This window comes from Schistocerca americana, chromosome 3, assembly GCF_021461395.2.
Source record: "Schistocerca americana isolate TAMUIC-IGC-003095 chromosome 3, iqSchAmer2.1, whole genome shotgun sequence".
NCBI lineage: Eukaryota > Metazoa > Arthropoda > Insecta > Orthoptera > Acrididae > Schistocerca > Schistocerca americana.
The window spans coordinates 871,142,148-871,275,199 of record NC_060121.1 but is presented as its reverse complement, the minus strand read 5'-3'; the positions used below and the strand labels follow the sequence as shown (position 1 = coordinate 871,275,199).

The 133,052-nt window shown below is 40.3% G+C and overlaps 2 protein-coding genes across 2 annotated transcripts; both read left to right on the top strand.

Moving 5' to 3' along the window:
- The first annotated feature begins 31,005 nt into the window (after positions 1-31,005).
- Positions 31,006-31,878, top strand: LOC124606448 (piggyBac transposable element-derived protein 3-like). Its single transcript, XM_047138430.1, has one exon. The coding sequence runs from the start codon at positions 31,006-31,008 to the stop codon at positions 31,876-31,878; it is 873 nt and encodes a 290-aa protein (XP_046994386.1).
- Positions 31,879-43,874: 11,996 nt separating this feature from the next.
- LOC124606770 (aspartate aminotransferase, cytoplasmic-like) lies at positions 43,875-132,002 on the top strand. The gene is made up of 8 exons (XM_047138824.1): positions 43,875-44,069; positions 97,052-97,233; positions 113,028-113,136; positions 113,356-113,573; positions 113,707-113,857; positions 113,944-114,109; positions 114,200-114,342; positions 131,748-132,002. Exons 1-8 carry the CDS (start codon positions 43,928-43,930, stop codon positions 131,888-131,890), a joined length of 1,254 nt encoding a protein of 417 aa, XP_046994780.1. The 5' UTR covers positions 43,875-43,927; the 3' UTR covers positions 131,891-132,002.
- The last annotated feature ends 1,050 nt before the right edge of the window (positions 132,003-133,052 follow it).

Below are 133,052 nucleotides of genomic sequence, written 5' to 3'. Positions count from 1 at the left end.
CTAACATACAAGGATTGATACCTGCACAAACTTTTCAGTCATCACCTTAGCCAGAAAAGAAGTAATTACAGTAACTTGCTTGTAACACGTGCTAGCTGCAGCACCTTGGATGTCAAATGCAATACATGGAAAGTGTTCTGAGGAGCAATGGCTGTAGCATAAGAAGTGTCACAAAACCTAACATTCGGTTGGCTCTAAGCACTATAGGACTTAACATCTGAGGTCATCAGTCCCCTAGACTTAGAACTACATAAACCGAAGGACATCACACACATCCAAGCCCGAGGCAGGATTCGAACCTGCGACCGCAGCAGCAGCGCGGTTCCGGACTGAAGCGCCTAGAACCGCTCGGCCACAGCGGCCTAACATTCGGAGAAATGTCACATCAGAAGAAGAAATATTGGTTTTCTGCCATACATCCCCAGGAAGATAGATGAAATGAGCAGTATAATGCTCAAACACGGTTTGAAGACAGTCTACAAGCTGACCAAAAAGATCAGAGTTGTCTCAGATCGGCAAAGGGTGAAAGGGACCTACTCGAAATGGACCCTGTATTGCCTTGCTGTGGAGAACTACATTTGCAGGTAACAAGGGACCACAGCAGTGGCGATCAGGGAAAGACTCTCAGACATTGGCTTGGGTATAAATAATCTGCGGCTGCATAATCGACTCCCATCCACCATCAGCGGTGGAGGGAGAAGTTTTGGAAAATGACAGAGTTGGATGAAGATCCCAAGATGAAAGCCAATGGACAATACGTCAAAAAGTGGTCAAGAAAACCTCAACAGTTTTGTACTACTAAGAATGTATAATTGCTTGACTTTCAGAACGGATTTTTTTTACACATTCCTGCTTTTAACATGGGCTAATTTGGCACGATCAGTCTTCAGACTCGTATATACAAGGTGACAGGACCAAGCTATTCACCTCAAATGTTACGGAAAGGATGTAAAACATCGTATTCCTCTCTCTGAGTCCGCAGCTCGAGGTCGTGCGGTAGCGTTCTCGCTTCCCACGCCCGGGTTCCCGGGTTCGATTCCCGGCGGGTCAGGGATTTTCTCTGCCTCGTGATGACTGGGTGTTGTGTGCTGTCCTTAGGTTAGTTAGGTTTAAATAGTTCTAAGTTCTAGGGGCTGATGACCATAGATGTTAAGTCCCATAGTGCTCAGAGCCATTTGAACCATTTTCCTCTCTGCCTGGAAGAATTGTGAGAAGGTTCTCACTAAACGATGTATAAATTTCCTCTGTGGCCCTTGTACCAGTATTGCGACGGAGCAACACACTGTTTGCACATTATCTGAGGTGGCGTTTCCTTATTTGGGAATGACGTCATGAAATTCCATATGAGACAGCAACCGGTTTCATGTTCAATACAGATAAATCTCAAGTTCAGAATATTGTAATTTGTCCGAAAATACTAATCGGATTTTGAAACGTGGAACGCCATGCAATTCACCACACCCACGAGTCATCAGTCAAACAAACCTGTTATCACTCGTATACGTTCAATATCCCCCGTTAAATTCGTTTGGTGTTGGTATTGCACACTTGAGCAATATTCTAGGATGGCACGCACAACTGTTTTGTAAACAATGTCCTCTGCAGACTGACTGTATTTTCCCTGTACCCTACCGATGAACTGAAGAATGCCGTCCGCTTTACCAACAAATGAGCCTATGTGAATATTAGATTTGGTATTCTCCCATCCGGATTACTTTCATAAGAGATGATAGACTCGCCAAAAGAAACGCTGGCCCTTTAAAACAAACTTCTTAGGAGTGGAATTATGCGTTTGGGATTCGTGGCAGTAGGCCGCGACCGAAACAAACGAGAACTTAGTGTGCACAAGGGGAGAGGAGCGGTGTGGGGAAATCAACCCCGCCTCCCCCTCGAAGGGCTGCCATCCTACACCCGCGTTCTTTGCTTCCGAGAAAGCACAACTGATGTAACGATCATAGGGATCGCTCATTCCTTTTGCTGTGGTGAGAGTCACAGTCGAATCCCTTTATGCACCAGGATTAGTCTCTTCTATCATTTCAAAATAGGAAAAAAAGCAGTCTGCAACAAAAGCCAAATTAGAGTAACAAAGCATTTGGTAGTGGCTGTAGCGCAGTTGGTTGCTGCGGTTGGCAGTACTAGTTCAGGCCCAATCTCTACCGATATCCTAAGTAGCCACAGTTAAGAACACACCCCACCTAAAATTGTCACGATATAGTGTCCGTATAATACCAAGATATAAATATGACGGAGTCACTCTGCAGACAACACTAACACCGTTCAACACCTATGGGAAAGAAAGGGCAACAGGAGCAACAAAAGCAATTTACAATATCCAACAGCCCCAAAAATTCTCAATGAAAACGGCGATGACACCTTTTGAAACGGCCATAGTACCAATAACAACTTACGGAATCCACACAATCTGGGACAAACTTAAAGTCAAAGACCTAGTAACACCAGATAAAGTCAAGCCCTGCTACGTGAAACGAATACGGGGCGTCGGGAAGACAGCGCCTTCTAGACTGGCGTATGTCTTAATGAAAGATACGTTCGTCACAGAAGACATTTGTATGTGGGATACTGAAGAATGCTCCTGCCCAACACCAACGCCTATGAAAGTGCATGCCAGGTATTGAAAACACAACTCTATCTGGAACGACTTCTGCTCAACTGACAACGTGATGGCAGAAGAGTGGAAACAAGCAAACTACGAACCCCTCAAGCGATAACGATATGCAACACACGGAATCCACCACAAGTTCTGCCAAAACAAGACATTCCACCAGTCGAATGAGAAATGCGTGTATGAATTGTGTAATAACACAGTGAAAGACATCATACAAAAAAAATTGCAGGAAAAGGATAGTGTCAACAATTATACCTAAACTAGTAAAACTTATTTGTGAAACGCTCAAAGACATCAAATCAAAAGTAAAGTTTTTTGTCTAAGGTATTCAAAATAAACAATGTAATAAAAGATATATTGCTACTTGACGTGTCTTCTTTATGGTAAGTAGCAAACTATATTCTCCCCTCTTTGTGGTAAGTAGTAATCAATATTCTCCTACACTATTTAAATTCCTAATGGGGCATTCAAAATAAAAACAAGTGTAAAGCAAGGTGAAGGCCTGTCTCCACTTCTCTTCAACTGCATCCTAGAGAAAATAGTAAAGTAATGGAAAGAAAAACTAAAAGAACATATGCTATCACCAATAAGACTGGGATCTATGAACAAAGGCACTGGGGCATTTGCGGATGATTTTACCATTCTTTCTGAAAACCTAACAAATGCAGAAATACAAATCAATCTCTTAGAAGACACAGCCAACAAAGCAGCTTCAAGAATTTCTGTGGACGAAAATGTTTAAGAATTTCTTCAGAACAAAACAAAATTTATGACAAACATAAAACATTCTCCAGAAATGCTACTAACAGATATTGGGCAGATAAAGAGGCTTAATAACTTTAAATATCTGGGAGAAATTATTCAAGAAAACAGCTTAGAAAAATTTGCTGCAGAAGAAAGAGGACATAGAATGGAGAAATCACATGGTGTAACCAGGAACATTTACAACAAAACGCCTCTGTCCAAAAATTTGAAAATACAATACAGTAGTAAAACCAGAATGTCCTTATGGAAGTGAATGTTTAGTATTGAATTACAAATTACACAAACTTGAAGTGATAGAAAGAAGAATTATTCGAAAAATACTCGGTCCGCTAAGAAATACAGAGGAATGAAAATTAAGTATATCGCAACATGAAAACATAGTTGAAATGCTACGGAAGAGGCGACTGCTATTTTTTGGACATTTATACAGAGTGAACGGCTACACGTTAACCAAACAAATTTTCAAATATTTTTCAGACGAGAAGTCAACAATAGACTGGATTCGAGAAGTTACGAAAGATTTGGAAAGGAACAACGTAAGTGAAAGAGGTGCAATAGAAAGAGAGATTTTTAAGAAGAAAGTGTTAAAAGTGAAAAGATTCCAAGGCAGGAGGGAGAAGAAGACAGGGTCGAAATGGTGTGATCAGAGAAAAAGGATACATAGAAGATGAAAGAACACTGGAGGAAGAAGAAAGAAGAACAACGGAAGAAGCAATGAAACTGACGCACGGTCCTTAGGTGACCATAACGAAAAAGAAATAAAATAAGAAAACGACGTCTAGAGTAACGTAACTCAGCTTTGTTTTTGATTCATATTTGTTAATATTTGCACACTATGTGCATTTTCATTCGTAACTATCCTCCCATCCAGGTGTTTGTATGATTTGGGTGACTCTTATTGTATTCCTTGATACTGTAGTCGCAGTATACTACGTTTTTGCTTTTTGTGCAGTGCACAATTATACATTTCTTCTCACTACTTTGAAATCTTATCAACACCGACAGGATATCCGTGCAGATGTTTTTCAGATAGTACTTAATTATGATATGTCTCGAATCTTTCTGAGCTAAAGTCAGTTTTAGTGAGAAGTGATGAAGGTAATTTTTTCTTCTTAGGTTTCAGTTATGGACACTGATATTCCGTCGGAACTGTAAAGCATTTACAATAAACAGCACAAGGTAACACGCGGTGTAATTAAAACTCCTTCCTTTACAGATATGTAGTTGTTTAATTGATAATTTGGCGCTCATAAGTTAATGTTATTCATTTTAATGACCACATGTGAGCTCTTATTATCTTGTCAGACACGTGGGCCCATGATGAGAATAGAGAAATGAAACAAGCAGTCAACACAATGGGAAGATACACACATGAGCTTGAGAGCCACTTGATACTCTCACCCACCTCATTATTTGGTAAGATTTTTAAGCGGAAGCGATGACATAATGCACTGTTAGACACTTCATCGATTTCCTTACTTACCTGCACAGAAAAGTAAATTCACTCTCTGTTAAATACGCTCAATTGTATCCAAAATAATGTAGTTTTATTTAAGTTATCTTAAGATGAGGTGAAGTAGGAGAATGGCGACTTGCATGAAGAACAGAAGTCAGAAAGAGCATACTACGATTAGATTATTGTAAATAAAACAAGCTCTCCATACCTATTAAACATTTGTAACACGTTTACAGCTGTATTAATGTGACCTCTGTTCGGTGTCAATGTAAACCAAATTGTGTCAACAGATGCTAAGGCTCTCACCCTTATTTTCTTAACCAGTTACGAGGAAGCGTTTGTAGCATAATCTAATCCTCTCCAGCTTATTGTCACGCATCGATAATACACTGTCAGTCATAGAAAAACGTAATTAATTAAAATCAGAACGTACTTTTAAAAATTACGTGTATTTAAATATTTCAATATGTCTTGAAAGTGGTCGCATCCACATCTACGAAGGGTACGATAATCAGAGAATTATTTACTACCTCAAAAAATGAAGTTATCGGTACGTAATTTCGTTTTGTTTATTTGCAGGTACAGTACTTGTCTGAAGACCTAAGACCCTATGAAATTCCAGCATCACAGTACCGAAGCAAGCACCTAGAGGAATCAAAGCAAATGGCGCAGCCCATTGATAAAGTGTTGTACCAGTCTTGCCCCTTGAAAGGGGACAAAGCCGCTTAGTTGGCGGAGTGCAGGGCAATACTGCACCACCAGATTACACAATCAGTAAGAATGTGACAGTGTACGCTACTTAATATGTTACAAAACGCTAACAATTAACGGGATTCTTCCAGGGCTCAGACATCGGGCTCTATCAGTGATGGCAGGTAAGTTGTTTTGGATAGACTTTGGGCTGGGGATCATTTGTATACCCAACAGAAGGACTGTCTTAGTCAACTGTCCTGCAGTGCAGGGTCAAAGTATGAATGTCACATACACACTTCCTCCTCTTAGGAAAATGGAGCAAATCAATTGTATTCAATGAACTGTGGATGAATAAAAAGTTCTCGGTTTACTTGCCGCATAAAATTTTGATAAAATCCCGAGCTTTCGATGACTACCTCCGTCATCTTCGTAAGGGGCCAGTTTTATCCCTGACGAAGATGACGGAGGTAGTCATCGAAAGCTCGGGATTTTATGCAAATTTGACGCAGCAAGTAAATCGAGAACTTTTTGTGCAAGGGCTCCATCGCGAAAGACTTCGTAGTCATAACTGTGGATGAAGACCGATCAACAGGCATTACATACATCGATCAAAAATGATAGTACATTGAGGATGGCTAGTTTCTAGCTGAAATCTAAATCTGCTAATAAAATTTAAAAAGCTGAAATCTATTATTTACAAATCAATTGGTTCTCTTTGCATTTGATGTAGTCTATGGTGTACCTTAAGGGGCTTATAGAGGCGCCACAAGTTCGTGGGCAGACCCTTCCAAAATCCTAAAAAAGTTGTTTTTACCATTTTTTCATACCAAAACAGAGTCGCGGATTCCAAGGCGGCTGTGCACAGCACATGACTGAAATTGTTACAATATATTAATGAGATCTTGATACCGAAGAATCTTGAAAATTTTACTGATATCGTATCCGTATCTGAGATACAGAGGTTCAAGGTTAACCTATCTGTACATGTAAAATACGCACGTGAAATCCAGTATGAAGCAAAAACGTAGATTACAGGGTGACACAGCACGGACAAATTCCCACTGTGTACAAACTCTAGGGATTCATCGCTGAGAGGATATGGAACAAAAATGGTCTAATGAACTTATGTCCAGAAACGCATGGTTTCCATGCTAGTGACCATTTGTTCAATCATACTTTGTTACAGAGACTGCGGACTAATACGCCATGTACCATGCAGCAACAGTTACAGTATGCATGGTTTCCTCCTAGAGGGTGGTACTCTTCCTTATACATCATGCCCTAGCACCCTCTTCTGCCACAATCATTGGAAATGTTGTGTCTGATTCACTTCTCTTGTTGACTCACCTTTCAGTGTATGTGATACAGCATTGTACACAGTGGTTCTATATGCAAATCGAGTAGCTGCTGACATGGTATTTACTTATGGCAAGACAAATGGGAATGGCAGCGGGCAGCAATGTTGTATCGGGAGACCTATCCTCGATGACAACAATCACAACATTCAATGTTTGCAACAGTGTTTCGCCATTTGTCTGAGGCAGGGTCGTTTCAGAAGCAGGAAATCATGAAGGACGTACCCAAAATGTTCGGACATCAGCCTTGAAGGAAAATAAGATTAACAGTGAGGAAGGCGACCGCCATGTCAGTATCTGGCAGTTGGCCTGCCAGTACAGGGTAAGCCAGATGACCGTGTGGAACATCCTCCATGACAATTGTTGGTACACTTATCACTTACAGCGTGTGCAGGGTTTACTGGCGACAGACTTTCCAAATTGGGAGCAATTTTGTCATTGGTTTCTTCACCACGCAATCACGATTCCTGGATCTGTGTCATACATCCTATTCGCAGACGAGGCCACCTTTACATAGAGTGGTATCTTGAACTTTCATAACAGCCATCTGCGGGAATGTATGCAGAATCCCCATGACAGCCAATCATCAGCATTAGTGCAGCCGGAATGTGTGGGTCGGGATAACTGACGACAATATTTTGGGACCAGTCTTCCATCCATGTCGCCTAACAGGCCGGAACTATCGGCGTTTCTTGCAGGTGACTTTGCCTCACCTCCTCGAAGAAGTGCCACTGATGATTCGAAGGGTTATGTGGTCGCTACATGATGGTGTGCCAGCCCACATCGTCTTTAACATCCGGATGCATCTCAATTGTGTCTCCCTGGTTGATGGATCAGACGAGGGGGTCCAGTTGTATGGCCTGCTCGTTCACTGGATCTCAAGCCGTGCGACTTCTGGTTATGGGGCCATCTCGAAAGTATTGTGTATGCAGAGCCCATTCCAGCTGTGGAGGCACTGGTGCAGCATATTCATGCTGCCTTTGACACTGTTCAGATGCAGTGTGGCCGATGTGAATGTGTGAGACAGAACATCCTACGGTGTGTACATACATGCATTGAGCCACATGGAAACAATTTTCAACACATACTGCAACTGTGGCTGCACGGTACAGCGCGTATTAGACTGCAGCTTCAGTAACAATGTGTAAATGAATAAATGGTCTGTAGCATGGAAACCATCCAATTCCGACATAAGTTCATTAGACTTTTTTTGTTCTGTATCCTCTCATCAGTTAATCCCTAGAGTTTGTACACGGTGGAAAAAATCACCCTGTATATTGAAAACTGTCTCCAGTTTTATCAGAAGAGTTATGGGGACTCCATGTTGTAGTACTGAAACACATGCAGTTTTTTTTTACACATAAAATCCAGTCTGATGCACAAAATTAGTTTTGCGTTATTTCAATTTCACATAAGTAAACTATCAAAATTTTACTGACCCATGAGTAACATGCCACGCTGAGGCAGCGAACAGAAGGGAACCAGTGGAGAAATGCACCTATCACAGCAAATGGTTCAAATGGCCCTGAGCACTATGGGACTTAACGTCTGAGGTCATCAGCCCCCAAGAACTTAGAACTACTTAAACCTAACTAACCTAAGAACATCACACACATCCATGCCTGAGGCAGGATTTGAACCTGCGATCGTAGCGGTTGCGCTGTTCCAGAGTGTAGCGCGTAGAACTGCTCGGCCACTCTGCCGGCCTATCAGAGAACAAAAAAGGACAATATGCTCCTGTTTAAAAGACTGAACGAAAGGTAGGATTCTATCTGCTTCATTCTACCTGCCTCAGCACATTTAAAAATTTTGGTATACAAACATATTCGCATTTTTTTATACTCAGAGAGAATAGACAGTGGCGTTGGGGAAGTGAAGGAAAGGTAATAAATACTAGAAAATAGTAGACAGCGTTTGTTGTGTAGAAAGAGTGAAGGAGACAATGGCAGTGTGCGAGAAAGAAAGGGACACAGTGGCAGTCGAATGTAGTTCATAATGAGAGATCAGTGGTAGGAAATAAATGAAGGAGCCAGTGCCAGTGGGAGAGGAGTAAAGAGATGGAGAAAGTTGAAGTCTGTGAGAGCCAGTGATAACGGGAGGCAGAGTGTGTTGACAATGACAACGAGGGGGAGAGAGATAGTGACAGTCAGAAAGGAGAGCACCAGTCAGAAGGAACGAATGAGATAGTTGCAGTGAGAGAGAGCAAGAGGGAAACAGTGACAGCGTGAGGAGACAGTAATAGTCGGACAGAATGGAGGAGACTATGTCTGTGAGACAGGAAACTGTGACAGAGTGACACAAGGAGATAATGAGTATGAATTGGGCTGAATGAGGGAGTGAGAATAGGCAAGTTGGAGTGGATAGGTACAAGCGATTTACAGCAATGGCATTGTGGGTGTGAGCGATTTACAATTACGGGAGCTTGTGGGAGAGAGAGATAAGCTGCATGTTAAAAAGTTATTGGAATTTTTTTTAAATGGGCTGAGGAAGGTAGAATGGGGCAGCTGGTACCCGACTTACCAGAAAGTTTTTTAAACAGGAGCATATTCGCCATTTTTGTGCTCCATTAGCAACATTTTTCCGCTGATGATTCTACTCCATGTTGCTACCTTGACAGTGGTTGTATGGATGCATCCAGTGTGGTCTAAGAAGTCTGACTGACGAAGAGCAAAGGCGCAGACCATTCTCTGTTAAACACCAGGTACCGCAAGAGAAATGGAGGCCCGATGTTAAAAAACTGGCTAGCTATTTTGTTTTTATTTTCTTCGTAGAGCGCGACGGATATTGTCGTAGCGGCGAGCCAGATGAGGCGTACCGAATGATGTTTGGGCATTGTTGGCCAGTGTTTGTCATTTTAGATACGACAGCATGTGGCTTGTGCCTGCGTGATCGCGAGGCTAAACTGATCAAAAACGCTTTTCCACCACCTGCAGATCGGCGAACGTGTGTGGACTTAGATTCAAGGGAAACCGAACAGTAAGTTCAAAAATGGTTCAAATGGCTCTGAGCACTATGTGATTTAACTTCTGAGGTCATCAGTCGCCTAGAACTTAGAACTAATTAAACCTAATTAACCTAAGGACATCACACACATCCATGCCCGAGGCAGGATTCGAACCTGCGACTGTAGCGCCTACAACCGCACGGCCACTCCGGCTGGACGAACAGTAAGTAATGAGGGTGGTGATAATACTTGTATTGAACAGTATACTATTACGCAGGTGCAGAGGATCACTGTTAACAACGTAAAGAGACAGCACACCAGTTTTTTACAGTCAAGGTGTTTGAATTAAGCTGGAGCTACTCCGCCAAATTCGGCGCGCTGGCCACTCTGTAATTCGCCTACACGACATAGCCGGCCCTGAGGACGCGGTCAATCTGAACTACTGTCAGGAAGTGCTATGCAGAATTTTTTACATATGCATACAGAGGCTGTCCCCCATTGGCAGTCATAGACAAAAAATGGGACGAAGGGAGAGGACAGAATGTAGTAGGTGTTATAAGATGCTTCAATCTAAAGCAAAAATCGCTGCCAAACAAAAAAAGAAATATACTGCTCCCACATTTCATTCACTGGATCTGCCTGTAGATCAAATAAAACTCCAATTGAATTCGTGGGGGGGGGGGGGGGGGGGACGGAAACCGTACCTCCCCCCTCCCCCCAGAGGTTGAAGTGGGGGGCAACTGTCCCTCCTGGCCCCTCTCCTCGGCTGGTAGGCGGTGAGACTGGCGTATCGCGATGGAGGCGATAGTGGATCATTCAACAGCTCACGTTTCAGTGGACGTTAATTCCATAATTTCCTGACGAAATGTTGAAACTTTATTTTTCAAATATACATTTCTCACTCAGAAATCGAATGTGACTGTTGTTTATTTATGGGAAGAGCGAGTTGTGCGCCATGTAAGAAGGAGAAACTTGTATCACTAAGTGCAGGAATTCGGCGGCGATTGGCGCATAGGCTACTGAAAGCGTGGTTTATGTTCCATGATATTGTGTTGGCAATGATCAGGATCTGAATGAATATTGGACGCATGTGAAACCGATGAGCGACTTGTATAAAGACTAGAAGTCAGAAACAGCAGATAATTAGTACATTACGGTGAACAAAACAAGCTCTCCATAACTATTGCACGCCTGTGACAAGTTTAGAGCTGTATTAATGCGAGTGCTATTCGGTGTCAATTTAAATTACGTCAACAGGTGCTAAAGTCTCTCACTCTTCATGCAGGAGCCCAACTGCCTCATGTGCCTGACAGAGCGGACATTTTGATCGTACTGCTGCGTCTCATACCTTGAGTCAGAAATGGACATTGTGGAGCAAGACAAGCATCAACACGGACACTGGATTTACTTGCAGAGCAACACAGTCCGTGTAAGGGCAACAACGAAGTGGCCTGCCGCCTGCAGAATATTCCGCTGTAGTTGTTGCTCTCTCAGTCATTGCGATCGGAGTACAATGGACGGATGATATTGCTTTTTTTTTTGTTCGAGTTTTTGGAACTAATAAACCAAAATGAAAAATGTCTGCGTAAGTGCTGCGGCCATTTGGCTCTTGGTACATCGTTCGAAGAAGGAAAGACACAGCAGAAGCAGAAAATACCTATACTGGATGGATCCTTTGTTGCAGGAAATAAATGCCAACTGTGCTTTTATCGCTTTTTACAAGGAGTTAAGAAACTATGAACCTAATTTTTTTTAATCACACCACAATGCAATATCTTCCTTTGGCGACCTACTTTCCAAAATTAGAGGAACAATAACTGGAATGACAACAAACTTGTGCCCATGCGTAGACCGTAAAGAAAAGCTGTGCTAACAATCAGGTATGCATGTTACTGTTCTATTTAAATATTTTAATAACATAAGATTTCACAGTAACTACATATATCAATAACATAAACATTTTCATTGAAACTCAATACTAATTGTTGACATTATTACATATGTTAAATTGTTCATAATAGTCGCTTGCTTGGGCATGATCCAATATATGAGATGAAGTTGCTGGATATCTTACGTCTGTTATATTTTCATATATACAATGATCAGCCAGAACATTACGACCACCTACCCAATAGCCGGTATGCACACCTTCGGCGCGGATAACAGTGGCGATGGATCATGGCACGGAAGCAATGAGGCCTGGTAGGTCGCTGGAGGGAGTTGGCACCACAATTGCACACACAATTCACCTGATACCTGTAAATTCTGGGGAGGGGGGACGATGAGCTCTGACGTCTGCGATGCCACTACCTAAACTTACTGTATTATTATTAGACTATGTGGCATCGGACTTCCGGAAAGCGGCTCTCGCGTGTAATAGGTTTGAATAGACGCCCTATGATGATCCAACTACTAAACAGAATTTTTGGAATAAATAATGATAATGGCGCGTAAAAAACTTATTTTTACGTCTATTTTTGATTATTAGTAGCACTGATAATCTCTTTGAAGTGACTGAACAGGGAGCACTTAATTCGGTAGGTTTGATATCGCCTAGCAGGAGGACATTATTCATTTTAAACAATACTACAGCGTGAAATCGTTTCACAATACATAAACACACATGCTAGGCACTGGAACTTGTTTTAGGTTAATGTAAACTGCACAAATTGTAATTACTGAATTTAATGTTATTGAGCTTGCATTGTGCTGAAGGCACAATGTGTACTGTGGTGGCAACTATTTCCTTTAACGCTTAATTAAAGAACAATATAGATCTGCTTGTCAATATAGTTACTGAAAACGCTAATTGAGAATCACATTGCTCGGACGGAACCGAGTAATTTTGACTATGGCAATGTACTGAAAAGGCACCACATCGAGCTCGATAGTAATTAAGGTGGCAAAGTACCTGGCATCTTCCATTCGTTGCATGAAGCGTCGTCTGCTGGCAATTTCGGCGTTAATTCCGACTATTTTCTCTTGTAATATAGCTACGCCGATACTCACGCACCATAACTTTTCACTGATGTGGCAGCACATAGAAATCACTGGATATGGGGTACTAATGTGCTATTTCCTTTAAATAATTGATTACACTCGGGGAATGCAATTTAAACCACAAAATTATTATTGCCTCCAAACTTTACACACTGTAGAGAACTTGGTTTTACTATTACACAAACTGATTCACAAAATATAAATGTACTGGTAATGGCGTCGGTATAACAAGCACTGTTCATAATAATACTCTTGTAAGGTAGCTTCTAGTTCGTTGCTACCGAAGTGAGCTTACCAATGGACCTCATCAGTTATTGAGATCACAATACGCTGTTGGATGCAGCTACTGGTCCCTTCACACCTCGCCGTTGGCACAAGCAACTCGTCGGAATTAACACAGCGTTGCACCATGCAGTGCCATGTACCTCAGAGCGGGAAACCGTACTATTTTGCCGCTCACAGCCCATCTCCGTCGAAATACTGCGTCTTACAAGCCTTAGTGTCCATTTAGCTTGTAGCCATACGATAAGCGAAGTCCATATCTGTTTTCAGCTCACTTCAAAATGGTCTGTTAGCAACGTTACTGTAGCACACACCGGCAGTCACTTTTACGCCACTTAACACTTGTTCCACCTCAGAGCTACGCCAACTTACTTCTACCGCCAATATTACGCGCCAACCTGTACACTGTTCTCATTCTTGGGGATTCCCCCCACACCTAAACATTATTTTACATTACGCCAAGTTCTCTATTTACAATTAAGCATACCATAGCATTACAATATTCAATTACAGTCATTTTCATATATTAAAGTAATATTACATTTATATTTTTACTGCACAGAACAATATTATTTAGTTTAATTCTTTTGTTAGTTCGCTGTCAGTGCAGCACAAGCCAGACACTGTCTCCTGCATAGCGTTCTTTAATTTAACTGCCACCAGGCGGAAGCACTTCCGCTTTGCCTTCAATTCTGGCCCACAGATGGCATAAGCGTCCACTTTCTCTACCGTTGCGCCTTGACTATGCTTGGTATTCACTAGGTGGCATATTGTCACATTACACGTCGCATTCAATCACATCTCACATGTGTTCAGTCGAGTTCAGATCTCGCCCGTTGGAGGGCCAGCACATCGACTGGAACTCGCCACTGTGTTCCTTGAAGCACTCCATCATACTCCTATCCTTGTTACATGGCGCATTATCTTGTTGAAAATTGCCACTGCCATCGGGAAACATGACTGTCATCAAGAAGGGTATGTGGTCAACAACCTGTGTACGATGCTCCTTGGCTGCCATGGTGTCTTGCACAAACTCCACTGGACCTATGGATGCTCATATGAATCTTCCCTACCCACTACCAGCTTGTCTGCACCCCGCAATACAGGGGTCAGGGAGCTGTTCCCTCGAAAGATGATGGATTCGCACCCTCCCATCAGCATGATAAAGAAGGTACTGGGATTTTCCAGATCATACAACACTCTGCCACTCCAGCACCAGGGGTCATGTGCTCATTTCAGTTGTAGTTGCCAATGTCGTGGTGTTAACAGTGGCACACACATGGATCGTTAGCTGTTGAGGCCCATCGTCACGAGTGTTCGGTGTACTGTGTGTTCAGACACATTTGTATTCTGCCCAGCATTAAAGTTTGATGTTAATTCCGCCTCACTTTGCCCTCTGTCCTGTTTTACCAGTCTGCAGAGCCTACGACGTCTGACATCTGTAATGAGGCATTGCCACACAACCTACGATGCCTGGACGTGATTTCAACTAGGTTTCGCCACTTGTGGAAGACACTCGCCACAGCACTCCTTGAACATCCAAAAAGTCGCACAGTTTGCGAAATGCTCGTGCTGAGCCTCCAGGTCATCACAGTCTACCCTCAGTCAAACTCAGATAGATTATGTGCTCTCCTCATTCTACACACAGACAGCACACTCACTGACACTACATGCTCTGTGCGTTTCTCTGACTAGCAGTCATTCCTCACCAGGTGGCGCTGCTATCACCTGAACAGGTTTATATGGACAGCAGGTCGGTGGTCACTATGTTCTGGCTAATCAGAGTATTTGTGCACCTAGTTGATGGCCGACCAGTATTTATGACAGGTATTCCGTGGATAGTTCTAGGCTGGTAAATCCTGTTGACAAGAGGCGTCTATTGTAACATTTGTAATATTGATTTTGGTTATTGTCTTCAAATGCTCATATACTCATTTAAAATCATTCAACAATGACAACAGAAAGTAGCGATCAGGGTCACCGTCGTTTCTTGCTAGACTTTCCTTCAGTATTCTCCCAAGCTGTATCTCCATCTTCTCAGTTTCTGTGTCATCATCCTTTCTCTTTTTCGATCTTGATGACCTATAAGGTGGCTATAATTTCGCTCCTTACAAGCACTCATCTACATACTTTGCCGTGATTTACAACCGGAATTAGGTATCATTTGATAGGTTGTACATAGTATATATGCATATTTAAGGAAGACTGACATTGTCACGTACACCTTGTAAATAGTTGTTAATGCTTATTGCATGAAAGGTGATGGAGTGTCTTTATTATCAAAATGGCGTAATGAAAGATTTGCCTATACAAGTATAGGTTGGAACGCCAGTGGAAATGAAATGGCAGGTGTAACTCACGGCCTGGGTGGAAAGGCCCGCACAGGAGTGTTGGTCCTGCTTGACACAGGAAGTAGCCAAGACGGACAGTCGGGGCACCTGAGCGCTGAAGCACAATACAGCGGCGGGCAGCCGGTGTTGTAGCGGGGCCAAAAGGATAGCCGGATAATACTTCGGAAACTCTGAAAATTTTGGACGCAGCAGAGAGGAACAAGGAAGCGTTACCTCGGAAATCACGCAGGCTGGGTTATTTCCGAGGATTTTTACTCTGAGAAGCACACCATATGAATTCCTGATTCACGGGGGTAGTTATTTCCTGGCAAACATTCCACGCTGAACGACAAAAGACTAAAAAAAATGGTTCAAATGGCTCTGAGCACTATGGGACTTAACATCTGTGATCATCAGTCCCCTAGAACTTAGAACTACTTAAACCTAAATAACCTAAGAACATCACACACATCCATGCCCGAGGCAGGATTCGAACCTGCGACCGTAGCGGTCACGCGGTTCCAGACTGAAGCGCCTAGAACCGCACGGCCACAACGGCCGGCAAAAGACTAAAATATGGTTGGTCAGCGTTCGGAAGAATCTGTACAGAGCGAGAATATTCCGTGGTTTCGAGAATATGATTCTCCTTCTGCAGTTATGAGGGAGAGGAGCCGAGCTTTGCTGGGAAGACAGCAGTGGAGAGAATGAAATCTTCCGTTTTGAGTGCCCGTGTTTGACGGTCGCTCAGTATCGGGTTTTGTTGCTACAGACGGACTTGCTCTCTTGCTCTCAGGAGATTTTGTAGTTAGAACAGTTAGGCACCGTACTGTTATGAACTTATACGAATCTGGACTTCGCCTCCAGGTAGGGAGTTGTCGTTGAGTATGCAGCGTTCAGTGATTGAGAGCACTTCTTCTGTCTATACTGACGTAGAGACGTTATCGGAATTCCGTCCTTGTGGCTGGGAGCTCGCGTTTCTTGCCTGTAGAACACAGAGAGGAGAAGGCAGTATTAGATCATACTAGTCAGAGGACCGCTTTCAGCCGTCCTAGCGTTTGAAAGAGTTTTCTTATTTTGTGGCGGAGTTCTTTCATCGTCGCAGACATGTACGAGAACCATCACTCCGACGCACCAGACGCAGTACATGCGATGATATTGCTAATTGCTTTGGCTTATTGGGGCTATAAAGCGAAACATCTGTGATCACGTAACTTTTATTTCCACAGAGGTTGCACACGGCTGTAGATAATCTTTGAAAGTAAAAGAGTTTGGTACGTAGATGATGTCAGTCATCTTGCATTATTTATATTAGATCGCGTAGCCATAAAAAGGGGAAGATTGATCACTAATATTAGTTACGAAATTCATTTGTGTCTCTTTATGTTCATTGGACATTAATAGATAAACATTTGTAATATATTAAGGGGTTTTAATCTACAATAAATGTATAAGCCGAAACAGCATTAATCATTTTGTAATCACTAGCTCTCTCAATCATTCATTTATGTTTATGTTGTGATTTCCATGGTAAAGAGCAAGAAGGAGTAAATAATATCACCATTAAGAGATCCTAAGATCTGCTTCAGGGGGTAATCAGACAGGGCCAAATCTTCATTTTCGCGTTCAGTATTTTCCGTTGCGCACATTCATTTTACACCCGCCTGGAGTAGCATCTTGGAGACCTGCACTCTTAAGTCTCATGTGATTCTTCAGAAGGTCTAGCTTCTGTGTCCTTCTGTCCTACTTCAGTTGAACTCAAACTGTCATCCGTGTTATCTCTTGCAACAAACTCTGCAAGAAACGTAGGCTGATTAAAGTAGATGTACGTGAACTTCTGTGTAGCACCTGACTCACTTTTCAAACTGCTGATTTTCTGATCGTCTTTCACAAAACTATTAGATTTTTTCATTTCTTTTGCCGCGACAGACCTGAAAAGATATGTGATTTATGTTTTTGGTACTTGGCTTCTGGATGCTTTTTTGTTGACATTCACTACGCCTATAGCCTGGGAAGAACTATAGTCAGCGAAATTGTGCAGCAAGTTTGTCGAGCGATATGGATCAAGATGAAAACAGAATGCCTTCCCCAGCCGACAACGGAATTTGGGTTAGATTTAGCTGAAAAATTGAATCCGCAGCAGATTTTCCTCATGTTATAGGAGCTATAGACGGGAAACACATCCGTGTAATAAAACTAAGCAACTCAGGATCGCTTTGTTACAATTATGAACTTTTTTTCTCAATATTTCTAATGATACTTCGTGACACCAATTATAAATTCATATATGTTGATGTTGAGGCATACAGAAAATGTACTGATTCGTCGGTTTTAAAAGATTCGTTCTTGTACAAACATCTAACGGATGGAAATTTAGGAACACCTAACGATGAGGAAGTAGAAGGTATGCAAGGCAAATTCCACATTTTATTGTTGACGAGGAGGAATTCAGCCTATTACAACATGTTTTACGACCATATGCAGGAAATAATTTAAGTAAAAGCAAAACACTATTTAATTGTCGGCTTAACAGAACACGTAGATATATTGAATGCACTTTTGGCACTTTGACTAATAAATGGGGGATATTACACTGACCTCTAAATGTTAATGCTGTATTGAGTATAACGTTGTATCACACAGTTCGCGAATTTCGAGATGGTAGAGTAATAGGAGCAACGCGTCTGCATTAAATTTTGAGTTAAATTCAAGAAAACCTTTACTTACACACCAAATGATGTAGGAAACTTATGGTGACGAGTGCTTAAGCCGCAATTGGTGTTTTACGAATGGTTCACACTCTTTAAAAATTGCCGGACGGAAGTTACCGATGACCTTCGTTCAGGACGCCCTTCTACGTCAATCGACGACGCTCAGGTCAAGAATGCCAATGAAATCGTGCGTGCCAATCGAAGACTGTCTGTCCGAGACATTGCAGAAGAATCCATCGTTTCAGTTGGACCATGTCATCAAATCTTGGCACAACATCTGGGAATGCATTGTGTTGCCACGAAGTTCCTCACACGGCTCATGAGTCAAGACCAGAGAACTTCGCCTCACAATCTGTGAAGAGCTTTTGGATCGCGCTAATGTGAACGAGAAGTTCTGTAAGAGAATCTCTCGACCTGGACCCTGCGAACTTTTTTTATTTCCAAAGCTGAAAACTCCGCTTAAAGGACGAAGATTTGCAAAGATAGATGAGATAAAAGAAAATTTGCAAACGAAGTTCCGCGCGATCCAGCAAGAGGTTTAGAAAGACTGCTTCCAAAAGTGGAAACAGGGTTGGGAGCGGTGTGTCAATTGTGGAGGAGAGTATTACGATAGAGATTAAGCACAATAAGTAAAAGGTAAGTGTAGAAAAATTTTGTTGACAAAGTTCCGGAATTTTTTGAATAGAACTTGTATGCATACTATCTCTTCCCACAATACTCTAAAATTTTGTCACTGTGTTCGTTGACACACACACACACACACACACACTTTCACTTAAAATTATTAATTTCAGGCGTAGCCATAACAGTTTAGAAATCGTAATTTTGCGTAAATATTTTGCCTATATGAAGTTATAAATGGTTGCTGATGACAAACTGTAAAGAAAAACACACACTGTAGAAACGTAATACAGCCAGAAAACCACACTATGTGGTAAGAAGGTATAAATACATAATTTATTTGCTCTTCAAAAATCTGTTATTACAATTTAGAAACTAACATGGACATTTATTTAAACGGTAAAGAACGTTCCTTATGTTTAACAGCCATAAAATAAAATAAAAAACCACTGATGATGCTGCAACTGCAGTGAAACATGTCTGGGACAAAAAACAAAATTGTGTTTTGCTAAAGGCGAACCCCACCCAAAAACATATGTCATAGAACAAATTTTGTGTTGTCAACATACTGTGGGGACGTAGAACCACTGGCTCTACCCCCCAATAATATCGCTGCCGTACTGCAGCAAGAACAGATGTGTTTGTCAGATCAGTTCTCTGTAGTATGCGCTCTATGCTGCACGCATTGTGTATACGTTGTGAGAATAAAGTATTCATAATGAGAGACGGGAGTGCGAGTGATTATTTGTCGTCGTAATTACCGCACCCGCTCCCCATTACCTACAATACATTTCCTGCCTGGTCACGTGGTCTCATGATGCCGTACAGTTTCATATAATTTACATTCAAAAAAGATGATTGATATCCCCAAACTAGAACATACCACACACAACTAGCACATTTGTTTACCATTGGGGAGCTTCTCGTTCAGTACTTTCCGTTATACGTGTTTAAATAACGAGGATGAAGAAGGCAGCTTCACGCTTTCAATGAAGGAAGAGACAGCAATAGTTTTAAAAATTGTTCTGGCTGAGCCAGCTGAAGAAATAATGACAGCTCCTACTTTAAATCGTCTGCTACAATTGTTACCGCAGTTATGACTCGACGACATCTATCGGTGCCTTGGAGAGTACCGAAGTATATCTTCGAAATCAGCCACTTGTACCTCCCGTATTGTATATACAAATAACGGCACGTCAGATCACATAAGAAAAGAGAGCTACAGTAGCGCTCCGAGTGGCCTGGCAATGAACTTCGCAATCTGGAAACTATGGCGCAAAATATGTTTGCGAACACGAGTACTAAGATGATGATAATTTTCATTTATACTTTTAGATGAGTCTGATAGTCGGCTGGTAAAAAATATTTATTTGTGAAACCTAATACTGCATTTTCGACCATGTGGTTGTTATGAAGTGGAAATTATGTTCCTAATTATGACCTTCTTGTGCGTATTGCGTTCTTGGTAAATATGTTGCTTGTATTCTGCATAAATTTTGCTCTGATCCGTAATATTGGGTTGGGAAAATGATACCATATTTGTTTTTGTTTCACATGAAACAGAAGCTGGTTTCGTCGCATGGCATTATGTGGACTAATGCCTATTTGTTGCTGCTTACGAATCTGTGTGTAAACTTCTCGATTTATATGCATTGTAAGTATACCGCTCGTACTCGACGATAATTTTATATCCATCCGCGTTTCGTACTTTCGCATTTAATGGAAGCCACCGAAATTTTCAATGAGTTCTGCTAAAATATACTTTTTGTTGTACCTGTTAACAATCCGTGAAAACATTTGCATAAATACTGTCATATATTTAACATTTGCGAGTAAAGATGCATGTCTCACAAAGACTACAAAGCATACACTGGAAAGAAGCTATGTCATTCAAGGCAGAATTACACATTCATTCTTTGACGAAATGTAATAAACTCGAATATCAGTTCTGTCAAAAACAAAGTTGCTAAGACGAATCTCTCCATTAAATTTGAGAAAGAACGGAAAACGGACGTAAACACAAATAAAGCAGAATAAACGTAATAACTAAAAGTGAACTTAAATTGAGCAGTTCACACACAGATTCGTAAGCAATAACGAATAGGTCTACATGTAAGTACACAGTACACCCAGCAATCAACGCAGCTTATGTTTTATATGAAATAAAAATGAATTCAAAATCATTTATCCCATCAAACATTACAGATGCGAGCGTATATAATCAGCCCGCATCTCGTGGTCGTGCGGTAGCGTTCTCGCTTCCCACGCCCGGGTTCCCGGGTTCGATTCCCGGCGGGGTCAGGGATTTTCTCTGCCACGTGATGGCTGAGTGTTGTGTGCTGTCCTTAGGTTAGTTAGGTTTAAGTAGTTCTAAGTTCTAGGGGACTGATGACCATAGATGTTAAGTCCCATAGTGCTCAGAGCCATTTGAACCATATATAATCAGAATACGAGCAACATGTTTATAACGTAATTCAGAGAGGAAATATGCATGAGAAATCATAATTAGAAGCACAATATGATGAAACCAACTTAACTACAAAATGAAAAGAAATATGGAAGACTAAAAATCAGCCAATAGGAAAGGGAGATGATGGACTGATTAAATCCTTTAATAATTTATTCAGTGTCTTAGGATTGATAAACATGTAGTGCTCCAAGCGGCGTGGCAGCAAACCAAGGTCGTGTTACTGGAAGTCCCTAAATGAGTTTCACTCCTGTGGTCGTAGCATTGTCTGTAAAGCGTCCTGTGCATATACAGGGTGATCTTTTCCACCATGTACAAACTCTAGGAATTGGCTGATGACAGGATACGGAATAAAAAAGGTCTAACGAACTTACGTCCAGAAATGAATGACTTTCATGCTACAGACAATTTATTCAATCACACATTGTTATTGACAATGTGGTGTACCATGCAGCCACAGCTACAGTATGTGTTGAAAATGGTTTCCATGTGCCTCAACATACGCGTATATGCGTCGAAACACGTTCTGTCTCAAACATTCACATCGGCCAGGCTGCTTCCGAACAGTGTCAAAGACGGCATGAATACTCTGCTCCAGACTCTAAACCTCTGGAATGAGCTCTGTATACACGATACTTTCGAGATACCCCACAACCAAAAATCGCACAGGTTGAGATTCAGTGAATGAGCAGGCCATGCAACTGAAGCCTCTCGTCTGATCCATCAACCAGGGAGACACAACTGAGATGCATCCAGAAATTAACGGTGAAGTGGGCTGGAGCACCATCACGTAGCGGTCACATAATCCTTCGAATCATCAATTGGCACTTCTCCCAACAGGGGAGGCAAAGCCACCCACAAGAAACGCTGATAGTTCCTGCTTGTTAGGCGACATGGATGGAAGACTTGGTCCCAAAATACGGTGCTACACACATGGGACATTCCATGAGAATTCAATATTCTTGGATCCACGTTGTCAAGGGTGTGCTGACAGGCATTCTTTCTCGTCAGGGACGACTAAGTGACCGACGGCGTTCACTTAACGACCGAGAACAGCTGCATTTGTGTAGAGCTGTCAGTGCTAAGAGTCAAGCAGCACTGCATTAAAAAACCGCAGAAATCAATGTAGGACGTACAACGAACGTGTCCCTTAGAACAGTGTGGCGAAATTTGGCGTTAATCGGTTATAGCAGCAGACGACCAACACTAGTGCATTTGCTAACATCATGACATCCAGAGTGAAATATTCACTCTGGTGTTCGCACTGATATGAAACTTCCTAACAGATTAAAACTGTGTGTCGGACCGGTAGAGCACTTGCACCCGAAAGGCAAAAGTCCCCTCCCTTGGACCCGTGACCATATCAGTTGGACCCTAGACGACCGGAAAATCGTAGCTTGGTTCGATGAGTCCCAATTCCAGTTGGTACGGCTGACAGTAGGTTTCTAGTGTGGTACAGGTTCCACGAAGCCATGCACCCAAGTGGTCAACAAGGCACTGTGCAAGCTAGTGATGGCTCCATGTCGGTGTAGGCTGTGTTTACATCGAATGGACTGGCTCCTCTGGTCCAACTGAATGGGTCATTGACTGGAAATGACGTTCGGCTACATGGAGACTGCTTGCAGCCATTCAATGACTTCATGTGTGGTGTCTAGGAAGCCTGCATACTCAGTTCACTAGACAAACAAGCAAATAGTCATATTAATGAGTTCTATTACAAAAAGAAAATTACAGTACTTTTGCAATTACACAGATGTGTCGCAAGCAAAGGGCGACATACAAAATAATCTATCTTCTTCAGTATAAACAATCCCAAGTCTGTGCTACATAGCGTGTACAAGTAAAAAGACTAGATTTGACACTGCTCTCGAAGTCGCTAATCTTGAAGCTGCTACTGAACTGGGCTGTCACCTGTCGGTCGCCAAGCTTATGTGCTCTTCACATAGGGGCCGTTGCTGTCGCGTTGTCGTCGTGGAGGGAGGTCCGGTTAGCATGTGATTGGCTGACTCCTTCTCACAGCCTTCTCTTCCCTGTCGTTCCTAACTGGCGTGCCAGCGCTTGACTTTACGTCGTAAGATCGTGTTGCCAAACAACCACGGAATTTTTATGGATGACAGGTGCGCCATGTCACTGGACCACAATTGTTCTCGATTGGTTTGAAGAACATTCTGGATAGTTCGAGCAAATGATTTGGCCACCCAGATCGGCCGACATGAAATCCATCGAACATTTATGGGACATAATTGAGAGGTCAGTTCGTGCAGAAAGACCTGCACCGGCAACACCGTCCCAATTAAAGACGGTTGTAAACGCAGCATGTTCGGTATTTCTGCAGAGGACTTCCAATGACTTGTTGAGTCCATGCCACGCCGGGTTGCTACACTACACTGGGCAGAAGCGAGGCCTACGAGAAAGACAGGCCGCGGCGCGTACGTCACGAAGGTAGTCCTCCGCTCGCTCGCTCGCTCGCTCAAATCAGCAGACAAACTACGTTTCTACACCTGTTGACTCGTAACTAGACGTGACCGTACAAACGAAAACTGAATCTTCTAGTGGAATCCGCCATTATGGAATCTTACTGTTATTAGTCTTATAATGATGGGAAGTCCATGGGTCTATTTATTATTTGTTACGGCTGTACTGGCGCACAATAAAATTAAATCATGTTAAAATGATTATCAGTTGCGTAAGGGACCACTTCCAGCTTGTAATGAGTACTGTTAAGCAGAAGAGACTAAATGCTAGCCGGCCGCGGTGGCCAAGTGGTTCTAGGCGCTTCAGTCCAGAACCGCACGACCACTACGGTCGCAGGTTCGAATCCTGCCTCGGGCATGGATGTGTGTGATGTCCTTAGGTTAGTTAGGTAAAAGTAGTTCCAAGTTCTAGGGGACTGATGACCTCAGGTGTTAAGTCCCATAGTGCTCAGAGCCATTTGAACTAAATGCTATAAACACGCCGTTACGCCATTTATATCGAGTGTTTATCTTAAATTTAATTTTGAAATTACAATGAAATGAACACCCTTAGCTGCTTACAGGCGTTGACATACGTCAACGGGGACAAATGAAAATGTGTGCCCCGACCGGAACTCGAACCCGGGATCGCCTGCTTACATGGCAGACGCTCTATCCATCGGAGCCACCGAGGACACAGAGGATAGCGTGACTGCAGGGATTTATCTCTGGCACGCCTCCCGCGAAACCCACATTCTCAACGTATTGTCCCGCACTACATTTTTTTTTAATGGGCCTCCTTCCTCCCCTATAGCCCTACCTTTTCCTCTCCAAAAATGCTGCCATCCTCTAGTGTCGACGTAGCACGTAAAGCAAGGTGCTGTTGGTAGCAAGACTTATTGCCAGAAACCGAAAATAAAAGCGGAGGCATAGTCTGCTATGCCTCAGGGGGCGACGACACACTACTCATGAATACACCTCTCTCTGCAGGTGTGAAGCAAGTGATGAGTTTAGAAACTAAAAAGGAAGAAATAACTAAAGACAGAAATGAAGGCAAATTAAAAACAGGGACGGCAGCACACACAAATGAAAACGAAACTGGCGAGATAATCCCATCGCCCATAGAATTAACGAAGTAATAATCCTCTAAGATATATTACGTGTTTTCTAATTTCCTAATAATTTTCCATACAAAGTTCACACAATTCCCATGTTACCAATTGTCATATCATTAGTATCATAGAATAGTCTACTCTAGTGATGCCCAGAAGGCCAATGTCAAATCTAGGGTATAGGCAAGTCAAGGGTAGTTTGAAAGTCCGAGTGACATAGCTCCAGGGGTAAACGCAGGCAATTCCTGGACGAGGTGCCTTAGTCAACCCGGAACACCTTTTGGTAACCATGAACCATTGCAACTTTCAGAAATCTTGCAAAGGTAGTGGTATATTTCCGGTCAGATTCCGCCAGTCGATGCTGGCTCCACAGGTAGTCCATGAAAGAGACAGCATCGGTGAGGGAAAGGTCGTAGATCGTGAAAATGGTGTGGCCCAAGAGCCACACCATTAGGAATACACCTCTCTCTGCAGGTGTGAAGCAAGTGATGAGTTTAGAAACTAAAAAGGAAGAAATAACTAAAGACAGAAATGAAGGCAAATTAAAAACAGGGACGGCAGCACACACAAATGAAAACGAAACTGGCGAGATAATCCCATCGCCCATAGAATTAACGAAGTAATAATCCTCTAAGATATATTACGTGTTTTCTAATTTCCTAATAATTTTCCATACAAAGTTCACACAATTCCCATGTTACCAATTGTCATATCATTAGTATCATAGAATAGTCTACTCTAGTGATGCCCAGAAGGCCAATGTCAAATCTAGGGTATAGGCAAGTCAAGGGTAGTTTGAAAGTCCGAGTGACATAGCTCCAGGGGTAAACGCAGGCAATTCCTGGACGAGGTGCCTTAGTCAACCCGGAACACCTTTTGGTAACCATGAACCATTGCAACTTTCAGAAATCTTGCAAAGGTAGTGGTATATTTCCGGTCAGATTCCGCCAGTCGATGCTGGCTCCACAGGTAGTCCATGAAAGAGACAGCATCGGTGAGGGAAAGGTCGTAGATCGTGAAAAGTGTGTGGCCCAAGAGCCACACCATTGCGTTACGTCGTGTTCGGGGGTTGGTCTGAATATCAGGGGTAAGGAACCAGTCGATTGACACATTGTCTGGTGTCGTCCCACCGATCAGCGCTAATAGCGCAAGTGCAAGGTCCCACACTTCTGTGACGTGAGGGCATAAGAGACGGTGCTCTCTGGTGTCTACGTCACCACATCGGCCGAAAGCAGCCGAGGGCCGTAGGCGGATGGTCGCCAGGCGATGATTAGTGGGTATTAAATTGTTTACGACACGATACCATAGCGCTGAAACTTCCGTGGGAAGGGCTGGGTTGTTGATATTAGCCCAAGCTTGGTGCCAGATGACCGACGGTCGTCTGTCCTCTAATTTATGTGGTGTGGGCTGGCCTCGAAGTGCCTGGTAAAGGCGCTTCGACGTGCGTGCCTTGTCAGTGGTCACTGTTAGGACGTAACTTTGATTGAGGTAATAGTCCTTGACTGTCGTCATCCGGAACGGAATATGTGTCAAACATACTGGTGCACGCGCCGATTGTGGGCGATAACGGTCGAAAAGAACCGCTGTTGTCCCACCTGGGTCTGTTTCACGCAAAGTGGCGATACGATGAATCAGGAGGGCCGCACATTTGCGGGGAAAGTCAATGAGTCCAAGGCCACCATCGACCTTTGGCAGTGTACAAGTCTGTGCATCAACTTTGAACAGTGCATGCTGCCACAAAAGCCAATATACTGTTTGTGAGATGGCTCTGCCAGTTTGTTTCGGTAGCGTAAGGAGTTGTGCTACATACCATGCCCGTGATAGGATGTACGTATTAATCAGTTGGATTCGTTGATGGAGGTCGAGTCGGCGATCAGCGTGGCTCATGCAAAGTCCTCTGATGCGCGTGAGAAGCCGCCTCCACGTGAGTGTTAACATGCGCTGCGGACAGGCAGTCACCTCGAGGCCCAAGATACGTTGTTCCCCCACAACTCGGTACCATGGGCGTTCGATGGTCAATGATCGTGGTCCTAGCGGGATCAGCACCGTTTCGTAGTGCCCCCGCCCATTATACTCATTACTCGCGGCGCGTTGCCGATTCCAGTAAGAGTTCGGGCACTGTTTGTGCATTCGCACAGAAGAAGAAGATGGTCAAGTGGCCGAAAGAACAGATACCATCTTAGTAAATATTAAATTAAATTTTGCTGTAGTAATGTTAATCAGTAAGACTTCATAATAGCAGATTCCAGTGGGAGATGCAATTCTCCTTAGTACTTACACGCCCCGCTGCGAGTTAACATGTTTAGAAACACATTTTGTCTGCTGAGCTGAGCGAGCGAGCGAGTTCAGGACTACCTTCGTGACGTACGCGCCGCGGTCTGTCTTTCTCGTGGACCTCGGCAGAAGGAGATCCGACACGATATTAGGAGGTAACTCCTGAGTATAAGATCACCGTTGGCCAAACGGAAACGCGAATGTTCAGCAACGTGCAGCCAGTAAAAAGATAGATAGATGAACAGCTAATAAAAAGTTAGATAGTTTAATGGAGTGTCAGTCGGCGGGATTATTATTTATCGCACTGTGGCAACCATAATACAGAAAGCAACGCTAATGTACGTCTAAGTACTGTATTTTCATGTCATTCCGAGTAAAATAAAGGAAATAACAGGCGAATGGAGATAAGTGTCATAAGCTCAAATGATGTAACGTACGAATAATATACGAGTAAATGACTCATTGTTGCTTAAAATAAAAGAGGTAAGAGATTGTGACGAAGACGAGAGTAATAAACGAATTTACGTAACTTTTGTAGTGAAATAAAGTCATAAAATAGAACAAGATGCTTGATAATCCAGCGTAAACTATTAATTGCTATTTAATTTAAACCTGGATTCGCTCAGATAACAGTGGGATTACGAAGTGTTTACGATATATCGTGACAAACACTGATAAGTTCCGCTTAGCGACGACAGGCATGCATGAATATATGTTATAATTTTGTATTATATAATTTATCTGAGTAAATGTACTGAAAATATTTATTTGTATTTGTTTAATGACCCACGATCGAACTCGGCAAGGTGTTAGAGTGCCGTTCTGAAGACGCGACAGCAGGTGTACCGGGCGCTATTTGGGTCCAACCGGTGGTGAGAGGGCGGCAGACGTCCTAGAAATCATTGTCGAGACTGACTAGCTAATAAATGAACATAAAATTGTATTCACTTCCGTATTTGATGTCCAACTGTAAACATTAAAAAGTTGTGATGTACCAGTTTAAACTGTTCTAAAGCGCAGAATAAGATCGAAAGTGTAGAATATCTCTGACAGTTAATATTGTGAAGATTCAGAATGATTATTTTTCATTTTAGCATTCAAAGCGTAATGAACTCTCATGAAGCTTTATGAATTGTTAATGCATCTTTCACCAGTTTGATAGTGATTTAATGGTTGGAGGAAACGCAATGAACGATATTACTACGATTGTGAATCCAGAGTATATAAGTTGTGCCGAGTGAACCGAACAGAATTGTTGAACGACGTTTACGATCCAACTGTGGTTTTTGCAACATTGCTGGAGCCTTTCAAGTCAGTTAGAATTAAATTTTAGTGGTATGTCAACAAGCATTATTCCGAATAGCAATTGCGATTATAGCTGACTTGAATATGAACATTTAAACTTTACTGACGAGGTGCAGTTTGTTATGTAATTTGAAGTGAGTTACTTAAACCCTTGCGTACTCGAGAAAAGGAGTACTGGTGAATACTGCTATTACAAAAGTGCATGAAAGGGGACCCTGACACCAGAGATTATCGTGTAGCTGGGACGATGTTCGCCGTCTTCGTTTGTTCACAATATCACGAACTTTCCTCAGTAATGCAATTCAACATTCTATGTCCAAATTATCCAGCCATCTACACTTTGTTAGCCAAAAGGTCGGCTGCAGAAGAAACGTATTTAAATAGAAGATTTGACTTACATGAATATTATTGTGGATTTGTCTGAGTCCGGATTACACTACGATTTGCACCTGCGGCGTGACGACATACGGTCACAACAGAAGCTATACGAGAAGTAAAAGTCCTCATCCGTTAATTAATTCGCCACAGGCCGCCTGGGACAGCGGAACAACCACTACTGGTTGTCGGGTGCGTTGTTTTTAATATTATGTTGTATTCCGTTGTGTACATCAAGTGGTGTGCTTTAATTGTGTGTACATGTGCAATTCATTAAACTGTATGATTTGTAGGCACACATACGAATAGTTACACATCAAATGACGCAACATACACTAAAGTGACAACACAACTGATCACGGGCAAATTACACAGTTTTTTATGGAAATATTATTTGAAGGTTTAATATTTGCAATAAGAAACACGTTAAGAGCAGTGTGAAGCACCATACCTACTAGATAGTCTGTTAACAACTCATCTCAGGTTCTTTTTGCAATGCAAATTAATTCAAATTAATACTACTTTAATGTCATGGGTTCGCGTAGAGAACTATTATTATGTGGCGTATTTATCACGGATAATTTCGGAGTAATTTCTGTGAATTCACTTAGCTGAGACGAAAGACAACCGTTATGCGTCAACCACAAGAATTTAATGAAAACTAATATTAATTTGCAGACACATTAAAATGACACTGAAATTATATACTATAAATAAAGTGCAAACTTGTAAGTTACTGCAGCGGCTCTGTCCGTTTGATACTGACAATATTCAAATAAAACGTGGCGGCCGTGCAAATGGCGGACAACAATCATTCATAAGCTAGCGCTGTATTGCGCGTTCTGATATTCTGAAAAAATACGTTATTAGTTTCCTTACACTTAGGGATGGTAATGATAGATAAATAAAGGTTTTAAGAGCAAATAAACACATATATTTAATCAAAATACAACGCAAGTACACTCATAATGTCTGTCACGACAATACTCATCCAAAGTCAAGACCAGAGAGAGTAATTACATAGAATCATTAGACTATTTCACAGTTATTAACCCTTTCCAGCCCAGTGATGCCATATGGCATCATCATATTTAACTTTTTCTCAAGGCCAAACTATTTGTCCAAAGATTATAAACAAGTGTGCAGGGCTTTCTAAAGTTCATTGTTCTTAGGTTGGCTACCTTGAATTCGCTAAAACAGAGAGCACCAGGCTACAATGCCTTGACAAAAGTATTGTTGCATGGTGTCTATGGTACAGTGCACCCACCTGGACTTTTAAAATGTTGTATCAAGGAAAAGCAAGCAAATTAATATAAAAGTTGCACTAATAAATTATTGTTGAAAGTGTAAATTAACTAGTAAACGCTTTGAAAATAATGCTAGTTAAGGTAATTTTCGGCTTGGGAGTCACAAACATGTGTGATTCCATTTGGCATCATTGGGCATTTGTTATGTTACCAAATGTAGTACATGCAATAACTTCAACTAAAGTTTACCATAATGTGTAGCTCTAATATTTTCAAGTTTCTTTTGAAGCTTTATTATACTAACTAATATTAATATGTTAAAATTTTTATTGATATAATTTACCAGTTTTTTTGCTGCTTTAGTAAAAAATTCCTGGTTTGCTTACCAGATGATTCGCAATCATAAATCATTATCAGAAGAAAAAATATTGCTCCTTCTCGTAGGTGATTTATCTGATTTGGACCTTGATACGTCTGATGTGGAGGAAGAGATTGAAAATGCTCGGCAGCAGGACCCTACTACACTGGATATACAGTTCCTTCAAGGAATGGACCTTGATATGATTGAAATTCTGGACCCTCAAGCCAATGATGAAGATGATGTTCCCTTAGCTTCAAGATTACTTGCTGAGCCAAACCTTGCACCAAGTCATTCAGCTCAGAAAATTCAGTGTGATACACACTGGGATCTTCGGTGGAGAATGAAGGACATTGAAGAAGTGGACACATCATGTAATGCAGTTTTTCTGGCCCTCCAGGAGATGAACTGACACCTTTGCAGTATTTCAGATCAATATGTAGTGATGACATTATCCAGAACTTAGTCGAGCAATCTAATCTATACTGCACACAGAAAACAGGTGCATCTTTAGATACAAATGTTCGTGAAATAGAAAAGTGTATAAGGAAAAACATCCTAGCAGGTGTTGTGAAAATGCCTAGTTACAGAATGTACTGGACAGAGGCTACAAGATTTTCTGCAATAGCTGACAATGCCTAGAAATAGGTTTGATAAGCTAAGAAATTATTTACATGTGAATGACAACACTGAAATGAAACAAAGAGAGGACCCTGATTATGACAAGCTGTTCAAAGTGAGACCTTTTGTTGACAAAATCAAACAAGGTTTTTCAATTATTGAACCTGAAGAATATCATTCAGTGGGTGAATTAATCATTCCTTTCAAAGGTCGTTCATCCCTGAAACAGTATGTAAAAAGCAAACCACACAAGTGGGGTATAAAAGTTTTTGCCCGTGCTGGTTCTAGTGGAATTGTGTACAATTTTGAAATATACCGAGGGAAAGGAACTGTACATAATGGTACTGGTCTTGGTATAAGTGGTGATATTGTGATAAGTCTTGTGGAAGGACTGCTAAAATATAAAAATTTTAAAGTGTTTACAGACAATTGGTTCACCTCTTACAATCTTACTTCTGCCCTGAAAAACTATGGAATTTTGGCTGTTGGAACTGTTAGACCTACAAGACTTCAAGGCTGCAATCTAAAAGCAGACAGTGAGCTGAAAAAGCAGGGACGAGGATCATACGATTATCGAACTGAAACAGAAAGGAACATCATAGCGCTGAAGTGGTATGATAACAAATCTGTCGTTCTTGCATCATTATACAAAGGAGTAAGTCCAGTAGAACCAGTGAAACGTTGGTCAGTGGGAGAACGAAAATATATTGATGTTCCAAGGCCAGACATTGTTAGAGAATATAACCATTCGATGGGAGGAGTTGATGTGCATGACATGCTGGTTGCTTTGTATAGGAGTAATATTGGTGTGAAAAGATTTTATCTAAGGATCGTATTCCACCTCCTTGACATGTGTGTTGTGAATGCGTGGCTCCTATACCGCTGACATTGCAGGCAAAGAAGAATTATCAAATACATGTCTCTGTTGATTTTTCGGTCTGATGTAGCTCATGGACAACTAAAAGCAGGAGACATTTTGGTAAGAAGACGAGGACGGCCATCAGATGACAGTCTATCGCCTACAGTTGTGAAGAAACGATCCCCATTGGGTCCCATCCCAGTTGATGATGTAAGGTATGACAACAGTCTAACATAACAGTCGCGACACTTCGCCTCGATTTTGTTGCCTACAGCGCCAGCAGCGCCCCAAGCGGTCGGTAGGTTGAACTGTGAGTTCGGCGCGATAGTGAAAGCGAATAGTGATTATTTATTTTCAATTATACAATGGTTTTTATCATCGGGAGCATTTGTAGCGCAATAAATTGCAGCAACAACAGGAAGAAGACACCACAGCTGTCTTTTTTTAGGTTTCCTAAGGATCCTGGAGGAAGATGGCGGCGCACGTTGATGTAGTAATAAATCGCTCGGTAAACTATGAGTATTTAGCGTCTACAAAGTGCATATCGTGTGATAAAATAGTAAAAAGCGGTATTAGAACTTGCCCAGTGATGCATGTGTGGTATCATCCACACTGCTTTGCGAAAGTAAATCTCGAAAACATATCGTGTGCTTGTGGAACAAAGTGCAACGGTTATCTAGATGCGACTGGAATGTATCGTGAAAATCGCGAAACCAATGTATTAGAAACACTGCAGAAAGAACTTCAAACCGCAAGACAACATGCTCAGCTACTGGAAAGCTTGATCAAAAACCTTTCTGAACCGCCACATAAGGAAAAAGTTCGAAATTTGTACAGTGATGTTGTTTTAAATACTTGTACTAACGAAAGAAATGACGCTCCATTGAAGAAGAGTGAACAACCTACAAAGTGCTTCTGAACACTTCTCGTGTAATTTAAAAATGGTTAAGAAAAATGACTGCAGTAAGTTGAAAACAAACACGAACATGAGTCAGCTTACAAATAACAAAAAACAGGTACTGTTACTTTCAGATAGTCACGGTAGGAACTGTGCAGAAGTACTGAACGAAATTTCAACAACCAGCTATAAATTTACATCTTTGATAAAGCCAAATGCTATATTCAAAGAAACAACATGCAATATACAAAACAAAACGTCTAGTCTAGGACAAAATGATTATGTTGTCGTCTTAGCTGGTGCAAACGATATCAATGGATCAAAACGTGGTTTTATGACATCACTAGATGAAACGATCGCAAAAACTAGGCACACACAACTAATTCTATGCACAATACCGTACAGATATGACATGCCAAATGAAAACTGCAAAATCTACCAAATGAACAGTTACTTGATGCAGAAGGCATCTTACAGTGAACACATCAGAGTTTTAGATGTAAATAGCTTCCTCCAACGGAAAGACTTCACCAGGCATGGGCTTCACTTACATAAAATGGGAAAAAGAAACTGTGTGTTAATCTGCTGAATGCCATCAAAAGTCCACTGGTAACAAGAAGTGCCATAAAACGTGTTACACCAGGACATCAAACATATTCGTGGTCCAATGAAGCTAATTTGGTGGACAATCTCAGAAGAATGAGCAATACTACAGCTGAACCAACAGCAACACCAGGAGCTGAAGAGCCATCAGTAACAACAACAAAAATGAATATGCAGTCAGGGTCATCAAGAAAAACACCAGAAACAGTTTTAGAAAAGAAGAAGGTATCCACAGTCAGCACTAAGTCACCAACAACATCCTATGCAAATATCTCGTCAAGTGCCACAAATCAGTCAGCCCACGACATCCAAGTGGAAACAGCAAAAAATGTGCAGCCACACTCCAAATCAGCACCACTGGAAACTGTGACAAGATCTTCAACACGAAAACGCAGACCTCCAGTCCACAGCCAGGATTTTTTATGGGCAAGAACACCAGTAGCTCCCTGCTAGCAGCAAACCAAAGGAAAACAGGTGCAGAGCAAAATTTTCATGAACCAAAACCACAAGAAAACCCGGTGAGTGGTGTCAAAAATCATTCCATTGGAAAACAGTCACTATTATCCTTTAAAATATTACACCATAATGTGCAGTCAATGTTTAATAAGTTACTAGAAATAGATCTGTTCCTAAAAACAAAGCCACACTTAGATGTTCTCTGTATTACTGAACACTGGTTAACAGAAGACAAAATTAAAAAAACCCCACTTGGCGAATTTACTCTAGCTGGTTATTCTTGTCGGAACAAAAGTAAGGGAGGCGGTACAGCAATCTATGTCAAAAAATGTTTAAGATACAAAAGCCTCACAAAGTACAATAATATGCAAATAGAAACAGACTTTGAATTCTCCTTAATTATCTTAACAGACTATAACCTATTGATACTGAATATATATAGAGCCCCTGATGGAAACATCCAAACCTTCAAACACTCCCTCGAAGCACTACTCACAAAAATTCACTCACTAAACAAAAATCTATTAATAAGTGGAGACTTACTTATTGACTTCCTCACACCTGGAAAAAACAAAGACGAATTGTTGAATATTACAAATTCATTCAACCTATCCCCAACTGTAAACACACCAACCAGGATCACAAAAAATTCAAGAACAGCTCTAGATCAGATTTTCATAAACACAGACAAACTGCACCACTCAATCGAAGTCATCAGCACAGGTTACAGTGACCATGAAGCCCAAATACTAACAGCGAATTTAAATTACATAGGACAATATCCCACAATAACTAAAATGCAAAGGCAATTTAATGATGATAATATAAGGCTTTTTAACTATCTGTTAAGGGCTGAAAACTGGGCAGAGGTCTATAAAGAAAATGATGTAAACTACATATTTAATTCCTTCCATGAAACATTTCTCCAACACTTCAATACTGCATTTCCACTGAAATCCAGGAAAATCGGAAACAAACACACAAACTCATGGGTAACAAAAGGGATAAGGATTTCCAGCCAAAAAAATCGTGACTTAAAAAATCACATGAAACACCATGACGTCGATGATCAGTTTAGGTCATATTGTAAGACCTATTTTGCAATCTATAGGAAAGTTATCCAACAAGCAAAAAAATTATACAATGATAAATTTATAAAGGAATCTAACAATAAAATGAAAGGCTTGTGGACGGTTGTAAAAAATGAAACAAACAGTAAGCAGCATGTTATAAACAAAACATTAAAACTAAACCTAAATGATGAAGTCACATCAGATCCCCAAAAAATAGTAAATGGTTTTAATGACTATTTTAGCAAAATAGCAGAAAACCTGATAAAGAACAACTGCCACAGACCAAATGCTCAACACCAAACACTAATAGAAACCGCACCGGTACAGGCATCAATGTTTCTTCACAAAGTCTCCAATCCTGAAGTACTTACAGTTATAAAAGGACTAAAGAATAAGTACTCCAGTGGTAGTGACAATATTCCTGATTTAATTGTTAAGAAATGTGGAGAATCCATTGTAGAACCCCTAACCCACATAATAAATGCATCCTTTACAAACGGAGTTTTCCCTGACCTACTAAAGACTTCTAAAATTACCCCACTTCACAAAAAGGGCTCTAAAAATGATGTAGCCAATTACCGGCCCATAGCACAACTCAGCTCATTCTCAAAAATATTTGAAAAATTATTTTACACCAGATTGGAAGACTTTACTAATAAACTATCCTTATTGACAAAACACCAGCATGGTTTTAGAAAGCAAAAGACAACTACCACAGCTATTTATGAATATCTCAACGAAACCTTAAAAGCACTGGATAATAAGGAAATCACTACTGGTATCTTTTTAGATTTATCCAAAGCGTTTGATGTAATTGACCATACCATACTCCTTAAGAAGTTAGCAAATAAAGGTATAAGAGGAATTGCAAACAAATGGTTAGAATCTTACCTGTCAAACAGATTTCAAAAAGTTGAAATTAATTTTGAAAAAAAGAATACAACCACCCATCAATCTACTGTCCACTCCTCTGACACAATGCCTATTAGATATGGTGTGCCACAAGGCTCAATCCTGGGACCCATACTGTTTCTGCTATACATTGATGATATAAGCACAAAGCTTGCTACAGGACATACCACACTATTTGCCGATGACACAAGTATTCTAATAATGGGTACTGATACAGAGGACCACAACCAAAAAATTAAACCGCTTATGTCGTCACTCAGCAAATGGTTCAACGAGAACAAACTGATTATAAACATACAGAAAACAACCTACATCAACTTCAGACTCTCATCCCAAAAACAAGAAATGCCTGATGTGATTATAAATAACCAAGAGCTTATGTGTGTGGACTCTGTCAAGTTTCTTGGCATATGGCTTGCAGAAAATCTTAAGTGGGAGACACACACAAATTATATCTCAAAAAAGCTCTCAACTGTGTGTTACATTTTAAGGATACTCAAAAAATCAGTCACAAAATCTGTTCTCATACATGTATATTATGCTTACTTCCATTCTACATTATAGTATGGAATCATATTTTGGGGGAACTCACCTGGAGGTAGATATATTTTCAAAATGCAAAAAATGGCAATACGCATAATATGTAATCTAAGACATAACGAATCATCCAGACAACATTTCAAAACAAATGGCATTATGACACTGCCCTCTGCTTACATTTATAATATCGTCTCATTTGTCAAGTCATACCTGTTAAACAATGACTGCACACTAAAATTCAATGGAGATATTCATAACTATGCAACAAGGCAGCAATCTGACCTACATATGATTCAGTCCAGAACTACCTGCTACCAAAAAAGTGTTTTAAATGTTGGGATAAAAATGTATAATAATTTACCCAATGAAATCAAAGCAACAAAGAACCCAAGAGCCTTCACACATAAGTTAAAAAAATATCTCTTGGACCATTGCTTTTTTGCAGTTGATCATTTTTTTGAAAGGGGTTAAAAATGTAAAAAATATGATAAATGTTCAATTAGGTCTGAAAATTATATACTGTGCATGTCTATGAAATACACTGGACTACTTTACTATTACATTTGTATTGGCTGTTTGGATTTTACCATACAACATTTGCATTTACTGTTTTGTTAAAGATAGCTAACTTCCTCATTGCAAAATAATGTAAAAACAATTTATTAAATATTACCTGCAAATATGTTCCCTTGCCCTATCCAATATCGTATGTAAAACCTTACATCTCTTTGATTTGTATTAACTGTTTTGTTGAAGAAAGATAATTTCCTTGCTACAAAATAATGTAAACATCAATTTGTAAAAATTACTGTAAATAGCTCTCTTGACCTATCCAATATCATATGTACAGCTGTACAATACTATGATTGCCTGGATCAATAAAAATACAATACAATACAATACAATATACCATCATGTTACTAAACTGTATCGTCAGGATTCACTTGCAAACTATATGTGAATAAATGATGAATGTTTCGTTTTAGGAGCAGAAAATGGCTAGTTAATAGCAGACGAGAAGACCTTATGAAGAAAGAGCCAGTTTACCTGTACAATAATATTAGGTTTTGTCCGCTACATTTCGAACAAAACCAGTTCATGAACGCAGGCGATAACAAACTCGTGTGGAGTGCAGTATCCACACTGTTTGACATTCCAAATAAACCACCGCAACTGACGATGAAGAGGAAACTGCCACAAAGATTCGGCAGTCAATCTAAAGCTGTAAAACAGTCCTATGACACAGAAGCAGCCAGTTCAACTCTCCATGTATCAGTGCCAGGTTCGTGTGAACATCAATACAGACATGCTTTGGCGATGAAGTGGTTAGATTAAGTGCAGCTGTTCGTGTCTTACAAAAGCGTGTGAAGTGTCAGAATGTGCAGATCGAGCGAAACTATTACGGGACAAGCAAAGTGCCTACAGACAGATTGTTTGAAAATTATTCAAATATGTGGTTTTTCGTGAAATGTAATGTAATCAGCTAATTATAATATTTTCAGCGTATTTCTCCCACTATTTGGCAGTTGCTTGTCCCACTTAGAATAATATAGAGGTGAAGGTTGTACTTGTGGCAACAGGCGGAAATGACACACACAGTAGGCCTACAGAACGATAAATGAGCTGTCGATCGCTTTTGCATGTAGAGGTACATTTCTGTCCTTCTCACATGTGAATCTGTGTGTTTATATTCTTTTGATATTAACGTGGTAAGCTGCAATTCTGTCCAATGTCACAAGTGTTTCTTCACGAATGTGTTGTAAAAAAAATGGTTCAAATGGCTCTGAGCACTATGGGATGTAACATCTATGGTCATCAGTCCCCTAGAACTTAGAACTACATAAACCTAACCAACCTAAGGACAGCACACAACACCCAGCCATCACGAGGCAGAGAAAATCCCTGGCCCCGCCAGGAATCGAACCCGGGACCCCGGGCGTGGGAAGCGAGAACGCTACCGCACGACCACGAGATGCGGGCTAATGTGTTGTAGCTTGCCACTCTATTCATGGTTTTTGTCCATACTTGCGCTTATTTTAGAATCACTTTTAGAAACATATATGCCTCCTGATACTACACAAACTGTTGGAGGTAAGAAAATAACTCGAATAATTCGGAAATTACGTAGGAAATGGATGTAAACAAACATTATGCTTACGACGCGTCTGACGTTCATCTTACCTGCCACTTGGAGCGCTAGTGTCGTTCCATCTGCCAAACGGCAACAACTTTTACAGCAGTTGAGTGTCGCGACTGTTATGTTAGACTTTGGTATGACAACATTGGACACTGGCCACAGCATGTAGGAAACAAACAGAGATGTAAATTGTGCATTACAGCATATTCTCGAACGAAATGCATCAAATGTAATAAACCTCTTTGCTTTACCAAAGACAGGAACTGTTTCTTAAATTTTCATGTGAAGTAACACTCATGCTGTAAAAAAAAAACATAAAATTGTCCTGAAATGCAAGTTGCATTATTATATGTACTAATTTTTCTTTAATAAACTGCATCAAATTGTGTAATTAAAATATTCATTCAAGTTCCATTACCAAACACTGTGATATCCCAATCATCTGACTGAAGGAAACAAATCCTGCCCAATGATGCCATATGGAGTCATCCCAAATTTCCCTCCAAAAATAAAAAAATAACAAAATTTCTTATAAATACACTCCTGGAAATTGAAATAACCGTGAATTCATTGTCCCAGGAAGGGGAAACTTTATTGACACATTCCTGGGGTCAGATACATCACATGATCACACTGGCAGAACCACAGGCACATAGACACAGGCAACAGAGCATGCACAATGTCGGCACTAGTACAGTGTATATCCACCTTTCGCAGCAATGCAGGCTGCTATTCTCCCATGGAGACGATCGTAGAGATGCTGGATGTAGTCCTGTGGAACGGCTTGCCATGCCATTACCACCTGGCGCCTCAGTTGGACCAGCGTTCGTGCTGGACGTGCAGACCGCGTGAGACGACGCTTCATCCAGTCCCAAACATGCTCAATGGAGGACAGATCCGGAGATCTTGCTGGCCAGGGTAGTTGACTTATACCTTCTAGAGCACGTTGGGTGCCACGGGATACATGCGGACGTGCATTGTCCTGTTGGAACAGCAAGTTCCCTTGCCGGTCTAGGAATGGTAGAACGATGGGTTCGATGACGGTTTGGATGTACCGTGCACTATTCAGTGTCCCCTCGACGATCACCAGTGGTGTACGGCCAGTGTAGGAGATCGCTCCCCACACCATGATGCCGGGTGTTGGCCCTGTGTGCCTCGGTCGTATGCAGTCCTGATTGTGGCGCTCACCTGCACGGCGCCAAACACGCATACGACCATCATTGGCACCAAGGCAGAAGCGACTCTCATCGCTGAAGACGACACGTCTCCATTCGTCCCTCCATTCACGCCTGTCACGACACCACTGGAGGTGGGCTGCACGATGTTGGGGCGTGAGCAGAAGATGGCCTAACGGTGTGCGGGACCGTAGCCCAGCTTCATGGAGACGGTTGCGAATGGTCCTCGCTGATACCCCAGGAGCAACAGTGTCCCTAATTTGCTGGGAAGTGGCGGTGCGGTCCCCTACGGCACTGCGTAGGATCCTACGGTCTTGGCGTGCATCCGTGCGTCGCTGCGGTCCGGTCCCAGGTCGACGGGCACGTGCACCTTCCGCCGACCACTGGCGACAACATCGATGTACTGTGGAGACCTCACGCCCCACGTGTTGAGCAATTCGGCGGTACGTCCACCCGGCCTCCCGCATGCCCACTCTACGCCCTCGCTCAAAGTCCGTCAACTGCACATACGGTTCACGTCCATGCTGTCGCGGCATGCTACCAGTGTTAAAGACTGCGATGGAGCTCCGTATGCCACGGCAAACTGGCTGACACTGGCGGCGGCGGTGCACAAATGCTGCGCAGCTAGCGCCATTCGACGGCCAACACCGCGGTTCCTGGTGTGTCCGCTGTGCCGTGCGTGTGATCATTGCTTGTACAGCCCTCTCGCAGTGTCCGGAGCAAGTATGGTGGGTCTGACACACCGGTGTCAATGTGTTCTTTTTTCCATTTCCAGGAGTGTATATATTATTCCAATCATTACGTAGGGAAATACGTGAACAAATATTTTTTCCCACAAGTAAATAAAAGTTGGGCTGGAAAGGATTAATATTTTTAACATAGAACAAAGAATAACACACGGAATAAACCGATGTTGTTTTTAAATATAACTACGTTGACTGATAAATGTTTTTTCTGTCATTTTTACATATGTCTTTCAAGAATCATAAAAGACTTAATTCATAGCACAGTTAGAAATTCCATATCAACAAATATTGTCGGCAACTAGTACACGGGTCGTATGGTGGGCGACAGTCAAATTGGTATCCCACTGCTGTCTGGGGCATCTCCAGACACGGCTTCGGGGTGAAATCTCATTGACTGGAGTAGACCTGTCTTCAGTGATGAATCCCACTTCGAAATCAGCCCCGATGACAAGCGAAGACATGTCTGGAGATGCCGCAGACAGCAGTAGGATACCAACTTGTCTCCCGCCAAACGGCCTTACAACCCAAAGGGATTATCTGGGGTGCCATTTCATTTCATAATTTCATAGGAGGTCACCCTTGGTTGTCATCCGTGGCAACCTTACAGCACAGCAATACATCGACGATATCTACACCCCGTTTTGTTGCTCTTCACTCGACGGTCTAACGCGCCAATTGGACACAATTTGGCAAGACACCGCTCAAGAGGATAACAAACAACTCTATCAGTCAATGCTAAGCCGAATAATTGCTTGCTTAAGGGCCAATGGTGGACCAGCGCATTATTGACTAGCTCAATTTGTGAACCTCTTTCTCTTGAATAAATCACTCAATTTTTTCTGAAACTTTAATCATTTGTATGTCTGTATGTGAACATAATATCTACCAATTTCCGTCGCATTCGGATAATTCCTTCGCGGTGTGTCTTTCCTTTTGTCATAGAGTATATATGAATGACCTATTGGATAATGTAGGAAGTTCCATCAGGCTTTTCGCTGATACTGCTGTTGTACACAGAGAAGTCGCAATGCTAGCAAATTGTAGCGAAATGCAAGAAGACCAACAGAAGATCGATACTTTGTGTGGGGGTTGGCAGTTGACCCCCAACATTACCAAATGTAGCTTATTACGCATTAATAACCAGAAAGAGGCATTATTGTATGATCACACATTTGCGGAACAGTCGCTGGAAGCAGTACACCCACAAAATATCTATTGAGTGTGTGTACAGAGTGATTTAAGGTGGAACGGCCACATGAAACTAATCTGACGTAAGGGAGATGTCAGACATCCACTGGAAGAATCCTGAGGAAATGTAATCCATCAAGAAAGGAGATAGCTTACGAAACCCTCGTTCGACCGGTGCTTGACTATTGCTCATCAGCGTGGGACTCATACCAAGTAGAGGAAAAAGAAGAAAGAGGATCCAAAGAAGAGTAGCCAGTACGTTTCGTTTCAGGTGCATTTAGCAAGTATGAAAGCTTCACAGAGATGCTTAAAAACTTGCAGACGCTGCAAGAGAGGTGTCGTGCAACATAGGCTGGCTTACTGTTAAAGTTCCGAGAGCGTACGTTGCTAGAAGAATCAACCAATATATTGTTTCTTATAACATATACCTATCTCTTAGAGAAACCATGAAGGTAAGATTTAGAACGGTTTGAGCTCACGTGGGGGCTTACCAGGCTTTCTGGAACAGCAAAAAGAAGGAAATGGCAATGCTACACAAAGAACCATCCGCCACACACCTTAAGGTGACTTGCAGAGTGTAGATATAGATGTAGATGTAATTGCATATAGAATAAAGATTGGAAATGGTGAGAAAAGCTTTTCCAAAAACCAGAAATTTGTTAACACACAGTGGCAATAACCATTCCCGTCAGGTCACTGAACCCTCCCCCCCCCCAAAAAAAAATCACACACACAAACACACACACATCCCCAACCAGTGGTACCTATCGGATGAGGATGACACGGCGATCGGCCAGTGCCGTTGAGCCTTACGAGGCGTGTTTGGACAGAGAGTACGGAGTATATAAAAATGAGTGTTAGGAAATCTTTTTCGAAGATATTTGTATAGAGTATCACCTTGTACAGAAGTAAATAGTTCAGCCAAGAAGAGAAAGGAAGCTTTTGATATGTTCTGCTACAAAAGAATGCTGAAGATTAGATGGGGAGGGAGGATAACTAATGAGCAGTTACTGAATCGAATTGGAGAGAAAAAAAAAGAAAAAAATTATGGTACAATTTTACTATAAGGAAGAATCACTTGATCAGGCCACATTCTGAGGCATCAAGGAATCGATAGTTCAGTGAGGGACGTGTGAGGGGTAAACATGTAGAGGGAGACCAAGGCTCGATTTAATATATTGAATACCAGTCATTCCTGCCTGAAACCACGATTTTATTAATTTTGTTTCACATGAAACCACCGATGCTGTTGAGAGCGAAAGCCGTCTAGTGCTACACTGAGACACTCCCACTAATGTAGTACACTGTAGCAGTCGCATAGTAGTGTTCGAAGAACCAGTCAGCGCGGGTATTGTGCTACGTAATTGTAGGAGATTGTCACATGTACCTGTTTTTATATTTTTTTAAGCGATCAGATCATATTCAGGAGATCATTAACAGTGAAAGAAGTGTATCGAAAGGAATTGTGCGTAAATTTGAGTTATTCGGGAGATCGTTAACAGTGAAAGTAAGTTTATCTAAAGGTACTGCTGCTTTTATAAGTGCTTTCGAAATGAAACCACTGTGGTAGCGTGTGCTTTTGATATAAATTTGTTAAATTTTAGACCGATTTTTGCTTTTTATATAGGACTATAATTTGTTTTAGCCATTATGAGTTCATGGAAGTGCGAGATGTGGGACTGTGTCTAGGAAAAATACGTAATTGGTTTCAACTGTATCTCATGAAATGAAAACTGCATGTCTCAGAGGTTCCTAAGTGAAACCATATCCTTAAAATAATTGTTTGTTTCTGTTTTGCCGCTTTGTTCTTGTATTCGTCGCTTGCTACTTTGATAAAGGCCAGTTTAGTGAACAGCTGTAATAATCAAGTTTTTATTTTGTTGGGACTCGAAGGGTTAAGCAAGCAGGTGCAGGTGGAAGTAGTTTCCAAAACGTTGCACAGGTTAGAGTGATGTGGAGAGCTGGACTGAACCAGTCTCCTGACTGAAGACCACAAAAACATCGGCAGTAATCACTGCATAACGAAACCCAGCTTACGATAATGAACAGGAGTACAGTGCACACTCATTAGAAAATCCTAAAATCCAAGATGTAACGATAACGAGACAAGTGTCTCCCTTATTGCGTAACACGCAGAGTGCAAATTGTATTTCGCAGACGTGATTATCTCTGAGTCGTCAAGGAGGCGTTCTTTATAGTACTGGAGGAACGAAGATTCACGATTGCGACCGACTAGTGCCGAACCTGCTAGCCGCCGTGGACGTAATTGAGAGACGTCAGTTGTGATAAAGAGCGCAGGTAGGTGTCGTCGCCCGTTTATATTGGCATTCAGACAGCGCAACACAGCCATGGCTACGAATGGCGCGGCCTCGGGACACGAGAAGTCTGTGTTAGACCCGGGTCAAGCTGCGCCCCCGGTGGAACTCGTGAAAATGAGGATAGACTACATGCAGGACACCAACGAGAACAAAGTCGATCTCGGTTCTGGAGGTAAGACAGATGAGTTATGCAAATTAAAGGTGCTAAGGCCCGTTACGTGATTCAAGGGAGCGTGCATGCGACAGACTGACAAACACGCACACACACAAAACACACACGCTAAGGCAAAAAACGACGCACCACGAAGGAATTATCCGAATCGGTAGATGTGATGTACAAGTACAGACAAACAAATAATTACAATTTTAAAAACTTCGATGATTTCTTCAAGAGAAAGAGCGTCAGAAATTATTTTATTACAAGATTTGCATCGTTCACCAGTCATGAGTGGACAGACTGCGTCAAATTACATATCCACACATGAGTTATTCACAATTTTTCATATCTATGAAGAAAAATATTCACAGTACACGAGGGTTGGAACTTTAATAGTGGCAACTATTTATTTACAGCTCGTACAAAATAGATACGTGTTTCAAAGTTCTACTGACCTTCAAAGTAGTCACCAGCATTGTGTATAACCCGTTGCCAGCGATGTGGAAGAAGTCGTAGGATACTCTTAACAGTGCTAGTTGCGTTGACAGTTCGAGTGGGGCGGTCTATTGTCCGACGAATTTATAACAGTTCTGAAGCGAATGCCGTGAAGGGTTTTCTTCAGTTTAGAAATCGAATTGAACTCACGAGGGCTTAAATCAGGGGAGTGCAGAAGGTGGTATAGCATTTAGCAGCCCCATCAGTCAAAAAAATCAGTAACAGCTTGCACTGTACATGCTTGAGCATTGTCCTGCAAAATGATGGTCAGGTCCTGCAGAAAGTGTCATCACTTCTGTCTCTAAACTGGTCGTAGGTTGTGTTCGAAAAATGAACAGCACAGAGACAGATGTGCTGACACTTTCTGCAGGACCTGACCATCATTTTTCTGGACAATGCTCAAGCACGTTCAGTGCAAGCTGTTACTGATTTGTTTGACTGATGGGGCTGCTAAGTGCTGTACCACCAACTGCACTCCCTTGGCTTAAGCCCTCGTGAGTTCAAGTTGATTTCTAACCTGAAGGAAACACTTCACAGCATCCGCTGCAGAACTGCTACAAATTCGTCAGGCAGTAGACCGCGCCGCTCGAACTGTCAACACAACTGGCACTGCTAAGCGTATCCTACGACTTCCACATCGCTGGCAACAGGTGGTACACAATGCTGGTGACTACTATGAGGGTCAGTAAAACTTTCAAACACTTATCTATTTTGTACGAGCTGTAAATAAATAGTTGCCACTATTAAGTTCCAACCCTCGTATAATTACTGTTTATAAAAGATAAAACACTATTATTTTGTTCATTGACTTTGCTCACGATTGAAGAATTCTCCAATGGAGTATAGTGGATACCTTCCAGGTCCCGTGCAGTTTTCCTTTTGAATGGCCCTGGTGGCAGCGATTGCACTTCTTGAGGCAGGGAACTGAACATTTTTAAAGCAACCATTGGAAAACTATTTTGTGTTCCAGACAGTCGACAGCTTGGTATATCAATGTTCCTCTTGTCGCAAGTGTCATGATTATGTACGTCTAGCCTCATGTTAGAAACCCTTGGTCTTCCTTTACACTGATGAGGCATAAAAACATGTGCTGACTGAAGATTGTCATTATCTCTAATGGGGTGAATATAGGCTTAGAGTGCTCCAGTCTTTTGCTTGAGGCAATGATTCTGACCGCTTTCTTTTGTAGAGACCTGCAGAGTGTCCCCATAATGGTAGGGTATGAAATAGTGCATAAAACGCTGTTACAAGGTGTCTGTCAGTCAATACGCCTTTTAATTCTCCTTAGAAGGTGTATTACAGGAGAGAGCTTGGAACACACATACAGTGTGTGCTCATTCATTGATAGTTTGCTATCAATAATGAATCCCAGCAGTTTGACAGCATCCATATGATTGTGGTAGCCAACGTTGGTAAAATATTGTGTTTTTTCTTCTTTATCTTATTGTCCATGAACAATTCTTTGATGTTTTCACAAAGCACACTTGTTGAGTGCAGACTTGTGCAGCAGTTTTTCCTTTCGCAAAAAGGAAACTGTAACATGCGATTGTTGCAACACAGATCTTTGACATAAACAAGAAGAGGGCCAATGACGAACCCCTGGGGTACGCCATGCTCCAGTGTTTGTTCTTGGGTGATTGCACCATGAACTGAAACTACTTACTTTAAGTTTTCAAATTAGGTCTGAAGAGTAGCTAGCACAACACCTCCATTAAGTAACACTTTAATTTACTAAGCAACATTTTGTGCGAGATGCAGTCAAACGCCTAACTGATGTCACAGAATGTCAGTGTTACACTATCCCTCTCTTCAAACCCTTGCCTTATCTAAGTACGTCCATTGTTGCTGTACTGTAACTGTCGACTTCGCCTTGCGAAAACCGTGCTATATGCCCTGAGAGTTTATTGTCTTCGAAGTAATTTTATAGCTGGTATTTCATTACAGACTTCATAAAATTAGCTAGGATAAGGATTATGGAAATTGGTCTGAAACTGGACACTTCACAGGAGAAAGTCAATAATACGTTCTTCCACCTACACCCCTTACACAAGCAGTTATTCGGCTTGGAAGTCCTCTTGAGAGGTATGATGCCACATTCTGTCCAACTGGAGTGTTAGATCATCGAGATGGTTCGAAGGCCCTGTCCATAATGCTCCAAACATTCTCGATAGGAAAGAGATCCAGCGACCTTACTGGCCAAGGTAGGGTTTGGCAAGCACAAAAGTAAGCAATAGAAACTCTCGCCCTGTGCGGGTCGACATTACATTGTTGAAATGAAAGCCTAGGATGACTTGCCATGAAGGGCACTGAAATGGGGGCTTGACGATCGTCGACCCCAGACTACCACTTCTGGCTACCGGGCTGTATGGCGGGCGACAGTCAAGTTGGCAGTCTTGCACTGTCAGGGGGCGTCACCAGTCATGTCTTTGCTGTTCATTGGGCTCAGTTAGAAGTGAACCTCATCACTGAAAACAGTTTTACTCCAGCCAATGAAATGCCTCGCCGAATGCGTGTCTGGAGACTCCCCGAACAGTGGTGGGATACCAACCCATTGTCGCGCTCCATATGGTCCAAAAACTAGGAGTGGTCATCATAGGTACTATTTCATTCCATAGCAGGAGCCGTTTGGTTATCATCTGTAGTAACCTTACAGCACAATGCCACATTGACCATATTCTATGCCCCCGTTTTGTAGCTCTTCATGGCAAGCTTTCCTAGGCTTACATTTCAGCAAGATAATGCCCACCTACATACGGCGAGAGTTTCTCCTATCTTTTTTTTTTTTTTTCGTGCTTGCCAAAGGCTACGTTGGCCAGCAAGGTCGCTGGGTCTTCCCCAATTGAGATCGTTTGAAGCATTATGGGCAGAGCCCTCCAACAGTCTCAGAATTGCGGCGACCTAACGCGCCAATTGGACAGAATTATGCATGATATCCCTCAGGAGGACATGCAACAACTCTATCAATCAATGCCAAACCGAATAAATGATTACATAAGGGCCAGACGTGGACCAATGCATTACTGACTTGATCGATTTATGAAGCTGTTTCTCTTTAATAAACCATCCAATTTTTCTGAAATTAGAATCATTTGTTTGTCTTTATACACTCCTGGAAATTGAAATAAGAACACCGTGAATTCATTGTCCCAGGAAGGGGAAACTTTATTGACACATTCCTGGGGTCAGATACATCACATGATCACACTGACAGAACCACAGGCACATAGACACAGGCAACAGAGCATGCACAATGTCGGCACTAGTACAGTGTATATCCACCTTTCACAGCAATGCAGGCTGCTATTCTCCCATGGAGACGATCGTAGAGATGCTGGATGTAGTCCTGTGGAACGGCTTGCCACGCCATTTCCACCTGGCGCCTCAGTTGGACCAGCGTTCGTGCTGGACGTGCAGACCGCGTGAGACGACGCTTCATCCAGTCCCAAACATGCTCAATGGGGGACAGATCCGGAGATCTTGCTGGCCAGGGTAGTTGACTTACACCTTCTAGAGCACGTTGGGTGGCACGGGATACATGCGGACGTGCATTGTCCTGTTGGAACAGCAAGTTCCCTTGCCGGTCTAGGAATGGTAGAACGATGGGTTCGATGACGGTTTGGATGTACCGTGCACTATTCAGTGTCCCCTCGACGATCACCAGTGGTGTACGGCCAGTGTAGGAGATCGCTCCCCACACCATGATGCCGGGTGTTGGCCCTGTGTGCCTCGGTCGTATGCAGTCCTGATTGTGGCGCTCACCTGCACGGCGCCAAACACGCATACGACCATCATTGGCACCAAGGCAGAAGCGACTCTCATCGCTGAAGATGACACGTCTCCATTCGTCCCTCCATTCACGCCTGTCGCGACACCACTGGAGGCGGGCTGCACGATGTTGGGGCGTGAGCGGAAGACGGCCTAACGGTGTGCGGGACCGTAGCCCAGTTTCATGGAGACGGTTGCGAATGGTCCTCGCCGATACCCCAGGAGCAACAGTGTCCCTAATTTGCTGGGAAGTGGCGGTGCGGTCCCCTACGGCACTGCGTAGGATCCTACGGTCTTGGCGTGCATCCGTGCGTCGCTGCGGTCCGGTCCCAAGTCGACGGGCACGTGCACCTTCCGCCGACCACTGGCGACAACATCGATGTATTGTGGAGACCTCACGCCCCACGTGTTGAGCAATTCGGCGGTACGTCCACCCGGCCTCCCGCATGCCCACTATACGCCCTCGCCCAAAGTCCGTCAACTGCACATAAGGTTCACGTCCACGCTGTCGCGGCATGCTACCAGTGTTAAAGACTGCGATGGAGCTCCGTATGCCACGGCAAACTGGCTGACACTGACGGCGGCGGTGCACAAATGCTGCGCAGCTAGCGCCATTCGGCGGCCAACACCGCGGTTCCTGGTGTGTCCGCTGTGCCGTGCGTGTGATCATTGCTTGTACAGCCCTCTCGCAGTGTCCGGAGCAAGTATGGTGGGTCTGACACACCGGTGTCAATGTGTTCTTTTTTCCATTTCCAGGAGTGTAGGTACCTCACATCTAACGATTTTCGGCTCATTCGAATACTTCCTGCGTGGTGCTTCGTTTTTTTATCTTATAGTGTATATATAGGATGTGAGCAGCATAGGAGCAGAACTTTTGACCATTGGTATCGTAACATGTACCCACTTCAGTGTGTAAGTTGTTTTTTTCTGCACCTTGCAGTCATCCCACAAACACAGCACATAATTTACTACCCGATGTTTTCTCTATGGTCGTAGCTGCTCTGGGAAGTTGACTACGCCTGTGAATATAGATTGTGTGTTTCGCATACATGCAGCCACGCCTCAATAGCTAACCTGCTGCCTGAGGGAAAATAAGTATCAATGGATAGCTAGTTCTTAGAGGTAGGCCTACTTTCCAATCTAAAAAGCGTACTATTCATAATAGCTATAATTATTAGTCTGCGAATAAAGTAAATACTGGTTAATGCTGTTCAGTACACCGTCTACCCTGCTCCATAGAAATATCTGCATTTATGCCCCTAACACCCTAAGTTGTGTGAACCTCAGCTCAGTGATGATGTCACATCAACAAAGTGGCAAGTCGTGTGTCACCTCCTTTGGCGGTGTGTGGTGGATGGAACATCTGTTACTTACTCTCCCATTCCATTTGGAAGTGATTTGTGGGAACAATGGCTGTCGGCTGTAGTGCAAAACGTTAGTGGGAGGAAGTAATACATTGCCTAACTCTTCTTGGCATGTCTTACCTCTGAATTTCGACAGCAAGCCTCATTGAAATGATGGACAATGCACCTCCATAATGCTATCAGGCTTACCAAACGATCTCAAGACATTATGTGGCAATCTCTGTAGAATCATCTCAGTCTCTTTTACTAATGGAGTCGGGTAACAGTTCCAAACTGAAGAGGAATGCTCAAGAATCGTCTTTCTTAGGGTCAAAAAATGTTCAAATGTATGTGAAATCTTATGGGACTTAACTGCTAAGGTCATCAGTCCCTAAGCTTACACATTACTTAACCTAAAGTATCCTAATGACAAACAAACACACCCATGCCAGAGGGAGGACTCGAACCTTCGCTGGGACCAGCCGCACAGACCATGACTGCAACGCCTTAGATCGTTCGGCTAATCCTGCGCGGCTCTTAGGTTTCTTTCAGTGAATATAAGCCTTACACCTGCTTTTTTGTTACAGTTTTTATGTGCTCGCTCCTCTTCAGTTCACTCTGAATGGCCATGCCCAGATACTCATACTTTTGGTTGTTGCTGTCTCTATTCATTTACTGTCAATAGTGTAACTGAACAGTAAGTGGTCAGTTTATATGCAGTATGTTTCATTTACTTATGTCGTGGACCAACTGGCAGTTTCTGTATCAACTGAACAGTAACCGGTCAATTTATGTGCAGTATCTTGCTCCCCCATGAACCATGGACCTTCCATTGGTGGGGAGGCATGTGTGCCTCAGTGATACATATAGCTGTACTGTAGGTGCCAACCACAACTGAGGGTGTCTGTTGAGAGGCCAGACTAATGTGTGGGTCCTGAAGAGGGGCAGCAGCCTTTTCAGTAGTTGCAGGGGCAACAGTCTGGATGATTGACTGAACTGGCCTTGTAATATTAACCAAAACAGCCTTGCTGTGCTGGTACTGTGAGTGGCTGAAAGTAAGGGGAAACTACAGCCATAATTTTTCCCGAGGGCATGCAGCTGCAGCTTTCTGTATGGTTAAATGATGATGGTGTCCTCTTGTGTAAAATATTCTGGAGGTAAAATAGTCCCCCATTCGGATCTACTGGTGGAGACTACTCAGGAGGACATAGTTATCAGGAGAAACAAAACTGGCATTCTACAAATCGGAGAGTGGAATGTGAGGTCCCTTAATCAGGCAGGTAGGTTAGAAAACTAAAAAAAGGAAATGGATAGGTTAAAGATATAGTGGGAATTATGAAGTGTGATGGCAGGAGGAACAAAACTTCTGGTCAGGTGAATATAGGGTTATAAATACAAAATCAAATAGGGGTCAAGCAGAAGTAAGTATAATAATAATGAAGAGAGCTACTATGAACAGCATAGTGAATGCATTATTGTAGCCAAGATAGACATAAAGCCCACACCTATCACAGTAGTACAAGATTATATGCTAACTAGCTCCACAGATGATGAAGGCATTGAAGAAATGTATGATGGGATGAAAGAAATTATTCCGATAGTGAAGGGAGATGAAAATTTCATAATCATGGGGGACTGGAATTCGATAGTAGGTAAAGGAAGAGAAGGAAAAGTAGTAGGTTAATATGGGAATGGGGGTAAGAAATGAAAGAGGAAGCCGCCTGGTAGAATTTTGCACAGAGCATAACTTAATCATAGCTAACACTTGATTTAAGAATCATGAAAGAATATTGTATGTGTGGAAGAGGCCTGGAGACACTGGAAGGTTTCAGATAGATTATATATATTGGTAAGACAGAGATTTAGGAACCAGGTTTTTAATTGTAAGACATTTCCAGGGGCAGATGTGGATTCTGACCACAATCTGTTGGATATGAACTGTAGATTAAAACTGAAGAAACTGCAAAAAGGTGTGAATTTAAGGAGATGGGACCTGGATAAACTGAAAGAACCAGAGGTTGTAGAGAGTTTCAGAGAGAGCATTATGGAATGATTAATGAGGACAGGTGAAAGAAATACAGTAGAAGCACAATGGGTAGCCTTGAGAGATGAAACAGTGAAGGCAGCACAGGATCAAGTAGGTAAAAAGATGAGGGCTAGTATAAATCCTTGGGGAGCAGAAGAAATATTGATTTTAATTGATGAAAGGAGAAAGTATAAAAATGCAGTAACTGATGCAGGCAAAAAGGAATAAAAACATCTTAAAAATGAGATCAACAGGAAGTGCAAAATGGCGAAGCAGGGATGGCTAGAGGACAAATGTAAGGATGTAGAAGCATGTATCGCTAGGGCCAAGATAGAAACAGCCAACAGGAAAATTAAAGAGACCTTTGAAGGAAAGAGAACCACTTGTACGAATATCAAGAGCTCAGATGGAGAACCAGTTCTAAGAAAAGAAGGGAAAACAGGAAGATGGAAGGAGTATATAGATGGTCTATATAAGGGCAATGTAGTTGAGGGCAATATTATGGAAATTGAAGAGGACACAGGTGAAGATGAAATGGGAGATACAATACTGCATGAAGAATTTAACAGAGCACTGGGAGACCTAAGTAGAAACATGCTCCCTGGAGTAGACAACATTCCATTAGAACTACTGATAACCTTGCATGAGCCATCACTAACAGACATCTACCATCTAGTGAGCAAGATGTATCCGACATGTGAAGTATCCTCAGACTTTAAGAAGAGCACAATAATTCCAATTGCAAAAAAAGCAGGTGTTGACAGGTGTAAAAATTACTGAACTATCAGTTTAATAAGTCAAGGCTGCAAAATGCTGACCTGAATTCTTTACAGATGAATGGAAAAACTGGTAGAAGCCGACCTTGCGGAAGATCAGTTTGGATTCTGTAGAAATGTTGGAACACATGAGGCAATACTGACCCTACAACTTACCTTAGAAGATAGATTAAGGAAAGGCAAATCTACATTTCTAACATTTGTAGACTTAGAGAAAGCTTTTAACAATGTTGACTGGAAAACTCTCTTTCTAATTTTTAAGATGACAGGGTTCAAATACATGGAGCAAAAGGCTATTTACAATTTGTACAGAAACCAGATGCCGAGGGGCATGAAAGGGAAGCAGTGGTTGGGAAGGGAGTGAGACAGGGTTGTAACCAACCCCTGGCGTTATTCAATCTATACATTGAGCAAGCAGTAAAGGAAACAAAAGAAAAATTTGGGGTAGGAATAAAATCCATGGAGAAGACATACAAACTTTCAAGTTTGCCGATGATGCTGTAATTCTGTCAGAGACACCAAAGGAGCTGTAAGAGCAGTTGAACAGAATGGACAGTGTCTTGAAAGGAGGCTATATGATGAACATCAACAAAATCACAACGAGGATAATGGAATGTAGCCTAATTAAATCAAGTGATGATGAGGGAATTAGATTAGGAAATGAGACTCTTAAAGTAGTAGATGAGTTTTGCTATTTGGGGAGCAAGATTACTGATGATGGTTGAAGTAGGGAGGATATAAAATGTAGACTGGCAATGGCAAGAAAAGCATTTCTCAAGAAGAGAAATTTATTAACATCATGTATAGGCTTAGATTAGATTAGATTCAGTTTTCATTGCATAGACCCAAAAAATGAGATGATTTTGTGGATGAGGAACATATCAGAAAGTATAACATAAAAACATAAAACATTTGCATATAGTACTTACTACCCTGATCATTTGTCAGGAGATTGTCAAAATAGGTGAATACAGTGCAGTAAACTGGAACAGCTAATATTTACAGAATTAACACGCTTTCAGAATGAAACATTGTTATGCACTATTAATACATTTATCATACACAAAATACCTAATCTTGACAGTTGTAACCAAGTGCTGTCAGAACTGAAATCTAACAGATATTTTTACTTGAGCTGGGTTAATAGTCTCTGTTAAGATATTCATCTATGGAGGAGAAGGAATTGCCTATCAAAAAGTCTTTCAAACTCTGTTTAAACTGTGCTTCATCTGAAACCAAGTTTTTAATGGTTGCTGGCAATTCATTGAAAATGTGTGTTCCTGAATATTGGACCCCTTTTAGGACAAAGGTGAGTGATTTTAGGCCATTATGTAGATTGTTCTTATTCCTAATATTGATACTATGCATTGAGCTATTGGTTGGAAATAGAGATGTATTTCTTGCAACAAATTTCATTAAGGAATAAATATACTGAGAAGCAGTGGTTAAAATACAAAGTTCTTTGAACATTTTTCTACATGATGTTCTTGAATTTACACCACAAATGATTCTTATCACATGCTTTTGCACCCTAAAAGCCTTTGCTTGGTTTGATGAGTTGCCCCAGAGTATCGTCCCATATGACATAATAGAATGAAAGTAAGCAAAGTATTCAAGTTTTTTTTCTATTTATATCTCCTACATCTGACATCATTCTCACTGGAAATACAGACTTGTTTAGGCACTTAAGCAATTCTGTGGTATGTCCTTCCCAATTGATTTTATTATCAAGTTGTAGTCTGAGAAATTTGACACTGTCAACCTCTTTGATCTGTGTGTCTTCATATGTTATACACATGCTGGAAGGAAGTCTCTTACAGGCTCTGAACTGCATTTAGTGGGCCTTCTCATAGTTTAATGACAGTGAATTAGCTTTAAGCCACTAATTAATGTCAGTGAAAATTTGATTAGCTGCTATTTCTAAATCTTTACTTGACTTGCTACTTATTGCAATGTTTGTATCATCTGCAAACAACACAAACTTAGTATCTGGCAATGTAACAGATAAGAGGTCATTAATGTACACAAGAAAAAGCAGTGGACACAAGATGGAACCTTAACGAACACTACATGTAATTAATTCCCAGTCAGATGAAGACTGACTGCTTGCTGCACAGGTATTTCGCAGCAATGCCCTTTGTTTCCTGTTAGATAGATAAGACTCAAACAATTTTGCATCATTGCCAGTTACACCATAATATTCTAATTTACTTGAGAGACTTTTGACAGGTCACAGAAAATGCCAGTAGCCTCTAATTTATTATCTAATGAATTAAGTACATTCTTGCTGTAAGTGTAAATGGCTTTCTCTATATCAGAACCCTTAATAAATTCAAACTGTGACTTGGAAAATATATTATTTACAGTCAGATGCTTAAGGAGATGCTTGAACACAACCTTTTAAAATGTTTTTGAGAAAGCTGGCAAAAGTGAAACTGGTCGATAGTTTGATGATAGCTCTTTATCCCCATTCTTGTAAAGAAGCTTAACTTCAGCATATTTTATCCATTCTGGAAATTTTCCACTGATAAGAGATTGATTACACAAATAACTTAAGATAGAACACAACTCGCATGAGCACTCTCTGATTATCTTTGTTGATATGTTATCATATCCACTGGAATAGTTAGATTTTAAGGATTTTATGATGGATGCTACTTCTTTGGGAGACATGAGTGTCATTTCCATTTTACTGAAGTAATTTTTAAAGACTAGTCTCAGACATTCCATTGCACTGTTCACCGAACAGCAACAACATGTTGCATTTGCTTATGTCGAGGACCAACTGCCAGCTTCTGTATCAACCTGGATTTTCTGCCCACGTTTCTGCATTTTGCTATGGTTTTCAGGCGTTGCATATGTCCTGTAAGCAGTAGTACATCATCTGGGTATGGTCTCTAGAAGCTTCCTGTGATATCGACCAGACATTTTGTTTTTTTGGCTCATCGGTCTCCTGACTGGATTGATGGAACTCACCATGGGTTCCTCTCCTGTTCCAATCTCTACCTCTCAGCAGAGCACTGTCGCCCATCTTCTTGAGTTATTTGTTGTGAATATTCCAGTCTTTGTCTTTGCCTACACTGTTTGAACTCCATGGCTCCATGTAGCACCTCAGTATTCATTCTTCCAGTCTGTGGTTAACACCTTTTCCTGTGCTCACCGATTCTGTGAAGCACCTCCTTATTAAATTAACAGTCCATTTAATTTCAATATCCTTCAGCTACAACACCACATCTCATTTTATCTGGGTTTTGCACAGTCCATAACTCACTTCCACGCAGTTCATTTATTTGAACTGATGAGCCAAAACAATGATGGCCTATGCCCACCACGAGAATAAATGCTGTGTGTTGGCATTGTGAGCATGTCATGGCAGTGAGGAAAGTACCAGATGATTATAATTAGACTGACTGTGTTCTGAGAGCTGTAGTGTGGGTGTATACATTGCAGGATGCTGAAACATCGTATGTATGTTCATGCTGCGTTTGTGGAATATGCTGAAAAAGAACTAATTGTTCCGCTTTCTACCACCAGTTGAAAATATGACTCTGTAAGCAGTCAGAATGCAGTGTGTATGTGGAAAAAGAGGGGAAATGATGAAACACATGACAGTGGTTGTTCTTGCACATTTACTCAATATGTTTTTTTGATATGGTCTCTTAACTCAGCAATAAGCTGCATCCATAACACTGCACAGTCGACAGTTGCTTGCAGCAGTCAGAGTAATATGTCATTGTACGCTATCCTTCAGATCAAGAAGGGCCTGGAAACATCACTGATAGGCACAATCCTTTTGATATACCGAGTGAGATGGTGCAGTGGTTCAGGAGGATGATGGTTCAAACCTGCATCCGTGATTTCCCTAAATCGCTTCAGGCAAATGTCAGGATGTTTCCTTTGAAAGGGCACAGTCATCTTCCTTCCCCATCCTCACCTAATCTGATGGAACCAACGACCTCACTGTTTGGTCCCTCCCACAAATCAACCAACCAACCAATCAACCTTCTGATATCTGCACAACCAGAAGTCACATGGATTTAGGTCAGCCAGCCGGAGTGGCCGAGCGGTTCTAGATGCTACAGTCTGGAACCGCACGACCACTACGGTCGCAGGTTCGAATCCTGCCTCAAGCATGGATGTATGTGATGTCCTTAGGTTAGTTAGGTTTAAGTAGTTCTAAGTTCTAGGGGACTGATGACCTCAGCAGTTTAGTCCCATAGTGCTCAGAGCCATTTGAACCATTTGATTTAGGTCAGGAGATTTGGAAGGCCACACAACTTGAAATTTCCTGGAAATGCTTCATTCATTACCAAAGGTTTCCCAAAGCAAATCTTTCACCTGGCAAGTGATGTGATGTGGACACACTAGTGTTTTTTCAAAGCTGAAATCATATGTAACACACCCTGGAGGAAAGGGGATAGATATGCAGCACTAATAAGAGCTAGCCTTTAGCACTCGAGACAGTACAACACTCCCTAGACACACTAGACACAGGAATGGGGCAGGATATTTAATGACCATGTGCCTAAACCCACATACATGGTCCTTCCCATGGCACTTGATCTGCTTCTCTCTGTACTGCCTGCTATGATGTGTCCTGTAATAACTATTGTCTAGCAGGGGAGGACCACTCACTCCAATGATACCAAGTTGGTCTGGTAGAATTCACTGTATTCTGTTAAACAATCACACAGGGTGGGGCTGCACTCTTCACAACTATCATTATTCCACAATGGATGTGATCACTATTTGCATTCCAAGTATGTGTACGTTGTGATGTCTAAGGTCGCTGTCTAAATGATGGCATCAAATGCAAAAACTAGGTGCGTAGAACACAAAGTAATCACTGTTCAATGAATGTTTTATCAGTTGACGATTGGCACAGTTTTCCCGCAGCACAAAACAATTCAATAGCTTATAACACAAGTGTGCGCATGACCAAATCGTGACGTGGATACTCCATAACATTTCAGGTACAATATACGAACAAGAATGTACCTGCACTCATGATATTCAGCCAGTTATACGACATGTGTTCCTTTCACTTAGAACATATTACTTGCAACTAGAATCAGACCAATCCACATTATTTTTCCATAACCATCATGATGTAGTTGACTGTTCTCCCAACACAGCACGTGAAACTGAAAAACATCACCTTTTGGATAAAAATTGACACCACATTGTGAACACTGAAACTAAACACAAAACTTATGTGGCAAACATTTTCAATTACTTCACCTAAACTTTTAGGGTACCTGCTGTAGCCACAGCATCAACACAACACTTAACCCACACTCCACGAAAACTATGCCATGACTCTCCACTGTTGCTCTGCGCTCGGCAAAGAGGCGACTCTCGATAGTCAATGATACAATTCTATGCTCACAATAAGAAGGTCTTTACAATGTCCAGATGTCACTGTACATCCAAACAGGCTCCTGAGGTGTCATCTCCTTGAGGAAAAACGCACAGAGAATGAACATGCTTGTGAAACTGCACCACACAATCACATAAGCTGAGTGTAGTGGATGATCCTGCACAACATGTGGTTGTGTAGAACTGGATAGGCAACAGTTCTGTCCATTCACAGTACTGTGCAGACTAAAATGTGCCTCATCCATTCGAAGAGTATTCCCCAGCCTCATGTCATCCACTTCCATGCATGCCAAAAACTAAGGGTATAGCCATAGTATTGCTGCCTATCCTTTGGCTTCATTTGGTGCCCATCCTGAATCTTATGGGATATCGATGTAAAATGCACTACAAAAACTTTGGAACTGTTGATCAGGTGAGAGACAATTCCCTTGACACAGCTTGAGCACTGGCTGCTGAATCTGAGGTGTGTGCTGCATAGTCAGCTGTAGCTACAGCAACTTCATTAACAACCTCTATGGGAATGGGCCTCCTCCTTCTCCCTGCAGCACCTCCTAATTCAAATGCTTGATCCTATTCTTCAGCCCATTTATTGACATGGGGCCTCTTTGCAGCTGTTTCTATCAGCAATTCCCCCAATGCAGTGCTGCTATTGGTGTCTTTCTCATAAAACTACTTTACCAGTAGTGCACAGTTTTTCTTCTCAATTGCCAATGCATTTAATAACTTCTTAAAGCTTTACACCAACAATCACTTCATGAAAGAAAATAACACATGTTACCTAATGACAAACAGTATACTGACTTCAAAACATCAAACATTTCACATTCTGACTGCTTACAGCGTCAGATTTTCACCTGGTGGCAGAAAGTGGTACTACTATTTTTCCACATACTCCATGAATGAACCAATTAATGAAAATACCTACAACGTTTCAGCGTCCTGTGATATACACAACTACCCACACTGCAGCACTCAGAAAACCGTTTATTTAATCATAACCACATGTGACGTAAGTGGAACAAAGATGAAAGGGGAATCATTAAAATGAGGATACAGGATCCAAAGGGGGAAATCCACTAACATAAACGATTCTAACAAAATGCAGATTGTTCTGGCCAGTGATTAGCAACATACATCTTGGAAATGGCGAAAGTGCTCAGCTGTTGGCATGTTATTGTCTTCAGTGTCTATGGGAAGTGGTTGAAGGACACTGAACCCAAGGGTAGGAAACAAGATGTTGGGTGTTGGATGTTCATGCCTTATCACAGAATGTGGACAACAGAGGCTTGCCTGCTCTTTAGAGCAGGGTAGGTGGCGATCAGTGACAAGTCTGAAGAACAGAGTACAATGCTGGTGCAGGCACAAGTGTTTCAGAGGATACAATTCGGCACATACTGTTGAACATGGGGCTCTGCAGTAAATGACTTCTACCTGTTCCCTTGTTGACCCAAGAACATTGGCAATTATGAGTGCATCGTCAAGATTGGGTCATGGATCAATGAAAACCTGTGACCTGGTTGAGTGAATCAATCACATTTCATTTTCTTGTTACTCCAGATCGTTTATCATGTCTGGACATGGTCATCCAGGCAAATGGCTACTTGGAACACACACTGCACAATGAACACAGGCCATTGGTGGCAGTACATTATGGGTGTCATTCACAATGGCTTCCATGAAACCTGTGGTAGTAATCGAAGTTACCATGACAGCTGTGGTCTATGTGAATACTACTGCAGACTGCCTGCATCTTTTCATGGTCGACATGTTCCCTGATGGCAATGGCATCTTCCACTAGGACAACTGTCTGGGCACAAGATCAGAATCATGTGACTCTTCAGGCTTTCCCAGTGGATATGTTGTAAATAGTCTTCACGGGTGTTTCGCCGGATGATGTTTTGCAAATCCCACAATATTTCCTCGGAGCAACTGTCCGACATCATCAGGTGGTTGAACCTCGCTGGTGGCTAGGTGCAACTGACAAGATCTGCATGTCGATGCCGCTGTATATAGAGCATGTGTGTGAAGATTGTGCAGGCGTGGGAACCACACATGCACAAAAATTTGCAGATACATGGCGCCAGAACTGCACTACAAGATCTGAGAAGAGAACAAGACATTGTCATCTTACCTGCTGACAAATTAAATGCTACTGTTCTCCTCTCACACACAGAATATAACAGCAAGATGCACAAACTGCTCAACGATCCGGCATACAGTAAATTATAAAGTGATCCGACGGGTAGGCTCCAGAGGAAGACTTTGGAACTCATCAGGAAGAGCTCAATCCCAGCACAAGTCACTAAGGGTTTACGTCAACAAGCTGAAGTTCCTCCTAGACTCTATGGCCTACCCAAGATCCATAAGAATGGGGTGCCTCTGTGCCCTATCGTGAGCAACATTGGAGCACCTACTTATTTTGTTGCCAAATATCTGACATCACTATTGGGACCTCTCGTAGGCTAGTGCGACCATCATATTCGCAACTCTGAGGATTTCATACGTCACTTGAAAACTCTTAGACTGCAATCATTGGATCTCTTAGTAAGTATCGATGTTGTGTCTTTATTTGCAAAGGTGCCCTTGCAGGACTCTTTAGAGCTCATTAGTAACAAGTTTGAGGAGGACATAGTGGCACTATTTAAACATGTGCTTACTTCAACATACTTCTTATTTCAAGACCAATATTTTGAACAAGTGGACGGTGTCGCCATGGGGAGCCCTCTTTCTCCTGTGGTGGCCAATTATTTTACGGAGGACTTTGAAGATAAAGCACTACAGTCAGCCACTCTCAAACCCTCTTGTTTTCTGCGGTATGTTGACGATACGTTTGTGGTGTGGCCACATGGACTGGATACTCTACCTACGTTTCTTCAACATTTAAATTTGCTCCATCCGAATATTAGCTTCACTATGGAAGTGGAAAAAGATGGCACTTTACCTTTTCTTGACGTTTTGGTATGAAGGAAAGCAGATGGAACCTTGAGACACAGCGTATACCGCAAGCCAATGCATACAGATCTATATGTGCAGGCCACAAGCTGCCATCACCCAGCACAATGCGGTAGTGCATTACATAAGCTAGTTCATAGAGCGCATGTGGTATCTGACTCTGAAAGCCTGCCGAGTGAGATGCAACATTTGAAGACAGACTTCCGGCAAAACAGTTATTCTGAGAGACAGATACGTAATGCATTCAGGCCCAAGTGAGTTCAATCAATGGAGCAGAATGAAGATATGAAGACACCCACCACCTTGGCCTTCTTGCCATACTCTGGTGCCATGTCGTCAAGAATCGGAAGAGTCCTTGAAAGATACGACATCAAGTGTGTTTTCCGACCATCTGCAAAACTGAGGAACCTGTTAGGTTCAGTTAAGGATGACCTCGGTCTGAGGAAACATGGTGTGTACAAGATTCCTCATCAGTGTGGGGCAGCATATATAGGTCAGACATGTCGCACAGTACAAGAACGTTGTGATGAACATCAGTGTCATACATGCCTATGCCAACCGGAGAAGTCGGCAATTGCAGAACACTGTCTAAACACAGGATTTATGAAAAGATGGAAGTTTTATCCTCAGCATCCTCTTTCTGGGATTGTGTCATTAAGGAAGCAATACATATCCGCACAGCTGATTACCTTATCAACAGGGATTTCAATTGAGTACAGCCTGCAACCCTGCATTGGCTGCTGTTAAATCACCATGAGAAAGCAAAGAGCTTCCGATAATACACCCATCATAACTTTGGCAGCATGTTAGTAAACACAGCATCAGCACACGTACAGAATGGCTGCTCTGCATTTCCCGGCAGAGGACGTTTGAGTCTGGCGCCATCTATCTGCAAATTTTTGCCCATGCGTCGTTCCCATGACTGCGCAATCTTCACATGCATGCTCTATATACAGCGGCGTTGACATGCAGATCTTGTCAGTTGCACCTAGCCACCAGTGAGGTTCAACCACCTGATGATGTCGGACAGTTGCTCCGAGGAAATATTGTGGGATTTGCACGACGTCATCCAGCGGCACACCCGTGAAGACTATTTACAAGATCAGAATCGTCCTACAGTCTACAGTGGTTTGAGGAGCATGACAATGAAGTCACACTGATATCTTGGCCACAAAATTAGCCCAATCTGAACCTGATGTAACGCATCTGGGACATTATCAGACGCCAGCTGTGCTCACAAAAAAATCAGCCCACAATTTATGGGAATTGTGTGATTTATATGTAGATATCTAGTGCCACATAGTTTCAGAAATCTACCAAGGACTTGTTGAATTCATGCTACAAAGAATTGTTGCTGTATTGTTTTCCAAAGTTGAACCAACATGCTATAAAGATGGCAGCCTTGATGCTTTGGCTGACCAGTGTATATTGTAAACAGTAATGGCCATGAAATGATCCCATGGGACCTTCTGAAGTTACTGACAATTTCATCTCATTAAGAACTATGTGTTGAGTTCGATCTGCTATAAACGTCTGAATCCAACCACAGAACTGCATTGAACCACTGACTTGAGAAGTACATCAGAAAGGGAGGAAGTAAGGAAGGAAGGTTGGTGCTTAATATTCCATAGTGAACGATGCCATTGGAGACAGCACAAATTCAGTTGGAGAATGATGAAGGCCTTTTTGGAGGATCTGTTCCAGCATTCACCTGGTATGTTTCAAAAAGCTGAGGACCTCTTGGAAAAACTTTAGATTTAGTGCCACATTGATACCTTTGAAAGATAATACATTCCTGTGGCATAAATATCCAGGTTTTGGAATAGACTGAAAATTTCCCAATAGGCAGGAAGCGCTACGTTATTCTGGATGAATAATCATTTACTGTCGGTGGAGTAAAATCTGCTGTCCCACAGGGAAATGTGAATGAAACTTTGCTGTTAATGTTATAGGCCCCTACATAAACTAACTCCAGATTCTTTAAATAGTTGAACTTCTGTCTATAAAGCAGCTTCAAAGTCTAATTTCTTTACAAATAAATTAATGTTTGATGTGCAGCTTTTGTGATTGAAGACACAACACCCCAATTGTCTTGTGAAACAAAGTTTCAAGAACTGCCTTTAAATGAGTACTCTAGGAATGTACTAAAACCCCCTACATATCACTCACATAGAAATTGTGAGGATAAGTTTAGAATAATTACTGCATGCACAGAGCCATTCAAACAGTCATTCTTCCCATGCCCCATTCATAAATGGAAGAGGAAGAAATCCTAATAACTGGTGCAATGGGACATACCCTCTGCAATGCACCTCATGGTGGTTTGTGAAGTATAGATGTAGATGTAGAAACATCTGTCACACAATGGTATAATTTTCCTGGTAGGTACATTCAGAATAAATGTGGACAATATCAGTAAAATGTACAGTAAATAGTTAGTACAAATGAAGTAATAAATTAAAAAGTCATGTCCTGATGCAGAAGGTTTGCTGTACGAACAGTGAGAATGTAGTAAGTGATAAATGTTTTTCCTTTTGTTGTTTTGTGGAGGCTGTCAGTGAAAAAAGGTTTCGTAAAGTTTTGAAATTATGTGTAAAGTTTGTTTGATATCACTACGTCCTCTCATTCTCAAATAACAGAGAAACATACTCTGGGTCATTTTTTCACCCTGCGTTAATGCTGCCTCAAGACTTGCGGCCTATACACAGTTTCTTACTTCAAGACTTCACATATTACATTAAACATTTAACATGAAATTATACCTCTTCATGAGTAAATTATATCAGCGTTTTAGATTTTTAAATTTGGTCTGTAATTGTATGAAGTACTGAAAACCAAATTTTTGATATCTCGGTAGGTGGACAACCTGAAACAGGGAGTAAGTGAGAGCTGTTTTCTAATACGGATGACTCATTGTCAGTGGACAGTATTAGTTTCAATGTCAGACTTTTCATATATGGTGCCGTTATCCATGAGGAGGATCTATTGGTAAACGGACAGAGCAGTCAACATGAGTAGCGGTCGCTACAAAATGTAAAAGCCAGATATTGCACTGTATTGGCTACTGACTAGTCTCTCATGCCAGACAAGTACACTGATGGAAAGGGATATACGAGGGCAGTTCAATAAGTAATGCAACACATTTTTTTTCTGAAACAGGGGTTGTTTTATTCAGCATTGAAATACACCAGGTTATTCCCCAATCTTTTAGCTACACAACACTATTTTTCAACGTAATCTCCATTAAATGCTACGGCCTTATGCCACCTTGAAATGAGGGCCTGTATGCCTGCACGGTACCATTCCACTGGTCGATGTCGGAGCCAACGTCGTACTGCATCAATAACTTCTTCATCATCCGCGTAGTGCCTCCCACAGATTGCGTCCTTCATTGTGCCAAACATATGGAAATCCGACGGTGCAAGATTGGGGCTGTAGGGTGGATGAGGAAGAACAGTTCACTGAAGTTTTGTGAGCTCCTCTCGGGTGCGAAGACTTGTGTGAGGTCTTGCGTTGTCATGAAGAAGGAGAAGTTCGTTCAGATTTTTGTGCCTACGAACACGCTGAAGTCGTTTCTTCAATTTCTGAAGAGTAGCACAATACACTTCAGAGTTGATCGTTTGACCATGGGGAAGGACATCGAACAGAATAACCCCTTCAGCGTCCCAGAAGACTGTAACCATGACTTTACCAGCTGAGGGTATGGCTTTAAACTTTTTCTTGGTAGGGGAGTGGGTGTGGCGCCACTCCATTGATTGCCGTTTTGTTTCAGGTTCGAAGTGATGAACCCATGTTTCATCGCCTGTAACAATCTTTGACAAGAAATTGTCACCCTAAACCACATGACGAGCAAGCAATTCCGCACAGATGGTGTTCGGTTAGACAACGAGGGACCCAGCGGGAACAAACCTTTGAATATCCCAACTGGTGAACAATTGTGACAGCACTACCAACAGAGATGTCAAGTTGAGCACTGAGTTGTTTGATGGTGATCCGTCAATCATCTTGAACGAGTGTGTTCGCACGCTCCGCCATTGCAGGAGTCACAGCTGTGCACGGCCGGCCCGCACGCGGGAGATCAGACAGTCTTGCTTGACCTTGCGGCGATGATGACACACGCTTTGCCCAATGACTCACCATGCTTTTGTCCACTGCCAGATCACCGTAGACATTCTGCAAGCGCCTATGAATATCTGAGATGCCCTGGTTTTCCGCCAAAAGAAACTCGATCACTGCCCGTTGTTTGCAACGCACATCCGTTACAGACGCCATTTTAGCAGCTCCGTACAGCGCTGCCACCTGTCGGAAGTCAATGAAACTATACGAGATGAAGCGGGAATGTTTGAAAATATTCCACAAGAAATTTCCGGTTTTTTCAACCAAAACTGGCCGAGAAAAAAAATGTGTTGCATTACTTATTGAACTGCCCTCGTATCTCTAACGGTACTGGAATGCAACACAGCACACCATATGACATTTACATCGACTTTATAGACTTCATTCAGACTTTGATAAAGGTCAAATCACGGGAGTATCATACTGACAGATCACTCGGACAGCCTGCTGTAGTGCAATGAGCATACAATGAGTGTGTGATGAGATGGACTCGTGACAACAGTATGGCAAATAGTGTAGGCACTGGTCCTTTCAGAATGACTACACCACAAGACAAGCGTAGAAGCTTTCAACTGGCTGTGAGGAGTATGAGGATGACAGTATCTGAAATTAGGGAAGAGGTTACTGGCTGAGTGTCACTGCAAAACATTGGGAAAAGATAACTAAAAGATAGATTGGGCTCTAAGGTTCCCATGCATCATTTACAGTCTGACTCTATACCACAGACAACATTGACTTCCCTGATTTAGAGCCAGACTCAACAGGAACATTTGTAGTCACACCACAAATGCTTTGAGGAATGTACAGATGCTTGTCCACACATGTCATGTGTCTCTGTCAACATTCTGTATGATCTGAGGTACTCCCGAGGCTATCACAATCCTCAGATCTTTCGCTGATAGAACATGTGTTGGACTAGCTTGGATGTCAACTCCGTCCCTGTGCCAGTATCCAGTACATCAGTGATCAGTTACAACAATTGTAGGCAAGCTTGCCTCAGGAGAAGATACTGTGGCTTTCTAACACTCTTCTCAATTGAATCAGTGCCTGCATCCAGGCCTGAGGGAGGGGCGGGGGGAAGGCATTGTACTGATAAGAGGGCTCATACTGCAAAGTTGTGTGAAAATTTGACATGGCTTGTAATCAATGGTAATCAATGAGATAATGTGACATACCTTTTCAACAAGTGAAGTTTCATTTCATTTCCTCCTCCGTTTCTGGGTGCTTCACTTTCTTTGTCAGACAGTATATTTTTGAATTACTTGTACCTCTCTTTACTAGCATTTATCCTATCATATGGGATCCTTAGTTTGCATGATTGTGGAAATTTTATTCTATTAACTTTGTCCCTGGATGCCTTTCCTGTCACCACAATTACATAAGGAGACAAGTCACTTTGCCACCAGTCTGTGAATTGTATAAACATCACTTTGTCTGTTACCTCATTTCAGCTGTTTGTGTGTTACACTTTCTGAAGTGAAGATTAGAGACAAGCCCAGTATTTGCCAAAATGAGTGTGGAATGGCACATAAAAACCATATGCAAGCTATCTGGAGTACCAGACAATTATCTGGTAATCCATCATGAAGATTCAGTCTAGGTTTGCCTCATGTCCCTGCCTCACAATCACTGGGCATCAGCCTACACGAGCAGGTCTTTTAAATCACTTGTATATATCCAGGGGTGGACAAAAGTATTTAGGGACTGATGACCTCAGCAGTTTGGTTCCATAGGAACTTACTACCACCACTACCACAAAAGTATGGAAACACCAAAAACGTAACACACTGTCATGCAGGAAAACCATTGGCATTCAAGACAGCTTCCAGTCTTCTTGGAATGGATAAATACAGGTCCTGCATGGTTTTCAAGTGAATTTTATATCATTATTCCTGCAAAATAGTGGCAGGTTCAGTCAATGACCATGGAGGCAGATAGCGATCAAACTCCCTTCTCTCCAAAGTAGACCAAAAAGATTCAACAATATTGAGATATGGTGACTGTGGTGGTCAGAGGAGATGCAATAGTTCATCTTTGTGCTCACAAAACAGTCCTAGATTATGCAGGCTATGGGAGCAGGGGCCCTATCATCTTGGAATGCACTATCATCTTTGGGGAACTAACACTGTGCCATGGTATGGACCTGATCAGCCAAAATTGGCACATAATCCATGGCAGCAATGTGACATTGTACAGTAACCATCAGGCCCATGGAATATCATGACATGGCTGCCCAAATCAACACTGGATCCCCACTGTTTTCCAGTCTTGGGATGTAAATTTGCCTATAAGTTGGAAATGATGTAAAACAACACCCATTGAAGCAAATGACTTTCTTCCATTGCTACAGAGTACAAAAAAAGGAAGGAAGATTAGAACTTAATGTCCCGTCAACTACATAGTCCCAGTGTTATGGATTCAGAATCACATTTTCCTGTTGTGTGAGTTTACATGGTTGGTGGTGTGGAATTCCAGCTTGCCCTGCAGTTCCCAGCTTATGAAGTTCCCTTTGTGTTTTATGGTGCTCACAAGGTTTGGGAGTGTGACATTCATTTCTGCATTGAGTTTTGCAGCTGTAGTCCTATTATTTCTCATCACAATCCTCTTTAATGACCGTCACACTCACTTTTGCCTGTGTTGTAAGTGAGTGGGTGATGGTTTTTCACTTTCCTTTTATGTGGTATAAGTGTTCGATATGATGCCTCATGAAACACCAAACACTTGGGCTACCTTGGTTATGGAAGCACCCACCATACAAGCATCAACACCTTGCCCACTTTCAGTTTCACTTTAGCTCCAACATAATGCACCCACAACTAGACAGAACACTGTTCTGCAAGGAATGATCCAACTGGCTTGAAAGAAAGATACTTTTGAAGTTTTTGGAGTAGAGAGGAATCCTTGTTAAAGCTCCAAAGACATCAGTTTGACATTTGTGTTACATTCAAGAAATCTGATTTGGAAGAAGAAAAAAGACTTCTTGGATGGGTGGAGGAAAGATAATGAATTTGCTGCTAAGGATGCTGATGTTGCTTGTGCTCCCAAAACTACTGTAGTAGCAATAATAAATATGCAGAATATATTACTGTGCCAGAAATAGTTCATTTTGAGACTATATCACAGCCAGAAGGTACAGCATATAACTTCACCTTTAATATCAGAACCAAAAATTTAAAAAAAATCTGTCCCACCTGTTTGTATAGCACAAAGGTGAAGGAAGAGAAAGAGCAAATGTGCTCACATCTTGTACTGTTTATAAAATGATGTGCTAATATTTTAACCAGTACACCATTTAATGTCAGACTTGAAATTTGGAAAGAACAAATAATGTTGAAGAAATATATCTCAATAAATGAAAGTTGATATGCCTGAAAATAAGTTGACAGTGGCTGATTGTTTGGGAACTTGACTGCCGGAAATAATCTAAAGCTGCACATCAAAAACTCATATCATCAGTTAGTGCCGGTGGAGATAATATAAACATCAAAGTCTTTACAAACAATGAGCCTCTTATTAAAGTTGCATAATCTTATCAATACTATCTCTGATTGCTTGAAGACACTTAAGCTGTTCCTGTTGTCAGCCAGTAACCTATTAGCATTACTGTCTTGTGTGTTGCAAGTCCCACTGTGATGCAGAAAGCACACATTGCTAATTAACATGTAGTGCCTTGGACTTAACAGTGATTTTTTAGTTTCTCTCTTCTTCCTTCCCCCCCCCCCCCCCCCCTCCACCACACCCAGTTCTTAATTTTGTTCTGCAATAGTATGATGTTATGTTTTATTCCTCTACATGAATCTGTTTAATATGAACACCATCATCATCATCATCATCATACTCTGAATGCCATGCTTCGTCACTGCAACCATTCTCCACTATTTCTCCACATTTGCTGTACTTACAAAACCATCTGCTGATATCCTTTTGCCTATCAAATCACAGTTTTACTGCTATTAAAGATGCCTTGACCATGCCAGTAAATATTTAGTAACAATCCGGGTACACAGCCCTTGTCTTCTGCATTGACATGATAGTGATTGCAGCATCTGTCCTGTCTGCCTGCAACATTGGCATTCTGCATGACAAAACAGAGATATGGGACACTTTCATCACAGTGAGTTAAACCAAAGCAGATGTTAACAGTATGACTGAGGGCAGTGCTGGAGATGAGAACACAGCCCGATGCCTCAGCCAGCGGCCGCCAGGGCCCACTATCTGTGCACTGTGGATCGACAACAGCACCAGAGGTCTCAGTCAACAAGCAGCCTATTTTCCTATGCCACTCATGTAATCCAGAATAGTCCCAGGAGATCCATCTGCCAACTGGCCTTATAAGTTGGCACACCACTGTCCAGAAGACAGTTCCACATGCAACCTCGACTTGCAGGGATCTGCCATCCTGGCCACAACATCCACACACTTCGTCTACTGGTAGTCCTGGATTGGCAGTAGTGGTAGCTTTGGACTGTGACTCAAGAGTGTCGTGTAATGGTGGTCTGGCCTCCCATGGACAGCTTTGTGGTAATGCAGTGTTGACCATTCCATAGTAGTTTCGTTTCTGACTTTTCTTTGGTGGACTTTCTCAGATGAGAGACTTGTGAGGATAACATTTTATTTCATTATTCTTCTGTTATAAGATCTGCAGTGGGATCCATGCTTTGTTTCTTGTTTAAATTGTGTTTTGTTTTAACTACTTTGTCAAAATCAGCAGTTTTCTTGTTTATTAGTTTTTCCTAATAAAAACAGATTGAGGAATATCATTTGCAATTTGTCTCCACCACTGCAGATACAGCACTGACAGCAATGCTGTCGCCATCAGGAAGGATGGCTCTTTGGCTTTCTCAGCAGTTGAGATTGTCATCTTCTTCCACCATTGAAGTTTTTGGTCTTCTTTGCCTGTAATCCTAGGCCCTTACAAGATGCTGTCATTTGGAGTCTGATGAGCAGTGGTTCTTTTGCACTGCCCTTCCTCCTCATTTTGCAACTGGGTTTGGCACCAGCTACGACAGAATTATGAAAATATAAAACAAAATTTCTGAAAGATTATAGTGGCCTCATCACAAATGACTGTTAGTTAAATTTAGAGTATGGCTATTTCAGATATCACATAAGGAAATTTTAGTCTCCAGTGTATATCATACAGTCATAATATACCAGAAAACATTACATAGAAAGTACACATGACTCACAAATTAGTAAATTTAGATTTAATGTTCATTCTAGGGGTCCTAAATGAAGTAGTCTTAAGGCATTTGAAGGAAAAGAGCAATTTTCAGGTACAAATTAATCCAATAATTATCATTAACTTTTAAAAATGTACTGGAGGACATGAAAAACTTCTTACACCACTATACACAAGCATCATAAAATGGGCAGAATTTGTAATGGATGTTTGTCTTAACCATAGCACAGCATTTACATTAAGGTATTACATATATTACTAATATAGATGGATGGAAAATGCAAGAGTGAATATGTTATCTCTTGCTTAATGCATACATGAAAACTGAATGACAGCAGCTAGCAATGGTTTTAAGTACTATTTATGCAGTGGCTTGTGAAATATACACTCTTTGAACAATCTGGTGTGACAGGAGAAGACAGCAAAATTAAAGCCTAAGTTTTAAATTTCACATTTAAGAAACCTCTGACATGGAGAATTGTACAAACATTTAAACATTTGACCATTGCACAGACTTCCATATGGAGGATATAGTAATAAGCATCCATGGCACAGAGAAACAAATGAAAGAGTTGAAAGCAAATATATCGCCAGGTCATGGTGGAATCCCAGTTCAGTTTACAAAGAGTACTCCACAGCACCTGCCCCTGACTTGCATTTATCATGAATCTCTCATCCAGTGCGAAATCCCAAGTGACTGGAAAAAAGTGCAGGTGACTCCTCTATATAAGAAAGGTAAAAGAACAGGGACACACATTTGTAACATTGGTTTGCTGCAGAATCCTTGAACATATCCTCAGTTTGAATATAATAAATCTCCTTGAGAGAGAAAAGCTTCAATCTACAAATGAGAATGGTTTTAGAATGCATCACTCATGTGAAACTCAGCTTACCTTTTCCTCTTATGAGATCCTGCAAACCATGGATGAAGGGCAACAGGTGGATGCTTTATTGCGAGACATGATGCCACAATGCTGACTGTTAATGGAAGTACAACCATAATGATGGATTCCCAGGTATGTGAGTGGCTTGAAGACTTCTTAAGCAGCAGAACCCAGTATGTCATCCTCGATGGCAAGTGTTCGTCAGAGACAAGGATGTCAATAGGAGCACCACACGGAAGTGTGATAGGACTACTGTTATTTTCTATATATGTAAATGACAGGGTACGCAACAATATGCAGCTGTTTGCTGATGTTGCTGCAGCGTAAGGGAAAGAGTTGAAGAGGAGTGCCTATATGATGATATGAGATGACTTAGACAAAATTTCTAGTTGGTGTAATGAATGGCAGGTGGCTCTAAATGTAGAAGAAAAATGTAAGTTGATGGGGATAAATAGGAAAAACAAACCCATAATGTTTGAATAAAGCATTAGTGGTGTCCTGCTTGACACAGTAACATTGCTTAAAGATCTATGCATAACATTGAAAAGCAATATGAAATGGAATGAGCATGTAAAGATTATAGTAGGGACAGCAAGTAGATGATGTTGGCTTATTGGGAGAATTTTAGGGAAGTGTCATTCATCTGTATAGGACACTGCATATAGGGCAGTAGTATGACCCATTGTTGAGTAATGTTCAAGTGTTTCGGATCTGCTCCAGGTCAGATTAAAGGAAGACACTGAAGTAATTCAGTGGGAGACTGCTAGACTTGTTACTGGCAGGTTCAAACAACGTGCGGTTATTACAGAGATGCTTCACGAACTCAAATGGGAATCACTGGAGGGAAGGCAATATTCTTTTCAAGTAGAAATAATGAGAAAATTTAGGGAGAACCAGCATTTGAGGCTGACTGCAGAACAATTCTACTGCCACCAATATACATTTAACACAAGGACCTTGAAGACAAGATTGGAGAGGTTAGGACTCATTTGGAGGTATATAGATATTCATTTTCCCCACTGTATTTGTGAGTGGAACAGGAAAGGAACTGATTAGTAGGGGTACACAGTACCCTCCACCAGGCACCACATTGTGACTTGTGGAGTATGTATGTAGACGTAGACAAAGATACAGACCAATAAACCACAACATAATGTAACTCCTTTACAAAAGTAACACTGAAGTTACATTATGCAGTACAAAAGGTATGAATAATGTGACTGGACTGTGTATATTCCTAGGCTCCTCACTTAGTACTAGTTTCTGAAGCTTTGTAAGTAATCTTTTACAGGACAGCTGGAATCTGTCTTCAAGCATTTTATAAGGGTAATGTGTACACTCATTCTTAGCCTAGGTGATTTACTTTCTTTCTTTTTTCCCACTGTCAGCCGCTGGTGACCAAGCAGTTCTAGGCACTTCAGTCTGGAACCGCGTGACTGCTACAGTAGCAGGTTTGAATCCTGCCTCAGGCATGGATGTGTGTGATGTCCTTAGGTTGGTTAGGTTTAAGTAGCTCTAAGATCTAGGGGACTGATGACCTCAGATGTTAAGTCCCATAGTGCTCAGAGCCATTTGAACCATTTTTTTTCCCCACCAGTAGTCTTCTTTCAGCTGTTGCATGGTTGGTTTGTCTTGGGCACCGTTGTTTCACAGAACTACAATGCCAGTTTTGAGAGTTATGCACATAGTTGGTTTGCAAAATTAGTCAGCAGCTTGTATTCATATTAAATGGTCAACGTATGGGAAATATGTGTAATGAGAAGTGAGAAGTGTTGTAAGATATTGTGGAGTGACAGATTTTATAGTATTTACTTAGGATTTTACTGTCATAAGAGTGTGGAATGATGATAAACTTGAGTTTTACCACTTACAGCTGGATTTTGTGATCATTAAGAGAAGCAAACTTTAAATTAATTGATATGACCTTATGGCTGAAGTTATCTTTTTAGTAAGTGACTAATTTGCCTGAAAATACAGTAATGATTTTCATGTCAAGTGTGTGTCACTCCAACTTTTGACAGGTGGTCACAAAGTTTTAATAATCATCTCAAAAAAATCAAGCTGCAGTCATGAATCTAAGTAGTGGTGCTAGTCCTTCTATATGCATTGGCCCTTCAATCTGAAACATTTTACACAACAATGGATGACTTGTCACAGACTTAGATTGTAGAAGTCTGCATTTTTGGTTGTTCAGGGAAAACACCACCTGAAAAATCACCTCATCATCATTCCAGAAATGCCTGCCTTGCAATGACTTATCCATCTGAAGAAATAAGAAGTCACTGGGTGCCTTGTTAGGAGATCACTGAGGGTGAGATGAAATTTGTTACTCTGAAGAAGCAGCATGTGTGGTTGCGTCCTGAGTGGAAAGAGCTGAGGTGTTGTAGTAGAGAAAAAATATTCCATTTGACAACTTGTAATGTATTCATGTGATTCCTAATATTGCAACAGTTTTACTAGTTAAGTGAAAAGTAAACAAGTACAATGTCTCAATGAAAAAGAGCACCCTGCCTTGGGAGTTAGCCAAGCTACATGGATGCACAGTCATTCTCTGACTCACACCCACCTGTTTGAGTCAATGAGTTGTGAGGTCATCAACAATGCAGCCTGTAAATCTCACCAGGTTTGCTTTCACAGCATAAGATGCAGTGCACTGTGGCCCTTCTGGTGACTTGCCTGTATGCATTGAATGAAATAACAGGCCAGGCAAGCCATTGGCTAGATAGCAAATAAATATCAAACTTACCTGTTAAAGGGAGACTATATTGTTTAGGCCCTGTGATCTGCAATTAAGTCAGTGTATCATATTCACAATCCAACTGATATACATGCAACACTAGAATTCAAAGGGCCTTCATGGATGCCACTAACTTGTAGTAAGCAAAATGACATCAATTTCTAATTGTCATGAGACTGTCACAGGACATGTTCAATTTGATGTCCACTGTTTTCTGCTGCAAGGTGAAATTGAGAAAGAGCATGTTCCACAACAGATAGGAGTGTCTTGGGGCTCACATTCAGAATGTGTTACTTGGTAGATGTCTCCAATTAAACCACATTCTTAATTGGAGCATTGAACACAACATCTTTCCAATAATCCCACAGCCAGAAGTCAAACAGGGTAAGATCAGATGATCCGGATGGCCAGGGAGTAGAGAAATGATGCTAGATAATTTTAGGATTTCCAAAACACCTCTGCAGTAGTGACTTTGCTGGCTGCACAATGTGTGAAGCAGCACCGTCTTGCATGAAAATGATCTTCCCCATGCATCCAAACTGTTGAAGGGTTGGAATGGCATTGGTGCACAAAATACAATCACAGCATTTACGAATGATGATACAGGTAACAGGACTCAACTCCTCAAAAAAATGTGGCTCTACAGTGAATCCCATCAGCTCACACCATAAAGTCACTTTTGCAGAATGAAGTGGCACCGTTCAGTGAGTGTGCAGATTTTCTGTTGCCCATATTCTACAATTCTGCACATTGATATGTCTTTGGAGATGGAAATGGGCTTTCTCTGTCCACAGAATGTTCCACATCCATTCATTGTCCACTTCTATGCAAGCAAGAAATTCCAGAGTGAATGTTTGTCTTACTGGCGGGTCAGCAGGAAGCAACTTCTCAACATGTCTGATTTTGTATAGATAGCAATGCAGGATGATTTGCAGTATTTTATGCACTATGCTCACAAGCATGTGCAATGTTTTGGCAATTCCCTATACACTGCATGTTTACACAGCACCACCTGACCCCTCCTGCAATGCTGTGGCCACATCTTCTACATTCATTGGATCAACTGCTTTTCTCCCTCTGACACATTGCACTTTGTATGAACCTGTCTTTTTGAATTTTGTAATTATTTTCTCCAGACCCTTAGCAGACATTGGGCCAATGCCTTTTTACATACCACTGAGTGTCCAGCAGTTCTCCAGAGCTACTGGCACACAGTCACAGCTCTTTTAAAAGAGCTTCACCAGTACCATATGACCTTCCTGGAGAGAGGCATGTTGGGTGCCTCAGACACAAAGTCTGTTGATGTGCATATTCTGATGCTTACAGCGCCATTTCTTGGTCAAATTTTCGTGGATTTTTTCCCATGACGTTTCTCCCAGCACCAACAATATGCTGTTCAAATTTGACATCATTTTGAGCAGTGGTCTCTTTTCTCTTTCTACAGTGTTTTGAAATTGGAACTTTAATTATGGACACTCCATATCTCAACCTAAAACAACAGAAGCCAGGCAAGCATTACTCACAAACATTCATCAATGGCTATGCAGAATATTCTCCCATGTGAGACTTTCTGCACTAAGCACCAGAATACTGACATACTGCCTGGCACCATTCACCAAAGAATTCTCCATACCTACCTTTACGCATTCAGTCATGATTGTAAGGCCAACTGTGATTCCTAAAGCAACACTGAGAATATCTGCAGTGGGTTGGTTAGTGTAGCCCTACTTACCAGCTCAGTGGGGAGCCATGATGTAGTGGAGTAGCATGTCCATCTCATCTAACCATATCTAAGTCCTGTAATTATTATCATCAATCAAAATAAAACTTTTGTGCACTAATCAAAGTCACACTCAATGTGACTGTAAATATTTGACCTGAAACATCAAATAAACTGATAATTCAGCTTATCACGGCATTGAGATCTGACTGGCACCAGTGACATGATCTACACTCAGCCAACTCTGATCATAGTCTCTTCCAATGAATGGACCACTACATGTACAGGTAAACTCTCCCCTGCCTGTGGTGTCAGATGCATCAGTTTTCATAGCAAATGTAATAGAAATTGTTTTGTTAGCATCATATGTGACAAACACTTACACACACTCAGATCAACTGTTATGAGAAATTCAATATTTATATTTCCAAACTGCACCTTTATTGGTGAATAATTTCATGTCTCTCTCCACTTCAGGTGCATGGACAAGCCCTTCCCTCTGGACCCAATGGGTATCTCTGTGCTGAAAAAGTATCTTACTTTTCGTTTTGCTGCAAGTGTATCCATACACCAGCCTTAAAGAAGGTCTCAGAAAGACATGTGTTATTCTCTCTATACTATACAGCTTCTGCCCACTATAGCATCCCTGAAGCTCACTTGGTCATTTCCCCTCTCACCATCCAGAACAGTGGCAACAATGGCTACCTTGCACTCACTTAAAAACTGCATAGAAAGTGAACCATGAGTTTGATTTAGATGTGGATTGCATCAATTAATCACAAATTTTCCACTGCATATTTTCCTGCATAGTATGCAGTAATTTATTCCTTAACTTAATTTACAACATTATATAATGTATGAGGGCTATCCAGAAAGTAGATTACTTTTTCGTATTACAAAAATAGACAACATATAAAAAGAAGGACATTTTAATCATTTGAAGGCAACACTTAAATCCTACTTTTCAACATAGTCTGGACGCAAATTTAGGCACTTGTCTAGTGGTGAACCAGCTCTGAAATTCCATTGTCATAAAATTCTGCCAGATAAGACTTCAACCAATTAGTCATGCCCCGTAACAGTTGATCATAGTCATGAAAGTGCTATGTTGCAAGCCAGATCTTTATCATTGTAAACAGTTAGTAGCCACTTGGTGTAAGATCTCAACTGCATGATGGATGAAGAAGTGTCTCCCACTTGGAAGTATTGAGGACTTCTTGAGTGCAAATTGCTGTGTGGTCAAGTGTTGTCATGCAAGAAGAAAATTTTTGGACTCAACTTTCCTCATTGCTTATTCTGAACTGCTCTTCTTAAGTTTGTCAAAGTTTGGCAATACATTACAGAGTTTATTGTTGCACCATACTGAAGGAAACTGGAAAGAAGCACACCTTCCTGTTCCAAAAAATAGTCATTCTTCTCTTTCTTCCTAGCTTCTTCACTACAGAACTAAACAAGAGCTCTGTTATTGTAAACTGGTAGTTTTCTTGAATCTTCTCATTGACTTTTGTGCCCAGGTCATCAGTCACAATGCTTGGTTATCCACCTCACTCTTCACCGTGAACATTAGTTCGGTCACTTTCAAAACTAATACACCATTGGTGCACTCCACCTGCAATGATTGCTTGTTTCACACATTTCACACAGTTGCTGATATACAGGGTGATCATAATTAAAGTTAAACCTTCAAAACACTGTAGAAATAACACCACTGATCAGAATGATGTCAAATTGCAATGGAATATTATTGGAGAAGGGGGGAAACGTATGGCAGAAGAAAAAAAATAGTGTGAAAATTGATCAATATATGGTGCTGTATGTGTCAGAGTAGTTAAATAAAACACCTGTCATGCGCAAAATCCACTGAAGTTGGTATAAAAGTGCCAGATACATTGTTTTTCCTCCTTTCATGTCTGCAACGTTTGCCTTGACTGTCTCAATGCTGCTTGTAAATCTGTATTACACAAATGATGACTGTGCACACATCGCTCTGCAAAAGTTCTGGACACTGACGGGTTTGAAAAAAAGCATTTGTCTGATGACTGCCATGGATCTGGAGAAAATGATTCAGATTCAAAAAGACGGGTTCTTTTGGTGTTTAATCTGGTAGAGGGAGGAAACAAATTGATTCAACATTAGTGGAAGCAGTGGCCACAGCAATGCAGGAGGAGACAAGTGGTGGTGTGTAAACATATAGTGCACGAAGAATTACCCAAACATTGGACATAACTGTGAGAACAGTGTGTAAAATCCTACGAAACATCCTTCTTTGCTATCCATTCAAAATTACCCATGTGCACGAGTTGCTTCCTGTTGACCTGCCAGCAAGAGTTTGCTTCAGAATTTCTTGCTCATGTGGAAGTGGACAATGATTGGCCATGGAAGATTTTGTGGACAGACAAATCCCACTTTCATCTGACAGGATATGTTAATACACAGAATTGTTGAATATGGGCAACAGAAAATCCACACACAAAACCAGTACCACTTCATCCTGAAAAGGTCACTGTGTGGTGCAGGTTTATGGCATCATTTATTACAGGGCCGGAGATGGGAGCTTCTGGTCCAGTTACCTGTACTGCCACTGGTAAGCACAATAAGTGTCTTTTGAGCAACCTACATCATTCCAGCTCTCCAACAGCATGGATGTGTGGATGGGATCATTTTTATGCAGGATGGCACACCTCACACATTGCAAATCCAGTTAATTAGCTGCTGAAGTGCTGTTTTGGATATGCTAGAATTATCAGCTGCCATTTTCTTACAGCATGGCCATGTTGATCACCTGATCTTAATGCTTGTGACATCTGGTTGTGGGGCTATCTGAAAGATGTTGTGCTGCAAGCTTAGCTGCATTGAAGGCACACATTGCGCAACACATTCTGAATGTGACCCCAGAAAAACTTTGATCAGTTGTGGAACATGCTGTTTCTCGATTTTAACTTGTTGCAGAAAACACTGGACAGCATACTGAACATGTTTTGCGCCAGTCACACAGGAATTAATAAACTTATTTGATTTTGATTGATGCTTTTTATGCACTTTTTGGCCTAAGGACAATTAAAAACAGGTTTTTCCCATCCAATGTGATATGACCTTGCCAGGGTTGATAAGCTTACATAACTAACAGTATTACACCTGTACACCCATGCACACTGACTAGTACAGTTTTTTTAACAGCAAACATACACCTTAGGCATTGATGTGTGATTCATTTATCATTTGTAGTTGACCACTATTAAATTATGATGCTTACAGCGCCATATATTGCTACACTTTGTAACTATTTATTTTTCTTCTGCCATATGTTTTCCCCCTTCTCTGATAATATTCTGTTGCAATTTGATGTCATTCTGACCAGTGGTGCTACTTCTACAGTGGTTTGAAAGTTTAACTTTCATTATAATCTCCTGTATTTCAGTTGGTTTATGATTTTTTGCCAACAAAAACCTTACTACTGACTGCACTGCACAACTCACAGGATTTTTAATGGTGGTGCACATTTAAAACTTTTATTGTGAAACAATGGGAAATGACATGAACCTCACATGGGCATGGCTGGATGCTCATTGAAAGAACATAAGCTCAGATAGCAAAATGGCTATGCTAGCTCAGATCGTTGTTGCTGCAGGCAGAAATGGTATGTACTTTCTGCATAGCCCTCATAATATTCAGTAATAACCATGGCCTGCAAAATGAAAATCACTTTGTCTCACGCTTCTCATGGCATTTTGTCATAACTGACTCCTGCAGCCTCACCAGGAGATTTCAGTAATACGCCCCTGTGGCGGTTCTTCCCGTACAAGGACAGTCTGTCAGCACCACCCCATGGCAGTCCCACAAAACACATCGAATTGCCTTACCATATAATAGTTGACTCTTTGCGTTTTTTTGGCAGTGGGAAATGCAAATGTAAACAGCTTGCTATGATTATATGTCTCAGGATTATAGTAGTAGAACCAGATCTCACCATTGTTGATTAAGTTACTAAACAAGTCATCTAAATTGGTCTGACACAACTGCAACACTTCCACTGCAACCTTTATTTGACAGGCTCTTTGAATGGGGATATACTGTCATGGAATGCTACTGATTTTCAGTTTTTCACTTATTGCCTCGATGGAGGTCTGCTGGTCTTTGAGCACCAAGGCCTCCACTTGTCTAGTGATTCCCAGTTCTCCACAGAGAGATTTTCTGTTGCTTTGTTCTTCATCATTTGGACATGCCCGACCACACTGGAAGCATCTGTCCAAACTAATCACTGAGTTACATGATAGTGAATTGCTGCCACAGCAGCTTAGCATGGATTGGTGCAGCATTGTTCTCTTGCAAATGCAGAAAATAACTATCGCACAATATTCCACTTAATCATTGGGCTCCTCCACTTTCTTTTTGCTCATCTGGCTGTGTGCTACCATACTGAAGTGCAGAGAATTTAACAAGTACCAGGACTGCAGACATGTACCTTGAAACAAACTACAGAAATTATTCACTATCCTACTGGTAATAGAGCAGATGGTAATACTCCAACACTTGGTTAAAACTGACTTTATTCACTGAACTATGTCATTAATATGAAAAATAACTACCATGTGTATCACCCAGACAGAAAACCAAAGTACACTATTCAGGCAGAGCAACATGTTTCATTGATTGGTCATTGTTCATTGTTGTTGGTGGTTGCCACCCACCCAGTAGTGCAGAGCATGATGGAAGGTAGTTTAAAGTGACACTGGAGCATATTGGAGTTGAGTTGAGAGGGAGTCCATTGATACTGACCTGCTGTGGGAGGAAGTTTGTGTGACCAAACATGTGATTGCATATCCTGAAGGAGGGTATGGTTTGACTGTTACTCAGTGGATCGCTGTTTTTGTGGGCATGGACCCCAGAGACAACATAGTCATGTAGCCACTAAGGGGGACACGGGTGACAGCCCACACAAGAGAGCAGAGTTTTGGGAAGGCCAAAGGAACAGACAAGGTGATGGTGAGATACCCACCAATATCAACAATGGCAATGGGATCTTTGTCTGCATCCAGGCATATCTGGAATGAACACAGAAGTGTCACATGCAACTTGGTAGCCTCATCACAGTTGGAAGGTGGTGTACCAATGTGAAGACGGTGTTGTGGTCCTCGATGTGATGGTCAGATATGTCAATAGTGAATGCCACGTGTGTGACGTTATCAGGGGGAAGAGGGGGGGGGGGGGTGGGGGGGGGGGGGGGGGGAGAGGCGAGCTGGGCTAGAGTCAACCTCAACAGAAGAGAAGAGAGAAGTCAGAAAACAGGGGAGAACGAACATCACAAGCTAGTGAAGATCTTTCACACAAAACTGGGACATGCCTGCAGGTGAGTCATCATCCAAAGTCCAAGCAGGCTTTTTGACCCTGTTGACTGAAAAGGTTTGTTGTTTACCATTCTGTAAAATATCCATAATATTGTTTACCCTGGCTAACACCTGGTGAGGGCCTGAGCAGGGAGGCTGTAGTGTTTGCCACACGATGTTGCCACACAGCGTAATAAATTCAGAATGAGGCAGCTCACTGTGAAGAAAATCTCAGGATGCTGAATGTGGCCAATGTGTAGGCACGCACACCTTGGGAAGTGTGCAATCTAACATACTCAACCAGACCAGGAAGCTCAGCTGGATGTGTAAGTGGTGAATATTGCATGAACTCAGAAGGTAGCATGAGGGGCTCACTGTAAAGAACCTGTGTGGTTGAAGCCCTTAAATCTTCTTTGAATTTTAACTTCAAATGCGAACATCTTTAGGTTAGGCTTTTTCCGTGACTGTTACTGACTTTAAATGAAACACCAAGTTCACTGTTACCAGTCACCGCTTTATTTATTTTGACGCGTTTCGGAGGTTTAAACCTCCATCATCGGGTGGATTTACATTAGTAAGTATTACATTTATGTGTGTGTTGTGTTACGATTTTTGGAGGAACTTGTGGCACTGCCTTCAGTGATCACAGGTACCTTTTGCTGTCGTAACACATCACATAAAATGTGGCAGTATACATGTGATGTGTTACGACAGCAAAAGGAACCTGTGATCACTGAAGGCAGTGCCACAAGTTCCTCCAAAAATCATAACACAACACACACACAAATGTAATACTTACTAATGTAAATCCACCCGATGATGGAGGTTTAAACCTTCAAAACGTGTCGTGGAAATAAATAAAGCGGTGACTGGTAACAGTGATCTTCTTTGAATGCTGAACAAATCCCGAGCAAGACATAATGTCTCAGTCCATATTCTTCATGGCACATGAGGGACACTTTAAACATGCACTGCCAACATTCAGTGAGTCCATTGCTCTGGGGATGGTCAGTGGTGATATGGAACTTGTCAGTGCTGACAGTTTCAAAGAAAGCTGGGACTTATCGGTGGCCCTTATCAGTCATAACTGAAGAGGGGCAGCCAAATTGTGCAATAAACATACTGACAAGTGTGTTTGCAACAGTATCAGCAGTAATTTCTGTGAGTGGTACAGCTTCGACATAGTCACTCTATTGATGGCCTTAATTGTGTAGCAGTATCCCTCAGACAAGGAAAGGGGGTCAATGATGTCAAGGTGGATGTGATGCAATCACCCTTTCTGTATCCCAAATTTGTCTAGTGGAGATAGTTATGATGGCCAACCTCACTCTGTTGACAGGGAATACACAAATGACTCCACGTCTGGCAGTCTTTCTTTACATTTGGCAGAAGAAGTCATGGGACATTTGGAGGCCTTAATAATGGGATGTGCAAGGTCATGTAAGGCTGAAAACACCTTCCTCTGAAGAACAGCTGGTACAATCTGGTGCAGGCTACCCATGGACATGTGACACACAATTGGGGTAGCTGGATCTGGTAGACATTGAAGAACCACTCTAAGGTTTGCAGCTGTATCTTGTTCCAGTACCTGTATTTCCGTGTCCTCTGCCTGCAGTTAAGCTAGCTCTTTGAAGTCCAAGGGAGAAGTAATCACTGCCACTCTGGACAGGTAATCTGGAACTAAAATGTCTGCTCCCATAATGTACATCTGTTGTATTTTGGCCAATCAAGTCCATGTGCCAAAAGCTTCTTAGGGGTAGATCCAGTACCGGGCTGCAAATCTCATTCACCAGACGGCTACAATAGCATCCACCAGGGGTTTATGGTCAGTAAATATGCTGACTTCACAACCATCAATGTCATCATGGAAGTATTTAACTGCTTCATAAACCATAAGCTGGTCACAATCAATTTGACATTATAAAAAAATATATAAAAACAATGGAAAATTTGGTACTAACTATACGGGAACTGTCTGAATCGTCAAGGCAACAAGATCTCATTAATGCTAGCCATAAAATTCGTAGGTATGCACAACCAAATGTACAAAGTGTCAACAGTACGACTGTAACTAGAAATATGAACGAACTGATCACTCTAAAAGACACAAGTGAATTAAACGCAAGAAAAGAAAGTGTTAATAGTGCATCTATGGATAAAAATATGAACAAACTATCCACACAAAAATATACAAGTGGATTAAACGGAAAAAAACACAAGGTAAATATTCGTAAGGAAAAAAAAGTAAACAACCACGTTATGCATAAGCAAGGATACAAGCAACAGACATATATTTTTGCAGATAGTCATGGGAGAGGAGTTACGGAAATTATGAGAAGAAATCACCCAGACCTTAATGTAACAGGCATCATCAAACCAGGCGTGCCATTATGCGAAATTCTGAAAAACAGTGACAACATATTAACAACGGGTAACAGCTTCATCATAATAGGAGGCGCAAATGATGTTTACTGTAATGAAACTTGGCGTGCAACGAGAATCCTAAAGGAAACAATCAAAAGGATGCCTCGAGTGCATTTCTACATTGTTAGTATCCCCAGGAGGCACGATCTGATGGAAAACTCGTGCGTAAACATCGAGATTGTTACAGCAAACAGGCTATTTGAGAAAATATGTAGAGGTTTCCAGAATACGACTTTCGTAGAGATAAACAGTGTTCAAAGAGAGCACTTCACAAGACATGGTCTCCACATGAACGTAAAAAAGAAAAAGATTATTAGTGCCGAAATACTTAAATTTATTAATGAGTCATCTGTAATGGAAGTGTCTCCAATCCCAATTCCGCCAAAACAAGAGTTGTCTGTGACAGTGGAACCATCATTATCTGCAGTAGAGCTACAACAAACACCAGTAGCAGCAGCAAAGGCTCAGATATTCTCAGCAGCAGTGTCAGATAAACCAATAGCAGCAGAATCACCACAATCATCAGCAGAGCTGTCGTCATCAGCAACAGCATCCAGAACAGCAGACCCCATAATACTACCTCAAGGTAATGAAAATGCATGTGAGGAAAACATACAAAGGTCATTAGCCGCAGCAGCTAACAAAGAAGGGCAGTCACCAAGTCGTGGAGCACAGGAGCCACCAGCAACAGCAACCACACAGAAGAGGTGCCTGAGGCCTGGGAGATCAACAGCAGAAGCAGCTTCCAATCAAGACAGATGCCTGAGAACTAGGAGACCTGCTACACTAAGTGAGGATTTTTTATGGTACCGAGTAAGCAGAACGAGAACATGGAAAAAGATGTAAGTAAAACTGTCCATCTTAAATACCAGTGTGACAATAGTGAGAGGAATAAAAACACCGGACAAAGATACGATCCAGGTTTAATGACACAAACTGAAAAAAATCACTGCATAGTACCAGAAGCAAAGGGAGCAAGTGAAGTGCTTAGTATATTACAGGAAGGGGAACTATTACATTTAAAGCCAACTGTTAGAATACTTCATCAAAATGTTCAATACATAAACAATAAAACAGAGGAACTATAGGTAATATTACAGGAGTATAGGCCAAACATTCTAGTAGTTACAGAACATGGGCTAAAAGAAAATCACATAGGAAATTACAACTTGAAGAATTATGTGAAAGTAGCCAGTTTTTGCAGAACTTCCTACAAAGGTGGTGGGGTTGCCATTTTTTCTAACTATAAATCAACTAAAGCCATAAATATAACAAAATATGCTATAGAATTGAGCTTTGAAGCTACAGCACTGGAAACTAAAATTGCTGGGAATTTATGTTGTGTATTAGGTTTGTATCGATCACCAAATGGTATAATTAAAATCTTCTTTGAACAGCTGGAAGATATAATCCAACACCTCTCAAAAACATATGCTTATTTGATCATTATAGGAGATCTGAACATAGACACGAGTAAAAATACAGACAATACTAAGACCCTACTGAACTTATTGTGCATATACAATCTAAAAATAAAAATAGATAAACCAACCAGAGTAACAAAGCATAGTGAAACTATTATTGATCATGTAATAACAAATATTCCTACATGCTATTGTGACACACAGGTAATAAACTCCACATTAGCAGACCATTTTGCAATCATGATAGACATAAATATAAAGACTAGTGATTCAGTGCAGAAGATATGGGAGATGAGAAGACAGAACTACCCACATAACATAAATCTGCTAAAAAAGATGTTAGAGGCAGAAAACTGGGAAACAATATATGCAGCTAAAGATGCAAACACCAAATGGAACCAGTTTTATTCTTTATTCAATTATTATTATGATGTTACGTGTCCTGTTAGTAAAAGGCTTGTCAAACAGCAACAAAAAAAGAAAAGCTGGGTGACTGGAGAAGTAATCCATGCCAGAAATAATCTGAGAGTGTATTATGACCTCTCCAAACAAAAAAATAATGAGGCCTACAACACACTGTATAAAATAAAAAAGAAAGAGTACTGTAGTTTTATCAGACAAACTAAAGCATAATTCATCAGGATGTCTATAGATAAAGGAAAGAACTACTCAAAAGGTTTATGGTCGTTCATTAATGGAGAGAGAGGAAAAGTAACAAATCGGGCAGAGGACATCTGCCCACTGATGAGTGGGAAAAGCAACGCAAACCCTCTAGAAGTAGCCAATACTTTTAACAGATATTATATTACTGTAGCAGACGAATTAATAAGTCAAAATAAAACAAATGCAGTAAGTAAATTGTTAAACCCCCCACATACAAATCATACTATGGTTTTCATACCTACAACAGATGCAGAAGTGTCAAACCTAATAAAACAACTTAAAATTAAACACTCTTCTGGCTTGGATGGTGTTACATCACATCTCATAAAGGAATGCAGAGAATGTATATTAAAACCATTGACACATATGCTGAATGCTGCGATAGAAGAAGGTATATTTCCAGATTCACTGAAAGTAAGTAAAGTGAAGCCAATATTTAAGAAAGGGAACAGGGATGAATTAGGAAATTACAGCCCAATATCATTGATCTCAACATTTGCTAAAATCTATGAAATGATAATAAAGTGCCTTTAATGGAATCATTACATCTTATTGGTAACTTATTCAGTGCAGAAATGACGGCCTTGTTTGAACATATACTCTCCTCAACGTACTTTTTATTCAATGACGAATTCTTTGAACAAACAGACGGCGTCGCCATGGGGAGCCCTTTGTCGCCTGTGGTAGCTTATCTCTTTATGGAGGACTTTGAGGAGAAAGCACTTGAGTCTGCTGTTTTAAAGCCTACGGTCTTCTGGCGGTACGTAGATGATACTTTTGCTGTATGGCCTCATGGCAGACAGGAACTGGAGAAATTCCTTCATCACTTAAACTCATTACATGAGAACATCAAATTTACGATGGAGATTGAAAAAGGGGGCACTTTACCATTTCTATACGTGCTAGTACGCCGTAAAAATGATGGGTCATTAGGACATTCTGTGTACAGGAAAGCGACTCACACAGATCTGTATCTCCAGGCGTCAAGCTGCCATCACCCAGCACAAACAGCCGGTGTTCTCAGTACCTTAATACATCGAGCGCATATAATATCGGATGATGAAAACCTCCACGCAGAATTAGAACACTTGGAGAAGGTTTTCAAAGAGAATGGCTACACTTCTCGCCAAATAAGGAAGGCCATGAGCAACTATCATAACAAGAAGCAACGCACTGAGGACGCAGATGATGACTTTAAATCAACTGCGTTCCTTCCATACGCCGGGAATGTGTCGTCGAAAATAGGCCGATTACTGAAGAAAAATAAAATCAAGGTTATCTTCCGTCCACCAGCAAAGAACCGGGCCCTGGTTGGATCCGTTGAAGACGATTTACAACTGAAGAAGGCAGGCGTCTACAAAATTCCCTGTGAATGTGGCGCTGCATATATTGGCCAGACGACAAGAACTGTCCATGAACGATGTATAGAACATGAAAGATACACCCGTCTGCGGCAACCGTCAAAATCGGCAGTAGCAGAGCACTGTATTTCTTTGGGACATTCAATGGAATACAATGCAACAAAAATGTTATCCCTGGTTTCCGGTTTTTGGGATTCCGTAATCAAGGAATCAGTGGAAATACATCTTGCCAATAATCTTATAAATCGTGACAACGGCTTTCAGCTGGATAAAAATTGGAATCCTGTTATTAAAATTATACAATCACAGCGGAATTGACAGTGTCATTCGATACTCAATGACTAGATGAACTTTTATTTCCACCACCGAGGGCAGCACGTACAACTCGGCTATGCTGCGCATGTCAACACCTGACGCATGCGCTGTAGGATGCCAGTACATTTCACATGCGCGAGATTCGGCATAAATACGTCGACTGCACCTGGGCTCTTCAGTAGTTGTGTACTCACCTGATGATGGCCGGACGTCTCTGGGCCGAAATATCGTGGCAGAATGTCGACGGGATCCGGCTGCATACCCGGAAATTATTAGAAGAATAAAGAATAGAATTGTAAGTTTTATAACAAAGTACAGTATACTGCATTCATCACAACATGGTTTCAGAGAAGGGAAATCAACAAAAACAGCATCAACAGATATAATTGAGCACATTCTTAATTTACTTGACAGGCAACAAAAGACTTGTGGGATTTTTATGGACCTATCTAAGGCATTTGATTGTGTGAACCACTCAAAATTAATGATGAAATTATATCAGTATGGAATTAGAGGAAAATGCTATGACATACTTAAATCATACATTACAAATAGGAAACAATGCACAGAAATCAGACATACTAGTGGGGGAAATATAACAAACTACAGATCAGAATTACAAACAGTTAAACACGGTGTGCCGCAAGGGTCTGTGGTTGGGCCAATACTATTTATACTCTACATAAATGACTTCCCTAGCTATATAAATCAGAAACTTATAATGTATGCTGATGACACAACAATCATTTGCACAGCTGACACAAAGGAGGAGCTTGAGAAGGAAGCACTCCTGACTATTGAAAATGCAAATAAATATTTAACACAAAACAATCTGTTTATGAATCAGTCTAAAACAATGAATGTAGTATTTCAGACCAAGCATAGTGAAAATTATAATATAAATGTTAATATAAATGGAAAGACTATTAAAGAAGTAACCAGCACAAATTATCTAGGAACTATAATAGACAAACATTTGGCATGGGGGGAGCACATAGATGCACTGTGTAAAAAGATAAACAAACAGATCTTCATCATGCATAAAACAGCTAAGACTGTGGATGATAAAGTCCTCAGATCAATGTATTATGGACTTGTCTTCCCACATTTGTCTTATTCAGTTCATATATGGGGAAATGCACAAGCTGGCTACCTAAAAAGAATATTCACAATTCAGAAAAGGGCAGTGAGATGCATTGCAAAAATACCACCAAGACAGACCTGTAGGCAAGCTTTTGTACACTATAATATTATGACAGTATATTCACTGTATATATACCAAAGCATAATGGTGGTAAGGTCAAGTGATAAACACCTCCTAAATAAAGATGTACACAAACACGGTACAAGAGGAAATGAAAATTACTACATGATAAACAGAAATCTAAAACTGTCTATGACTGCCCCAGAAGAAGCAGGCAAAAGATTTTTTAATAAACTCCCCAAAATCATTAAAAAAGAAACAGATATAAAATGTTTTAAAAATCATTTGAAACTATATCTCACAGAGAAATATATATACAGTTTGAGTGAATTCTAAGATGGTGTTTAAATATATCATTACTGAAATGTACCTGTAAAAATTATCACTTCTGTATGTTTTTTTGATTTGTGTGTACGTATAATGTGAAACATGTAAAACCTTTGTATGATTATGGACTATTTCTGTTTAATCATTTGTTTCATTTATATATATATTGAAATCAAGTTTGATGTTAATAGGCTATTGTATGACACACCCAATACTCTCAACTGGATTTTCAGCTGGAGTCCATGGGCAAAGAATAAATAAATAAATAAATAAATAAAAAATGTGGACTACTTTGGTTGTGAACCTGACACTTTCTTGGAAAAGAAGCATAATGGCAGAATGGAATTGCCTATATGTTGTTGGAGGGTAGCACCTATCATGAAATCACTGTATCCATGGTGATAGAGGTACATGCATCCAGAATTGGGTGCATGATTGTGATGGCATTAGCTAATGTAACTTTCAGTGCCGCAAATGATTGGATCAGTTTGTCCGATCACTGCTCTGATGTTTACCAGAAATTTGATTTTCAACCAAGAGATTTGTGAGGGGGGCATGGATGATGGCAGCTTTGGGAAGATGTCACCGGTAAAAATTGATGGTGCCAAGAGATTGATACAATTCCCAAAAAGTAGATGGGTGAGGGAGGTTGTGAATGAAGTCCTCCTGATCAGCTGGTGGTCAAATACCATTGGCACCCACAGTATGTCCAAGAAAGGTGATGGATTTACAGTTCAGTTGAGATTTGTCATGGTTGCTCTCCAGGCCACTGTATAGTAAAACCACCTTGATTTCAAGGAAAATATTGATGGCCATAGGGCCTGAAACAAAACTCAAACAAGCCCAATGGAGTAATCAGTGCAGGCTTAATAATGTCACCGAGGAACATAGAGATATGTAGATATGTCTTACAGCAACTGAGGGCACTGAAAACACATGCCCAATTAGGAAGTTGTGTAAAGTCCTGAATATGGAGGATTGGGAAGTTGTCAATGAAAATGTGAGTGTGAAGGTGCCTGTAGTCACCACACAGCTGAAATGAAAAGTCTTCCTTCAGTATCAAGTGAATAGGGGACGATCAATTGCTTTTTGAAGGGCAAATAATGCCCATCTGAAGGAGTTCATGGAACACTTGTTTCACATGATTTGTGAAGTTTTATAGGTCATCCGTAGTACTGATCCAATGGCATGTGCCACTCATTACTGTGTCTGTTTTATCATGACATAACAGCAGAGAAGGGGTGTGCTTTCCATTCCTGGAGATAACACTGTCAATAATGTGAGATATTGAGAGCTACAGGTCAGGATGATGTTGAACAGCTGCCAAGGTAAGTTCTGCACCAGATGACAGCTGCAAAGATTTGAGCCGATGGAGTAGGTGTTGCGTGAGTACCAGTTCTTCTGAAGCAGCATCTGTTGGGTGTTTTGTCTCTTCCTTTTGCATGTGGAGAGCATCGATCTCGAAGCATTTGGTGGTAAGGTCAATGAGCGAGGAGGCCAGCCACGTCGATAGAGAGGCAGCCGATGACAGTGGATTGGAGAGAGCCTGTTTTGCAGCCAGCACACATGATTCGAGTGCTCATCTTGTGGTGAAGTGAAGACATCATTTGCAGGTCTGGGGAGAGTTCGAAAAACTGTAGGAAGTCAATAATGAGGACAGGTTCATTAACATCAGTAATGTGGAAGGTACATTTAAAACACATGCCAAGAAACAGTTAGATTGGTAATTTGACCACACTCTGTACTGAGATGTGTCTTGTTCAGTGGACATAAGGAGAGTTACACTGGCGAAGTGTGTGTATGGGGTGGGGCAATGGGCATTGGTATGATGATTGTGTGACAACTGTTCCCCCTAGAAGCTGCTGATGGGATAAGGTGTCCCAAACATATGGTCATCCAAGTGAGGATGTAGAATCTACAGACCAATGTATTGTGTGGCACCCATCCTTGTCTTTGCAGGTCATGATGCCTAAACTGGATCACATGAGGCATTTGTCTATGTACAAAGTGGTCTTCAGTTTCTTGCCACATTCCTGAATGTGCTGTGAAACCAGCTAAGAGGGTAAACTCGGTCAGAGTGGGTTTGCCTGGGGCAGTTGGGTTGTAATGAAGCAAACTGGGATATTTTTACTTCCTCTCTTGTTTTGCCATCTGCCTCCTTAAAAATTGGTTTTTTCAATTTTAACTAATTACCATTAACATACCTGGGTATAATCTGCATTTTCACAAAAGAGAAAGGCTGGACCTCAGTTTTAAAGAATATAATAACAGATCTAATTTTGTGCTTAGTTTTATGTAATTGATTTTCTAATTTATTTTGGCTATTCCTAGTTAGCATTTTTTGTTATAGGATGAAATCAATAATTGTTTTTCAACTTAAATTCCACTGTACTAAATCTGTGCTAATATGTACTAATTATAAACATTTGGAGGAACAACAAATAGTATTCTTAAAGGATTTATTTGGCTCTATTCAAAAACATGTTAGCAAATTTTTCGATGCATTCAGTTAATTTAATGAGTTAAGTTTTAATTGTAATTTCTGTAAATTTAACTTTGAACGATGTGTAGTTTCAGTACCTATTATTGTGAGAATATATAAGAACCCAATTTTTGGTCATGAGGCAGTCAGTCCACAGCCGAGTTTCAGATGAGAAACCTGTGTTGGTTAGAACAATAACAGTGCATCAACTTAACTGTGAAACAAGTGTAACACAATTAGGCCATTTGTTAAAACATTGACAAGGTCTGTTCCATACGTACCTGATTGTTCCAAAAGAACTGTGAATTATTTGGTTATGTTTTTTATTGCTCATAGAAGTTCAATAGTAAACTATTGTAGCAGCAGGTGGATGTTCACCTGAAAACTATTAATGAGGCTTATCAAAAGTTAAACAACAGAGCAGTGGCCATATTAAATGTGTATATGGAGGGTTGTGAACAGTGAAAGTAAACTACTGTGAAACAGAACTGTGCATCTGTTGGCTACATCATTTACAGTAGACAGTATTGCACTTCCACCCCCTATTTTTTCAGCCAGTGTCACAACGAAGTACGTCAACACCAAGGACAATCAACGAAGAAATAAAGCAGGAGAACTATCACAGGGTGACATGCCAGGAAAAGTTGGAATGACTCGGCAAGTGGATAGAGAGAAGTATTGGTGCTCTCCACCAGTTGGTTGTGATTTGTGTAGGCATGTTGTACCTGCTCTGGCCTGACCTCTGCTGCCCAGTGGCAGAAGGGTGGAATCATTTTTGCCACCTGCAAAAATCTTTGGCTCAGTCATCATCAGAACCATACAATGATGTCGGATAATATTGTGTACCTCATCAACCAGCCAGAGTTTAATGTCCAAGAGGTCAGCTGCATGTGATAAAAGTTGTAACTGCAGCCCCTGAAGTAGCTTCACCTATCAAAGTGTGTATAAGGTGAGAACCAGCATGTATCCAGCCCCACCTGTGTACACGGGCAATGCTGTAGTTATGATGGAGATCTGTTTTCCAAATGTTCCTCATGGATTGTGTGGTGAATGGTGTCTACAGAGAGGTGGGAGAGGCATTCAGTGATGATGGCTTTGGTGATGTCTTATTTACAAAATGACAGTGGGTTCAGGAGATCACTAACTAGGTCTGTGCAGTCTTGTAAGTGACTAACCAGACACATCAAATGCGTGTCATCATCGATGATACCATGGACATCCAGAAGGCTATCCACAAGCATGAACCATGCTGTCGGGCTGTACTTCTGCAGCTGTAGTAATTTTGGAAACAAATCAGCTAGTATGTTGTGGGATGACTGATAGAAGTGAAGAACAAGTCAATGGGAGCTGAGGAGAAGGGGCATCCAGTGCACTGGAGGCGAAATCTCAGTTGAAATGGCCCAATGTGGTGCTGTCCTCCTGTGGTATATTACCCAAGGTCCACATAGATGGGACGAAATGATGACTGCACACGCTGCATGACGCAGTAGGCACAGATACATGGGCAACTGGCATGGCAGAATTGACTGTGGTCATTGGGAAATGACACAGAACTTATTTGAGAAATAAAATGGGCTGCCATGAAACCATGTGTGACACTAGTGGTGGGACATTTTCAGTTTGATACTGGCAGTATGGATCCGCCATGTTAGTGTGAGAAACATCTACAAAACATTGAGGTGGAGGCTCAGGTTTTGTGCATGAAATGTCATTGTCCAGAGCACCCAGCATGGTTCCGTACTTGGTGTGCTCTGGGCAGGCATGTATGTGTCACCTTGTATGGTTCCCACCACTGCTGTCTGTGGGAGGTTATGTTGACCATGTGGTGTACACAACCTGCCTGATGAACTGAATCACTTGCAAAAGTGCCATCAGATGTAATCAGCTGTTGTGCCACTGTGCCGACTGTGCAAAGTGATAAATTATCCATGTTGAACAGTGTCACATGATAACTGCACACAGTATAGATTACACCAAATAAACTTGACTTGGGGTCACCATTGTAAAATTATTCACTAAGAGACAGGAATAGTCTGTTGTGTACAGCTTCTTACACAATGGTAAGGAGAGGTGTACTGCAGAGTGGTGCAGCAACTCTCATTGCAGGAAAGCTGGACAAGAGCAAAAATGATTAGTGAACAGGTTAACACAGCAAACAGGTTTACTTTAACTTGTTTTTCTCCAAGCAAATAAAGATTCATTACAAAGAAATGATTAAGGAGCAGAGACCAGCTATCACAATGTCCATTAGAAAGAAGCTCATTGTACTGAAGCATGTTTGATGGTGTCGATGCCGTGACTAAGTGGCATTTGCTTAGCATCCTGTAGTGAAGTGACTCTGAGTGCGAGTGGGTGAGTCACTGCTGCTGCTGGCCATCCGATATTGCGGCAGCAGAAGGTGCATGTGTCTACACCACAGCTTATGGTCTAGTGGCTAGAATTGCTGCTACTGGATTACGGGGTCCTGGGTTTGATTCCCGGCCTGGGGACTGGGTGCTTGTGTTGTCCTCCTCCTCCTCCTCATCATCATCATTTATGACAGAGACTAGCTTGGACTGTGAAAAAAATTGGACTGTGTAAAAACTGGTGCTTTGTTGGGTGCTGATGAATGTGCAGTTGTGCCCCCCAAACCAAAGAACATCGTCATCATCATCAGAAGGTGCACATGGTGGTGTTCCGTAGTGGATGTGCTACTTGGGGTCCACTGGATCCTGTATGACTGTTATCAGCCTTGGATGGAAACTTCCCATTCAATTACCAACTGTGGTATGGGTTTGGGGTTGGGTTGTTTGGGGGAGGAGACCAAACAGCGAGTTTATTGGTCTCTTCGGATTAGGAAAGGATGGGGAAGGAAGTTGGCCGTGCCCTTTCAAAGGAACCATCCCGGCATTTGCCTGGAGCAATTTAGGGAAATCATGGAAATCCTAAATCAGGATGGCCGGATGCGGGATTGAACCATTGTCCTCCCAAATGTGAGTCCAGTGTGCTAGCCACTGTGCCACCTCGCTCGGTGACTGTGGTATGCCCATACAGTGATAGCAATAGATGTTACCATCTACTCCAACACCTGAATACAGCTGACTGTATTCACCATTATTCACTCAACTATGTCATTAGTACAAATAATAACAAGTATGTGTATCACCCAGACAGGAAACTAAAGCACACTGTTCATGCAGATTAACATACTTCACGGGTTGGCTATTGCTTCCAAAAATGGTTCAAATGGCTCTGAGCACTATGCGACTTAACTTCTGAGGTCATCAGTCACCTAGAACTTAGAACTTAGAACTAATTAAACCTAACTAACCTAAGGACATCACACACATCCATGCCCGAGGCAGGATTCAAACCTGCGACCGTAGCGGTCGCTCGGTTCCAGACTGTAGTGCCTAGAACCACATGGCCACTCCGGCCGGCGCTATTGCTTCATTGCTATCAAGTGATCACCACAAAACAAAAGATTAATTATGTAACTTTATATTTTTGAGGTGATAAAATTTTATAACAACTTTTCCAATTAAAAATTGAGCTTGAGCTTTGTGAATAAATTCAAAATACAGCAGTCAGGCTTATGTTACAAACTTTCCTCATTTCAAATCTTCTGGTAATGTAGTATAGAATTTTGTTTTGGTATTTTAAATGTGATCATATTTCTTAGGAGAAGAAGAACTTATTAGCTAAGATCACTACAAAAAACTTTATTGTTGGTAACCTGTTTCAGTAAAATGAAGTTACCATCTTCAGAACTTTATAAAGGCTTTTACAAACATCTTGTGCCAGCTACACACTGGCACAAGATGTTTGTAATAACCTTTATGAAGATCTGAAGATGGTAACTTAGCTTTACTGAAACCTGTTATCAACAGTAAAGATTTTTTTTTAGTAATGTTGGATAAGAAGTTCTTCTTCTCTTAGGTAATCACTACATATCACCCCTTTAAGGTTGATATGAGTAAACTAAGTAATCATATTTGTTTAGGACACATGAGACATTGTTAGATGGAAATATGATGAACAGTTGTATGACTCTCTACAAGAGTTTTTTTCTATGTCTGAAATTGACAAAGTCTAATAGAATTTGTGAAACGAAGCCCAAAGCCTCCTAGTTCAGGTTTTTGCTATTTCTATGATGCTCTACTACAAGTCAAACAAACCTGTTACCATCTGTGCTGCCCTCCTTGACTTATGTCCAATATGTTGTCTTATTTGGTATGTGTGTCACACACTTAGCCAATATTCTAGGATGGGTCACACATATGTTTGTATACAATTCCCTTCATAAATAAACAGCATTTTCCCCAATATCCTACAGATGAAACTGTCTGCCACTTCCTTTACCTATTATTGATACTATGTGATCCTTTGTATCAGCTAACTGATTCCATCTGTGACTCCTTGATATTATATTTATCTCCTAGCTATTATGTTTTTGCACTTTGTGTAGTGTATAGTTTTAGATATTTGAATATTAAAGCATCTTATCAAATCCAATTACAATTTTGTTCAATTCAGTACCCCATATAATCATCCTTTGTTAATGTATGTTGGTGTGATTAAGAGTCAAGAAGTATTCAGAAATAAAAGAAGAAAACTTCATCCACTTGATTCCCTTGACCCAAGGCTTTCAAGTTATAATATGAGAGTATCATGAGTGAGCTATATTTTCAGCATAAAGCATAAATGAAGTCATTCTGTTCAAGATACCTCATTATGTTTCAGCTCAGTCATATGTTCTATGATTTTACAATAGACAGATTTCAATTATATTAGACAGTTGTTTTGTTGACATTCCAGAGATTGTGATCTGTACTTTCCTCCAAACACTGGACATAATTTTTTGTTTGGGAGATACATGATAAACTATGGTTAAGAACAACAGTAGCTCACCTGCAAATTCTATATAGAATCTGACAGAGATTACAATGGACCCAAGAGGCTCATTCAATTTTAACAACTTCAACTGTTTGTCAATACCACTGACATTAATAACTATATCATTCACCTCCAAGGTGCTGCAAGAGTTAAAATGTGTAGTACTCCTGGATCTACCTTTGTAAAGGAACATTTGAACATAGAATTCAGCATGTATTTTTTATCATTACAACCACCAGTTCTAGTTCCTGTGATCATTAATAATGATTGAGAATATGAAGTAGTATTGTGAAGTTGGGTCAAAAGCTGGAGTGCAGTTAAAGAAAGGTGTAGAAAACAACTGGCTATTGTACATTGATAAGTGCATAGAGAGAGCAGCGTCATGAGAGCAGGTTAAGAACAAAGTGCTGTGTAAGGGAAGATCCTGTTTATATAATGTCTGGGAAAATTCACTGCAGAATGACAGGCCAAATTGACTGATCTATTATACACACAAAATTGCTTACACAAAATGCATTCACAGTTGTTAATATGGACAACCATCAGCTGTATAATGGAATGACAACAGTGAAAATTTGTGCTGGACTGTGATTCGAACCCACGTTTCCTTCTTATCACAAGTGGTCACTTTACCATTAGGCATCCAAGCTAGCTCATGGCCATATCCAAACTCACATATATCAATAACCAAGTTTGGTCTGGCTGCGTGACATGATCAGATAGCCTAATGGTAAGCAATTGCCCATGATAAGTGCAAAATCCTGGTTCGTGTCTCAGTCCAGCACAAATTTTCATTGTCGTCATTCCATTATACAGCTGATGGTTGTCCATATTCGCAATTCATGTATTTCATGAGGCTGTATTTACTTCAGTGCCTGTTGCATTGTCCTCCTGAACAACATCAGCAATGCATTATCACATAAAAATGCTAGTTAGCAATAAGTATAATAAAGAGTTATTGTTTCCAAAACAGCAAGTGGACTATCTGGAAGGATATTTTGTAATACTGTCTGAAGTAGCTAATGCATCATGTTTGTAGAGTACAAAAAATAAAGTTATACGCTTGGTATGGACATAACTATTTTATATGCTTAATGTTGATGATCTGTATGAGAGACTATGCCACATTCCAATACCAATATGTCAATATTTTTATGTGCTGTTTTTCACAAGTTTACATTTTACTTTTATTTCAAAATGTCACAGAACTTATCATTGTTTAGCTTACAAGGACAATGAAGGCAAGCCATGGGTCTTACCAATAGTGCAAAGAATTGGAGAGAAAGTGGCTGCTGACAAAAGCCTGAACCATGAATATCTAATGCTTCTTGGGATTGAGTCACTCAGTTCTGCTGCCACTAAACTCCTGTTGGGTGAAACATCAAGAGCTGTTCTTGAAAACCGGGTATGGCAATACTGTCTACAATACTATTTTTGTATTTGCGATGTAGAACATATAAGATCGTTGGCAAATTATAATTTTCTCAATTTTTCTTCTGCTGTATTTACTTATGTAATTTTTACATCCTGTCAGTTCTGAAATTATTATAATAATGGATATTTCTGGATGGAATAATATGTGAAATACGTGAAAGATGACCACTCATCTATAGCAGACTGATGTGTGTTACATAAATACCTGTAGCAGAAAACAGTGTTCGCTAGCTATTACGCTCAGTCTCTTCACATGCACATGCACAACTAAACAGACATTCAAACACTCAGCAGCAATTGTCGTTTTGAAATTAGATGGTTTCACCTTCAGGTGTCTTTAAAAGATGCATACATCAATCAAGATCTGCAAGTTGTGCTTTCTCATACATATGTAGGGTATACATTCTTCATCTGCATACACTGATAAGCCATAACATTATGACCACTACCCTCCATGACACTGGATGTCATCTGATGGAGGAGAAGGGATGTGACATGGTAACAAAAGAATGTAAGCAGATCAGACATGGATCAGGGATCGCCCTAGTGAAGATATAGGCTGCGAAAGGGAAATCTGTTGAAATAAGTGTTGGACAAAGGATAGATTATTTTTACACAGAGCTTGTGAACATCTCAAAAATGGTGCAGCTAGTTGAAAGTTCACAAGCTACTGTCATAAGCATCTGCGGAAAGAGGTAAGAGGACAATGAAATTACCACTATGTGCTAAATGGTTGGACATCCATGACTCTTCACAGAATGTGGAGTTTGAATGTTTTTCTGCTCTGTAAAGAAGGATAGACAGTGATCTGTGGCATCTCTGCTAAAAGAGCACAATGGTGGTGCAAGCACAAGTGCTTCAGAGCACATGGATCAAGGTACATTGTTGAAAATGGACCTTCACAGCAGACCACCTATTACATGTTCACATGTTGATCCAATGACATTGTCAATTATGATTGCAGTGGGCACAAGACTATCAAGATTCAACCATCAATCAATGGAAACATGTTGGCTCTTCAGGTGAATTACATTTTTGCTAAACTAGATCTGTGGTTCTCTCCACAAATGCTGTCATCAAGCTGAATGGTGCCTCAAAACCTGCAGCGCACTATGGGAACAGGCTAATGGGAGCAGTATTATTCTAAGGGAGACATTCTCCTGCACTCGCATGGGACCTGTGGTAGTAACTGAAGGCACGCTGACAACTGTGAACCTTCTGCATCCTTTCATGCTTGATATCTTCACCGCTGGTGATGTCATCCTACAGCATTATAATTTCCTGTGTCTGAGAGCCAGAATTGTGCTACAGTGGTTTGAGGAGCGTTATAGTGAACTCATGTTGCTGTCTCAGTGACCAGATTTGCCTGATATAAATACTAAGGAACCTATCTGGGTTGCTATCGGGCACCATCACCGAATACGCAAATCAGCAGCCCATTATTTACACAAATTACGTGACCTGTTCACAGAAACCTACTGCCGTGTACCTCCATAAACCTGGATCCTTGGTGTGCACTCAGTTATGTATTTCATTCCAAAGATGGACAGACCAGCAATTAAGCAGATGGTCATAATGTTTTGGCACATCAGTGTGTACCAACTTCACCTGAAAAACAGTATAACTATAAAACTGCTGGAGAATCCACAGACAAGAGGACTGTACAGGGGCAGTGCAGCAGAAACGCATCTGCCACAATATGTTAGTATCTAGACAATTTTTTACTGTGAGTTGTTCGACAGCTTTATAGTCACCAGGGTACTGTTTTTTCAAGTAAGGTTCATTTGTCTCCAGCTGCATCATTATTCCATGAAATGGACATTCTCTTGGTGTTTTCTGACTCTAAGCCAGGAATCAAACTTGACTATAAATAGGGAAGTGGCATCAACAATACCATGAAACCTCATTGTAACAGCAAGGGGAGAGTAAACATTGGTTCACATTTCAAACTTTTGCATCTAGCCAGCCCTGTAACAGAAATTTCATGTATTTTCATTTTCCATTTGTGAATGACGGCACTCACTTTGTATGTGCTGCAGTCTTTCTTCTGAAATTATAAAAATTGCTCTGAAAAATTCAGGTTTTTACAAATGTCAAAGCAGTTCCAAAACATAACATTTCAGGTATCTAGGAACAAATATTCTATTGAAATTTAAAAGTACTACAAATGAGAAAACCTTGTCAATACTGTATTTAATCATCTATCTGTTACATTATTACTCTATTATACATCAATAATCAGTATCTGAAACCAAATTAAGCACAAGTATTATCAAAAACTAGTTACAAGTTCAATGATTTTTAAGTATACTGTTGGAAATTAACACAGATTTCTATTTTCAGTACAGGTAAAATTGTTAAGACATTAAAGAAATTCAGTCCATGGTAAAAGACCTTCTTCTGTTTCAAGCTGCAAGATGCTGTATGACTGACAAAGTATGGCTTAACTGTCCACATGTTACATAAATATTTCTAAAAATGTATAGAATTTTCTTACCATAAAAGAATAATTGACAATATATACCAAATAGCCGTAATATATTATACAGGAATTAAATGTGAAAAAAACTGTAGAAAATGGGTGAAACTGCTTATGGCAGTTGCTAGTATGCATTCCTTTGAGTCATTCTAAAATTAGTCATTACACTGAAGTACCAGCCAAAAAGCATCACTTTTTCTAGGTACACTATCCTCTATGTACAAGACTCTCCCCAACAGGAAATGTCAACATTATACTGTGCAAGAATTCTGTAATTGAATATTTTTGTTTTGTATAATATAACTATAATGCGTCATTTAACATTACAATATATATGAAAACTGAATTATTCTCAAAACATTCTTCATAGGTTTGTAGGGATGTCATCAAAAGTGGAGATAATGCAATGGAGAACACAGATTGCACACCATAACATCTTTAATTTCACTCTATATCTCAGAACAACATACAATATCACAAGATAGGGAATTGTGCCAATAGAGGGTGACCCAAAGTCCTTCAGTTACAGATATTTAACACTGACTGTATTTTGTCACTTGTTTGTTGATCTGTGTCACTACATCAGTTTTTAAAAAAATACTTGGGCACCATGTATGTTGGGGAACTGGTGTTTTTCAGTACAGTCAGATTTCATAGTCTCTGGAATCGGAGCTAGTGGCAGTTCCCACTGGTGACAGCCAGTCAGGGTGTGGTCCTTTGGCACTGCACTGTCTGGCGGTGGCTAGCAGCATTGTGGATGGTACTGGAGCAGTCTCCTCTGCTGCCTTCATGTCCAAGAGTGCCAGCTGCAGTGACTTGATGGAAACCATTTTGTCTCATCCCAAGTATTAAATTTTAAAAGTGTGTGGTCCACACTGCAGATCCTTGTACAGGCCACCATACTGTGGCATGAGTGGTGGGCAGACTGAGTCATCCTGCAACCAGATGAAAGGTATACTGAGAGCTCCTTGTGCTTGAAGATGTTCCTGTGTCCATGTAACTGTGGCGTGGAGAATGTATATTGGTCATCTTTTCTCTGAGGTGTTAACTGAACTTGGTAACAGAGGCTGGTGGAGGTAGGTCTGAAAGCTTGTTGGTAATTAGTTCCACTGACAGACATAGCTCTTTGCCTTATACGGCTGTGCAGCTGAATGTTGTAGACCCTCTTTGATTGCCAAATGCAGGCCCAACAGGACGAGCAGCAGTGCATCTGTTCATGTAGTGTTGACACATAACAATGACACCTTCAAGATATGATGCAACCTCTCCATCATACCATTGCTGGGTGGAGGGCAGCTGATGGTGAGAACAACTATAGTTGTAGGCTTTCCTGAAGTAAGGACCCCTGTTCATGAGTCTGGGTATTTTGACATTGGCCTTTCAGTATACATATTCCTTACTGTCATTTCTTGTTAACAATATTAGCTTATCCCCAAGAATAAGCAGCTTCTTTCACAGTTAATACTTGGCAGAAATCCAATCTACATTTGAACTCACTTCCTTGGTTCTTGTGCAGAGAGGTGTGCAGTATACTGTTGCATACATTTTCAATAAGCTACTGCTCAAATTCAAAAATCTTAGCAGTAATTCATGCACTTTCAAATTGAAACTGAAGAGTTTCCTCATGGGTCACTCCTTCTATTCTGTTGAGGAGTTCCTTGAAAAATTAAGCTGATTCTTGTTGTATTGTTGATTGCGTTTATTAAACTTATGGAATGACTTTTTTTGGGTTCATAAACATTTTATTTTTATCTGTTATTACTTTTATGTTGTTTTATTTTTTTTATTTTTATTTTATTTATTTTGATCCAATATCAACTGATTACAAAAAAAGGTTTTTTTTTGTTCCAGTCTTCTGGATAAGTCAGAGCCTTACTTACTAGGGTTACATATTATTGGTTGGCACTTTTATCTACACAACTTTTTCTGAATTTAGTTGAGAGAACAGAGTTACATATATGGACTATACATAAAAAAATTGTTATTGCCATACTTAGATTAAGAAATCTACAGTTTGTAACACAGTATTAATATCTGACATTCAAATATTTACGGTTTGTGACACAGTCTAAGATCTGAGATTACATATATTTTTAGATAGATGGTTTTCCATCATACGAGTGTACTAAATCTAGAAACTCATCTATTGAATATACAGGATTGTTTAGGAGCCACAATTTTAATTTAATTTTTAGTTTTGTAATGGGCAATTTGGAGATATTAGGATGGAAGCAATTCAGTAGTTTTATGCCTGCATAGTGAGGGCTTTTCTCATAAAGTGTTGTTCTATGAGAGATGATGTGGGGTCTCTCTCTACCTCTAGTGTTGTGATCGTGTATTTCTTTATTAAGTGTTTTGTTACTGTTTGCTGCCATAATGATTATCTTCAGCGCATACAGGTTATGAATAGTTAGTATTTTAAATTCTTTAAACAAATTTCTGAAGGACTCCCTGGCACATTTCTTTCCCATAATTCTAAGTGCCTTCTTTTGTAAGGTAAGTACACTTTTCATATTACCTTTACTGGTGGATCCCCATACCTCTGTCCCATAACTTAGATGGGATTCAAGTAGTGCAAAATATATTTGCCTCAGAGTGGTGATGTTACAAAAAGGTGTCAGTTTTCTTAGGACATATATGGTAGTACAAAGCTTTTTGCAAATATCATTCACATGATCAGACCAGTTTAACTCTGCATCTAGTGTCAGGCCAAGAAATTTGGTCGAGTATTGTTTTTTAATGTATTTGTCACCCATTAAGATTTGGTTTTCATGAGTTTTTTGCCTCCCAAGATGAAAATTCAATATAGACAGATTCTTTTGTGTTTAATTTTAGTTTCTTTTCACTAAAATACTGCAGAATTAAGCCTGCTGCAGTATTGGATTCCACTTCGAGCTGTGAATAGCTTGGATTGCTGCATATTAACGTGGTATCATCTGCATATAAGATAGCTGTTGCATGGTTTGTTATGGACTGAATATCATTTACGTAGATAATAAAAAGAAGTGGATCTAATATTGACCCCTGTGGAATACCAAAATTTATGTCAGTGGTGTTTGATTTGTATGCTCCCTCTGTAGTGCTAATAGACACAAACTGCTTCCTATTTGTCAAATAGGACCTCATCAGATTATGGGCTGTGCCTCGAATGCCATAGTTCCACAGTTTGTCCAGCAATATGGTCGTATTAACACAGTCAAACGCTTTTTGTTTGTCTAGAAAGGTGCCACATACATGTTCTTTATTATCTATTGCTTGAGTGACACCTTTGATTAAGTTGGATGCCGCTGTAATGGTGGATGACCCCTTGACAAACCCATACTGCCCCTTAGAAATCACTTTTTTGCATACCAGGAAGTTCCAGATTCTTATGTATATTACTTTCTTAAAGATTTTGGATATTATTGGAAGAACAGAAATGGGTCGAAAGTTTTCTACTAAATTCCTGTTTCCTTTCTTAAAAATAGGCACAACTCGGGCAATTTTCAACTCATCTGGAAATAGACCATCTTCAATATGAGAATTGATAACTGTTGATAAAGGTGATGCAATTTTATGTATACATTTCTTAAGAGTGTCCAGACTAAGCCCATCATATCCTGCTGCATGGGAATTCTTTAAGCTACTCACTATTTTAATTATTTCTTCTTTACTTGTTGGCATCAAAAATATACTTCCTGACACTGGCGTTCCTCTGAATTTGTATTTATGATTTTTAAGCTGATTGTTTATGCTGGAGCCAACAGAAGCAAAGTAATTGTTAAATAGATCTGCTATCTTATTCTCATCAGTTCCTATTGTACCGTTTATCAGCAAGTGATTTTCAGTTGTATGGATCCCAGATTTACCTATTTCTCTATTTACTAGTGACCATGATGTTTTGGAGATATTATTTGAGTTCTGAATGACACTTTCAAAATGTTTCTGTTTTTCTGAAATTAGGAGGTCTACATAGTATTTCTGATACTTTTTGAACTCTTCTTTTAATTTTTTATTGCTCAAGTCATTTAACATAGCATACTCATACCATCTTTAGTTTTTCTCTAGCCTCAGTGACTGAACTTGATATCCAGTTTCGGGTTACAGCATGTGACTGAATTCTCTTTTTTATTAATGGGCAGGCTTGGTTAAGAATGTAGAATAGTTCACTTGAGAATTTGCCATAACTATGAAGTGTCGTTAGAACAATGTTCCAATCCACATTCCTTAGCATATTATTCAACTGAGTTATATTTTGGTCTGTATTCATCCTAATATATATATAGCAACTGTGTGTAGGAACCTTTTTTATGTGCACACTTAGTTCTACTGCATGGTGGTCTGACAAAGCACTTATAATAACAGAAGATATAAGATCGTAAAGACGAATACCAGTGATTATGTTATCTATTGCGGACTGGCATATTTCAGTCTCTCTCATTGCAGTGTTTATCAGGTATCTTACATTATATTCAGGCAGAGTATTCTTGAATAGTCTAGTGTGTAACTTATCTGCTAATATATTTATGTTGAAATCTCCTATAATTACTAACTTGTTCAGGTGTGATATAAAAACATTCTCTATCATGTCACAAAACTTTGTTAAGAAAACTTCAAAGTTTCCACCTGGCGGTCTATATAAACATATAACATAAATTTCATCATTTGGTATCTTTATACGTGCTGCACATAATTCAATTGTTCCTTCTAATGAATATTTACTTACATTTACAGAATTAAAATCAAATGTGCTCTTTACATACATTGATACGCTCCCACCTCTGATAGTAGATCTGTGAAACTTATTAGCTAGTACCATGTTTAGAGGTTTAAAAAGTTCTAATTTGGCATCAGATAGCCAGTGTTCACTAATACCAAGCACATCAGGCATAGTTTCATTTACAAACACGTCTAATTGTTCATATTTCTTGCTCAAGCCCTGTACATTCTGGTGGATTATTTTAAAGTTGTAAATACCTTGTTGTAGATTTCTCTGCTTTACTGACTTAAATGAGGTCAAATCTCTGTTTCTCTTGTGGGCTTCCTCCTCTTTCTGGTTTCCACTAAAAAATCATTTAGATGGTATAGAGGCACTGGCCTCGTCTGCTGTCTGAAGTTTTTTTGTTGACAGTACTGGTTCTGCTAATGTTGGAGTTGATTCTGCTGCTATTGTGGATGGTTCTGCTGTTGCTAATGATGGTTCTGTTGCTTTTGCTGTTGATTTTCCTGCTCGTAGTAGGGCTGGCTCTGCAGTTGATGGAGCTGTTACTGCATTTGTTGTTGTTAGTGTAACTGTTCTTGATGCTTTTATTTCTTTTGGCGGAGTTGGTCCAGCTACCATTGATTCTGTTGCCATTGCTGGTAGCAGAAGTGGCTCTGCTGTTGATGTAGCTGCTGTTGCTGCTTTTGTTGTTGTTGCTGTGATTGTTTCTGATGCTTTTAGCATTTTTTGTGGAAATACTTCTGCTGGTGCTTGCTTTAAAACTGTTGGAGCTAATGGTAATGACATGCTGTCACTATGTTTGTTCAGTCTCTCTAGCATTTCACTGATTTTCCCACACAAAAGTTTCTTGCCCTTTTTGTTCAGATGCATCCCATGTTTCGTGAAGCAGTCTCTCTTAAGAAAATCTGTACAAAGAAAGTTTGTATTTGGATACATTTTGCATGTTTCCTGAAATTGTGAGTTGGCTTCCCTAATTTCAGCGTTTACACATGAAGTGGGGATAAGGTCATGTCTACAAGGAATGCTAGTGACAATCATGTACTGTTTCTTAGCACCGTCCAGAAATTTCCTTAAGTTGTGCACAGCATTCAGTGACTCATTCCTGTACACATCATTGGCACCTCCAATTGATAAAATATAATGATTTGTGCTTTTGTTATTTTCTTTTATGATGTCCTTTATAATTTCCTGCATTGGAGCACCTGGTTATACGCAACTGTAGGCTTTTAAGTCCTGATGATTATTAAGAATTTCCGCAAGACCACGTCCATGACTATTGGAGTAAATATTTAGGCCTACCTCATTTTCTGTGCTGTTGGCAGAGTATGTTGTTTTTGGCATAAAAACTGATGTTTCAGCGGGTTCAGTAAGAAGCTGAATCATGTTTTCTAATAATTTAATGTACTTTCTAGCTGCTTTTAAGTCTTTGAGTACTTCATTTTTCACACTTAGTTCGAGTTCAGAGTTACACATCACTGTGGCAGCTTCTCGGCCGTTACACGGATGATTACAGTCACACGAAAATACATTATTGCGATTTACTTTTGCGAAGCAGCTTGAATGATACCATATATGTTTTACTGGACACGTTCTAACACCGATTTTCTTTTTTTCACCACACGAGCGATACTTCACTGACGATAAAAACTCGTAGTTTACGGAGCAATTTTCTACAACTTGTATACTAGCTGCCATCTTGATTTGGTAATTTCATGTACTGGCATGTTCCATGACCTTGGAGATTTGCTCCTCAATTTGATCCTATTGAAACTGACATATAAATAAATAATAAAATAAATGAATTGCCAGCTCTTGTTCATCATGATGGTGAGTGGTGGGCTGAACCTTGCGATCCGTTCCCCTAAGATAGTCGTTGCTACTGTACCTGCTGTGATGTCTGTCACAAGTACGGCCTCCAGCCAGTGGGCAAAGCAATTCAGTAAGGTTATCAGGTAACAGAAGCCACTGGAGTATGGAAGGGGACCGATCCATGTGGTCTACATGGATGTGCCCAAATCTGTCTGAATGTGCGATGAATGATCCTTGTGGGTCTAAGACATGGTTGCCAATTCTGCCCTGCTGACATCCATCACACTGCTTTCCCATGTTTGGAAATCTCTGTCAACCCTGGGCCACACCACCTAACTCTTCCTTAGTTTCTCCATAGCCCATACTCCCAGTTGTGCAAGATTATGGAAGGCCGAAAAAATGATTCTCTGGAATTTGTGTGGAATGTAGGCACACTGGTACACTGTGCCAGATCCCATGACAGAGTTACATTTTCCCGTCATGATTTGACTCTCCATAATTGTAGACTTGAAACCTGTTGTTACCTTAGCATGTCTGACTCCCCTGTCCAGCACCTGGGCATGTGCAATGTGATTCCATTACATGGCCCTAGAACTGGTGAAATGTCTGAATAAACAGTTGGCAATGATAGTCATGCAGCCACTTACATGGCAGACATCAATGGTAAATTGAGAAATAAATTCCACCTGTCTGATCTATCCAAACACACTGTTAGGTGATCCTTTTTCAAACAGTGTGGTGATGAGGATGTGGTCCATGAAAATCATGAACCCTATGTCTTCCACACACTCATGGAAGTGCTTTACAGCTGCATAAGTGACATTCATATCCTGATCTATGGCACTTCAGTTTCTTCAGTTCTCTGGTAACAGCATGGAAAAGAATGTCAGGGTTGCCATGTGCCATCAGTGTGCTCTTGGAGGGCAGTGCCTACCACGACCTGGCTTGCATCCACCATAATAGCTGTCTGCATGTTTTTGTGTGGATGACTCAGCAGTACAGTTTGTATGACATACTCTTTCAATGACTGAAATGTGGCTATTGCTTGCTCACTCCAAGTCACCATATGCTTTCCCTTAAGCAACATGGCGACAGGTGTGAGCAATGATGCCACAAGAGGTAGGTGGCATTGATAGTAGTTGAGCATACCTAAAAACCATAATAGGTCCTTGAATTTCCTTGGTCATGTCATTTCCTAAATCAGTCTGTCTCATTCCACTAGAGGCAAAACGGTTGCTGTTGACATCTGAAACCCTAGGAACATGACATTACCCTGCCCAAAAACATACTTAGCTGTGTTTATCACAACCCCTGCTTGTTGGAGTCATTCAAAAAGAAGTCATAGATGCTTAGCATGCTGTGTCAGTGATTCAAAAAATATGAGGAAATTGTCCATATAACAACATGCCTGAGCTGTCAGGCATGAGGACATCCATGAGTAACTGGAAATGGTGTAGTATGTCCGCCTCAACAGTAGGTTTCCCGGCGTATGCAGTTATGAATTCCTTATGATTGGATCCTGTAGACCTATGCCGATGAACAATCTCTTTTTAGCATATGCCAAAATGGATGTGTTATTAGCTGCCATGATGTAGAAGGGAGTGTTCATACAGTCCGGTTGAAACAATTTACTTGGTAAAACACTGATGTTAGAGCCAGTGATCCCTAAAAACTGTGATATTTTGTCTGTCACGAAGAGCCTCTTTTAAATTTTCTGTGAGTGGGTGAAACTGACCAAAAGTGATCCATGGGTGAGGATCTGCATAGGACTGCCATAAAAACTCAGTTCTTCAAAGTTGAAGGTTTCATAGCCAGGAAAGGTGGTAATGTAGTTGCAGCGCATGTGTATTGTGTCTGTGCATGCGACCAGTGGAAAAGTGTTGTTCTTCTTATATGCATGTGTGTCATCCTGATACTCCTGTCCATTATGAGCCTGAAATCCCATTGTTGAAGACGCACACGGAGAAGCCACTGAGTCAATGAACTGAGATGTCAATGTGGAATACAACACAGACATTTTTGCACATTGTTCACCTGGGTGCAAGCTATAAACAAAAGTGTGGGTATGAGACTCCTTAAAAATGAGCAAGGTGGTTGTGGCAGAGGGAGAGTGGCTTGAATGTTGAGCTAAGCCCTTTAGCAGCTGTTGGGTGAGTTTAGTTACTGATGCAGGGCTGAGCAAGTGTGTGCTTTGTTGTGGAACTGCAGTAATATCAGCACCAGCTGCTCATATTGTTCTGGTGCCATCCACCATCTAGTTAATCACAATCCTGTTGTTTGCCCTGGCTTTGTTCTCCTGAATACTGTGCTCTGTGTAGTGCTCCCACCTATTCTGCAAGTGCTTTAACTTCTAGGGCTAGTTGATCAGATGTAGGGGCCAATGCTTCACCCAGCACACTTGAATCAGGGCAGAAGTTTCTGGTGGCTGCTGAAATACTTTGGCCTGGGCTGCTGGCAGAATGACTACTCTTGCACTATCCTTTTATGCTAGCCACTGTGTTTTCAGCTTTGTCTGCCACCATATGCAGTGCAGCATTTTTATCCGCTGTGAGGATAAGTCTCATGTTCTCTGGAAGACTGCTGAACTGTATTATATGGAGGGACTGTTTGAAAAATAGGTCAGTCCCACTCGCAAGTGCAGGTTGCAAAGTAGCTGGGTGGTGGACATGTTTCCTAAGCCATCAACTGCCATTACGCTGCAGAGCCTGTATTCTGGTGACTGTGCCAAGTACTCAATTAGGCAGACCTTAAGTGCTGCATAACTAGGCATGCATAAAGTACCTTCTGCAATGACTTAACTTCACTTAAGTGGGCAACAACACAATGGAACAGTAATGTATCATCCTGTACATCATGTTGGCAGAAACCGCTTTCCATGTGCAGAACCAGAATTCTGGCCTTGACATCCAGAATGCCAGCAGTTTACTGCTTTTCACATTCTTGCCGTGTGGTGCTGTGTGCTGAGGCTGTTGATCTTGCAGAGCACCTGTCATCTTACTGCTGCTCGGTTGCAAAGTGTTGTCATCATCCTCCATTTTTATGCAACCTTGAAACAACAGAATTCTTTTTAAATCATTAATCAATATGTGTAGATAGAGATTTACAGCCACCATGCAGGAGCGGCAAAGATAAAGAATAATAGATTCTGTTGCTGCTATGCGATGGTTCATTTCTTTTACATTACAATTGTTTGATAACTTCAGGCCATCAGGCATTTATTATTGAGTGTATACTACAGTTTGTGAGGCAAAAATTACCAATATTACTACATGTAACTCTTTTGTATCAGTTGTGAATAAATAGTTGCCACTATGTAAGTTCCAACCCTCATATTATGTGGTTGCTTTCTGGATTTGGTTGTGATATTTTTCTTGTTGTGATATGGAATCTCTACTTCAAATGTTAGTTCAACAACAGACAGAACTTCTCACAATCCTGGACAGGCTATGCCAATGTTGCTCTCTCCCACTTCATCTCTGGCTGTTTTTCCTCCTCTGTTCCCTCTGTTTGATGGGGCAGCAGAAGATTGGGAAGCACATGGACACCACCTACAGCAACATTTACATGCCTTCCATAGATTCAGAGGTATTTCATGCACTGTTTCACTCCTAGATTTCTCCCACCTCATATCAGATGTTGTGGCAGTGGGCCCCATTACAGGAACCTTCTTCATTGTCTTTTGACAGTTTGTGCTTGCTGTTGTCTTCCTATTATCACTGCTGCTCACATGTTGTGGCTGTTAGGGTTGAATTCTACCAATGCAAGAAACAGTCCCATCATCTTATCATGCCTGGAACACAACTCTCCATGGCCTTAGTAGCAAGTGCCGTTTCGTCGTGTCCAAGTCAAAAGAGTTGCACACGACAATGTGGTTTGCAATGTTATAATCCACACCACTTCTGATAAGGAAGTCCAGCAACAAGCCATACAATTGGAAAACCCTTCCCTCAATGAAGTGCTGTCCATTACCCAGTTGCATGAGGTCTCACACACCAATAGTTGGCAGCTGGAAGCCATGGAGTGGCTACACTGCTGGCTCTTGTCACATCAGTTGAAGCAAATATCAGACTGTGTGCGAAACTGGCCAGGCTCAACTCTAGATAGGTCACTGGCCAGCTGGTCAAGTGCACTCTGGATGGGTTGCATACACATCCAAGAATAGGGGGTTTCTGCCAGTGCTGTCATCTTCTGACTTCCGTGGCACTCATACATCTGCATGCCAGAATCACGGCTGTGGAATCTTATGTAGGCCACCAGATTACTGAACAACACTCCACTTATCAGTGGCAGCACCATTTTGTTTTGGCTCCCCTAGCAGTGTGCTATGGTACTTAGGCATGGAGAGTTCAATGTGTACTAGGACTGCAGATATGTACCTACAAAAATGAAAAGAATAAAACGTAATTTTATTTTTAAGATGACAATTGAAACTTTATAACTACTTATATGGAGAATGACTTGGTCATTAAAGAGGCTCAGCAAATATTGGGAACCAGCCATGACTGTGTGCTAAGTCATCATCAATTGGAAAGAAACAAATTGAAAGAGGACACACTGATGGGGGTTCGAATTCAGGACAGCTGGGTAAGGCATCAACAACTTTCTGGAGCACTTATGCCAAGACCTGCAGCTTGCAGCCAGGCTTCCCCAGCTGTGCAGTGTGGTGGTATCCATTGCTTGTTTCTTCAGCAGGGTTTTATGAATGTCAACTTCCCCTGCCAGTGCATTTCTAGCAAGCTAGAATTTGAACTGACTCTCCACTGCAGCTTCCACAGGCGCACCTCAAGATGGAGAGTGTAAGGGGTCAACCGCCCCTTATGTATTGAGAACAATATATCATTGCCTCACACAGGTCACAGTAGGTACTATGGATAGTCAAGCGCTGAGTGCAGCAGAGAGTAGTCAGTGTTGAGACTCCAAGCAAGTGAGTTGTTGGCTGCTAAGTGAGCAGGGCAGATTTTGGCAGGATGGCCGACTGCAGTTACAATTGTTTAACTGCTGTGTGTGTCACCCAATGTCATGGGCCTGACCTCCAGCAAATACATAAATGGCATTAATTGAGTGATTTGTTGATGTGTATAAGTGTTCATTTGCATACTGCGATTATGCAACAACCGTGTCAGACACCCACGATTTGGACTGCAGTGAGGATTGTGCATTCAGTGCTACATGAAGAATAATGGCTAGTGGCGACATTAATAGGTGACCTGTCATGAGTTAGCCATTATTATTTTGTCAGATGTAGGGAGTAACTGCCTCATTCATGCTGTTTAGACAATAAATAAAGAAAATTAACACCAAGTATGTACCAATTATTGCTACATGACATCCTAATTAGCTTTATTGGATTTGATACAAGACAACTCCCGTGCAAATATTAACCGATCAGCCTTCAACAGTTGCACGTGGTCAAACTATTCTAAACTGTTAGGCTATAATCCACTAATCAATATAAGTGGGTTTAATAAGGGAGTGGTTCAAGAGCAGCCGTCCAGTTGCAATGTTATACAGTTTTCACAACAACATCCAGTGTTGTGCCAGAGAATCATTCAAACAGTAGGGTAACTACTGCCAATGACATAGAAATCACATATAGACCACAATGATAATGTCAGAGAAATCATTGAACTTACCAGACGTATGTAGGAAATTACCATTCCTTCGTCATTTGTAAATAGGGCAATCAAGCAGAATGGTGAAAGAGTTTCTGCTTTGAACTTTACAATATATGGAATATGAACACAAATACTGTATTTGTTTGAGATTACCATAAAATACATTACTACCATTAAAGCAAAATTTGAATATTAAAAGTAGTCTTGAAGACAGGAGAGGGATGCGTACTAACAGCCATTTAATGATGCACAACCAGAGTAACTTAAGCTATTTATTTTTCAGCTGCTGGTAAGTAGACTTTATTCTTCTGTGTAAAATATTATTGACTATGATATTAACAAAGATGATGTGACTTACCAAATGAAAGTGCTGGCAGGTCGACAGACACACAAACAAACACAAACATACACACAAAATTCAAGCTTTCGCAACAAACTGTTGCCTCATCAGGAAAGAGGGAAGGAGAGGGAAAGATGAAAGGATGTGGGTTTTAAGGGAGAGGGTAAGGAGTCATTCCAATCCCGGGAGCGGAAAGACTTACCTTAGGGGGAAAAAAGGACGGGTATACACTCGCACACACGCACATATCCATCCACACATATACAGACACAAGCAGACATATTTAAAGACATTTGTCTTTAAATATGTCTGCTTGTGTCTGTATATGTGTGGATGGATATGTGCGTGTGTGCGAGTGTATACCCGTCCTTTTTTCCCCCTAAGGTAAGTCTTTCCGCTCCCGGGATTGGAATGACTCCTTACCCTCTCCCTTAAAACCCACATCCTTTCGTCTTTCCCTCTCCTTCCCTCTTTCCTGATGAGGCAACAGTTTGTTGCGAAAGCTTGAATTTTGTGTGTATGTTTGTGTTTGTTTATGTGTCTGTCGACCTGCCAGCACTTCCATTTGGTAAGTCACATCATCTTTGTTTTTAGATATATATTTCCTACGTGGAATGTTTCCCTCTATTATAACCATGACTATGATATTAATTGTAAATAGCATCATTAACAGTTGAATAAATGTTTTTCTCTTTCAAAGAGTTCGTATTTTATTTGTTATTAATTACTGTTACTTTTTTTGAAGTGGCAGTTACAGTAGTTGCCACTGTATTTTTTATTGGTTTTATACAAAAATAATTTTCCATTAAATCTTTTCAAGGCCTTTGGTGTGCATTCACTCAGTGGGACTGGGTCATTCAGAATTGGATCAGAGTTTCTGTCAAAAATACTAAACTTCAATATTGCTTACGTTCCCACTCCAACATGGGGTATGTTGTATTTGCCCTTCTAATGAGATTTTTATGATATATTTAGCCTTATTGTTGGAATCATAAAAAGGCTATTGAAAATATTTACTTTCTGTATAACATTTCAATATAAATTATTTCACAAAAAAGTCAGTGACATGACTTGATATGTCACAATTAGAATCTTAGAAAACTGCTTTTTGAAAAGTCAATTTGAATGAGGCCAAATCTGAATTTCAGATAACCATCAAAAAATTCTACAATTCTCTGGCTTTGGTGATATACGGCAGTACCGATACTGGGACAATGCAACAAGATCTTTGGATATTAATGGTCTGATAAGTGATCTTTCTACTGCACCAGAGCATTCTGTCATTGTGTTACATTTGTGTGCTCATAATCCAACTGGTTGTGATCCTACAAAGGAACAGTGGATTAAAATTGCTGATGTCATGCAGGTAAATATAAAGATTTTGCATTTAGATGAAATACAAAGTGCTTCAGGATTTATGACAAATGAAAGCGATGTTCTTTTCAATTTTTAAAAGTTTTTATTGTAAAGTGAACTATGATGCATTTTTCTTCATGTAGGAGAACAAGCTCTTCCCTTTCTTTGATGGAGCTTATCTTGGCTTTGCATCTGGGGACTTGGATGAAGATGCTTGGCCTGTTAGATACTTTGAAGAGAGAGGTTTCGAACTGTTTTGTGCACAATCATTTTCAAAAAATTTTGGGCTATACAGTATGTATTAAACACAATCACTAGATGAGGATATAGTATACACATGGCTCTTAAAACCTAATACCTTTTTTATGTCAATATTTTAGGTGAAAGGGTTGGAAATCTGGCAGTAGTACCCAAAAACATCCAAGACAAATTAAAAATACAATCTCACTTGCACACTATCGTCAGAGCAATGTATCTGACTCCACCAACTCATGGAGCTCGAGTAGTTGATCATATACTTAATGACCCAGAGCTGACTAAAGAGTGGTTAGTAGATTTAATGGAAATGTATAGTGTCTGTCAACAGATATAATGTAGTTCAAATCAGCTGTGTTCCATTTTCTGTATGTGTTTCAGGAAAGAATGTTTGCAGAGCATGACAAAACGTTTGCAGAGCATTAGATCAGAGTTTAAGCTGTCTCTTGAAAGGCTGAAGACCCCAGGTAACTGGGACCACATAACTGAACATAAAGGAATGTTCTCTTACACTGGCCTCACAGGTACATCATTCACTTAGAATATGTTATCTCTGGTCAATATCTTTCTATGGCCCTTTTTTACTTTCAGATATGTGTGGTATTGAGGGATTTAATAAAATTTGTCAGTTTGATATTAACTCACACAGAATAAAAACTCAATCAATGCTCAGTATAGATTTACTGACCAGAAAATACTGAATGAGAGTTGCTAACTAAACCAAAGTTAATTGCTTCAGAATTATATGCACTTGAGTGAATTCTTTGGTAATCTCTGGTTTTATTTTAAATTTTTATTTTAAAAATAGATTACAAGTTTATGCACTTAACAAACAAATTCTGAAGCTTGTTCCATAATGAAAGCTGTGTTCCATCAATTTGTGACTTATTATGTCCATGCAATAGTGCAATGTGGCTGCCAAAATCCCCTCCATCAAAAAACCCTCACCATGTTTCACTCCTGGGACCTAAACTCAGACAAAAGTTGGAAACAGTGTGAAACAAGACTTGTCTGATCAAATGACTTTCTTCCATTGCCACATAGTCCAGGTTTTATGCATTTTCCCTTGATACAAGCATTTGCATCACTGATGAGTGGTTTTGGAACTCCAGCTTGCCCTGGAATTCTCCAGTTCCCTGCTCACAGAGCTCCTTCATGTTACTTTGGTGTTGACAGGGTACATGAGTTTGACATTCAGTTTTGCAGTGACTTTTGCAACTGTTGTCCCCAAACAAGGTGAGTCAAAAAGGACTTTACAATTTTGGATCGAGAAAGAAATTCATTGAGATAACTTAGAGAATTGATAGATGTGTTAGTTCGTAGCGAATAACCTCAAGTTTCACATAAAGATGTCAAGTGTCATTTTGGTTTCATGTGACTGCTATTTGTGATGTTGTGATGACATTCCCTGATTTGTTTCTTTGTTTGTTGTCCTCAGTGTCGACGTACTGGCTGAAAAAATAGGGGGTGGAAGTGCAGTACTGTCTACTGTAAATAATGTATCTGACAGGGACACATTTGCATTTCACAGTTGTTTACTTTCACTTTTCACAACCCCCCACATACACATTTAATATGGCCAGTGCACTATTGTTTAACTTTCGATAGCCCTCATTAATAGTTTTCAGGCAAACATACACATACTGCTACAATAGCTTACTGTTGAATGTCTATGAGCAGTAAAAAAACATAACCACATAATTCAGATTTCTTGAAGAATGAAAAGGTACATATGAAGCAGACACTGTCATTGTTTTAACACATGGCCGAATTGTGTAACAGTTATTTCACAGTTAAGTTGAAGCATTGTTCTTGTTCTAATCAACCCAGGTTTCTTGTCTGAAACTTGGCCATGGACTGACTGTCTTGGGACAAAAAATCCGGCCCTTATATATCCTCACAATAATAGGTACTTAAACTACACTTACAATCCAAATTTAACTCATTAAATTAACTGAATACATGAAAAAATTCATTCCTTTTAACAGTTTCTTCTACTACAAGGTTAAGCTGAATTATTTATTTAAATGATGAAATTAACATATATAGATACATAAACAATACTTTTGACAAAACTGTTAATTACTTTAGAATTAATGAAGGGCTGGCTTTGCTAACATGTTTTCGAATAGAGCCAAATAGATACTTTAAGATTTTCAACTTTTGTAGTCCTGTCTTCCTCAGTTGTGTGTAATATTACGGTATATTGATAATTTTTACTTATGGACCATCTGACAGCAACTGAATAAAACATAATTTTAGTGCCATACGCGTTTCACCTTTATTTTCTGCAAGGCATCATCAGTGGCAGGTTGCGTGGACAATTTCTTACATATTACGCTCCTGTTGCATTTTTGGTGTTGTTCTTCTTCTTATGAATGCCAATTTGTGTTTTTTTCCCCATATTCCACAGCACTATGAACTGAACGCTTCTTTTAATGCAATTACGCTCCTGTTACATTTTTGGTGTTGTTCTTCTTCTTATGAACGCCAATTCGCAGTTTTTTTCCCCACATTCCACAGCACTATGAACTGAACACATTGCATTAAAACAAGTGTTCAGTTCATAGTGCTGTGGAATGTGGGGGAAAAAAACACAATTTGGCGTTCATAAGAAGAAGAACAACACCAAAAATGTAACAGGAGCGTAATTGCATTAAAAGAAGCGTTCAGTTCATAGTGCTGTGGAATATGGGGAAAAAAACACAAATTGGCATTCATAAGAAGAAGAACAACACCAAAAATGCAACAGGAGCATAATATGTAAGAAATTGTCCACGCAACCTGCCACTGATGATGCCTTGCAGAAAATAAATGCGAAACGCGTCTGGCACTAAAATTGTGTTTTATTCAGTTGCTGTCAGACGGTCCATAAGTAAAAATTATCAATATACCGTAAAGGTACTTTATGATTATTAGTAATTCATCTTCCAAATATTTATAATTAGTACAGAATTTCTATTTGTTTATACATCAACAACAGAATTTAATTTGTGGAACAATTGCTGATTTCACACTATAACAAAAGACACTAACTAAGCATAGTCAAAATAAATTAGAAAATCAATTACATGCATAAAATTAAGCACAAAATTAGAACTGGTGTTATATTCTTTAAAACTGAGGTCCTACCTTTCTCTTTTATGAAAATGCAGATTATATTCTTGTATGTTAATGGTAATCAGTCAGAAGTGAAAAAATGAATTTTAAGGATGCAGATGACAAAAAAGGAGGGGTAGTAAAAGTATCCCGGCTTGCTTTGTCCCAATGTGGCTAACATCCCACCAGTAATCAATTTCTTCCCACACTCACTGTAGAAAATCAGTTGCATCTTGTGTGATGGCAGCATAGATTCAATTTTTCAGGTCGGCTAAATTGGTTGTTATGGTAGGAACATACACACAGTCTTTTATGAAACCTCAGAGAATGCAGTCCAGTTGTGTCAAGTCTGGGGGGGCGAGGTATGCATGCGATTGGCCCTTCATGGCCAACCCACTGACCTGAGAAGTGATTATCAAAGAAGCCTCAAACTTCCATGATGAAATGAGGTGGTGCACTGTCTTGCTGGTAGTAAACCATCCCATCTTAGTTGCCTTCACTGATCTATGGAATTAAGAAGTTTTAAAATAGCAGGACAGTTTTATCTGTGAAGATGGAAGGGCCATATACTATCAATTTGACTAAGGGCACAAAACACATTAACTTTGGGGATCTTACAAATGTGTGTCAGGGTTGCATATGGATTTTCACTGTCCAATATTTTGTAACTGAGGGTGTTTATCATCCCACTGATATGAAATGTTGAATCATTGCTGAAGACTATTTTGTTCAGGAATGCCTTATTGTCCTTTATCCAACACAACATTTCTGCTCAGAATTCCCCATGAGAATCACTAATGGGCTGTGCTATTGTGAATCTGCATTGTTTCAAGTGCAAAAATCTTGCCAAACAGTCTTTTGTGGAATGCCAGTCTCACAAGATGTACATTGCATTGATTTTTGCAGACTACAGGAAAAACTCTCCCTAACCTGTTTGATGTAATAATCCTGGTGATTTATCCTGCCACAGTGAACAACTTGTCTCATTAAAGTTCTTGTGCCAAGAATAAATTACAGGCCTACTTTGAGGTTCTTTAGCATATATGATGTGAAATTTAAGCCAAACCATTGTTGCAGAGTCTGTTTCATGAAACCAAAACAGTGAGAGTATCCATATTAAATGTGCACTATGCTGGTGTTCCTGGTGGCAGAATGGTGTCCTGATACAATATGTAAATCAACAGACTTGAGGTTGTTTCTTTAAAATTGACACATCTACCGATTCTGTAAGTTATCTCAATAAATTTCTAAATCATTCCAAAAGTCATCACAAGTCTCTTCAGTGAATATCTGTCATGACCACTCAACACACACATTTGTCTGCACTGTGACTTAGCAAATGGCGTTTTTCCACTTTTCCTCTATACAGTAAAATCTTCAATGCAGTATGTCTTGAAACTCCATACACTTGGGCCCCCTTGGTTGTAGAAGCACCCTCCATATGAGCACCAACTGTTTTCCCATGTTTGAATCCCTTTAGCTCTGATACAATGCACTCACAAGTACATGGAACACTGTTCTGAATATGACTGACACTTCGTAATGACCCCACCTTATATGTTCCACAATTAAAATGTTGAATTACTTCATTGTAATAACACTGCTATGTAATTTCTCTCATGTTCTAACAATGATTTCCTAGGTTTAACATAGATTGCATTACATTAAGTTGAGAAACTTTACTTATCTTTTCAAGATGGCCTCAGTGTCTAGATCTCTGCAGCTGCTGTGTAATGTTCTATGCAAAGAGGTCCTGGGTGTTACCATTAACTTTGGCTGAAGAATTAATGATTTCAGTTCACAATTAGTGTTCATTTGCCCCTTCACATTTGAACACACATGCTTCCATAATTACTACATACAGTTTTTCAAATACACACTGTAGAAAATATGTATTTTGATGCCTTTCAAATAACATCATTGAAAACTGTCTGATAGCAATCTGAGAGTAGCCTGGACTAATCTCATGAAGTGTAATACAAAACTCTAACATGCTCGGCACAAAGAAATTGTATTTATATATGCTATAACCATACATTGCAGAAGTTTTGAGAACAGGTAGTAAACTAAATTACTGTTAGGATAGCTTTTGTTACTGAAACTGTTTATCAGTTTAAATTTTTTATTTATTAATTTATTGTTAAAATGAAGATTTACAGGTCTAATGGTAAGTAACAAAGGTTACAGATTTTGAAAATGTGAAAAATAGAAACTTCCTTTTTTTTATAAAATAGATTACATTATCAATAGTAAAATTAATAAAATTATAAATGGAGACAGATATTTTGTTTGTATATAACACTAACAATAGAAATTATTGTACCTAATGTAGACTTCTTTTCAGATCACTTACTTTTAAAATTATGACTACTAATTTCCATGGTGTAAGATCAATACCTGATAATACATCAATATAGAAACAATATAAGTATACAGGGTGTCCCATTCCAACCTCCTGGATTTCAAAGACCCAGGAAAAAACCCACAGTAGATACCACAGTGAAAAATGCACCACTCTATAGAGCATCTCAAAGAATTTATCATCGATACACCTCTACATGTAAACCATTTGTAGCACAAAGAATATTGAGTCTATGTTCAATTACTTGCCAAGTTCTTGTAACATTTCCTCTGTTAGTGTTGCAATCGCGTTAGCAAATGGAAATGCCATTTGGCTAGGGCCTCCTGTCAGGTAGACCGTTCGCCTGATGCAAGTTTTTCAAGTTGATGCCACTTCAGCAACTTGTGTGTTGATAGGGAGAAAATGATGATGGTAAAGACAACACAGCAGACAGTCCCTGAGCGGAGAAAATCTCCAACCCAGCCAGGAATTGAAACTGGGCCGTTAGGTACGACATTCCGTCGTGCTGACCACTCAGCTACCAGGCGCAGACTATCGCATTAGTGGTAAGATGTCGCTATGTAGGAATATCGTCCATTTTGGTTGCATTCATGCAATTCTTCAGAAATCCCCACGTGAAGAAATCAAATGTCGTAATGTCAGGTGAACATGGTGGCCAGGCAATGGGTCCTCCGCATCCGATCCAACGATTGGGAAATTTCCTATCCAGCAACCTGCGAGCCACTATTGACCAATGCGGTGGAGCTCCATCTTGTTGAAAAATGATGTTAGGTTGCAAGTCTTGTATCTGGTGGTACATAAACTGCTTCAACATGTCCAGATACACTGACCCATTCACCGTTTGCTCCGCAAAAAGAAGAATGGTCCAACAATCCTGTCATGCATTACCCCACACCAGACATTTAGTTTGCAACCATGCTGCACTCTGCCGACAATACTTTTCACTTCTGACATGGGAATATAAATTCTTTGAGATGCTCTACAATGTGGCGCATTTTTCATTGTCGTATCTACTGTGGTTTTTATCTCCTGGGTCCTTGAAATCAGGGAGGTTTGAGTGGGGCATCCTGTATTGTGAGAAATATTGTCTTTGACAATCAGAAATCAATATGAACATTCACAGATTAAAACTATGTAATTTACATAAGAAAATCAACTAAGTCTGTCTAAAATTTAGACGGTATTGAACATTTTAGTAACTGAGTGATGGTTCTGATAGGACTACAATCATTACAGCTTGCAACATATTGAGGACACTGTACAGGTGCAGTTAGTAGTATACATATGATTGTGTTGATTTCATTGCTGCTGCCAATCAAGATGTGTTACAACTTTGGAACAACTAGCAATCTTTTGTTGCCTTGTATTATACACTTCTTTAATCCTTATTACCTACATTATGGACAGTGCACAAAGTTCAACAGCTTTCATCACTATTATTCATTTAGTAAATCAGTATAGAAATTCACCTGCTACAAATCAGGTAAGCCCCTCTATTACACAACTTTGGAGTAGATTCAAAATGAACAGTATTCCATTTCTATTCTATAGAAGCTTTCAATGACCTCTCTCTATCTCTCTCCCCTCTATCTTTGTTTCTGTGAAAATTTGCTCGTGGCTACAAGATGGCCTTTTGAGAAAGGAGGTCAAGGTGTAATTGAAAGATTCTACAGATGTAGAATACTGCTAGTGTGGAGGCTTTCTCCAAAGTTGTGAAACAAGGAGGCTTATCAGATTATATGTATAATCTTTTTCATCCCCCTTTAGGTGTAGGTCCTCCTTGCTTTGGTACACCTATCCTATTCATTACATGATTTTTATATAAGGGTACAGTATCCTGTTTAATATTATACAGCACTTATCTCTCTATCCCTATACCTTGAGATAAATTGTTACTATTTTACTTAGAATCACTACCGGATTACTGAGATTTCCCATCTGCTGTCTCTTAAGTGTACTCATCTGTGTTCCATTGAACGTGACCCAAGTTGATTTTTGCTTATTGCAAGAACATTATGCTGCTGTGGCTCTAAATAGCTACATCTATGAGTACATTTGCCTCTGTACTCTGCAAACCACTGTGAAGTGCATTACATAGGGTGCGTACCACTTTACCAGTACCATTCACATATGGAACATGGGAAGAATGATTGTGTAAATTCCTCCATATGTGCTGTAATCAACCTAATCTTGTTTTCATGATCTCTATAGGAGTGATATGTAGGAAGTTGTAGTACGTTCCAAATATTATCATTTAAAACCAGTTTTCGAAATGTTGCATGTAGGTTTACATATATCGCCTAGAGACTGTCAGTTCAATTTCTTCAGCATCTCTGTGACACTCTTCCACAGAACAAATGAACCTGTGACCATTCATGCTGCCCTTCTCTGCATATGTTCAATATCCACCATTAGTCCTGTATGGACTTGAACAGTACTCTAGAATAAGTCACAGTATTCTACTAGTAGACTCAAGTCTGTAACCTGCTTTACCCATTACTGAGTCTATGTGATCATTCCATTTCATATCCACATGAAGTGTTACACCCAGATATTTGTATGAGTTGACCAATTCCAACTGCGACTCATTGGTACTATAATCAAAGGATACTATGTTTTTTTCATTTTGTGAAGTGCACAGTTTTACATTTCTGAACATTTAAAGCAACTTGTCAATCTTGCTCTACTTTGAAATGTTACCAAGATCTGACTGAATGTTTATGCAGCTTCTTTCAAACAGTAATTCATTACAAACAACTGCATCATCTGCAAAAAGTCTGAGATTACTATTAAAATTGTCCACAAGGTTGCTAATATACAGTGTGAACAGTAAGGATCCTAATACACTTTCCTGGGGAACACCCAAAGTTACTTCTACATCTGTCGATGGCTCTGCATCCAAGACAATTTCCATATCAAGAAATCCTCATTCCAGTCACGAGTTTTGCTTGATACCCCAGAAGATTGTACTTTTGATAATAAGGGTAGATGTGTTACTGAGTCAAATGCTTTTAGGAAATTAAGAAATAGTAATGTATCAGGGCACATTTTCCCTTAACATTCTTCCAATCCTCAAAGACTTAATGCTAACATCCTGCAATGCTCCACTTAAGCTCCTGAAACAGTCTTATTTAGGTAATGTAACCTCTCTACAGTTGCTTAGCAACCTTAAACATCTACAGTGTGGCACATCGATTTGAGCTCACCACTGTGTTCCTTAACTACTCCATCACACTCCTGGCCTTGTGACATGGTGCATTATCTTGTTGAAAAATGCCACTGCCACTGCATGAAGAGGTATATATGGTCTGCAACCAGTGTTCAACACTCCTTGGCCATCATGGTGCCTTGCATAAGCTCCACTGGACCCATGGATGCTCACATGAATGTTCCCCACAGCATAATGGAGTCACAGCCAGCTTGTCTCCATCCTGCAGTACAGGTGACAAGGAGCTGTTCCTCCAGAGGACCACAGATTCACATCATCCCATCACATGATGAAGAAGGTATCAGGAATCATCAGACCATGCAACACTCTGCCACTGCGCCAACATCCAGTACCAATGGTCACGTGCCCATTTCACTTGTAGTTGCCGATGTCATGATGTTAATGTTGGCACATCCGTGGGTTGTCTGCTGTGAAGGCCCATCATTAGGAGTGCTTGGTGCACCATGTATTCAGACACACTTGTACTCTGCCCAGCATTAAAGTCTGATGTTAGTTCCACCACAGTTTACTACCTGTCCTGTTTTGCCAGTTTGCCCTGCCTATGACATCTGATATCTGTAATAGGGGTGGCTGTCAAATTCCATGAAGTTTGGACGTGGTTTTACCTTGGTCTCACCACATGTTGAAGACAGTCATCACAGCACTTCTTGAATACCCGACAAGTCATGCAGTTTCTGAAATGCTCATGCCAAGCCTCTGGCCACCACAATCTACCCTTGGTCAAACTCAGACAGATTGCATGCCTTTCCCATTCTACACATGGACAGAATGTCCCCTTATACTTCATGCACCATGCATGCATCTGACTAGTAGTCATTCCTTGTTAGATGATGTTGCTATAACCTGGATGGGTTTATGTAGATAGTAGGTTGGTGGTCATAATGTTCTGGCTGATCAGTTAATGTTTAGCTTCTCTGATTTCTCACCTGGTTTTGTCCTAAAAATAGTAAAGCAGCTGAAATTATCGGACAATGTAAATATAAATGACATATCTTACAGCATACTATAGAAAGTAATAGAGTGTGTTGTATCTTTTAAGGTACTGTATAAAAAAATGTATATCCGAAGGATATTTTCCTAATGTTGGAGGGTAGTTCCAAAATATAAAAAAGTAGATATAGACTCACCTTCAAGCTACAGACCAATTTCCATTGTCCTAGTTTTTTTTAGAAAGTACTGTAATGTGTAATTTATCAACAGTTGTCTGTATAATTTGAAAATCTATGAATAATTAGTGGGTCACAATATGGTTTTAGAAAAAACTCGTCAACTGTTGATGTTATTGACTCTGTAGCCAAATACCTGCTTCGAGTATTCCAGGATAAAGATTTTCCTCAAGACTTTTTTTGTGATCTAAGCGAATCTCTTGACTGTAAATTAGTATTGAAAGAATCATAAGCAGGTTTTGTGTGTTGGCAGAGACACGCCCAGTACAGAACAAGGTAGGTATTCCACAGGGATCTGTACAGGGCCACTTTTTGCTTCTTATAATGACCTCCCATCATTTATTAAGTCCTATACATGCTAATTGCTGACAATACAACTTTTCTTCATAGTAGTAATGATTTTGAATGTCAGTACACTTATAGCACTTATAGGAGTCACTGACAAATAGTAAAGTTTACTAGTGACATGGTACATTGATGCATTGCTCTCAATGCTGTCTTCCATACTAATGTTGATAAGATTATCAATACAGTGAATCTCAGGGCAAAGCTCTGAGTGTAGCTGCTTAAAAAGATGTGAAGGCCAATCATAGATGCACACAGTAAGGCCACATAATTTTAGCGTCCGCTTGTGGCACATGCATGGCAACCCCTCATCAGAAACTGTGAGAAATGGAAGAGTGTTGCTCACTCAGTGGTGTGCTGGTGGAAGGTTTAAAAGTGCATCTCTTGCATAGCTGTCAGCAGTGAGCTGGGTGTGGTGGAGAATGATGTCGCCGATATTGTAGTTGGAGTTGCTGCTTTGCAGGAAAAGGTAATCACTGTATGGCCTCTAGGTGCTTAGCTGAGGGATGAGTGCTGCAGACATCAGTGGCATGACCTAAATATTCTGTTTCAGTATTGAAAAATGAGCATTTCTGCAAATTACACTTGAGCCCTTTCTCAGTTAAAATTTGAAAAAGAGACTCCAAATTTTTGAGTTGTTCTTCCACCTTTGTTCAGAAGAGCTCTGACTGCAACTGCTTAAAAAGATGCATTAGACAATCAGTCACATGCAGGGAGGCAATGTGATTTTAGCATCCTACAATGGCATGTAAGCATGCCATCCACCTGATGTAAGAAAAATTGTTGTGACAATACCAGAGAAGGAAAGTTGCTACACACACACACACACACACACACACACACACACACACACACATAAATGCAACTTGCACACACGTCTACAGTCTCAGAGAGCTGAGACCACACTCAAACTGTTGTGACTTGCCTATTTTCATGATGGCACATTCTGCTTCTCTGAACCAGTACCTCATGCAAAGAATAACTACCCATCCAGAAAGTACTGGAATGCATACCAAAACTGCTGTCATTGTCCACCTTGGAGATGCACAGCATCCATGAAGGCTAGCATACATCCACAAACAATAACACTGTACTTTTCTAAACAAACTGACTAATAGCAAGCACTTTTACTGTGACAATTATGATTTGTCAGCTAGACAGACACTGTGGAACACATTGCTTTATCAAATGTGGTATGTTTACACCACACAATACACTTGCCGCTCTCTCATGAAGAATAGATCAACTACAGTGATTAAACTATTCACCTCTAAAGTAGATAAACTTCAATAGCTACTGGAAGAAGTTTGCGGAGTAAGTTTGAAAGTAATCCTGAGTATAATTGAAATAACACAGTATCTGAAATAAGTGACATTTCAACACGAAAAGTAGTATACTTTGCATATTTTCATACGCTTATGTCATATGGTATTATTTTTTGGGGTAATTCTTCTGATTCAAAAAGGGTATTTTTGGCTCAAAAACGGGCTGTTCGAGCTATGTATGGTGTAAGTTCGAAAACCTCTTGTCGACCCCTATTCAATAGTCTGGGAATTTTGACATTGCCCTCACAGTATGTATTTTCTTTAATGTCGTTTGTTGTTAGCAATATTAGCTTATTCCCAAGAGTTAGCAGCTTTCACTCAGTTAATACTAGGCAGAAATCAAATCTGCATGTGGAATGCACTTCCTTGACTCTTGTGCAGAAAGGAGTGCAGTATTCTGCTGCATCCATTTTCAATAAGCTACCACAAGAACTCAAAAATCTTAGCAGTAGCCCAAACACTTTTAAGTCTAAACTGAAGAGTTTCCTCATGGCTCACTCCTTCTATTCTGTCGAGGAGCTCCTGGAAGAGCTAAAAAATTAAGCAAATTCCAGTGTTACATTCTTGATTTTCTTTATTTAAACTAACGACTTGTCGCCTGAATATGTTTCTTATATTTCATTTTATCTGTTTCTACAATCGTGTTATAATTTTATGTATTGACTCGTTCCATGACCATGGAGACTTTTCCTAAATGTGGTCCCACGGAACAATAAATAAATAAATAAAAAAAATAAAAAAGTATACAGCAATTACACTGAAAAGAAAATAGTACTGATTAGCAATGAATTCATAGTACCAGTTGATCAGTTTCCGTATCCAAGATATAACACTACTGTCTGCTACTACTATACCATAACCTCTAAGTTGGATGCAGTTCGTATAATGAAATTATTTTTATTAAAGCAATTACAGTATAAAGAAGCAGAGCAGTATTACCCTCTGAAAGGAATTTAGTTGTGTTGACTGTGATATATCTAACGGAGGTGGCTTATCAGAAGTGAAAGTCAGAATTACGTAAATATTTAAACAGTAACAAACAATATTTTTTCTATCTACACCGTTCAAAAAATAAAGAAAATGGTTGCCAGCCTAATTAGGCATGAGAATGATTGACATTCTTGTTCAAGAAAATAGGTATGAGTAACTTTAACGGACAAACACAACCTATACTCTGCCACCCTCGAGTGCAATGAACCTTGGCACATGAATACAGTATGTTCACGTTAAGGTTGGAGCTAACAGATCAGAACAAACTATTTGCATAAATATAACAGATAGCAAAACACACTATTATCTTGAGGACTTAGTCAAACTGAATGGTCTCAATAACTTTACTCTTAATATTCACTGTAGAATCGTAAATTGGACATAGGTTTAGTATTACATTTCAAACAAATTCCTATCTGACATGAAATATGGATATGGTTCACAGCAAATTTAGTAACTGTGCATAGATTTAGTCTCTCACTACTAACACCTTTCTACTTAGAATGAAAAATAAATGGAGTTCACTAACAAATTACTTCTCACTGTCTTTTGAATAAAGAAGTTACCATTTTCATAGATAGTGGTCTTTCTATTAATTGTTATTTATCATGAACATAAAGGATACACTGTGGATCCTATTACACTATTAATATACACTTTCAATACGTAAGAGAAACAAGTGATTAGCAAGCATGAGTATATAACTTTCCACAATTGCAGTTTTCAACTTTTACTACAGTGAGACACAAAATTGACATATTTGTGAGATACTGACTCACCTTTTGCGATTTACAACACGCAGCAATGTGATCATTTACTAAGCAAAACTTTATAAGCCTCAGTTTTAAGAACTTTTAATTTTGAAGTTGGCAACAACATATTAATAAGCAGTTTTAATACAAAAATTATGTTCAGCAAGAATCATGTACTTTAGCTCACTCTCTTGCCACATTAACTTTAACTTTCTTTTTACTATGTTCAAGTGGTATTAATTAGTAAAACACTGGCTTTCCTATTTTCACAATATGGACACTCGGTAAGCATTTTTGACATGGGAAGGACCCTAAGTGGTTGTGTGACTAGCGATAAAAAAAATCGAGGTAGATATAAGGGTTCGAGTATAAGTTACCTTATATTTGCGCACACTAAAACATCCAATGCTGATCCTTCACCATACATTTCTACTATTCCTTGGTTCCATTTCAGTGATTGCGAAATGTGGTGACGATTGCATGTTGGTAGGTGGATTTATGGATAGAATTGCTGGACTCTGTCATTTCTTGGTGGCAATGATAGATATCAGTTCCAGAATAGTTCCAGCTCTTTATCCATCCATCTGAGGCATTGTAAAATGGCACAGAAAGCCTCTCTCGGCACCAGCACAATATACAACTTTTACATGAGCTGTTGACAGTTTGGTAGCTCATCCCCAACTGACTCTCAATTCCACCATTTCTACCTAGGCCAGCCACATTATGCGCGTGCTACTAAGTTCCATTCTGGAGGGGAACCACACCATCTTTTACATACAAAATAACTAAGAACCCTAAGTGAAGATCAGCAGTTTACATAACAGCAACCAAACATATTAAATAAAACAAAACATTTGCTCATATTGACATTTCTACAAAAAATTATTTAATTTTAAAGATAACCAAAGAGATTATGTGACAAAGACAAAACATATAATTTGCTCATACTGTACATATTACAAAGATTACACTTCCTACTCTCTAAAAGACATAAAAGTTTTTACAAAGAAAGGAGTATACAATTTTGTGTTATCAATTCAATCAAACACATTTACAGAAGCTCAATGATGTAACATTAAATAAAACAAAAGGCAAAATAAATCAGTAGAGCATTAGAGCTATGGTGTTACAAAGAGAATTGAAAACAGCATCTGGTTGAGTGGGAAAATAAATAAACACCAGGGTAAAATTAGCCTAGAGTGCTTTTGATAAAATAAATAGGTTTCAGTAACTAAGTTTCTGATATGTCTGAAAAGAAAAGTTTACAATCAGTGTGTATTATCATATTTTACTGGGGGAAGCAATATGGTGTTCAAATTAAAATAGAGTCATTAATTTAGAGATATGGGTGGTGGGAATGAGTCAGAGGTACAAGAAAGCAAACAAATGGATCTGAGAACAGACTGAGGGGAAATATGTATTTATGACTATAATGAAAATTAAATGGTAGTTAGTGAAACATGTTGCCACCAGATAAATGAGTGGTAGGTTGGCCAAAGACAATCTTCACTAAACTCCAAGTGATAAGAAAGGACTAAGGTGATGACCAAATGGGAGGTGGGTGAATGTCACCAGGAAGCCTACAAGAAGGTCATGGATACATTTGCCAATGACTGTAATGTACAGAAGCATCTAGAGGAGGCCTTCATCGTATAACAGAAGTCAAATGGCAAATGTTGGTAGCACAATATAGTAAGTAACTACAAAATAAACAAAAGAATAGAATATGCTGAATGTACATTTTAGAATAAATTATACAGTTTTTATTAATATGATTCCACAATGAAGTACATTTTAGCAGCTATTTTCACAATCCCTGTATTCAAACAGCTGATATAGTAAACTATCTTTGATTTCTGTTCTGAGGACTTGCTTCACAGCATAGACTTGTAACATAGCGGGATTAAAGGATTCAAATCTCCTCTACAAACCAATGTGAACCGGAATTGACTCTGTTGCATCTCCTTTCCTATGCTCGTCATTTATATTGGTATTTGTGCTTGTATTCTTTATTGGTCCCATAATCCATAGTTTGGTGCATAGTCTGCACATGTGACACAGTGCAAGCCAGGTTTCAGATTGTAAATGCAATTTATATTTACTCTGAATCTGAAATGATATTTCAGTAAATGTTGCATATTGGTAACATATTTATAAATACATATAAAATGATTGTACACAATAAGTGTGCTTAAGAATGTATGATCCATTATACAAATTTGTATGGTATTCCAAAAAATCAGAAACAGAGCAGAAACAGTAGTCAAGCAATTACTATTTCAGTTTCACTTTAAACATATGTAACGTTGGTATCTGTTTGAAATAGGATGGCATGTGGTTACACAGCATAGTGCCATTATGAATTACTCCTTCTTCACAAATGCTTATACTTACTACATGGAGATGTACCTTATGCTTCTGCCTAGAATCGTAAATGTGAAAATCATAGCTATGTTTAAGTATAATTTCTACTTTTAACATGATTCCTTTTGTGAAGATTAGCGCTTCATAGATATATAAATAAGGCAGGAGCAGTATATTAGATGTTCAAACTGCCAACATCTGTCCAGTTTGCTCTACTCTTCTCTTTCCCCACAGCAAATTGGTAGCTCATAGATGAACATTTGTTGATTTGTAGTAGCTATTGTCTTATGAACTGGAATGAAGTAAGTGTAAGTTCCTAAAGACTCTGTGATGAAGTACACTTTTTTAGTGCACTACATTGTCACTCAGAAAAGAGTGAGCATTATATACACCTGCATATTCCCTAAACTGATAGCAATGACATAAAATTATAACATTATTTCACTTTGCAAAATGAAGTAGTAATTAGATTTCAATAGCTGATATGGCTGATTTCACTAGTTTCAGCATGCATATCATCATAATTACTTTTCTACTACTTTCCTACTATTTTTTTATCTCTTTGACTGTGTTTGTATCATTATTAGTGTTCATTTTCTGTCAAAGGCATTATAACATCCCATCGGAAGTGGAGCCACCTATGTAAACAACCATGTCATATACCAAATCTGCTGTAACTTCTGCAGAATCTTTTATGTCAGACAGCAGTCAGTACATTGAGTGCCAATTTAGAAAACTCTCTTTGTCATAATCACAAATTCCACACCATTATGTGTTAGTGAACATATGGTGTAACTAATGGACACATAACTGCTGAAGCATGTCAGTTAAAAGTGAACATCAAAACATCTTCAGTCCATTCTTTAAAGTATCTGTCCATATGGATTCAACAGTCTGTATGGCTTAAGTTTTATACTTTATATGTTGGTACTGAGTGTGGCATTGCACACACTAACAGCATGCACCATGAAGGGGTTATGCAAATTGGTCACAAATTGATATTCATACATGTGTCAACTCAAAATGTAAAATTGTAATCTGTGACAGCCATTGGATGAATGTATGATGCTGCAGTGCAGTTTCACTGTGCAGCTGGCAAGGATAGCAAGCAGTGGACATTTTCAGAGCAGGGCATAAAGCCTTCAGGAATTTCATTCCATTCACTCAGTTGGACAGTAACTACACCTTGCACACAGGCATGTGAATAATATATGCATATCAGCATTTGAAAGAGGAAATATGGTGGGCTCAAAAAACCCAAATGGAGTAACCTGCAAACTGTTCAACATTTGAATAGGGATGATACCACTGTTTGATTGTGTTGGCAGGAGTGGGTGAACCGTAGCTAAACAGAGCATCAAAAACCAAGTGTTCAGACAAGAGAGATGACACAACAAGAGGACCGAGCAATTGTCAGAGAGGCACTCAAGACACCAGGTTTAACATTATCATCTATGTAACATCTCTGTATACCAACAAGCCCATTTGCAGTAGTGTTGGGCACATTTGTGCTCAAACATTATTGAATGGGGTAGATTTGTCTTCAGTGATATGTCCCACTTCAAACTGAAGCCCAATGATCAGTGAAGATGTGTCTGGACATGGTCCAGACAGCAGTGATATACCGATCTGACTGTCACCAAACATATGGCCTGACAATTAGGAATGATAGTCTGTGGTACCATTTCATTTCATAGCAAGACCCCTTTGGTTGTCATCTAGCAACTTTACAGCACAGTGGTACATTGATGGTAGTCTGCACCCTGTTCTTCATGGCAAATCATGCAATATAATGCCTGCCTGCACGCAGCGTGAGTTTCTGCTGCTTGTCTTTGTGGTTGCCAAATCCGAACTTGTCCAGCAAGGTCATGGTATCACTCCCCAATTGAGAACATTTGGAGCATAATGGATAGGGCCCTCAAATCAGCTCAGGATTTTATGATGCAATGCATGAACTGGACAGAATTTGGTATGATATCCCGAGAACCCTATCAATCAGTGCCAAGCTGAATAACTGCTTGCATAAGGGTCGGAGGTGGAACAATACATTAATGACCTGCTTAATTTGTGAAGCTCTCTCTTGAATAAATAATCAACTTTTTTCTGAAAGTGTGATAATTTGTTTGTCTGTACATGTACATCACATCTATCGATTTCGATCCCATTTTGATAATTCCTTCATCATGCATTTTCTTCTTCTTCTTCTTCTTCTTCTTCTCTTCTGAGCGCGTATCTGTTACTAATAAAAATAATATTGTTCTTAACAGATGAAGGTAAAATATTTTGCTTTATTGCAGCCCAGCAAGTTGACTACCTGAAGGATAAATGGCACGTTTATCTTATGCGGAGTGGGAGAGCAAATATGTGTGGTATAAACACACACAATGTCAGTTATGTTGCAAAGGCATTTAATGATGCTATCAGAAATATGTCTCAATAACTCTCAAGAATTATACATTAAATGAAACTCTTTGTAGATATACTACTTCCAGAAAGTATGAAAATAATTATACAACATAAATGAAATTTTAATAAAGTATCAATGAAATGTACAGCCTCTATAATTCTACTGCATAACCAATAACACTACTCACTCCTTCATATCATTTTGGGTCACTGGGAAACCAGGTATAGAACTTCACTCATGAATTAAACTTGTTCATTGTGGACGTTATGGAACACTGTGAGTATGTATTAATTTAATATAAATACAGATAACACTGACCAGTCACCTATGAAAGATTTGTTTATTTCTGTTATTACTTTACAACCCTTTTCAGAGTGATCTTCAGATAATGCATTCAGCTGTTACATAGTCACATTTGTGGTGTGATGGAGAGTACTGGAATGCTGGATGGTGGCTGACTTCTGATGACACTCAGTGTTTGTATTGAACAGAGGTTAATTCTGTGGCTGACAGGCAATGGACATGGAAGGTGAGAGGTTGATATTATCATCAATACTGACTTTCTGCCACAACAAGCAAGCTCCTGTATGCATAATCACAATACAACTGTGGTGTCACATATCAATACCACACCATGACCATCAAAGTTGGCAACGGAATTGCAAGATTCCCCTCACATCTCAATAGCGGTCATGCAGTATCTGGCAGACCCAGTGGAGAGTGCCTGCTGAGCTATGCCTCTTGTGGTTCTGTACCATGATCGTCCTCTGTCACTGTGATATAGGATAGCCAGTGGCAGCCACTCACTCCACTCCCACTTGAAGCCTCTTTGCTATGTGATGTTATGTCTGTGACACCTTGCCATGGCTCTGACACCTTTGTTCATGCTTAGTTCAGAGAGCCTTCCCCTTGTTGACACTGAGAGCTGGACTTCATTTCTTGCTGCAACATCTGTAATGAGTCTTCATTTGCTTGGAGCAATACAAGTTAAGTAAATCTTATGTTTGCTGTGTTAACATGCTCGCAAACCGTTTCTGCTCCAGTTCAGTTTTACTATGATGTCAGTTGCTGTACCACTCTGTAGCCCTCCCAACCTTCACAATGTGTGCAAACCATGAACATGTAACAACCACGAATATGTAACTTCTGCATCATCTAAAGACGAGCATGAAAAGAGCTCAAATACTAGTTAATG

What these genes read in the sequence shown, in the direction of transcription:
- LOC124606448 (XM_047138430.1), top strand. Translation starts at nt 31,006, where the DNA reads ATGCCTAGAAATAGGTTTGATAAGCTAAGAAATTATTTACATGTGAAT.
- LOC124606770 (XM_047138824.1), top strand. Translation starts at nt 43,928, where the DNA reads ATGGCTACGAATGGCGCGGCCTCGGGACACGAGAAGTCTGTGTTAGAC. An exon ending in AAATTGCTGATGTCATGCAG is followed by an intron (nt 113,574 to 113,706) that starts GTAAATATAAAG and finishes TTCTTCATGTAG; the next exon opens with GAGAACAAGCTCTTCCCTTT. An exon ending in CTCTTACACTGGCCTCACAG is followed by an intron (nt 114,343 to 131,747) that starts GTACATCATTCA and finishes GCTTTATTGCAG; the next exon opens with CCCAGCAAGTTGACTACCTG.